Raw genomic sequence first — 143254 nt, 5'->3', positions numbered from 1 at the left:
AATCCTTCCCTGTGAAATCCTTCCCCATGCAATCCTTCCCCATGCAACCCTTCCCCGCAGAGCACAGCCCAAGGAAGTGATGATGCTCAGAGCACTGCCCAGTGCTGCACCAGAGGCTGGTGTTGCACCATGCAGGCTGGGCTAACTGCAAGTTCTAAAACAGGCATAGAAATTAATATTAAATTAGAGATATGCGTTATGAGCCTCAGCTCCTTAGGTTCCCTAAACTGTGCAGCAAAATAGGTGCCTCAAGAGGTGACTTAGAGCATGAGAATTAAAAGCCCGGCATGAGCAGGTGTAATGCAAGTGCCATAAGAAACCTTGGCCAGACGAAGCACAGCTCAGCCAGCACTTGCAGTGACACTATCCCTGCTACACCCAGGCTTTCTTGACACATAAAATAACCATTCTTCTCCTTTCTGATCATACATAATTAGCACACCTTTCTGTAAGTGCGACCCCAGGTCAGCTGTGCTGCGGGGACTCAGTCTTTCCGCCGGGATGCCCGAAGTCTCGACCCAGTCTGCAGCTGAGTGAAGTCCCTTTGCCTTCCCCACAGCCAGGGCTCGCAGAAACCCTCCCGTGAATATCTCCATGTTGCTGAAAAGAGGTGGCAGATTGGCAGATCTGAAATTTTGAGAAAGAAAGAAAAAAAAAAAAACACAATGTAATAATTCCAGCTGTTACCATACGATCAGGCTGCCTTGGCACAAGGAGATGTGCCGCGCTCCCCCGGGCCTGTTTGATTTCAGCGTGAAAGTATGCCCCGCTTAAATTAGAAGACACACCTATTGTTATTCAAAGTTCCTTAAATATACTTAAGCCCTTAATCACCTTGCAGTCTGTTAGTTTAGTACCTCAATTTCTGCTGCCTTTTTGGAACTGTAGACATTTAAAGCACCACGGGAACATGGTGCAGAGGAGTCCTTCACACCCAGGGCAGGAGCACCCCAGCATCTCTCCGCTGGAAGCCCCCTGTGATGGGAGGTCTGAGCACAAGGCAGCAGAAGGAAGGAGATGTGCTGGGAAGAGGTCACGAGAGCTACTGGAAGATGAAATGGAAAGGGCTTGAACCCGGAGCCATCCTGCAGGGCTCAGTGGGCTTGTGTTAAATGTGGTCCTTATCCAGATGGGAGAAGAGGCAGTTTGGCAACTGAGAAAGATAATGTGGCGTGGGGTGAGAAAATACAGGTGTGGAAAGGATGGTGTCTCCAAAAAGAGAGGCAGCAGAGGAGACAGGAGCATGAAGGGATTGCATTTGGCAAAGCACGAGAGCAGAAGGGGGGCCTGGGGCACGGATGCGAGTGGAAGGGGAAAATGGGAGCTCAGCAGCACGGCTTTAGTCAAGCCTTGCTAAGCAAGGGCTCTGCCAGCCAAAACAGCGGCAAGTCTGAAATTGGTTAGGGATTGTTTATTTATTCATACCACAGGGCGTAAACTAATATAGTTAAACTCTCCTGGGAAAATAAAGCTGACTTTTTTTCTTTTTTTCTTTTTTCTTTTTTTTTTGGGGGGTGGGGTAAGTTGAAGAATACATGCATCCTTTTTTCCTCTCTTTCATGAAGCTTAAAAGGTTTCATAGCACCCAGAAAGACTTCCTGATGAATCCCTGCCTCTGCAGGCACGAGTAACCGGCAGCATATGGAAGAGCGAGTGGTTGGCGTGGTCGGCATCCAGACATCTCCCTACGACACCTCCCAGTTTGCATTCAGTAGCTATTCTTTGAGGCTGAACCATGGTGTTTAAAGATTTGCTGGGCCGTAGATGTGGCTGATATTCATATGAATTTAATCCCCCTGTGCAGGAGGCTCTACACTCTCGGGTCAATCACAATGTGTTTTCAGTAGGAGTTAATTGGGGAAGGAGTATTTACTTTTAGCTCGGGTTTTGTTTCCTTGGCTTCAGTTTGGAAGTGTTGAAGGTTTCACCTTCCCAATGTAAAAATAAAATGAAAACAACAAGATCCTAAATTGCTCGCTTAGAATAGTCTGAATAGAGCTTTATATAATATACAAGGATTTCAGGAGAAAAAACAGAACCTGCAGCTGGAAAACAAGGTCTGTGGGGCTGCGGAGGATAACCGCCCCGCGGGGCCGGGCATTCCTCCGGCACTGCATTCCCAAGGAAAAGAAAAAGTAAAAAAGAGTTTTAATTGACCGAAGGCCTGATTGTCTTTTCAGACACCCTTCTTGATGTGGTTGGAGATCGGAACCCTTTTGGAAAGCGACCTGACATTTCATAGCTTAGATATTTCCTCCATTGCTTTCGACTTTCAGGCCTCAATTATTTCCACCAGGAGAGTGTTTGCCAAGCTGATGAAATTGGAAACAGAGTGGATGTTATAAAATACAGGTAGCTCGGGCGGCTGTGCGTGAGGCTGCCTCGTGTGGTTTTTTCATCTGCCTTCTCCCAACGCCCCGCGAGGGCAGCAGCACGAGAGCCGGGCGTGCACGCGGGCGGGCGTCCGCCTGCACACGTGGGGCCAGGTATTGATTTCAGCTTGGTTTGTAATCTGGAAAATTTCTTATAGTTTTTGCAGGGATTAATTATTCTTCCCGGTTGTGGAAGGAAAGGAGGGAAACCATTCCTGTCCCTCAACAGGTTTTGATGGAAATTGTATCCTTGTGCCAAATGATCACTGAAAACATTTTTAAAGAACATTTATGGGAAAAATGTTGCAATTCTCTGGCTTTTGTGCCCTGCTTAACTGTTTTGTGGGGATGGAAACCTGTAAACTTTCAATTTACTGCAGCCATCCTGTTTTACAGCTTAGAAAAACACCTCCAGAAGTGCTCTCTTTCAGGGGCTTTGCTATAATACCTGGGCAAGACGACTGCACTAATACAACCGGAGCTGCTGGTGCTCAGCACACCTGAAAACTCGGCCTGAATGGTGATGCATGAATACAATGGCCTGTAAATCGATAGTGTCAGGGGCTCCTTTTAACAGGGCTGGCTGAGGGATCGTCTGGACACAAGGAAAACCGAACCCTTCGTGCTTGCCCTCCAAACAGGAGGCAATGTAGGACTCACTTGGCAGGGCAGCAGCACATCCCTGCTGTCCCCATCCCACGGCCCCATGTCAGTGCCTTGCCAAACTGGCCCTACAAAGTGGTCTGAACCAAATTAAAGGCTTGGCTCTAAACACAATGGAGCTGATTTTCTAAAAGTCAGCTGCATTGCGCGGGTCCCACCAGGAGCCCATGGGCTGGAGGTGCCCAGGAGCTGAGGCTTCTGCTCCTACACAAGGCTGCATGCCCCATCCCAAATTGTCACCTGTGATGCTAAGATGCAGATGCCCTGAAGCACCAATGATTTGTTCAGACCTGGAGGAGCCAATTACAGGTCTGAAGGTGCTACAGAGGAGCAATTTCTGCCCTCTCTTCTGGCAGGCACCAAAGGAGTGAGAAGCAGTGTGTCTGCCAGCACTTGAAGCTTGAGGATGTTTCTGTAGGAAGTACCAGTGGTAAAACATCCTTTGTGGCATGTAAATAATTTTTCCCTGTTCAGTATGGTCCAAAATAAAAAAAGGGATCTGTGTAAACATCTCGGAGGTGCCCTTGCTTGTCTCTTACTCCCAAGCCATGGAACAGAAAGCTGCGTTCGGGAGCCAGCACGTACTGTAACTTCCTTCTGATCTGTGATCCAGCACAAATACAAAACCAAATCATATTTCCACGTAATCAATCCATGTTCTTAGAGAGGAAAAGAGTCCTTAACAGCTGACTGGGAGACCTTGGAGGATAACAGCGCTCTTGAAATGCACAGGTGTGCCAAAATACTTCACCAACAGCGTGTGAGAAAGTATTCACATTGTTCCCAAACCATGGGAAAAACATATCCTGTTCCCATCTCTGAAATGTGCCATTTATAAGTCTATATTCTGCTCAGTGCAGGAACGTGCGTTGTCTCCTTGTGGCCATCACTGCTTCAGGGGCTGGTGATAAACTTTCGCTAGCTTCCGTGCATTGTGCTTTGCTAAAACAAGCCAGAGCAGCCGTGCTGGTGGCCTTGCCCGCACCTGCTCGGGCAGGGAATTAACCCAGCCAAACCGCGCCGACTTCAGCACCGTGCTCCTGCCTTTGGACTCCCTTCTATCAGGAAAAATGTTAGAGGAAGAGGATTTGGGGATGCTGTTGAATTCTTCTTGCTGTCTGCTTCCTACTTGCATGCTTTGCTGCATGGTGTTTCCTCCGGCGGCTCTGAGCGGCCAAAGAGTTACAAAATAAATGAAGATCGCTTGATGATGAGAGAGGGAAATGAGAAAGACCAGAATAAACTCTGATGATAGGAAACTTGGATGTTGTAGTCGCATTTAAATGAGCAACATAATAAGGGAAACAGAGAAGTGACTGCAGAGAAGAATGACAGATACTTATTGCTTAATCATAATGAAATGCTTTTAGATTTTTGACTAACATGAGAGTGTATCTACAATTTCCACTTGAAGCATTTTGGAGATATAAGTAGCTTTCCTTTTAATCAAGGAAAGTTCCGTGCAATTTTTTCATTAAAATTACCTTTAAATATAACAACAACTGAGAAGCAAAACATGTTTTTGCTTTCAAATTTTTCTGTTGAAAATCTCTTAATTTTGACATTTCAACCACACCATGGGTTCGGCAGCTGATGGCCACCTCTCCTTCCTCTGTGTCAGAGACAGAAGAAATGCAGTTCCACTTCTGAGTCATCCCCAAGTACCCAGAACTTCTCTGATACTCCGAGATGTGCCATTTTGAACAAGAATAACCTGCTTAGAGCAAAGAAATTTGAAGTGGCATTTGAATATGAATGTGCAGGTTACCCCCAACGTGTCCTCTTCCTCATTTAAAGGAGTTTTATGACTTCAGATCAATTCATTGACAGCTTCCAGCTCCCAAACTTTCCATAAAGAAAGCGAGGATGTACTAGAAAGGAAAAATATATATATATATATATAAGTTTTCAGGATCTAGCTCATGAATTGCTGATGTGGCATCCATGCACCAGCAGCCCACCCAGCGGCGGTGCAGACAGACCCAGCCCGGAATCGGAGCCAGCACAGAGGACGTTGCAGGCGCTGCGCAGTGTCACGGCCTCAGCAGGGTTTTGATCTACTGCTGCGAGTTTTCACAGCAGATTTATTGTAACTCGAGCCCCAGGTGAAGCCCTCAGAAAGTGGCTCTCGTTTCCTGGATGAGGAAAGGCATCTCTGAACACTTAGAAGCCCAAATTTAATCATTCAGATATTGCAGCCACAATGAGTTCCAGCCTATGCAGGGTTCATCGGAGGTTCAGGGCACTCAAGTCATGAATTAATCCCCACCAACACCCAAACTTCCTTAATTTTAAAGAGATTGGAAAAATATTGTAGTAAATAAAACCTGGGTATGAATAAGAGTCTATTTTGTGGTACCAGTGGGCGTGTTCAGCTGCCGGCGCGGTTAGTGGCACTGCCTGCAGCCGATGGAAGCTGTGTTTTTATATTACAGCAGTGTTTTCCAGACACCGGGTTTTCCATTCCAAAACAGCAATTATTTTACTATTGATCATTCATTTCCAGTGATCTAATTGGAAATGTATAATGATACAGCAGCCTATGCTTCCAGACAGAAATCACCAGTTCTGGTTGCCTGCTTTCGGACGATGGTAAAAGCCTGCAGAGGAGCCCCCCATTTCCAGGAGCCTACCTGTCTGCCCCTCAGGACGAGGTGATGCTGGCAGTCACCACCCTGAGGACAGTTTTACAGTCTGGCATAATGTGGTAGTATTTAGATATTTAGATATGTAGTATCTTTAGATATTCCCTGGGGCACGTGGCAGGAGTGGCTAACTGGGGTCAAGGAGGTTGCACCAACCTTTCCTTGGTTTTCCAGCACCTTAGCCCCCAGATTATCCTCAAGCTTGGTTTAGCAAATGTTTTTTTCTTGGAAGAACAACTGGTATAAAAGTTAGGGACATTCCCTGCAGAGCAGAGCTCTCATCCATCCCTCCCGCACCACCTGGAGCCCGCAGCCCGGGAGCCGGCGTTCACCGTCTGCGGGCTGCGGCGGGGGTGGCACAAGGAGTCTTTTAAAAATAATTTTTAAAATACTTTTTTTTTTTTTTTAAACACGAGGGGAGGGTAAGTGAAAGCAGTGACTTTTGTGTTTTGTTTTGTTTTAAACCAATGAAAGTTAATGTTTATAGCAGTCTAGGAGCTGGAAACCCAACTTAAGAAACACTTAATGTTTAGATCTACTTAGTGGTTGGAAAAAACAACTTTTTTAATGCTCCGTCAAGTGGAAACAGCCACCCCTTGTAAACAAACCTTTAGCATTAAGATATTTCTTAACAGCGGAAAACCTTAACTGCATGGAGACATATTTCTGAGACATTTCGGAGTGATCATAGGCTGCCGGCATAACCACGCTCTGTCAGCAGATACGTCAATGATCAATGAAGATGAAAGAAGAAAGAGTTTCCATACAGGATACTTGCTGAATGTTTGTTTCACAATAATTTACTGTATTACACACATAATTCATATCCATATCTGGATCCGGTTCAACACTGCGCTACTCTACTTCTGCGTTTTAGGGTCAGTGAAGTTAAACCAACACAAACAGCAAAGAGCCGGGCACCAGAATAAAAAATATTGGTTGTTTTCTGCAAGAACAGTAAAATTTCCCAGCCGGGGGATAAGCCTGCCAGATATTTTAGTGGTGACCTTGAAAAAATAATATGTCAACCTGCTCAGTCGGTGTTTTGCCTCCAAAACCTCATCCCAACCCTGGCCACGTGCTCTGCAGCGGCTTGCCCTGACCGTGGGGTGAAGCATCCCGGAGGCGAGCTGCGGATGGGAACTTTTTTCCCAAAGAAACAGTGGAAGTCCCATCACTTGAGACAATGAAATGCATCCGACTGGCTGTTGGCAGGGAAGTGGCAGGGATGAACTAATAGGTCTTTTCCATCCTTTGTGCTTCAAGTCCAGTGCTTGTAGCGGTCCTTACACATACCCTCTGCTGCCAGTTGCTGAGTCGTGTTGTATTACCCTTCCCTTAAATCTTAAATACATTGCTTTATCCATGCAGTTTCACTCACTGGGGGCGCTGGAGGCGGCTGATTTATCTGGAACCCCCCCAGTGACTTGCTGGGATGTGTGACCACAGCTGGGGCTGCCCTCCTGCTGTCCCCCCCGCCACCATGCCAAAGCCGCACATCCCCTCTTCCTGCTACGGAGAGAAAGGAAAGCATCCCAGGGAGCATCCCAGGGAAAGCATCCCGTTCTGCTCACAAAGGGGATGAGCAGTGGGGCCACCAGAGTGGGACACCCGTGCGCCCCTCGCCCGAATCCATCCCCCCCGGTGCTGCGGGGAGAGGCCACCTCGTGCTCGCGGAGGCTGGGAGCGAGCGGCAGCGCCCGCCACGCTCCTCCTGCTGTGTCATTTCCTTCGAAACAATTGGGAGCTTTGATCCCGTTATGTGAGCGAAAATCTGCCGCTGTTCTCACTGGGTGCCTTCGGTGGGACTAAAAAAAAAAACCCAGTGCTGCAACCAACAATGCACATGGCAGAGCCGCGCTGCCTCTGACTAAGCCTCTGTCCTGAGGTTAGGTAATTTCCTCGCATAAATCTCTTTTCAAGAAGGATTTTAAACAGACTTTAACTAGTACCAGACTTCTCTCCTCTGGATTTGATCCTGAGGAAATACCTGATAATAAACAAATACCTTGCTGGGATCCTCAGCCTTGCCAGAAATGACAGTTGATTTAAAAATCACTTTTTTTCCCCCCCACCTCTGTTTTCTCACTTTACCCTTTTTTAGGTTAAAAAAACGCAAGCTAAATTATAACCATACAGGGCTCGGAAGGTGTCGCAGAACAAACAAGCCCAAGCAAGTTTAGCATCCGCGGAGGGATAGTGTTTCACTGACACATGTCCACACTTCCAAAACACCTAAGCCATATTCTCTCCCTAATTTAAGATTTCCAGTTGGGTTCAGACCAGAATCTATACATTTCCAGTGATCTTATTAAAGACAGTAAGGTTCATCTGGCTGCAGCATCACCGTGCTGTGGGAAGCTCAGGTACCCAAAAAGTGCAGTACAGGCCTTGGGCTATGCGCAATGTTTTCCCTTGTCCTCTTCAGCCTGATTTTTTAAGGAAATACAGATGAAAATCACACTCAAGAAATGCAAAATTTTTAAGGCGTAACTTTTTTTTTCAAGAGATATAAAATTTTTACATCAGCTGGACATGAGAGTGACATGGATAGAGTCTTCTGCACGTGATTACTGTTTGTCCCCCTAAATTCCCATGGAAGATGCTGAATTACCCTCTGCGATGCACAGTCCCATCTCACTCCCACACTGGCCCCATCTGAGAGATGGTTGAGTTGTTATCAGTGCTGTTGCTGGTGCTGCTGTTATGGATTATAAACTCCCAGAATATGACACTAAATAAATGTAGGATTATTACCATAGGAGCCCAATTCAAGGGAAGTCTGGTTATATCTGGCAGCCAGCAGGCAACAACCGAGGAAAAGAAAAATTCGACGTGCAGCGGATTTGCCCCATGTTGCCACCCTTCTCCATCTCCCTGAAGTTGATGTCCCTCAAGCAGGCAACGAGGGACATTGCCATAGGTGGGAATCAGCCGCGTCCACCTGCTGGATGTGTGTCTCTGGTTCTTCTCATCTCCTCTTCCTTTCCCTTCAGTACTTTCTCTTTCCGTGCTCAGCCTCAGGCTCTCACTATATGGGTTGCACAAACCATATTCCTACAAAAATGCCTGAGGTCAATGTCTTCTGGTTGCTGCTGGCTTCTGGGGACTTTTTTGGTCCCTTTTTTTGTGTTAAACAGAATTTCTTTTTTTCGATATCCCAGGCTTTTTCTCAGTGGGAGGGGATCGTTTTCCAGAGCTCCTGTTAGTGTCGCCAAGGTTCATGACCAGGCACCCTCGTGGGGAAGCAGAGCCTGGCAAACCAGCCTCTGCTGGGGATTAACCAAATGCTCCGGGGTCATAAACTCTTTCTGGGCTACCTGAAATGTTTCATCTGCACTCGTGTCGATCAGCAAAGTAGGCCCTCCATCGCTTGCCAGTAACTCAGCCTTCATCTGCAGATCAGAAAAATGCCTAAATCTGTGATTTAACGGAGTCAAAGTTTTCGTCTGACTTCCTCTGCATAATCCAATATCACTTCGGGCATTTCATGTCAGGGACGTGTCTGTCGATGTCTAAAAGATAAAGTTTCATCCAACAAGTGATTTATTATTCTCCAGCAGGGATTAACAAAAGTGTTTAAAACATTATGGTTGTATTTACTTTAAGGATTAAGGGGATTTTGGAACAGTGATACTGATAGGTTTCAATGCGATTTATATAGTGTTAAAAATAGGGGAAGCTGACTGGAAGGTGTCAGCACGGCGGCTGTGACGAGCGGAGGCGTTGGGTCTGGCCGAGCTGCATCTAGAAGTGATCCCCTGTGCACGTGTGTGCAGCCCCAGTGTCCTTAATGCAGATGAGGAATTTGGACCCAATTTTGATTTAAATCAAGTTTCTGTTCCACATTTCTATGCCAATGCTTTTGTTTAAGTGGGAATGCCTTCTTTGCAGGTAAACGTTATTATGTTTCCTTCATAGACAAGGCCATTATCATTTGATTTGCCTCTGTTAGGAAAAAAAGAAAGGATTTTTTTTCATAACAAGTTAACCTCCAGCAGTATTTATTTATTCAAGAGGTTTTCCTGACAGTATGTAAAAGAAGGATCATTTAGAAAAAAAGGATCAGAAATGTAAGCCCTCATTTGGGACTGTGTCTCGAATTATATCTGTTTGATTCTGACTTTCTGCCCAGGTTCCAGTGGAAACTTTTTTTTTTTCCATTTAAAAAGCAAATTTCTTTCTTTGAAGGCAACCAAACTAGCAGTGTTTTTTTCTCTCTCTCTCTCTTTTTATTCAGTTATGTCCACCATCTCCATTACTTAATTGCCTTTCTCTCTTACTCTAGTTTTATATATTTTTTCAAAACTCAGTTAATATACATGTAAAGCAGATAGTGGAGCTTTTGGAGAGAATACAGTAGCTCTGTATCAGCTGTACTTTCAGAGAAGTATTCTTTTGTCTTAAAGGATGTTTAGCTACTCACCAGTAATTCCTTCTGACTTCCTGGAAAATGTAGTTAAAACCAAACTCGCTGCAGAAATTACGGTGCGAGCTGCAGAGTGAAACCCTCATGGAAATGGGGCAGATGCCTGGAAGCGGATCTGTGATTCACCCTTTGGGGTGGAAGCAGAGATGCTCTGGCCGGGTGAAGGTGGGCTCGGTGGCATGGTGAGCTGCTCGAGGCAGATCCCAGCCGTGGGCTTTTTCCCCTTCTTTGTGCACTGAAGCTGCAGCCTCAAGCACGTCGTTCTGGGAGCTGTTTGCAGGCATTTCTGTATCTTTCCTCCTGAGTTAATGATGGGCTCATAAGGAAGCTGGTGCTTTTGAGCTGTGCTGCATAGATGTAAGCATGACTGAAACAACTGTTTTGGTCCACGGGTCGAAGCAAACACGGAGCTTCATGAGACTTACATTTACACTCCTTCCTTAACGCTTAAAAAAAAAAAAAAAAAAGTCACACTTAGACTGCTTACAGTGGGTGTCTCACGTAATCATTAAAGTGGTTCCAAAGGCCAAGAGAGCACTAAGTAATTGCTGCAGGGCTGCCAGATCTCGTTGGCACTGAGCGGGAGGCGAGGAGCGCTCGGGGTGTCTGCGCTGGGCGATGTGAGCTGCGCTCAGAGGTGCTGCGAGGAAAGGCTTGGCGACTCCCAGCCGTCCCATCCAAGAAAAATAATAAAGAAGGAAGAAATGAATATCTTTGCTATTGCTTTTCATTGTGTCTTTTTGAAGATGTGATATACTAAGATTTCCTGTAATTACATGTAATAGCTAGAGGGGAAAGAAGGGATGACAGCAAACGAAAGCCATAGAAAAATTAATTCATTTAAATCTGTCACTAAGGTTTTTACGAGCCAACCTGTAAATAACTCCATAGCTGAAGTATCTTTGTTTGCATAGCTCAGCTCAAACCCCTCGAAGATGAGGGACCCGGTGTTTTTCCCCTCACTTCTTGCACATGAAGTGCTATTTGAGACACTAATAGTCTGTAAATCTGGCTGTGTGGCAGTGCACCAGATTTGAGTGGATGAAACAAGCTCCCCGTGCCAGCATACATGCCTAAAATTAGCACCAAAGATATTGGATTCTCAAGTGCTTTATTCCTTTTTTCCTCTCACAACAGGGCTGGATTTTTGGCGTGCTGCTGAAGACCAGTTAATAATATTAGCCTGTGGTTACTGAGCCATTAAAACAAACCCGAGTCGAGCACCTTTCGCTCATGAGATGAATAACACCAGTGCTCCCCCACCCTCCCCAGCACACACCGCATCGAATTAGCCTACTGGGATAACTGGACCGTGCTGTTCGGGAGCCAGTGGACTCCGAGCTTTGCAATAATCATCTGCAGATGGCAGGAGAATGCGAACCTGAGAAATGTAAAGTGCCTGAGTGGCGCCCGTCCAGAAGTCATCACAGGCTCCGGGTCCCTGTTCACCACAGGTAGCCCTGGAGGTGGCTGTGCTGGCGGGTGTGGGCTGTGAAGTCCTGGTGAGCTACGTCCCACCGGTGTTTCTCCTGGCCATGGGGGTCCCTCCCTGAGATGCTGCAGGGTGTGAGTGCTCCCTGAACCAGCCGAAGGTGGGACTGAGCAAATGGAGCTCGATGCTCAAAGGCTGGCTACTCTCTCTTTGAAGCCAAACTTCTGTTTAAAACCTTTGCTGGGTGGAAGAAGAAGGTTGTACATGCCCATACCCAAGCCCCCAGCAATGCACGAGCATCACCCGATGGGGCATCGGTTAGAGCAAGGGGAGGCTGAGCAGAGAGGTAACTTTTCGGTCAAGGAAAATGGGATCCAGAGAATGGAATAAACTGAAGAGTGGCAAAGTGCCACTGATTTTTCATAACCCAGTTTGAAGGGCTCCAACAGCAAATGCTGTTTCATACCAAGATTTCAAAAAAATCATTGCCGGCAGCACAGGTATTGGAGGAACACCCAGAGCAAATTTTCTGTTGTACTTAGCCCATGGAAAATATTACTAACGCCTCGTGCCCTGGGAGACTGAACTGACCCTGACTGGCCCAGCTTGTCTGGAGGCATTTCTGCAAGCCTGACCTATTAAATATTCTCTTTTCGTTATTTCACAACAAATACTCCCTCCCCCCTTTCTAATGAGACATTTGGCTGGGCAGTGCTTAGGGAACAGAGAAATTCCATGACATCATTTGCAGGTGGGCCAGGCAGAGGTATCTTCACTGTCAGGTTTTCATTGTATTAGATATTACCAGAAAAAATAACTTTCAAAAAAAAAAATCTAACTGAACTCCAGCCCAACAGCAGCAAAATTTCACGTGGCCATCTACTCCGGTAGATTAGCAGCCTTTAGAAGAGGAAGCCAAAGGACCTGTTTTCTTTACAGAACATTTTTTAAATCTCTAAATCTCTTGGATTTTTTCAATCCTAGAATAACTTCTGAAGTACAAGGCTGCTTTTCTTTTTTAATGTTGTCAACAATTCCAAGTAGAGATTTGTTCTGGAGAAATCTGAGATGTTGCCTTAGGTTCCGATAAGTGTAGAAGAGTTGGCATCTTCATCCTGCTAAAATAACCCTCCAAACTCAGCTCAACCATGGACACCCCATAAACTTCAATCAGACTGAGAAACCTGCACCTCGGGAGGAGGAGGCATTCTGACACCCATGTTTCCACTTCTGGTCAGACATAGCAACATCACAACACAAGAATAGTCTTAAATTTTTCCATCATTTATGCCACAATGCTTTTAAGAATTGTGCCAGTTCTGTTCGAAAGAGGGTAAATATTGTAAGGTTTTTCCTGTGTCCAGAGGAAGTCTGACTCCCCAGAAATATTTTAGTAATAGCAATGCATTACAAGGTGATTTCTGCTGATAAATTGTGATAAACTGTTTTTAGTATAAAACCTGATTCTGGGGGGTTGGCTTTCCATGGAAAGGAAATTAACGTATGCCTGAATTTATTAAGAGGTTCCTAAGACTCATACTGGCTCTCTGCAGGGTTAAAGGCTGATCAATATTTTAGAAAATTTAAAGTCCATTTCAGCTTACAAGTGTGTTTGGAATGGCGAGTTCCTGAGTTAATGTAGGGCAAGAATACAGACTAGAAAGCTTCTAGGCAGATTCAAGTTGTTATGAGAGGGCTGAAAATATATGGAGGGAAAATCTATCATCTTCATTTTCCACATGATTTCAAAGAAAAAAGAAACTACTTTGAGGTAAAGCTCTGAAAAAAAGATCACCTCTAATTCCGTAAGTTATGGCTCTATAAATCAGTCAAATAATATAGAGCTGGCCACAAGGCAAATATATCTTCTAGTACCAATAAGTATAAGGGAGATTCTCTTATTCAAGTTGTTCATAATTCACTGTAATTGGTGGGAAAGTGAGGGCTGAGACAATTTAATTCATTCACAATTGGCAAAGTTATTATTTCAGGACAAAAATATCAGGTTATATGAAAACCATCTGTTGTCAACAGAAACCATCACTGTGGTCAAGCAGCAGATTGGTACGAGTGGATGTTGTTTGAAAAGCCCCAGAACCGAAAGGTGGGCTGCTTCCAGCCCAGCCCTGCTGAAGCAGGCACAAAAGCTTCCCTCACAAAAAGAAATGTGCCACCCACGTGCGAAGGGCCCTGCTTGTCTAACGCTAAGATGACTTTACTCTTTCTTGTGTTTTCTGAGAGTTTGGAGAACTTGGTTGTTTGCAGACCCTGGAGGCTGGCAACCACAGGGACGGGAACAGGGTTCCTGAAGCTCTTAGGGTCAAAAGTCCTCCTGGTTTAAGTCGCTTTAGGTGAACAACTGTTAGAACAAGATTTCCAGCAGCACTGAGGAGTGCGGCACGCTGCTAACCACCAGGATGTTGCTAAGCACGGAGAGACAGCAAACCCCACAGCTGGAGCAGCCCCGAGCACCCGGTAAAGACGAAAGCAAGAGCTTTCTTCTCGGAGCTTTGAACGTCGCTGTAGATGACTGCAATATTTCCTGGGAGTGGCTGCAAGCCTGCTCAGGAGATCACAAGTTGGAAATCCTCTGCTGTCTCAGGCTGTGTTAAAGTCCCTGCATGCTCCTGGGCATTTTTGCTCACCTGAATTTCTACAAAGGTTCAAGTCAATTCCCTGGAAACCCAGCCTTTCCCCAGGCATCCACCGTGCCTCGGGGAGGGGCTCTGCTTAGCTCCTCGACGCCGTGTGCTCTAATCTCCAGCCAGAACAGGAACCAGAAGGGAAAAAAAATAATGAGGAATTGCACAGGGGCTGCTGCTGCAGCGTCTCAGAGCAGGTGCCTGCGGGACCCTGCTCCTGCGAGGCCCCGGGCTCTGGGATTTGCAGACTCAGGCAATTCCGGGCGCTTGGACGCCCTTGCGGAGAAGTATGCGAACGTGGGAGTGTTTGTGTGAACTCAAACCCTCCCTCGGAGCCTTCCGAGGCCTGTCTGTCAGTAACGCTGGCATCAAATGTGCATCCCCACATCAAAGCCCTGCTGACTTCCTACCAAGGGAAACAAGGGAAAACAGATTCTCGGTGCGTGTTGTTTATTTTAACATGTTTTTAGTATTTGATTGATTTTTTTTTTTTTCTAGCGGCAAGCCTGAGGGGGATGGTTTGCTTTATCAGGAAATGAGAATAAACTTAGCTAAGCAAGCTCGGGCTGTGCGGGCAGGTGCTGTCGCCGTGCTGCTGCACTCACGATGCTGCTGTGAGTGGCCCCGAGCAGAGGCTGAGACCGGGGCTGGGGTAAGGCTGCTGCTCTGCTCCACTCTGCACGGATGGAGGGACTTGCAAAGGAGCTTTTGCTCCGAGAAGCTGGGTGTTGGGGGAGAACACGAAGGAAAGTCTCCCCAAACTGAGATGCCCAAATTCAAAGCCCAAACTTTAAAATTTACAGCCTATACACCTGCCTTTTTGGAGATGTAAGGCAGACCTGCTTGCCCTATGTGTTTGAAACTGGACTTTTCCCCAGGGGCTTGCAGACCACCTGGAGATCTCCATGCCGTTACAGCTCCTCTTTGCTCATGAACAAATTAAAAATCACTTCTGATTCCCATAGACATTAACAGCCATTAATTCCGATATAAAATAATCAGCTTCACTGATCCCATAATGGGCCCATCCTATACAATACAGGCTGAAAACTGGAACATGAGGGCGTTACAGCAATGCCAGCCCTTCCTGAGTATCAGGAGGAAAACCACCGTATTCCCTATCCCTGATTTCTCTTCTTTTGGGCTTGGGTTTGCAGATCCTCTGTGTCTCAGCACTGCAGCAATGTTACTGACTGCTCCTAATGATATCACACACAGTGGAAAACAGTGGCTCCTCCACCACTTGTCACTCAGCTGCCTCTGAGACTCACCGGTGCGGGTAGGCACAAAGCCTCCAATTAGTCATCGAAAGTGAAACAGCCTCTCAGAAAAATTAAGTTTGGTGTGAAGGGGTGAATCACAGCAGAGATAATATCCAGAGCAATTTTAGCTGGGAGAGACTTGGAAGAGCATGAATTGCTATCTGTGAGCACAGCCTGGCTGAAAGAGAGAGCGGTTTGCTGTACGTTGCAGGGATGGCAGTGAGAAATATTCCCCTGCATCCTCAGGTCCGTGCTTTGTGCCTGTCGAGTTTTTTTTTTGCCTGTGCAGGAGGCCAGCAAGGTGTCCTTCCACACGGGGAGGACCCCGCTTCTTGTATCTCCATTTTACAAGGGCCTCATTCACAGGGAACATTAGCCCTGGGACGTGGCAATCCTCCTCACCTGCACATTTGTTCTAGTAAGTACTGAGGAAAAAGGCTCTTCAGCCAGTGATAAAGCTGGAGGTGGTTTTTTGGGTGTGTACATCCATAAAACCCTGACGCTGGCGTCAGTTATTTGACTTACAGCATAATGCTGCCTGGAATTCAAAAGAAGCCAACTCTGTCCCTACTTTGTTTTCTTTTTTTCCTCGTGGACTGCAGTGATAAGGACTTCAGATGAAGAGCCTGACTTCTCAGTTTGGATAGAGCCTTTCCTGAATGAGTCAAAGGTGATAAAAAGAGAAAAAGCCAGAACTGGCTGGGGGATGAAGAGTTAAGGAACCTGCAGTTGAGCTGCTCTCGAGGGAGACAGGAAAGCCATGGAGATTTGGCACTACGTGCAGATCCCAAAAATTAGATCATAGCACATAATTATCCTCCAAACCGGTCCCAGTGCCAAAATCTTAATATCTGGGATTGTTATATTTTGAAGTCATGTAGGAAATCCAGAGCTCCAATCAATTAAATTCCCATGCCCAGTCGCTCCCTGTCCTTGCCCGTTCCACAATACAACATACCTGGCATTGTGTGCAGAATGAGTAACGATTCCTGTGCCGAAAGGGAAGAGGGAGAAACACGGAGAACTCTCTCAGGCGCTGAAGTCAGCGGCGCGGGCAGTGCTGGCACGGCGCAGGGCCATGACTCAGCCCTCCAGCTCCTCCGCCAGCAGCCCTCAGCCTCGTCCACCCCATCCCCGCTCCTTTCACACCACCGTTTGCTTCCAGCCAGCCTTGTGGGGCCGCTGGGATGGGAAGAAGAGGGTCTGTAACTGCATGGTGAAATGCATCCTGCTCCATCCCCACCTGATTCCCCAGCTCACTGCTTGAACCCATCCAATGCTGCCATTGGTGGCGATATTTGCAAAAAAAAAAAAGAGCAATGTGTGTGCAAAATCTGCTAGAAAACCTATTATCCTGGCTTTCATCTTCCTGTCACGGTGCCCCCAACACTTCTAAAATCACAGCCCTTGCACAAGGCTGAATTCAATGCATTCATTCCTAAAAAAAAATTACTGCACAAAATCTCTCAAAATCCCAGAAATCCAACCAAAAGAGAGTGTGAGCAGCCATTGCCTTGCACCACAGTGCCAGAGCCCAACAAAAAGCTTTCTTTGGGCACTAAATGGAAGGGGTCCGTCCCCCCGGGATGGCACAGGCGGCAAGCACCAGCTCGTTGGAGCACTAAGCATCCCACCTCCCTACATGCACACATGCAGCGGGATGTGCAACCACCACGATGAGCAAACCTGAAGCGTGATGGCACAAAACCAACTTCTCTACAGCACCAAGCTGGAAACTAGAAATGCTCTGCAGGCAAAGATGCTGCTGCAGATGCAGGTACCTGAAAGCTTGCTTGCTACCAGGGGGCGAAGGCTCAGCCGAGGACAAGCCACCAAAACCTCCACTGCCTCCAATGGGGAAAGCACAGCGGCACGGGGGCAGCTGAGCGCGTGGTGATTAAGGGCAGGACATGCCTTGGGAGCTGGGCTTTTTTTTTTTTCTCTTCCTGTTTATGGGTTGACTGCATTTCCCCCGCGTTTGAACTTCTCTGTCACGCTGTTTCTCCGCTGCTACTGACACTGAGTGAGAATTAATAAGCTTTTCTGAGCAAATATCTTTATTTAAACAAGCTGCTGCCCTGCCCCGCAGCCAGGAGCCCCCCCAGTAAAGGGCATTTGCAGCAGCAGGATGTGGGCAGAGCTCCCCGGCAGCACCAGCAAAGGTCCTGGGGGATCTCCCTGCTGCACCAATAAAGGGCCTGTGCTGAACAAGTGTTTGGAGGGCTGATTTCTTTTTTTTTTTTCTTTTTTTCCCATAAGTGAGCAAGAGAAGGAGGCTAAGCATGACTGAGGATCTGGCTCCAGTCTCTGGTAGTACACACTTGACCTCGAGCCTGTTGAATTCTTCCAAAAACCTGGCCTGCCTTCCTTGTCGTTTCCCCCCCCGCCCCAGCCCTCAAACTGTTGTTGTGAGTGGTGGAGCAAGGAGGTGGCAGCTGTGTTTTTGGCTCTCCCTGCATTTAATTATGCTGCAGCAATCTCCAAACAAGACGTTTTTTGATCAGATGTGAAATGTTTATTTTCCCGGTCAAAAAATTAACCTGCTGCCTGCGGTATGCATGGCATCTCACATATTTCTTTCTCTACTCACTGTCAAGTGACTTGATATTCCAGCAGATACCGCCACAAAAGCGGGAAGTCAGATGGTTTGCAAGCTAATTAATCAATTGGTTTACTATATTAGCAACCTTAAAGGAATTCTGATGCAGACGCAATGCTTAAATCTGCTGCGACATCTGCAGTCAATCATGCTTACATTACCCCATTAACAAGTTACATATGTGCTAAGCAAGATACCCCGTGGTTCTAGCATGCAGAGAGCTCCTCGCCTTGTCCTGGAGCACCACGGGCACTGGAATAAGCAGGGCACAACGGAGCAAGGCTCCAACACAGGGTTTCTTCCACGCTTGTTCCAGTTGTCGCGCAGACTTGGCATGGTTTGAAGGAGGTCGGATCAGCTCAGGAGACAGGAGAGGTTTGGCAGCCCTGTGATGGAATCGTAAGGGCTGTTTGAGCAGATGCAGCTTTTACAAAACCTGCTATATGGGCTGTCAGGTTTGCCCCGTGCTGAGTGCAGGACTGGCTCGGGTGCTGTGCTGCTGCCTCCTTAAAACAAGCAATTTGGGTGCAGTTGGGGCAATTTGGGGCAGCTTGGTAGCAAAGAGAGACTCGCTTTGCTCTGCTCCATGTGCTCACAGCATTGTCTCATCCCAGACAAGAAGCCACCAGCCCCTTGCAGCATTGCCAATGAGATGTTTCTCCTGAGGAGAGCTTTTTACCGAACACATGTGAAAAAAAACATTTTAGGGTGCATTTTGGTGAAAGCCCAGCACAAAGGCAGTGCTTTGGGCTCCGGCAGCTGGCTGATCTCCAGAAACCATGCTTTGCCCTGGTGGCACGTGGCCACATGCAGCATGTCCCTGCACCCAGCACCCGTCCTAGAGTCAAGTGGGACACGGCCGCGCTATTGCCACGAGCAACATCCTACAGACGTACAGAGCGAGGCGGTAACGCTGCTGTCATAAAGCCTGGGGTCTAAATGCTCTCCTCTTGAAAAGCCTCCCTGCTATGTACCATGCAAATGAACAGGTGCTTTATTTTCCTCCATTCATTTCCAAGAACCGCTTCTCTCCAGCGGAGAGCTGAGTGGTGCTCCAGCTTATTTTTACTGAGTGGCTTCTAACCCTGGAGTGGCTCGAGCCTGTTTTGTGTTTGTCCTTCCTCAATCTTTACAGCACCATCAGTGCAGCAGAAGCTTTGCAAATAGCTTTGAAGGCAGATCCGGTGCCACCGAAGTTTGAACACCGCAGAAGGACGGCAGGGCTCGCAGCACATCGTGTACCATCACACTGCACATGCCTCTCCTGCTCTTATCCTTTGCTAGGCTTCATCTTTAAGCGTATAGTTTCCCCCCTACAGGTCTTTTCGAACCTTTTCTGCTGAACAGGAAGCAGGATGCAGTGGCAGATGAGCCAACAGGGCTGAACTGATCCCGTCTCCACCCGTTAGCAAGCATCAGCACCGTTGGAGCACCGGCACCCTGCGGCCGTGCCATCAGCGTGGCACCGCTGGTGTTCCCTCCTCGATTGCCACCTCCTGCCCCGCACATTCGCCTCATCCAGCCCTTTCCCTCCCAATTATTTGCTGCCTGATGACTTCACAGCAGAGGCGCTGATGAGGTTTATTCAGTGTTCCATGGCACTTGCCATCAGCAGGGCCAGTAGCTTAATGAACCCTGCCGGTCAGCAGGGGCTTGGCATAGCCTAAATAACCTGTTATTAACCAAATAACGCTGTTATTTGGACACTCGGAAGTGCCATAGACCAAGCCCTGCCTGTCCTGCTAGAGCCCCATGGGCAGGCTGGTGCCAGCAGAGTCTGTGTGGTGGAGCACATCCTAATTCAGCATCCACAAGGCTTAATTCCTGTGCACGTGCCTTGAACAGGCCACGAGGAGTCTCTAGAAGAAACAAAAACAAAAGCAAAGAATGGGAAAAAATACAAATTAAAAAAAAATGAAAAAAAAATAGAAAAGGAAGGTGATTAAATGGGATTCAAGCTTGGTTTAGTCCCCAGGGAGTCGGGGAGCCTTGGGCAAGCAGCTCTCACACAGCCCCAGCATGCAGAAGTCTTTTTCTGCTAAAGGGACAGGAAAAGCCTGATTTCTGACTAACGGGAATCCTCTTATGAGGATTAAACTTTTGAATGTTGTCTCCTAAGACATACTGTGCACTTTGCTTGTAATGCAGGTAATTAGGCACAACCCTGTGCCGTGCACTGCAGTGGTCAGCTAGGTCCTCTGTCAGCACGAGGAGCAGAAAGAGGCAAATTGGGTGAATTTGCTACAATTTGGATTCAGTCTTTCATACGTGGCCCCAGATTAAGTTGTGTTTTCGTGATAGGATTATCAGTTTAGCCCTTTATTCTCCTATCATGCAATCTTTCCGAATCTGCTCAGCTCCTGATCCTGTGCATTACCTCTTCGGTCAGCAAAGAATATGCTTTTGACTAGAGGCCAGTGACTTTCCCATTGACATGGAGGAAATTTGGACTTCACCTCGATTGCAGAATCTTTTTCATTTGTCTGCTTTATTGCATTATAGAGATTTGATCCTCCTCTGGAGTCAGCTGGGAGATTTCCAAGGGATACAGTTGGATTCCCCGCCACTGTGCTTCTCCTTCCAAGATGGAATGGACTTTTATGGGGAGTATAAAATCAAACAACAAGCTATCACTCACATTTGCTACACAACTCTTTCTGTGCATGGGAGGGAACAGCCTCTGAGGGTTTTGAAGCTTGTTGTAGCATGTGTGGAATAGGAAAACGATGGTGAAAGAGGGGATGGTGAGACTGAGATTGAACGCACAAGTGTGCTGTGAGGAGGTGGCACGCCTGCTCCAAACACCATGAAAAGCCAAGGGGGGGAGCCCATTCTGCACTAATTTATGTCAGTGTATCCACAGCGCTTCCACTTCTTCCCAGCCATAAGTGATGCAGGGGGGATATGTTCGAGGCGGGCTGTGGGAGTGACTCGAGGGGCAAAGAGATGTGCCACCCCTGCTGAGCACAATCGCGTGCCGAGGTCTTTCTCTCCCGTGCCGACCTCCGTCCTCTGCAGCCTGAGCTGCAAAGCAGCTACTTGGAAGCAGAAATCCAACTTTGAGAAGCGCAAGTTGCATCTGGAAAATAAAGAAGCTGCTTTTTAAAGAGCTGTGCCTGAGACGAGGTATCGCTGCCTGGCCAAGGGATGTGTTCTTAGTTCATAAATAACTCAAGGAGAGCACACCTTATTATATACCTGGCCTGTTGATACAAAACTTTGCGGTGAAGCCAGGGCTGGGTGCAAGCCAAGCAAAGCGGTATAACACACAGCGCAGCTTAGAGGTAGGAGTAAGCGCCAGGGAGAAAACTCATCTGAGAAAACCAAAGTCCATCAAGCGCTTAATGGGCAAGTCAGTACAACACCGAGTGCCAGAGCTTCCTTGTAACCTCCCTGCCGGAATTCCCTGCGCACCCAGCCCTTTCGCAGAGGTTGGCATCCCACGAGCACCAGGAGGAGCTGAGCAGATGCTGAAGACGCACAAATGAGAGCAGCAGACCCACGAAACATCTTTGATCCCCGGGCTGTGTTTAACCTAGGGAGCTTATTCCATTGCTCAGCAGAGCTCAGGTGGCATCGCTCATGCTGGTGGTTCACGAAGTAGCTGTGAGCAAGCAGCCTGTCCCAAGGACGCTTGGGAAATAACGAGCAACAGTGCAGAAAACATTTCCTGCCTCAGCTCTGTGCTCCCAGACCAGTGAAGTTACTGACGGAGGATAATTCAGAGGAACTCTACCAGCAAGTGTGAAATGAATGTAAATGTGCAGCTCCTTTAGACTTAATTGCAGAGGAGCATCTGTTTACATTTCAGTACCCAAAAGGCACCCTCCTCTATTGGGAAGTTTGCAACCTGCAAGGATGGCACGTTACTGAGGCTTTGAAAAGGCTCTACTGTCATGCACCAGGTTCGTGCTGTTACCTCTATTCAGCCTCTTGCCAGAACCACCCTATCAAAACCACAACTGTGGCTGTAAGCACCTCTAAGAGCTGTCATTGAACTCCCCATCACAATCTTTAAAGCAATCACTTTGATTACTCGCAGCTTAGCAATTAAGGCTGAGTGACACATTTTCAGCTTCGGAAAATGATATGCCTAGCCCAGTTTCCTTATGCGTAAGTGTCTCATATACATATATACATACATATATACATATTTACCAGCTTTCATGTGCTAAATGGTTTCTAAACTCCTGCCTGCCAAGGAGCTGGCTGATCTGAGAGCAGGATTCCTGTTTGATGGCTGCACGATGTGTGCCAACAGCTCCCTCTGGGTTTTTTGTCTGAGATTTACTTGGGTTGCAGAAAAATCAGGGAGCGTCTTTGTTCCCAGAAGTATTTTTGGCAACCGACCGTACGGAGCATGACCCATCCTCGCAGCCCAGTTGCACAGTCTCTAGACAGCAGCTCCTCGGGGCCAGCACAACCTGGGGTGAAGAGACGAGCTCTGTAATGGAAATGATTGTGCCTTTGTGTCTAGGAAGCCAGAAAGTGTCATTCTTTGAAACACGGAGCCTATTTCGGAAAGAGCATCTCTAGCAGAGATGGGCTGCAGCGTTCCAGGGCACCATGGAGACATCCAGTTGCATAACCCTGACAGTCACTGGGAGACGGTCTGCTGGCGAGCACCGCCGATTCCCCCTCTCCTGCTAAACACAAAGCCCCAATGACCTCAGCCCTTGGCCGTCCCATCCATCCCCAACAGAAAATGTTAGAGAGAATAACATCTCACGAGCCCCTCCCAGCAGCTATGAACCAACACGGCTAATTTTACAGCTACTAAAATATACCAAAGTTCACAACAATAGCTTTTCAAGTTGACTAACTGGTGAATGGGAGCCAAAAGCAGGAGGCACGTGGATTTATAATCTCGTTAAAGGGAACTGGGGTGAGTGGTAGGTAGAGGAGGAACCGGAGTCTGTGAGCCCAGCTCTGAAAGCAACACATTTATGCTGAATTTCGCCAGCTGAAAGTCTGGTGCTGTGTTTTGCAGCAACCAGTGTTGATCTAATCAGGTCTCTGATAAGAAGCAGGCTGCTTTGTTTTCTTTGTTGATCAAAAAGGGAAGAAATAGCTGACCATTTTGGAAAAATCCTGGAGAACCTGGTAAAAATGGAATTGAATGTGCTTAGGAAATTTAATAGAGTCCGATGCAGAAAGTGCTGTAAATCCTTGTAGAATTTAATAAGTGCCTTTATGCTTCCTGTTGGGTTATTTTTAACACTCTCATAGAATTCCATAGTGGGATATGATTTTGTATTAAATGTTAATAGTTTTTTTTTTTCTTTTTTAATACATAAATAAGCTGTTAAGCACAATCATTTTCTGTTTGGTTATGCAGGATGCCTCCATGAGGAGGGTTTTTCTGCTTCCAAACAAAGCCTGAACAGATTTGAACACTGCTCATGAGCAAAATAATCCCAGTTTGGGGAAGATATTGATAAAATCCAGGCTGCAAAATGTGCAGGAAGCTGCTGCAGCGTTTCTATTTCTGATTTCAGTTCACATAGGTGAATTCAAGAGCAAACCACAGCTCGCCACATCCTAATTGTATTTGGGGGCACTGCCGAAACCCTGAACTTTGAGATTTTCCTGAAGGAAATCTCTTTGATTCATATCTTCTTTTGTGATCAAGGAAAAGCGTCCCTGCAATTTGAAGAGCCTGTATACATTTCATGCCTTTTCTAATCTAACCCCATGTGGCACAGATCAAAGGCCTTCGTGAAGTTCAGCGCACAAAGCCCAGTAATCTTGCGTCCTGAATGAATTATCTGCCAGGAAGACATTTGAGTCTCATGTGAGGGCGTCGTTGGCTTCTATCATTATGTACGCTCGTTTGGCTGTATGATTAATCGCTGTGATTTCTGTAGGACTAACATGGTCATGTCTCATTAGCTGCTTTTGGCCACCACACTTTCATTAGTCAGGCATCATCAGAAGATCTTTGGTTTTTAAGACCGTACTAGGTTTTCATGGGTCATGCCCAATTTTTACCAGAGTCCTTGGGAATTCTGGTTGAACTCAAGCCCCACTGGGCAAGGGGTGAATTGTTCTCTGCAAGCTCATATGTTGAGTAGGCCAAGATGAAGAAAGATTTGGGAGGATGTGGTCAGCTGCAAATATCATGTGAGTGTTCCCAGTGTTTGGGGTGGTTAACTTCTTTTTGGCAGCATTTCGGTAGGAGGAAATTTGTTAATGAAGGAGGAAAAATAAAGAGAAGATCACCAGACGAGGGTGCCACCACACTGTCCTCGGGACTTGGTACGTCAGGACACATCTCTCCTGTGGGGGCTTCTCCACTTTTGGCAGGTGAACTTCTGAGCTGGCCCCTTCTGGATGCATTTTCTGGGCTGTGCTCATGCACCGTGGTCAGATTGGTGCACAGGACCACTGGCAGCAGGGCAGGGGCCGTGTCCTGAAGGTTCTGTGTCCCAAAAGCACAGAGCCGTGCACCACCTCCAGCCCCAGACCACGGGCAGAGGGCATCCCACAAGAAGAGGGACAAGCACAGGGAGCTGCCTGCAGAGCCTTGCAGCGCTTGACTCATACTGGGCTGCTCCAGTGCCGTGGCAATGCCCATGTCTGCAAGGAGCAGATGCTTTTTCTACCGCGGATTCTGTCTCCTTTTATTTCTCATGTAGGCAGTATTCATTCTGACTCCGTGTACTTGTCTAAATACGTTGTGTGCTTACTAATACAGACAGCGTGTTCTCTTTTTTTTTTAGCTTGAGAAGTTGAGAAGGAAAGTCTCATGAAATATGTTGCCAGCCTAAATTATTCCACGACTTGCCTACATTTCAAATTAACTGGTGGAATATCAACAAACATAATGGCAATTCTTTTCCAATCCCATCTCATTCAGTCAGTCTTTAACCCACTTATCAGACACTTGTTATTACAAAAATAATCAGGAGAAGAAAATACAGCAGTGCTGAATCAACACTACCGTGCTTCTTCTTTTTTCTTTTTTTTTTTTTGTACTTGTCTAACTTTGTTGGTTTCTGTTGGACATACACCAGCCTGAAATTGTAGAAACACAGCTGGCTAAATCCATCACGTTTTATTACAGGTTATCAATTCTTCCCTGCGATAAACACATCTGACAATTAGCAGGGAATTGATGAGTGAGTCACTTTTGTTGCTGCCATTTGCAGCAGGCTATTTCTTTACTGCTTTGTATTTAATAGAAAAGTTCACAATACAAACTTAATTTGCAGAAAATGCGAAGGACTGGTAAAGCCATTAGCATTTCTTATAACCAAAATGACAAATGGTCTTTACATTAATCTCAAATCACGTCTTTAAGGCAAGGATCAGGAAAGAATTTTCCTCAGAAGGATATTGCTGCCCAGCTGGGGAGGTGCTCTCGTGGGGCTTTCTCACCTTCTGTGGGATCGATAGGCGTGTGGGACTGCCAGGCTCGCCTCTCCGGGCTCAGGAAAGCCATCGGTTTCATCTGTTTTGATGAATCTTCTGCTTCCACACACACACACAAAAATAATAATAATAATAATAAAAAAGTTGCAAACTCTGCATGACAAAAGACCAAACCACACCATGACTCACACCGTACAGTAAACCTTTTAGGAGTAATACAGCAGTAATTCAGATTTAACTCATTCCATTCCATATCTCATTGCAGTTAAACTATAATATTTGGCCAGATGGCCTTTTTCAATTTCAGATCTTTATTTGGAAAGAAAAAAATAAAAAAAATTCTCTGCCAATGTCGATCCCCATATCAAAACGCCACAAAGGTCTAAAAGCAAGGACTGAAAGAGGCTCTGAGGAGGAACCTGTTTCTTCCCTCTGCCCAAGACAAGAGCTCACATCCTCGCTCCCCAGGAGCCTTCCCATGTAGCTGGGACAGGTGCCAGCTCACTGCAGCTTTTGTCCCACCAGGCCTTTTTGGAGAGAGGCATCAGCCTCAAGTGGACACTCAACAGGAAAAACACAAGCTACCTTCAGCATGGTCTCTGAATACCAGGCACCAGCTTTGATCTTTTCAATGTGCAAATAAAATGAGGCTGGTGAGAAAATGAAATCTCCTTCCTTTTCATTTGCTAAGCACATTAATGTGTTCTTGATCCCAAAATGATTCTCATTTACTCACTGTAATCACGGTACTTTAGTTCTTCTCTTTGTGTTCATGGTTTTTGCTGTCGGTTTTCTTTTGTAATCAAGAGGTTTTTTTCTGTTCTTGCAAGCTGAATTTTCCTACTGGCAAATTTGTTTTAATTCTGCTTTACAAGTTCATTTTTCCTTCATCTCATTTCCCCCCACCCCTAGGCTGGGGCAGAGATTTGCTCTGGCAGCAGAAATGAAGGGTGCAGATAATGCTGAGGAAAGCAAAGACCTCATATAGTAGCAATATTCTAAGTAGCAGCAAGAAAGTGCCCTGTGCACATCCAACAGTAAGAGAGTTGTTTTTTTTTTTGCAAAACTCCCAGTCCAGCAATCAGGTTGGTTGGGGTTGCTTTGTTGTGTAGTGGTAGTTATTTTTTCTTCCTTTTTTTTTTTTTTTCCTTTCCTAACTATTTGGAAGAACAGCAGCATAGGCATTCTGGTGACTTGCTGATCGCTGATATAAATAAAGAATATTTAAATAGAGTGAGGGGTCAGGCTAGAAACACTACACATGGCCTTGGTAGGCACAGGGTCATATCTGATCACGAGGTCCAAGCTGGTGTTTTAGGATATTATGTTTAGGGAGGATGAGAAATCACTGCATCTGCTAATAAAGCATCGATGCCATATGAGAAACAATGTGCTGATTCTTCCTGAGACTTCAAAATATGTCTCAAGCCAAACATAATATGCTCAGCCTCGTGTTTCCGTGGTTAATGAGTTACTATCTGCTAGTTATACGTGTGTGTAAGCAAGGTCTGTGGTTAGTGCATGGCAGCTTTGCTCAGCACACAGTTGGAGAGGTTTGGAGCTAGATGCCTTGATTTGCATTTGTCACAAATGCAGGGAAAAAAAAAAAAAAAAAAAGGCACCTATGGAGATTTCCTACCGCTCAGCTGATGCATGGTAACTTGTTAAAACTCAGTAACTTGAAATCTCTTCCTGGCAATTGAAATACAGCTCTCCCTGGGCTGGCAGTGCTTGAACAGAACACAATGGCACTTAGTGATGTTTCACAAAAAAATATCTCCAAATTATATCATACAGGAAGTACGTAGGATGTAACAAAGAGTAGTGGGTGAAAAGCAGAGGTTCCCAAATCAATTTGTGTTGGGAAAATCATCTGCAGGTTCCAATAACTGTGTCAGCTGAATCGCTTGGGCTGCTTTTGTGTGCAGAATCATGCAGGAAATCCCAACAAAGCAGAATTTCTCGTAAGACTCCTGGTGCATCAGCTTGCAGTCCAAGCCAGAAAGAAACCACAAAAACAATTGCTCTCCTTGCTGTGCGGCTACTACAAGTCCCAGGTGGAACCTGAAAATGAAATGTGTGTGTGTGTCAAAACATCGCAGGGCTTTCCAAACCCCTCTCTTTGGATGTAGTTACAGAAACGAGCACATGATGAGGGTCAGAGGGTCATTCTGTATTTTATACATTGTTCTCTCATCAGCTTTGCTGGAACTGACCCAGCGACTTAATTTATTTAAGAATACTTTTAAAAGTTTCTTATACATCGCAGATTTGAGCACCCAAGATCGTGTATCACTCTGGAACATCTTTAAGGAAACGTTAGAGCTTTTATATACTTTCCTGAACAATGGACCCGTTTCTTCATTGTTGTTCTGAGATGGATATCTGCTGAACCAGAAATGTATAAACAGTGAGGAAAATTGGCTCCAAAAGGTCTTTAAAGCTCACTTATATTAAGGCTTGGTTAAGGACCTGGATTTTCCTATTCTCACCTTTCAGAGGACCCGAACAAGGAAAGAAGACTGACAAGGGTAATACGAGAGACCCGTGTACACCAAGTGCAAATATCACTGGTGCTTTCTGACTGCTTGATGGATGCTGGAGGCTTGGCCTCAGTTACAGGGCTGTCTCAGAACCATGCAGCCCTCTTCTCTCGAGCAGTTTCTGTGCAGACATGAGTGAGGTCTTCCTCACCGCCACGAAGGGAAGCTCCGCCAAGCGTTGTGCCGCGGGGCTCTCTGCAGCCCTGGTGCCTGCACTGTCCCCTGGGTGCTGGGGTGAGGCTGAGGGTGCTGTGCACAAACCCCACATCTCCCACTGCCGAATCTCTGTCGAGTCTGTTTGCAAAGGAGCACAACACCCTGGATGTGAATTCGGCAACCAAATTAACATTAGAGCAGAATTAATATTCTTAAAAGGCAAACAAAGTGAGGGACGTTGTAATTTCTCCACTAGCACTTTAGGTGGGGGAGACTTCCAGCTAGGAAATGTTCTCTGTAGAGATTGAACTTTTTTAATTATTATTATTTCCTAAAATACTATTGGGAAATAATTTTATCAGGTTTCTTCAGCAATTTTCATTATCCTATTTTCCTGGGATTAAGGAAAAGAAGAGAGATTCTGCAATTTATTTTTCTTTCTTTTTTTTTTTTTCTTTAAGAGGAAATTATTTCTCTTTTGTAAAGTTTAGGAACTATCCAAGTCCTTTTTAAATCCTCTACTACTTTTAATAAAACCTAAGAGTTTTCATGTCACAACAAAATTTCTTGGAGAGCAGGAGTAAAAACTCTGAAACACCAGAGGAAAAATTCTCAAGAGAAGAGAGCGTTTTGGGTTTGTCAGGAAGATATTATTGGATGAAAGGTTGGGAAGTAGCACAACAATTCTATAGGGTAAAAAAAATTCTTTATGCCAAGGATCTTGTCTTGTTGTCTTCATCTGTAAAATATCCAGAAATCTGCTGGCATGACATGAAACAGCGAGACTGAGGCTGAAAGCACTAAGGCTACATTGAAATTTAAGTCTTGTTAAATTCATTTTTTCCAGGGTTTGCGAGAGCTATTTCCCTTCCACCTGCTGACCAAACAGGATAGCAGTAAAATGCTTCCTCTTACTGACTCACAAATCTGTCGGACGTGATGAGGCCCAATGGGAGTTGGATGATGTCTTAAATAGCGATTTGCTTTTCGTCTCTTGGCAAACCGCGTTCTCGGGACTGGTAACACTGGCTGCACTTCCAGGCTTTGGTTCGCAGAGCTATCCAAACGAACCAGGCAATGGCTTGGTCTCTCCTCTGCTGCATGAAGTGAGGTCTTATTATAGCTTTGTGTGCTCAGAAGTGACTTTGTGCAGGGATTTTTCCATTTCGGGGTATTGACCGGCAAGGGGAGCAGGATAGCCACTTCTCCTCCAGATGGTCTGACGCTGACCTGAAGATATAGAAATAACATGCCCGAGCCTTTCCCAGAGGGCAAATCAAGGGTTTGTGTGGCCCAGAACAGCTCGTGAAGAGCTGTCCTGGAGTTCGCTCTGTCCCTACAGTAATTGCTGCTCAGAGAACATTGCTCCTCCAGCTGACAGCCAGAAAACCGAGAGGCAGCTTGCTCTAGTAAATCTCAATCGAAGTTTTTTGGTTTTATTTCCCTGCTGTAGAGGCAAGACAACAACGGAACATTAAAGTGAATTATTTTATGCTATGGGTTTCGGAAACATCCCTTTGCTTCCTTCCTAGGTCATGTACAGCCCTGCGGTTTCTGACTGCGGGCTCCGCTCCTGCTTCCAGCCCGCCTGCCTCGGATGCCGGTAGCTTTCCATTCCCATCGCTTCAAGCCGCTTCTCCAGAGTCTGACTAACCGTGTCCCCCCGTGTGTGTGGAAGGGGAAATGATTAACTCAAGCCATCTATAGAATGAAATACTTCCTATTTAAAGATACTCCTGACAAAGCCGAGTGGGAAAAATTGCTGTGGTGGTTTCACGTAAAGTATGCGGCACTTTTTCCTAAAATTTTTTCGTGCTTTCCGTGAAAAAAAAAAAAAAAAAAGAGCAGTTTCTGCAAAGGAATATCTGTCATCTTGCTGCAAATAATTGCTTTTAAAACAACAACAACAAAACACATACCCACAGTTTCCCCCCTTAAAATAAAATCCTATGCAACAAAGGACAGTAGTGATTTGTAAATATTCCTAGTCAGAGCTCTAAGAGGTGCAGCTGACCAAGCTCTGTTGGTGTAAGAAAAGCACAAGCCGAAGAACCAGAAAATTAAAGGAACTGGGTATTTGGCTGTACAAACATTTGGACTTGCTTTTAACTGACAGTCTGAAAACAAGGCGACACCCATGAGCAGCCAGGCTCTTTTTATTTTCTTTTGTTTCAGAAAGGTATTCAGGACTGAGACATTTATGTAAAATGTCCTCCAAGCTCTCCACCTCCTCCAGAGATTTTAAACAAATGCTGAAGAAGGAAAGGAATAGCATAAGCAAGTTTCAAGGGACAAGATTAATTATGAGGCATCTGTAGGTTTTTCCCATTCTGCTAACAATCTACACTGAAATCTTTCTATGTTGTCTTTGCTGTACAGAAATGTGCCGGTGGACTCGTGCTGAAGTTACCCATAGACATCTCAGCAGTCCTTAATGCACCGCTGGCACTAAGTTAGAGACTGCCTCTACAGCCAGAGGAAACCAGCGGGGTCACAGTTGTTAGCAAACTTTAAAACTGCTGGTTTTTCCTCTTCCTGAGTCATTTCTGTGCCCATGCCATAACCCTGCCAGGAGCAGGGAGCTTTCTGCCTGGGGGACATTCAGGGGAAGGGCTGAACACCCGTGGCAGGAGGTTTCCAAGTGGTGTCCCGATGGAGGCACTGTCAAGTCACCCCAATACATAACAGTGGTGCCATTCCCGGGCATATGCAGAGCAGTCTCTTCCTCCCTATAGACAGAAATAAATGTTTTCAGTTTACATATTTCCAGTTTACATTGCATGGAAGGCTTATGTACGTAACTGGGGAAAAGAGAGAAATGTAGTGAATCCATAACAGCCCAGCTAGGCACGGTGTCCAAACCTAAACCTGTCAGGATCTGGCCCGGGGAGGATGCTCGTTGGGAGGGCTGACAAATGAGACTGCAGAACTACAAAGATTTATCGTATACTAAAATAATTCCTACGCTTGCTGAGCAAAGTTGCTGCCACAGAGTAACTTCTTTCAGAAGCATTTTCCATCACGAATTCCAAGTCCCTTTCCTTGCCCAGATTCCATCACAACAAACAGCCCGAGGATTTACGTGCCTCTCGCTTACCTTGTGAGGACCGCCGAGGTACAGGTTTTACGGAGGGAAGAGTGAAGGCATCTGAGGCAGCTGAGGACTGATGTGTCCTGACAAGTGCTTGGTGGGTCCGGTGCAAGTGCAGAGAAAAGCTGAAAGTGACCAACCTGAAACTCTTTAGATTTTTTTCAGACACAATAAGAGGGATTTTCAGGAGCGTTACATCACCTCCTTGTAGTCAACGGCAAACTTCTACTGCACTGTAGAAAGAGCAGATGTAGGATAATGCTGGGGTGGTTTGAGGTTCTCATGTTTTTCATATGCCGGTACCCAAAGTGGACAAAATGTCATCTTCAGAAAGGACGTGTGTGTGTGTGTGCTGTCTGGGCGGCTCCTGATCTGCTGCTCGGAAGCTGGAACCAGCTTACCAAGAAGCCGTCACTGCCTCGTTGGTGGGCATGCTTACAGACAAAGGTGACATTCCTCTTATCTGACTTCAGGGTGTCTGCACGTTAAATGATGAATCCAGGGCTCATGTTTGGCCTTTACATTCCCCAAAGAAAAACACCTCCACAATTTCGCCCTGGCCAGCCGTGCAGGTGCTGCTGAGACCGACGTGCACCTTCTCACGGGCTGCGAGGGGCCATCAGGTAACGGATCAGGCTGAGGTGTCAGCACCCTATCTGTAGGAGTGCAATAATAAAGCAAGAGAATTGTGTTGTCACAGCAATAGAAATCCCCAAATAGCATCTCTGTACCACAGCCCATCCATATATCTCCTTCTGCTGATAAAGACAGCATGGAAATGAGACGAGGGACAAGCAACAAAGGCGTCTGTGATAAGCAAAGCTCAAAAATTGCAAATGTAAAAGGAAAAGAAAGATGTGGCTGTATTAAAGATCACAGGATAAAGGAGCCACAGGACTAACAAGAGCTGGAGATCATGGCAGATAAAAGAGGGTGATTTAGGGAGAGAGAAGGAAAGGCCCAGCCTTGTGCCAGGACCAGCCAGGATCTGGCCATGGCCCAGCTCTCCCCACTCCGCCGAGGAGCAGGTGCAGAGGAAGATGTGGGACAAACAGGGTGGTGGAAGAGAAACTAAAATAGCTTTGTTTAGGCTAGGAGAAGGAGGGAAAGGCTAGGAAAAGGATTGCTTTCTATAAATAGCCCAGGTAACCCCCCAGGGAAGGGAGATAGTTATTTAATCTAAAGGACAATGTTGGCCTGAAATCAAACTGGTTGTGAGTAAATAGAGGGTGGAAACGTGAAGCAGGTTTCTGAGCATCACAGGAAAGATGTTCTGAAACAACTTTCCAGGCGCAGCAGGAACCTGAGCACTTCTAAATCCGTCAGAGCAGGAAATTGATCTCAGTGCCAAGATATCTTCCAGATCTACATACACATTACTCATGCTTTATTTCATCTTTATTTTGCCAATGGCAAATTTTACCCTGCCTTAGAAAATAGGGCTGGATGAAATCCTGAGAGACTGTATGGCTGATAGGCTGACCGAAGGCGTGTTTGTTCATCCTGATGGGAGCTGGGCTGCCCCCTTCTGAGTATCCATGAGCGACGTCCTACAGCTCCCTTGTCCTTCACTGCCCTTATTATTGCTACATTTGGGTATTGGGTTAGGTTTTTTCCCCCTTCACGTACCCTTTATCTTCCTCCCTGCAGTTTGAGCCCATTGCAGGGCTGATAGCAGCTGACGGACCACTGCGAGGAGGGTGGGATTCCTTGGCCTGGGAAACAAGCGCCGAGAAATCACCTTGAGAGAAGCCTTGGTCAACAAAGGCTATGGAAACCAAACACAAACAATGCTGGTGGCACTGTTTTGAATGTTGCTGTTTAGCAAACGTGGAAACTGAGGAAATGCGGTTCGATTTTCCTTTCCTTGAACTTGCCTTTTTAACACAGCCATCTACAGAGAAATGTGATAGTGATACAGGAAAAACCCATTTTCCCACAAAAACTCCAGTGCACGCATTCCAGCTGCAGTGCGTGAGGATGACCCAGGGGGGTCTCTCGCTCTGAGATCTGGAGGATACCATGAGCAATCTTTTGGCGTGGCTCTAAGCCTAATAAAAAATAAAATATTCTAGCCCCATTTGCACAGAGCTGCACTCTCAGTGTTACAGTTTCACCCAACTTATTTTTTTTCTCTATATCTGAGGTATGTTGTGCAAGACAGGCACAAACATTTTAAGTAGTTATTACATTGGTTGAAGGGTTTTGCTTCTTGTATAGAAGATATTTCTACCACTTGGCCCTAAAGCAAATAAACAATTTTATACAAACTAATTCAATTTACATAGGAATTCTTAGTGTGGAAGGAGAGAAATAAATAAATTCCTTTTTTTGCCTTCTTCAGCTTCTAAAAAAAAATCAGCTTCACTGTACCTTGGATTTCTAATTTAATCAGGCTACTGTAATCTTGAGTCATTCACCGCCGGATTGACCAAAGCGCAGCAAAGCAAGCAGATAGCTTGTTCACAGCTGAAAATGAGTCACGCTGTCTCAGCCCTTGGAGGCAAGAAAAGTCGAGGCTTGCAGCCCGTGAGTTGGAGCAAGGCGCGAGGTTTTGTCAGTGCAAGCAGGCTGTGGCCCCCTCTCACCCTGCTGGGCAGTAACAGCCCTGCACTTGCAACAAGGAGGGTAAACATAGCCTCTGCCAAGTACATCCCCATCCCCTCATATCTTATCAGGGCCGTGTCCGTTTGTGGTATTTCGTACCCCAATCACACATCAGTGTCCAGCTGGATGTGTGCTCAATACAACATCAGAGAAAAAGCTGCTCTAAAGAGACCACCTTATCAAGGGCTGATAAAAAACCTTCTTGCTTGGAAATTTTCAATTTAACAGATGCTCGTGCCATGCCCCAGCAATTGCTCTAGGAGCCCTGTCCATCTCTCATGTCCTAAAAAAAAGTCATCTGTGAAAGCAGGCGAGCACAAGAGCTGAGTAAACTTGGACACAGCTCCCAGCCAAATTATGAGCATGTTGCCAAACATGGAGAAAAGTGCCTCTGATTCTTCTGTTAAGGCGTCCAAGGAGGGCCACAAAATTATAGTTCAAACTATAAACAGAATGAGTACATTTTGTTCATTTTCCTGTTCTCTTTATAATCGATGCAATATGAAGAGCTGCTATCAGTGGAGAGTTATACAATCAGATGGCAGCAATAAAAAGAACGTTAGCAAGTCTAGAATATCATGGGAGGTTGACTTGGAGGAAGCAGTTATAAAACAAGACCGTTTATGTCTATTTAGATGAGAACATCAGATTCGTGACAAAGTCGTTTTGATATCTGACTGTCCACTTAATACTCAACTAATGGGCATCTGCATCCTGATTTACAGTGGTTGCCTGGAGAAGGACCAGTACTGAGAATTATATTTGCACAGACATAGCTCTGTGTGCACCTTGAATAAGTTGCCTGCTATGTACAGTAACAATACATCCAGATATAGTTAATCTTGTCTACACAATATAGTCATATCCAGAATTTCTTAATTATTGTCTGCTGCACTGCTTCCTGGTTTCATTAGACTCATGGAAGGTTTTTGTTTTTGTTATTGCTATTTTAACACAAATTAGACCACAGGTTCCTATTCTTACAATTCTGTGGTGTGGGGAATACAATAAGTACAAGATGGGCGTCTCCAGCAGCTGTCAGCAAGGAGCCTTTACTGTAGCATCTTTTGTTCTTTGGCATCTGAAAAGGTCCTGCTTCTCAGATGGCCTTCAGACTTGTTTGCTTCTCTTACAGCCATCTCTCCTCTGATATCTGCAGAATGCACATGGAAAATCCAGGGACTATCGAAACGAGAGCTGTAAAGCTTTAAAAACAAACAGACATTTCACCTGTCTCTAATCAGCCCCATCCCATGGTTTGGCTTTGATTTCCCCTGTGCAGAAAAGAAACGTATAGGATTTTAATTTCCTTGGCTCCCAAGAGCAGTATGAATGAGACTGCAGCATTGCATTCGGCTTGTGTTATTAATGGGCTCCATGCTTGCAAATGTCTCATTCAATATATTTGCTCAAAGTGCTTCCAAAAAGGGGGAAAAAAGAAGAAAGAAAACATCAGCTTTCTAGGTCTAATGTATGTGACCTGACAGCATGAATACATTAGATCTTCTACAGAAACATACAGTTCCAGCACTGTGCATTGGATCTTTAGCCTTTTTGTCTTCATCTGGCCTCTAATCAACGTGCTAGCGTACTGCCTGGAAATAAGCAGCATTTTCCTGCCATTCTGGCTCGTACTTTCTATCCTTTTGAAAGGGCACGACATGCCTTCTTATAAAGTCACTGTAAGCTGGCAATGTTTCTGAGCTCTCTGTTCAGGCAACCCGAGAATCTTCCAATACAAGTGGCTTCTTTTTCGCTGTGCTGCTTGCCCACCCCCATGGCAGGGATCCCCCAGACCCTCTGCAGGCACAAGGCAGGAGGCTCTGCTGAAGGCCAAATGCTGCTTTCTCGCTGCTGAGGATCTCATACATCATTTTCCAGCCATAAAGAAGGCACGGTCCCGTAATCCCGTAGTGAGACCTAAGAGATCTCAGTTGTCTTCTACAGCTTCAGGCAGGTCGTGGCACTTCCCCACTTCGTGTCTGGTTTTCCCTTCCCATGCTCTGGCTTATCTGCAAGCCTTGAAGTCCTTAAAGGAAGAGCTGTTTTATATTATGCATCTGGACAGTGTCTAACACAAGAGGGCCCCAGTTTGATTAGGGTCTCTTGTGACTACTGTAATACAAATACTGCTAATAAAATGCATTTGAGTCAGAAAGAGGCAGTGATGCTGCTTTTCCAGTTAGCTCTCACCTTGAGAAAGTCTGGCTGAGAGGGGCTTGCTGCCCAGAGGCAAGGTGGCCCAGCCCGACCCAGCCTGGCCCAGCCTGGCCATTGCTCTGCTGGCCTTCAGCGCCCCAAAGCAACCCCATGCCTTCCTGGCTTTACGTGCTTCACACATCCAAATGTGCCACGAATTCGTCTTGCAAAGCAGGGCCTGCTTCTGTTAACAGCAATTAATCACTTTATGGCTATTCTTTTATTATTACGAATGCAGCAGATGTGTTTCCATTAATAGGTCCCCGAGTGAGCCTTATCCAACATCTCTGATACTTAATGAAGGAGATTATGTGGCCTAAATAAAGCTTTCATTTTCATCATCCTCCTTCTATCTGTACTACCAAGTAAGCAAACAACATGAAGTGGGAATCTTGTCACGGGCTTGGTTACAGTACATAGGACAAACTGCCTGCCAAATAATAACATGCGTCCACTACTTTAATGTGATTAGTAATAGCAAAAACTTGCGCTGGTATTTTTACAAGGGTCTGAAACAAAACATTAAAAACAAGCACGTAGATGTCTTTATACTCTAGCGGTAATTCAAAGCTCTCCGCTTCCCCAATTAACCTCAATATTTGAGCAATGAGAGGGAGGGCAGCTGGCTCCCCAGGGAAATGTCTGCCTCCAGAACATTGTTCAATCTCAGGGAATTTTTCAAGCGTGCTGGTTGCCATTAAAAAGTCATCACTTCCAACAGTGGCTACGACCTAGCAAGTCTTTGGGTGCTTATAAAATAGCGTCTAACTAATGACAGCGATCGGGAGGGTTGCTCAGCAGTGGCACGTGCGGCTTCTCCGCAGGAGTCAGCACGGCCACGTGCTGGGGGAGCTGGGCTCGGCCGTGCAGGATCAGGCCCACAAGGGTGGGCTCCTCGTGGGAGGCACAGCACCCCCCTGGGCTGGGCTGAACATCCCTGCTGCTCTTTGCAGGCAAAGCGGAGATCTCTGCGCCTGGTGCTGAGCCTGATGCACAGTCCTGGTGCTGCTCTCCACCTGCCTCCACCTCCCCTGAAATAATCAGCAGGAGCCTCTGTGCTGACAGGGAGCCCCTGAAGGCAAGGACCAACGTCTACAGAGGGCACAGGGCATGGCTGCCCTCCCAGAGCGCAAGAGGTTTTGGGGAGCAGATGGTTTCCAAAGCATTTCCTTCAGCAGGTCAAACTCTACATTTGCTTTTGCTCCCCTAAATTATTTCTAGAACCAGATTCTTTCTACCCAAATGGCTTTCTCACCATTTTTCTGCTTTGCATTGTCTGGGGCTTACTGAAATTTTGTCTGTAACTTACTTGGATCCCAAAAGCAGATAGCCAAGAGGAGATATGTACCCCTTATTCCCAGCACAGTAAATAGAGGAGGCAGCTCCTGGTGTAATACAGACAGAAAAAGCCCTGTGCATGTCAGACAAGTCCTCTGGGGTTCATAAGGAACACCTCCACTGTATAAACATATCATATAATTTTAAAACCCAGAAGGATCATCTAATAAATTCTCTAGATCTGTCTTCCACTGGCCTGTGCAATGAAGGGTATTAAACTATGTAGTGTCTGCAGCACGGAGCCACTGGGGAGGGAACTCGGCCACTCAGGCTGGAGCATTAAGCCGTTAGACAGTGACAAACTGTCCCCATTCCTGTGCGCAAGGTGGGAGCATGTTCAGGTCTAAAAATTACTGGGCATTGTTCTGCAGACCACGGTAACTCATGAGCGTGTTTTCAGGCCCCTCATGAAATGCTTGAGGCATGACAGCATGGAAAACCGATGAACTTTCTTTCTCACACACACCAAAACAGCTTTACCGTGAAAAATGCAGATAACTAACAAATGATCTCCCTTAACCCTATGTCTTTAAAGCAAAACAAAACAAAGTGCTGCGTTTTTAATTAAAGCCCAATTAATTTGAATAAAGTGAGGAAATCACATCTGGGCTGTTGCTGCTATACAGCTTCTAACCACAGCATGCGTGAGGTTACGTCAAGGACTTGCTTGTCAATTTTGCTTTAACTCACATATGGCACCGGGTTTGAAAGAAAACCCAAGAGTTTTTACTTTCTGCAGTAAAAGCCAAACTAACATAAAATGAGATTAATGGCAACAGCAGTGACTGCTTTCATTTCCCAATGAACTTTCTCAATAGTACCAGTAATCAAGATCAGGTTGGTTGTTCTTTTTTTTTTTCTTTTTTCAGAAAAAACAACTTTTCATCAGAGAAAAGAAAAAGAGATACTTAAAATACATAGACACATCTGTTCTCCCATATTAACAACATTACGTCTTTCTCCATGTGATGCATAATGAATCATCTCAGTGTGTTTTGCTTTATAGTTTTGTACAAATCCAATTCCTTATGACTATTACTGTAATAATAATATTTTCCAATTCAACAATACCTTTTGAGTTTCCCAGTTCATGAAACTGTAACTAGAAGTGTGGTATGCTGAACCTATTGAAACAGATAAAAAAATAAGACACAGCTATAATTACCAGATTTAGAATTTGTCTCATAATGGGGAGAAGATAGTCATAATGGGGAGGAGATAGTGGTGCATGTAATATTAATTAATGCAGACATATAATTTTCACAACAGTTTGGTTAAACAAGCCAGTGTTGTCATCTTCCTTTTTAATGCTTCGTACATTCATCTTTTTTCATCTCCTTAAAAAAAAAAAAAAAAAAAAAAGGCAGAGTCCTGCAGCCCATCAGTCTTCTGGAGAGCTGGTGCTGAAGCTTCAACTGAGCGGGGAGCTGAGCATCTAGCATGCTGTGCTCTTCAGATGCCCTTGAGCAAAGCTTGCCTTTGTGGTCTTCACTCCGTTAGTACTGCCCTCGTGGGCTAAAATTATATCGTTTTCTTTTCCCTCCCCCTGGGTACTTGGGAAAGGTAATCTGAGCTAACATTTTCCAATGAATTACTTAAAACGCATTAAGCCCCTGTGCAGACACCAGATTAGTGAGGATTAATTCCTGTAAACAGGTACCAAAGCCATATCTACATGCTCCCAGTCAGTGGAAAACCACAAAACCTGGACACCTAGCACAGTTGTAGGGGAGCTGTTAACCTGATTTAGCAGCAGTAATTAACAGTTCCTCGAAAGATATAGGTCCTGATCCATTTGACCATGTGTCTTAAATGCTGCATGAGGACAAAAGTCTTGTTTCTGTCTGCTACCAACATCCACCGGGAGCGGAGGAATGTTTTCTGCTGCGTGGAATGATAATGTCAGCTCTTCATTTATTTATTTATTTTTGGAGAGGGAAGAAAAAGCAAGAATCCTTGATTCAATTAAGTCTTAGTCATGTAAATAGTTGGGAGTTTCCAGAAAGCAGTGTCTTTCAAGCAGGATGCCAACGTAGTGTATAATTAAAATGTAAAAAATGTAGGAAGGTCGCCAAGCCTTTGATTATAAACAAGATTTTCCTAACCCACCCATGACTTGGCATTTTGATCCTGAAATTTATCAACAGGAAAAGGTGATGATTTCTTTTTTTGGACTGGAATGGAAAATATGTTAGTTTGTAGAGAAATAAATCTCGTTCACAAACTTTATTTGCTCATTACAAAGGCTTTTAGTATTTGATCGCAGTTTAAAAGAGAAGGATTTTCTGGAAGGGATTTTTGTTTTGTTTGATTAGTTGTTTTATATAATAACTGCTTTCTATTGTATAATATGAGAAGCAATGCAAAGTAATCAGCTTTTACATAACAACAATTTAATTATAATAATTTAATTCAGCTTTACTGTGCTGTACCAAAATGATAACAAGACTAAGCCTGACATTGGCGGCAAACATCAGTGTTTAGCACAGAGGAATCCCAAAACATCCTTGAATGCTTTCTCTGGTTCCTCAACCAGCACTGCTAAGCAACTTCATTATCAAACCCTACACGGTTTTGTTATTTATACTCTCCTCTGATTTGGAAATCAGACAGAGCCACTGGCATAAGGTGATTGAATGGATCATCAGCTATGTTACTGTATAGAAACAATATCAGCAAGCAAGGTCAAACCATGGGAACCTGATAATGTCCTACCCAAAGACTCTAAGTTCAGGCACAATTTTTCCATGGACTTCAAGCACTAAATGAGGTGGAATTTTAAAATGCAATATTGTCTTCTACTTTGCTGCACTTATCCTTGCATGAAAGTAGTCTTTAAATGGAATATTTTAAGCAACAAATCTTCTTACACTAAATAGAAAGGAGGAAGAGAAAGGAAAAACTTTTTAAACTTTTACTTATTATAAATTTTCTTCTGGTATGGTCAAGTCTTTAAGAAATGACAGAAAGCTGAATCCGTTTCTGGTAGGACTTTTCCATCTAAGCTCTTCAGCGGTCTTTTCGTCATGAACCTCCATAAATGCTCAGCCCAGCCGGCAAAACAAACCCTGTCCGGCGGGGCGCTGCTTGGTCAGCTGTGAAGTTCAGCCTCCCAGTGGGTTACCTCTGGTGTCCCAGTTGGGTGCTACCACGTGAAGGAACACAAAACCCTAGGAATAAAAAACCCTGGACACACGGGCTGCGCCCTGCTGACCTGGGGTTCAGCCCCCAGGTGCCTCACCTCTGTAGGAAGAAGGAGTCTCCAAATAGCTGTGATCTCCGAAATAGGATCTCTAGGCTCCTTGTCCTGTTGAACATTTACTTTTCCTTGTAGCACTACGTGAAGTCCAGGCTTTACATTGTAAAGCACAAAGAAGTATGATCAGTAAAAGATCACAGAGCATCTACACTCCGCGATTAGCCATTCATGAACAGTTGGGCCAACACATTTACTTAGCCAGGTGGCTTTGATGTCAGGCACGGCCCTTCCTATCTTTTTTTTGGCCAGGATCATTGTGATTGTAAAGCTTGAACTTTCACAAAACACAAGCTGTGGGATTCCATCACGATTTATTTGTTATCAGGTGGATAAAAACAACACTACGCCTAGAAAATGCAAGGAAAAAAGGGAAAGAAAAAAGACATATATAATTCAGCTACATTTTTCAAAGTGCATTTATGTGTTTTAATATAGCACCAAGCATGTTCACATTTTTTTATTACAGAATATAACATTCAGCAGCCTGCTATACAACAGTTCAGGCTGTTGGCAGCAACGAGCCAGTTTCCATTTCTTTGAGTGCAAGATTCAGGGTGTGGAAACTTTCTACTTCCTTGGAAACTCTTCTGAAAACGGGTTTTCACTCAATTCAGCCTCTAAGTGTTTAAGAGGTGACTGAAATTCTGAAAGTGGACTGACTGCTTTAGTGCCGTTGGCAACCTTGGGAAGTTTCTCACTATGTGAAGGAAAAGGGGGGGATAACAGTAGGGGAAAAAAAACGACATTATTAAAAATCTAACTCAGGATTTTCAATGAGCACCTTCTCTCTCTCTTCTCCTACTCCTTTGAAAAGCAGGAGGTGAAAATAGCATGATACTTTTCACTTCAAAATATTATTCACCCTCTGCATCAAAAATTCTACCCATGTAGTTGTAGCTTCATGTTCTGCTATGGCTCAGCACCACTGATTCAGTGTGATTGGCTAAAGGCTTTATTTAACGAAAAAAATAAAAATAAAAATAAACCACTTCAGAAAAATTCCATGATTGTCCCTGTAGCACACAAGATTTTGCCTGACTTTCTGTATGTCATGACTAGAATATTCAAAAAAAAAAAGTAGTAACAGGACTCTGCTAGCTGACCTGAGGTAGCAAAACCCATAGGATGGGATTCATCTCCCCTAAGTTTACAGATCTAAAGTCAGGCGTCTATTTAAAGACAGCTGTCTACAGTTCCTCTTAAGTCCCCCGGGGGAGACGGCTGCTTTCAGCGGGTGATTCACCCCGTCCAGGATGGGTGGATGAATCACCCTCTGGATGCTCCTGCCACGGCCTGCTGACAGTGGCAGAGAGCAGAGGATGGTCTCCAGCCATGTGCCACTCCGAAATGACTGCTGCGGGCTGGGATGAGTGTTGGGCACACATTTCTGTCCCCTTTGAGGCTGTTGATGGCATGCAGGCTGGATGGAGGCTGGGGAAGGCTTGTCCTTGCAGCCATGCTCATAGCGATGCTCCATCTGCCACAGTACGGCCAGGTCAAGAGCCAGCATTTTGTTGCCTCAGATATACAAAACCAGCAGCAGCCTCCAGAAGGCTGAAGGTGAGCGTGTAGGCACTGTCCAGCATCATTAATAGGCCAGCATTCGCTGGTGAAGAAATGGGAAGTTCTGTGGCTGCCGTGTAGTCAGGGAGTCCTCCAGAGCTGGGCTAGAAAAATGCGTTCCTTAAAAACCCATTGTGATCTTGGTCCATCTACCAGATGTTGGCACCTTAAAAGAAAGGAGAAAACTACTCAAAAATTCAAAGGCAGAAATAAAACCAGCATTTCTCAGAATTTATTCCGAAAGAGATGTCTTGCCTTCCTGAAGCTGTATCTCGTCTCACTGCCTCTGATTTCACACCAGTACCACCAGTTCAGGGTCAGTGAGCCAATGGTCCAGTGAAGACGGACACACGGACAGGACGCTGCTCTGCTCGGCAGCACACAAGTAGGACGTATGACCTGCCAGTATCAGCAGGTATAAAGAGAAGGCAATATGTTACCCGTTTTTAAGCCTGCTTTCCCCAGATGAGTGCACAAAATGACCCCCGATTTGCAAAATGCTTCGGAACAATTCAGGTTCTGCCACCTGCAATAAAACCTGGTAGCAAGGAGCAGTGCTTTACTCACAGTCATCTCACGAGTTTTTTGATGCCTTAGCATATATCTCGGATGTTGGGCAGCTGCAAGACTGCCACTTAATAGAGAAAACTTCAAAAACTTGTGATAATATCTTGCTCCATTGCATTATTTACAACACACATAATGGGCTGGAGAAGTGTTCCATAGCCAGAAATTTGATATATTTTTGTGCAGTATTTAACAAGACAGTCATAAGCTTTTATGAACTTTCTGCCTAGCTGGAATAGTCTGATTTGTGTCTCCACTTAACTTTTTTCTCTTAATCTTGTCCTAAGATCACTTCTTTACTTTTTTTTTTTTTTTTTTTCACTCCACATTTAGATCTTGACATTCCTTACCTTTGGGCAACCCTCATTATGCAAGAAAAAAATAATACTAAACAAACTAACCTTGGGACGGTTAAAGAAATAACTCTTTTCCCAATGGAAATATCTGAAATTCCTCAGCAATACCATGAGAAACTAATCTTGAATTTGATCTGATTTTACAGGGTGATTCATGGTTTCTGACTCAAGGAAAGTAAACTTGTTGATTATAATTTAGGTATTTCATCTTTAGCAAAGAGATGCTATTTATTTTGTTACATTCTCTCTAACCAAAAAGTTTTTGTTTTTTTTTTTAATGAGTTGCCAATACATTATGGATATTAATGGTTGACATCCCGTGTAGACAGAGTAAGATGTGGAAACTTCAATTCTCTCTCTGACCAAGCACAGGAGGCAAGGCAGGACCTGGCACAGCTGGTGGAGCTTGCAGTGCTGCTCTCGTGTCGTTCTGCAGCGAGTGGATGGAGGGATAACAAAGCATCCTCTGAGCTGCACTCCCCTGACCTCTGTTTTGGGTTGGCTCTGTCATTTTTTGTTGTTGTTGTTGCTGTTTCAATGGAACTTCTTGGAACAGGCTGTGCATTTCTCTGGGTGAGGCTAAAGCACATGCCGTAACACAGCATTTCCAGTTTCCATGGAAGCAACAGGGCTGCTTTGATATCCTGGGTGAGGTCTTCTTGGTACTCTGTGGGATTTAATCACCCCACTGGCAGCTCTCCAGGGGAGCGAAACGCTCTGTACAGTGACTGTCAGTCATTTCCCAGCTCATGCAGCGTTTGCGCTACTACACCCAGATGTCCATCATCTGACAGATTTACAGGACATTTTTTGCTTGTGTGGTAACTGGAGATACTTACCACGTCCCCCTTCCCTCCAGGTGCAGGTGTGACGGTGTGACTCCTGTTTTCGGAGGGAACGTGGCACAGCAAAACCACACAACCCTGTAAGACTCTGCCACAAGAAAAGGAATGTGAAGTGGCCTCTGAATTACCCTAGCCTTGCATTCGCCCTAATTCATATCTGAGCTGCCCAATTCCAGTACACCCACTGACATCAGTGGCTCCACCTGTTTCAGGAACCACGAGGGCGGTGTCCTGTACCCGTGTGCCAGCCCTGGGGGCACACCTCTGGCACACACCGGCTGTCAGCTGGATTTGGGCACCCAGAGCCACGGGGCTGCTGCAGGAGCTGAGCTTTAAAGCAGCTGCCGGCTAGGAGGGGGGCTGGCTGGGGTGCTGGGTGAGAACAAGAATATTAAATTAGGAATATTTTGTTATTGTTATCTACAGTGAAACAGCTACGCTCGCTGTTGTCATGCTGTAGCAGAAAGAGTGTTGAATTATTAATTCCTGACAGCTAATTAATGGCAAGGATGCTAGAAAAGTCTGCAGCTAAAGCTTCAAAGCCTGCATGCCTGGAGTTGTGAACCACTGTCACCTGGCCTGGGCTCTCGGTCAGCCAGTTATGTTGTTTGGCATCGTATGCACATCCAAACACCTAAAATAATTACACAAACACACTAACCAGGCAGCAGAGAGCTTTTGCTAGCAGCAAAACACATCTGAAAGATTTTGATTTACAATCGATTACCAAAAAAATAAAAAAAAGTAAAACAAAAGCCTCTTGCCAGCTGTTCCTTTTAACCAAGCCAATTCAGCACATGATACAAAGCAGATCACCCGAAGTGACACAGTCTGAATTTCTGATCCCTAGACTTGTCCTCTTCTTGACAAGTGCGACTGAAATCTAATTTAAAATGTTGTTATTTCTGTAAGGTAAAGATGTTGCTGTAATTAAACTGCTGCAGTTGTAAGTAACTGTTAACTTTCTTAACTTGCTGATTCACTGCCATGCCTTCTTCTGTAAGCAAGGTCCAGAGAAATGATGAGATTGCAAAACAGCATGTGCTACAAGAATGGAATTTGCCTTTTCTGCTCAACCAGCGCTGCTTCAGCCAGAGCTTTGGGTTGTGCTGGCTGCAGCTCCCCGTGTCCTGTAGGTACAGGATCCGGAGGGATCAGCAGCTGAGAGCAGTGGGAGGAGGCAGCAGGAGGTCCTCAAAACCGAGGCTGCTGCTTGCAGCCATCCACTCTTCCTCCTTCCCTGTGGGTATTTGCAACCCAGAGCCTTTCTGCAGCAGCAGCAGCCTGTCTGGCACAGGGGGTCAGCTTCTGGATGGAGAAAACAAGCATCCCTGCTTGCTTGCAGCCCAGTCCCCACTGGAAGTCAACAAGCAGTGGGGTCCATGCCCCAGCTGCTGGTTCTGAGCCGTGCTGGAAGGAAGCAGGCTCACCAAGCGCAGGGTGACAACTGCCCTGCTCCCCGCTGCCCTGCCTAGCCCTGCTGCCCCGCACAGCTTCCATTTCAGTGCAACCACCCTAAAGCCACGTGCGTTCCTGGGAGCATTTCAAGGGTTCAAGGAACTCAGAAGAGCTCTTCATAGGGGAGAATATTGCCCTTTTTCATTCAGATCTGTTATCAAGCAATCACGCACAGCTTACAGTATCTACAGCTGATGATAACAAGGAGTCTGCATCAAAATCCATCAAGGACAGAAAAACGTTACCAAGGGCCAGAAAGTCATTTAGAGTCAAGGAATAAATGCTTCTTACCTGAATGAACAAAATGCTAGAGAAGGTGAGGAAATGGACTCAGGCAACTATAAAGCACAAGCTGGAGCTTGATCAGAATATACTCAAATCACCATTTCTCACCTTGTTGCTGCCTTTTGGGATGATCTTGTAAAACACCATCTCTGGCTTTGATGGAAGGGCGCGTAGAGCTGAGACAAAGTTATGAAAACTGAGGCTGTGGGATTTGCCTTTTGGATAAACATACGCTTAGTATCAAAAGAATGAAACAAACTTCTTGGGTGGCAGAAGAAGGCATTAGCATCCCTTACTGCTGGAAATTGTAGCCACAGGGCACTGCCTGCGGCTCAGGAACTCCGTGCAGCGGGACTGCGGTACAGAACCAGAGCCCTATCCCAGACTCAGAGATGCTAATGTTCAGCAGGTTATTTTCTTGATAACTTCAAAAATACACAGTGCAATAACCATGGGGAGCTACACGTACCTTGTGCCTGATTATCCTGGGGTCCCACAGCCACGATGCAGTGTGCAGGGAAGCCAGCCCTGGCCGTGAGCGGGAGCACGTGGGCTCCGAGCACTTTCCTGTGACTCCGATTCCCCTTACAGATGTGCCATATCGTGTGTTCACACCTGCAGGTATCGAATCAATTTAAGAAGGAACCTAATCCATCCCTATCAAAACTGTGTAAGCAGTGGCAGCATCCGCAGTTAGAGCAGTTTAGCTTACATTTATTTTACATTGAGGAAATTTAAGACAGTAAAAGAACATATTTTGGCTAGCCTTAATCCTTAGCAACCTCCTAATGATTTACACAGCTGCTCATTTCTGAAGGACGAATGCATCTCACAGAGTAATGGTTAATATCTGTGAGAGAAACTTTTTTTTTCCCTAACAATATTTTCTTTGCCAGATTTTTTTTCCAGATGGAGACTGTTTGCTTGTTTGTTTGTTTGTTGCAAGTTGTACCCAAGGAAGAGGTTAAGAAGGTTCTTGATTTTTTTTTCTTATTTTTTTTAAGGAGGAGGGGAACTAACAAAGCTAAACCGAGGAAATCCAGGCAGCCAGAGATGTCTGGACTATCCTAAAATATGTCGTCCTTATTTCTGCAAAAACAATAAATTTCACAAAGCTGCATTCAGTTGACAGAACATATCCAAGGGATAGAAATTTCTTTATCTTGGGTTCAAGGATGCTTCAGCCGAAGGACTTGTTTGAGATTTATTCCAAACTCTGCTTGAATATAATCTACTTCACCACATATCATCTGATAACACAGCAGCTCAATAGAAGTATTAGATGGTGGTGATTTTCTGTTCTTGCTGCCCCCTCTTGGTATGTTTTTGATGCCCCATGGCTGGACAGTTCAAACGCATGAGGTGTTTCAGGCCTACCTGTCTTGCCTTGGTTTCAGTCTGTGATATGGGATGAAATCAGAGCCTGAATGCTCCTGATGGAAGCTCCATGCGTTCGGACCAGCCCTTCTTTCCTTCTCCAGGGCTCAGGAGCCAGGTTCCACACCAGAAAATCTTGTCACCCCTCTCCTTGGCAGTGTGACAAGGGCATTGCTCAACAGCTGTCACTGGCTGCTGCTGTTCTGGCTGGTTTTCCATGCAGAAGTCGCTGCTGCAGCACAGGCAGGACAAAGCCAGGAGCCCTTCCTACCTCGCTTCACTGCACACCCCCTGCCCGAGCTGCGGGCCACTCTGCTGGGATTCCCCTCAGCACAGCCCACAAGGCACTCCATGGTGCCTCACCAGCCTTTTCCCCTTCCTCTCCTTCCTTCAGGCTCCTTTCCCAACCCCATCGTATGTCTCCGTGCTATCTCACAAGTGAAGGTGCTGGAGAACTGGCTCCTCCACCCCATCAGGCACCACTCAGGAAAACCACAGCCACAACGCAGAAGGCAACGCCCATGGATGCAGCAGCTCCTTGGAAGGTCAGACCTTCACTCATCCAGTGGCAAAAATTAGGGAATTTAGGCTGAAAAGCAACTGGTATAGTCATGGAAAGTAGCAGTGGGGATACGCGTTGGTAAATTGAAATGGTTAAAAATCTCCTTTGAAGTGAAATTACATCTTTTCTTTACAATTACCCTAAAATAAAAAGAGAAGATCACCAGGGTGAAGGATCTTGCCTATTTATTTGCACTGAATGAAATGAAAATGCACTATGAAAAACATAGGTTTTCTCAAAGATAAAAAGCATCAGCAAGAGGCTGCCAGCACAAGTTTCATAAATGCTGTATGAGAAACATTTGAAAAAATATCATGCAAAGGTACTAGAGGTGGAGGTGAGGCAAGCCTGTTTCCTGTCACTGGGAAGGCAAGTTGTATTTTCAAGGAGAAAATGGAAAATGTCCGATTGTGTATAAAAATTTCCTCATGTCAGGAATATTAGCAACTTGAATAAGCTTGGACGTGCTGAGCTGATCTTTTTTCTCGGTTTTACTCCAGTCAAATCACTGGATGGATTTGAGGGGTTTTCACCACCAAAATGCAGAGCGTGGTCTGGCCCTCCAGCTCTGAGCCACCGCTGCTACTGAATCCAAAAAGAGGGGGGATGAAATGCCAGCAAAGCAGACCCCGCTTTGGATTGCGTGCTGTTGTTACCTCCCCGTTGGAAAACAGTGCAGTGCACCTTGGCCTGAAGACATCAGCCCTTCGGAAATTTGAACAAGTAGAGAGACAAATTTGAGAGGAGAAAGGGGACCTTGAAAGCAAAGACTGCAACTTGGAAAAAATAAAGAATAAAATAAAACAAGAGAAAATTGATCTATGGATCCATCTTATCAATGGAAATAAGGAAAAAGTGAGATAATCAGGCACGTGATGGAAGAGGAGGCAGGTTGCTTGATAGCTCATCTGAGGAAGATCTTCTTGTATGTTATGCTCCATTCTGGAAGCTGGACGAGGGGAGATTGCTGCCAAAGGGGAGGATAGCTGGAGTAGAAAAACAAACAGAAAGCATAGGAAACATGTCAGGTTTGACTTGTGGAGCCAGGTCAGCAGAGGTACAGATGTCCTTGGCTGGGCAGTGACGAGGCTGCATGGAGCTGAGCAACCTCAGGAGAGTTACAGGGCACAGGGAGGGATGCTGAGGCCAGCAACCATCCTCATCCCATACAAAAACCCGCACTAACGCAGAGATCCTCGTGTAAGGCAAAGTGATGGTCTGGATGCAAACCAGCGAGGGCTCCAGTAGGACCATGAGAGGGAAAAACAGCCAGTATTTGGGACAGAAAAGAGGACAGAGACATGGGACTGGGCCACCAGGCTCCTCCCGACACGGCCCTCGCCCTGCTGCACGCGCTGCCGCCCGCCTCGCTGGTGGACAGGCTGATGGGATCCCCATTCCCACACTTTCCAACATACATCTGCAAATCCTAAGAGGGACAAATGCAGACCAGCTGCCAATTGGCCTTGCAGATTTGAGGGCTAACATCCAGTTGGCGGCCCGCGGGTTATTCACGCTGGAACAGGAAGCAAACTTCTTGCTGCAATTACCCTCCAATTTCTACTGTTTACCCCAGGAATAAACTAATTGCTGCTGTAAAACACCCCTCCCACCAGGTCCACGAGGAGAGCATGGAAGAAACGAATGTCAGCCAGTTGGTCAGTGGCCAAACGACTGGCCAGCAGCCAACTGGCATCCCATGGCTTGTTTGCAATGGAGGAGGGCTCGAGTGCCTCGCTGCCGATAACCTGCCTGGCATTTTCTCCTGCATGCACCAAACGTCACATGCTAAATCAGCGTTTCCCTGGCAGCTTGGCAGAAACACAGAAACCAGCACAGGTCTTCATTCTCCCACTGAACAAAGTGAATTCATGCGATAGCTATGCAGGGCGTCCGAAAGGGATGTGCAAGCAAGCTGGGAAAGGCTTAGATAATCCCCATGGAGATGTACAGTGGGCACCGCTCGGTGCTTCAGCCCTAAATGTCAGCTCCCACTGCATCCATCAAGTCTCTTTTCTTCTTCTAGCAGCTTCGCAGAGTGCCCGTGCCAGCGAGGTGGCTGGCAGGAGAGCTGGCTGGCACGATGCTGCGTGCCCGGCTGAAACCCCTTTTACAGGGCTGCCTCCTAATTGCCGTGCACGCCATAATCACTCCTCTATTTCTGGCTTTCTAAATGCTGCTCGCAGTGGCAAAGCCAAATTTGGACACCGGGAGTAAATATCACTTGTTTTTCCCTTCAGTGTTGTTATCCCGGCAAAGCGGAACAACAAAAGTGAGTGAGTCACCGTGGCGTTTTGCAAAATATCCCAGGAAAAGTGTTTGTCTGAAAAAGTGAGAAATCCAGACCCAGGGGAGGCAACAGGATCCTCTGGGGCCTCTCAGAAATTATAGGGATGGAATATTCCAGAGCGGGTGGGCAGCGATAAGCAATAAAAAGCAGCGAAGGCCAGAGCTGAGTTTTGCCTGGTGGATATTAGCAGTTGTACAGGATCGCAGGCCTGGCTCTTCCTCAGTTTCCACAGGTCCCTGCACCAGCCCCTGCTGTGGGCTGAGATGCTCTGAGCACCCACACCCTGCCAGGAGAGGTGCTGGGGCTGCTCCTGTGCCTTATGAGTAGGGGCACAGAAACCCTGCAGGTGCGAAAAGGCTGCTAGAAAAATAAATAAATAAATAAATAAAAATCCAAAGGAGGTTAAGGGTAAAAAATTACCCAACCCAGTTAACCCTAAAGCCAGCCTTGTGTCCTTTAAATGGTGCCTTGTGTCACTTGTTCTTAACACTGCAAGCACCTTAGCCTGGGGTTTTTTCTTCATCAGATGTATAAGTTCCCTTAAAACAAAAAAGAAAAACCCACAATAGAACCTATGTACATTGCTGCAAGACTGTAAAATTTAATAGCAAACAGATTACATACTTAGCAATAGACTAAGCACAATTAGGCCTCACATTCCTCTCACTCCTATAAATAACTCTCAGTTTCCTCTCCATGTCTGCAAATTTCATTAGTATGATGGAAAGAAAAGAAAAATACACACACACACACACACAAAAGCCCCAAGCTCCCTTTTCTTGCAAAGTCCAGAGCCGATCTCTCAATCCAGGGCTTTGTTCAGCCTGGGGGAGGGAGCGGGGGAGTTAAACGCCCACCCCACCGCCCTCGGGCCATGTGTTCCCGGCCACGAAAGGAAAATTTTCTGCAGATGGCTTAGGAATTCACCTGCAAGAAACAACAAAAAGAAATCCCCCTGCCTTGCTGGTCCATGCATGCAACCTGCAGCTCGGGCTCTGGGCATGGGGCAGTCCCTGCGGGGATGCTGCCTTGGCAGCATCCTCACCGCTGTCCTGGGGGCATCCTCACCACTGACTGTCCTCGACACCCTGGGTAATCGCAGCATCAGGGACAATGGATGACATTTCTACATCAAATCCATCCCCCAAAAACCCTGTGCTGTAACCGTGCCTTATTTGCAGTCCATGCCTAGGCTTCGGTGGGAAGGGAAATGTTCCTGCAGCCCAGATTCAGCTGTGAATTTCATACCCGATGAAGGAGACAACTCTGCAACTGTTCACTGATTATTCAAAGCCCAGAATTTGGTGCAAACCTGTGCACATCTTCAGCATCTGCATCTTATCGTCCCTGAGCTGAGAGCCACCAAACAGCCCGTGCACTTGGTGAAAGTAACTATGGGCTGTAGGAGTATGGGGTGTGAGTGTGTAGTGCTGGCCTCTTCTATCCATCCACTGTGCTGAAATGACCACAGCTTAGTTATGAAGAGGATAAATATTTAAAGGGTTCTCTTAACTGCAGGGAAAAGTAAATGATAGTAATAATAATAATAAATAATAATAAAGATCTAGCCTAGACAAGACTGTACAAAGCTCTGGAAGCTTGATGTAGTCAGCACCGTGACTTAGCTGACAGAAATTGGAGGTTTCCTCAGGTCCTCATGTTTCCAGTGCTGCTGTGTTGCACTGCCTGGCAATTTTCATCCAGGGCCACCTCACGCAGGTCAAAATAAGGGTGGCTGAGGTGCAGGGTAGCCAGGACTAATGGGCTTATGCCATGAAGAAATGGAGGCCGTGGCATCCCAACGTCCGCATGAGAACATGTGACTATTTCTTCCATTATAGGGTATCTGAAACTCTGTACCAGGGTAAATGTTAATTGTTAAAGCTCCTCTCATGTTTTGCAGGAGAGAGCTTTGGAGAGTTACACCTATGAAAAGCTCTCGAAACCCAAAGCTGGTGTTTGCGCAGTGCAGGACTCACATTGTGCAAGGCCGAGCTGCTGGGACACAGGGCTGAAGGAGCCCAGACAGACAGACAGCCTCGGCCCTGAGTCGTTTCAGCACAAAGCCCCTCTCTGCAGTGTTTGCAGTGCTGTTTGTGTGTCTCGTCCTGCGCTGGCCCGGGGAGCTGGGACCACGGCTGCTGCCACCTTTACACCACCCGCTCGGCAGTGGCAGGATGCCCAGCTAGAGCTACCACCCCTTCACTCTGTGTTCAGCTAACCGGGCTCTGTTCCTCTGGGCATCCTTCTTGCTCCTTCGTAACCCACGTCAGAGGTAGGGGGAGAGAAACAGGGTGCTGAGAGGTTTTCTCCCTTGATAGCAGAGATGTCTTTATTTTCCCTTCTATATGTTCTCAGCTCACACGTTAGTACCTCAGAGTATGTTGCATAAATAATAAAACCCGTGCAGTTGAATGAATTATTTGCTCTTTTTGTAAGAAAAAAAAGCAAGATTTCTTTCCCTTCCCTTTCCTTCCCACACCCTTCTCCTTTCATCTTTTGAAGAAAAATCCATATAAGAAATGATGGGCAGCCGTCCAGGAATAATGAGACAAAGATGATAATGTAAACCTCAGAAGAGAAAGAGCTGGCTATTGCAGTCAGACTTTTTGCATTTGCAGTGCTATATACAGCCAACAGAAAGAAACACGGCCTGTCAAGCATGTAAAGCAATCCAAGATACATTAAAAGAGCATGTATCAGCTGAATGTAAGGCATAGACACGCACCTAAGTCTCCATTTAGGTGCTAAAATGTAAGCACCCCAGCTCTCAGAAGAGCTGATCTGAGCATCTATAGGTAGGTTCAAAGTCAATAGGTAGACTCTCCTAAGAATTTTGGTGTTTGTCATTAAGACTTCTCATCAAAATCATTGCCAGCCTCAAAAGGGGAGCACTTACCAGCTCAGACTTTGCCACTTTTCCTCTTTTTCTTGTGTCAGAACCTCAGCAACACCAATTTAAGCCTCGCACTGTTATCTTGCTCAGACTTTATGAATCCCATTAACTTTTTACCAAAGTGAAATAATTGCCTAGCTTTTTCCTGCCTCCAGTCCATTGTTGTTTTAGTCTCCAGTGGCTGGAGGATGCTGAGATTGAAAGATCCAGATGAATCTAAGGAGTTAAGGGCTGTAAAAGCCTATTGTTCTGCCTCAGCCTTTAATGAGTTCTTACCCAATCTATTACTTTGCCTCATCTCTCCACTCCTATCAGCCGACGAGCAACGCTGTGTGTCTGCAAATAATCAGGTCCCGGTCCTAAAGCCCATAATGAGTTCATCCCAATGCAAAAGACACGTTATCTCTAATGTGCTAAAAAGCCAAATTGCTGCGTACCTTTGAAGCAGTGTACAGTTCGAATCAACAGTATTGAGGAAATGAATCACTTGCGGAGCCACACGTTGGATGCCACGTCGTTATTATTAGAATTGGGAAGCAGAGCTGAAGATAAAGTTTGATTTGACACAATGGAAAAATACTGTACAGCGGGAGAGGCCTGCCTGCGAAATAGATAATGCTGAGTTTGATGAGAAAATGCTTTATATTTCCTCTCCCTTGAAATCCGAGTGTACATTTTCCAGGTCGATTGGAAAGAAGCAGGTTGTAAGATGTCACTCAACACTTGAGGACAGGAGACCTCCCTTTTCCAGATGCACTTACACAGAGGCAGCATGCGGCGCTCACCAATATTGTTTTACACGGTACTAAATGTTTCCATCTCTGGACTACCTGAAAAGTGAGGCTAACCAGGCAGGCTGGCATGGTTCTGACCCATGTTTCAGTCACGTAGCTTTCGATGATTTCTCCCTCCGTGGGGCCCTCTAGAAGAAGGACTTTGTTCTGATTTCACTGTATGCTCCCTTCCCTTGCTAGGTAAAGAAAGGTAAAGTGGCCCTGGCTTTGCCTGCCACCCTCAGGAGTGAGTGAGCCCTGAGTTTTGGGGAACCCATGGATTACTCTGAACCAGACACAGACAGAGGCTGTGGTTTGCTAAGGTGTGATTTCTGCAGAGCAAATCACCTTTGCTTATACAGCGAGGAAAGCACAGTGGGCTTCTCTCCTTGCACTCAGTGAGCACGGAGCAGTGGCAGACAGGGGACAGAGCTTAGCAAAGTCCCTTTTACACTCATTTCCCTGCCCTGGAAACAATCACTTTTTTTTCTTCTTTTTTTTCTTTTTTTTTTTTAATGCACAGTTCTCAAACTGAACCTCCTTCCATAGCTTTGAAAGGATAATTTTGCACTTGATGTATAAAACATAACACACAAAATACTGTAGACAAATCTTTCCGTTAAATAAATGACTCCTTCTGAATAGGTTGTAAAACTTGGTTTCCTTCGTTCTGGACTCAGTTCTCCTCACCTCCTCGCCGCCCGTGGCAGCAGCTGCCGAGGGAGCAGAGCTAAGCAGAGATGTGCAAACTGTTTTCCCACTTTCTGGTCTTCTTACAAACGTAATGCTGACACCAGCTTCACGGATACACTGGCTGAGATCAGGGACACCTCTCAAACAACCTGACTGAGAGCCTGGATTTGCCACAAAGCACAGGAATTTTGACCAAATTCCCATGATCCAAGTCAAACGTAAGAAGTGAGAAGTGACCACTGAGCAATGCCAAATAACATTCCCCTGGGCTGAAACTCACCCAGAGCAGAAGAAGCTACCTCAGGGGCCGTTTACTAATTACACTGCTTTTCATCACAGGTTTTAGGAGGTGCTGGTGGGGTCTGTGAGCGCAGCCCCCTGTTGGGGAAAGGAGCAGGGTGAAATCCCGGTGCCTGTACATCACCTTGGACCCCGTCCTTCCAGTCCCAAACTTTACATCAGAAGGAACCCAGCTGATTCCTACAGCCAGCTCCTCCACAGCTGCAGTGCCGGCTCCACTGTTTTTGACAGGTTGAGCATCTGCTTTTCCTGATGTATCAGCAAGAGAACACTTGTTTCACAGATCTCCAAACACCGCTGTCTTTTAGACAGGAAGGCAGAGCGAACAGGTACAGTCTCTCCTGTGGCTAAAACATAGCCTTGTTTCTTCACTTGGCTTCTGCTTTGGCAGGACAAAGCTGGGTTTTTCGTTTTTGAACGTTCTCTTTTCACTCATGTGCTAAGTAATGTTCATGTCTTTTTCAACCAAGGGTAATTGAATCTCCAAAGCCCATCACCAGTATCAACGTTAAATCTCCCCTGACATATATCCACTTAATTGAATTTTATTAAAGTACATTGGTGCTTCACTAAAACCACAAAAAACCATCTCCTTGGAAAACTAAATCTTTCCCATGAAACTGAAAGTCTGTTTTGAGGAGCCCAGAGCAAATGGTGGCAAAGTCTCATTTTGCAGGATATAGGTGAAAAGATATTTCCCCTATTCTGGGAAGATGCACAAGAAATGGAAATTTAATTTTCTTCATAGTGATTGCGGGCCCACATGGGCAGTTAGAAGGAAAAAGGAGAAGTAATTCATAACCAAATTAGGACCACAAAGGCCTTCTGGGCCACCCAGTCCATGCTGACCCTGTGCCCCATAACTGCGGGTGGGTGTTTCCCAAGATGGGCTCTGGAGTTTCCTAGTGGCAAATGATTGCTCTGGTCTTTGGCACGACCTTTGGGCTCCTCCTCACACACATATGGCTTTCCCATAACTTACACCCTGAGCTTAGCATGGTATAAATAATGCAGAAGAGCGTTCCTTCTGATCCCTGAAACATGTCGTCAGAGAGGCCAAGAGAAGAAACAGCTTCAGCCATGGCTGTCAACCTCTAATTAGAAGCAAGCAATCCGGCTGAAGCAACAAATGACTGGCATTTAAGTTCCTCTGCAATTAATAAAGTTTTAAAGGCATTGACCTCCCTAATGGGTTTCTTTACTCACTCTTTATGCACGGGGCTGGAAGGAGGCCATGCCAAGTGTCTATTGCATGTGAGCTTAATCAGCAGTGATGTAATGTGATTACACTGCTAGATGGGTGCATATTATATGAGGCAGAACGTGCTCAGTAACAGCAGACTGAAACCACAAAAAAAAAGAGCCTTGACAAAGCTTTTAGATTTGGGGTCTGAGACTTAATTCTTATCCATTTCTGCATGGCACCTAACAGTGTGAAGTCATCAAAAAACTATTTTATAGAGGAAGGAAAAATGCCCATTGTTGTTTGGATTTGTCCTAGACAATCTCAATAAAACCTGCTCCTTCCGATATTACACAATGGAACGTATTCTTAAATTTATATTTTTCTTTCTGTGAAGCTGCCTTAAAGATACAGTAAGTTCTGTAAAAAATAATAATAATAATAATAAATAAATGAAACAGAAAACTTTTTCCCTTTAGAAAGCCATAAACGGCAATATGTAATAAAATGCTGTCCTTGACAATGTGCCCATTTTGCAGAAATGAAGACCAAGGAGAAGAAAAGAATAAATGATCTGAATCAGTCACTGAGTTCTGGTGACTACAACAGCTCCATACTTAAATGGGAAAAGAGGGTTTTTCAAAGGCCCCCGACTGTCCCCATCAGTCTCTGGGAGCACTTTTCCCCTCACCTGGTTTTGAAAAGCTCAGAGACCGGTATCTAGCCAAGGGTTTCTCTGCAAGCCATGGAGAGAAACGGGAAATTAGGGCTGTTTCTTCTAGAACAGGATGAATTACTCCTTTGAAGAGTAAGATGCAGATCACCTAACGGCCAGCATCATCATTGTCCATGTCCTGGAGTATCCCAAGGGCAATGGCTGAGTGTGTGACACACAGTGCAGTTGTCACCTCCAGCGAGGATGCTGTGACATCTCTGAGCACACAGATACTTTACAAATGCAAAATACTTACTTGTGAAGTATTAATCTGCTTTCGCCTCAAGCTTTCTTTCAAAAGAAAATATTACTTTTGCTTCACTAATCTTCTGTAGACTTGGTAAAATATATAATACATTCCATTAAGCTCAAGTTAGTTAATTACTAGTTAGGAAATCCAATATATTCTTAGGGTTATTTTCCAGTTGTCATTTTGCAAGAGAATTTTGCTTTGACGTCACTGAGAGACAAAAAACACTCTGTGGACAAAAGAAACCACAAATAGAGGAAAATACATCAATATTGTTTTTCTTATAGCCTGCCACTCATTGGGTGGATTTTTTTTAATATTGTGAGCCTGCCTCTGGCAAAGCTCTGTTTTCAACCCTAATGTGTGCAATAATAGAAGACAGCTTATGGAGCCATTCCTGGAAAAGTTTTGTGGATCATGCAAGTCCTCTAAGGGCTATCTTCAGGCTATTGACCTATATACCGAGGAAGAAACCCCACTGGAGAAAATACATATACATATATAAATACGTGTTGAAAGTTAACACTATCAATTAATTTTGTTTTTCTTAAATTCTATTGTGTTCCCATTGAGGTGTAAATCTGTTCCATGACCTTCATCAGCAAACAGGAATATTAGCATTACCAAGATGCCATACTTCAGAAACAGAGAGATAATTATGCTCATTAATATTAATCTGATCATCCACTGAATCTATTAGTCCTGCTTCAACATCAGACAAGTGTTTTTTTTTAAAAAAAAAAAAAGTTCATTATCAATTACAGATTGACTCTACCAAGGTTTCTAATCTCATTAATTACTATCTGATTTATTTACGTACAAAATCATAAAAGCATCTGTCAGGTCAAAATATATGGCCATTTGTTCTGTACATGATGCGTGTTTGCGTACAGAAGTGCTGACTGCAAAAGTTGCTACAAAAAAAAACATATTCCTTTGGATTCTGCAAGGCTGAAGTGGAAGTTAAATAGAAATACACACACAAAAAATGATTTTTTTTCCTCTGGAATTTTGTTTTGGAAGAGAACCTGAGGGAAAAAATTCTGACAATGTCAAAATATTCTGTTTTGACTATTTCAGAACAAAATGTTTAGAGTTTCCTTTTTGCAATGGCTTTTGTTTTGCATTTTTTTGGTTTTGTTATATCTTTTCTAATATTTTTATATATTAAATGTATTATATTATAGAAATAAAAGTTAGAAAGCTAAAATGAAAATAATTATTTTTATCTACAGAAAACATTTTCTGGATTCCTCCTCTGGAAAATTTTACTTGGGAGCTTTGCACAGTCTCTGGATGGTAACAAAGGACTAAACACTGCCTTGGCCTTGAGGGATGCAGTGAGGAACAGCCACAACACTTTTCTTAATCCCGTGGTAGGACCTAGCAGACATACGGTACCTTTCCTAGTGTACATCCAGCCTGGTTTGAAAATACCAGGCACTGTTTTTTTGAAGGGTAAATCAAGGCAGACTGGCGCATGTGAACCTCGTCCTGGCTGCCCTTTGCTTCCCTGGCGCTCACCAGCAGATGCCTCCAGCCTTATCGGCCGCACTGCCAAATGAGGAGTTGAATGAATGACGAAAGAATAAAGGACGTCTGTGGACCATTCTGCACCCCGATATGGATGTGACACTTTACCACCCCGTTATTCTGATGGCTGTGGCACGGCCCCAGGGGGTATTTCCCTCCAAAGGCTGCACCCAAGCTCTGTGCATCCAGCCGAGCAGGCTGGTTGCAAGCAGAACAACCCTCCGAGGAGCCTAAGCTTAATCCTCTTTTCTCTTGGCTTCTTGTTGCTCATTATTTTAAGGGTTCGGTGCCTGTTTTGGACATGCAGATTTGAAGGCCCAGGACTTCAGTGACAGAGCCCTGTCAATGTTCATTCTCTAAGGAGTCAGCAGGAACGAAATTAAAGGACAAATGGATGGTGAACTGCGTGCTGTAAGCCCGAATGAGTTGCACATTTACTCTACACAAACAGGAGCTTTTATTTTTAATGAGCCTTTAAAGGAAGAAAAATGGTGTACAGACATTTGTCTTTTGCAGGTTGAAATGCAGGCATGTCTTCCAGGAAGAAAATGCAGATCGGTTAAACTCCTTCCTTGCATGTTCCTCACAGTGCAGGGCTTCCTGGGGCTCCCTCTGCAACCGGACAACAAAATACCAGCACTCTCCGTACCAAAAAAAAAAAAAAAGAAAAGAAAAAAAAAAGATGTACTGCATTAATAAAATTATTTTCCTAATCACTTTTTTGGGGGGGAGGCGGGGGAGAAGGAAAAAGGAAAAACAGGGTTGGTTCACGGAGCAGGAATTTCATTTGTTATCATCTGCTGCTCTTACTTCACTTTGTAAAGCATCTGGAAGGTCGCAGGGAGGCTTCCCCTCCGAAAAGTTACAGCGTAAAGGCCTGCAGGAGGTGGTAGCTCATTTTTAAGGTATTGAAGAGCAAGCACAGCGTGACTGTGCCCTGGCTCCCACCTCACAGCAGAAGAGGTCTCAGCGGCCCCGGGCTGATGCCCCAGGAGCCCCGCAGGGCTCCAAGGACCCTTCCCCGTGGGGTCCCGGTGGGGGCTGGCCGTGCCCAGGGCTGAGCAGGGAGCAGCCACGCGGGGAGCAGCACCCTTGGCCGGAGCATGGAAATTTGGAAGCTCCTTGCTATAATCTGTGGTTACGATTTCCAGCCCTGCCAGCAGTGCCGGGAATCAAACCACAGTCTCCTGAGTGCAAAGAGCCTTTATTGTAATCCGATAAAACCTTAACAGCCAGTCGTCTTCTTTTTATGGTAAATTAAGGGCCTCATTTACTCTGCAGTGGCCTCCTTGCCCTTTTGTTTCAGCCTCAGTACGAGCGAGGCCGGGGAGCACGGGGAGGGAAAATGGATCCCAGATTCCCCCATTCAGCCTTGCGGCTTTGAGGAATACAAACAAAATGCTGTTTTCTCAAGCTATCTGATTTCCAAATGGCACTTTGGCACCTCGCTGGAGCACCTAGACGCCGTAAACACGGCCGGCCGTGAGGTGGCTCGGTGTGAACTCCAGTGCACCTACGGCACCGCCGTGGCCAAGTTTCCCTGTTTTGCTTCTTGGAAATGCAATCAGCTCTGAATCTTAGATTTCTCCCATACTGGCAACTGCGAGCTTTTGCCTCAAACGTCTTGACTGGAAGCCTTCCAGTGAAGCTGTGCTTTCAGCTGTCTTGGTTATTTCCATATTAAACGCTCCCACTCGCAGAGCACTGTCCGCGCAGATGGAGACGTACGAGCGCCGCGCGCATTTGTGATAAGTCATGGCACTAATTACAGGTATCCGCTGCTTTATGGGATACAGATGGGCTACCCAGGGACGCTGCTGCTCCCCTGGTCCCTCCACAAAAAGGATCTGCTTCCATAACTCTGGGGTAATTTATGAACTTCCTTCAGTTTTTTGGCAGACTGTCGTACTCAAGCTGATCAACTGCAACCCACACTTCCAACGTAATGCAGTCATGTAGCTGCAGCAAGGGATGCAGGTTCATCCATCAACCCTGCATCCATTTAAACACTCAACCTGTTCAAAGTCATCTCCTGACCCCCGGGGACAGCCTTTTCTTCTGAATTAGCTCGTGGTTGGGTTTCACCTTCACAACAGCCTCTGTGCTCTCTGGTTAACTCCTCGGTTTCAGCCTGGCTCTAGCCAGAGTTTTCTGTCCATCACTGTGCTACCGTGATGGGACTGAAATCTGTGAGCAAAATATTTGGGAATGGTTATTTCTGGCTGCTTTATTCAGCTGTCATGATGAGGCACGTGAGCGTTAATGGACACTGGTTACAAACACCAAGACCCAGCTCAGAGTGATGCTGCCCACCAGGCGATCCCCCTTTATGTGCCCACCCCCTTATGTGCTTTAGAAGTAAAGGAGAAACATTTTCCAACAACGCTTTTTTCTTCATTATCAATTATGTTGAAAAAAAAAGGGAAGAAAGAAAAAAAAAAGCAGTAGCTAACAATACTTTATGACACAAAATAAGATTATCAGTGCACAAAATTAGATTACGAGTTCATTCAGGGCAGTAAAAAAAAGACAGAGGGAATTAAAACTTGAATTTTGTGCCCAACAAGACAAATTTGGGTCTGTTTTTAGGAGTACCTTCAGCTTGCAAGGAATTCAAGCACTGTCAAACATTTCTGACAATCAGGCCTGAGAGAGTTCAGTCCAGATTTCCAAAAGGGAAGATACATGTCAGGCACCGCAGCCTGGTGGCCTTGAGCCCTGTCCTCAGCTCCTTGCCCAGTCACCTCCTCTGCTTGCCCTGAGCACTGGTTAGGTTGGAGCTCGCGGTCATCCATAAGGTGTTTCCAGTGCAAAAGCTGAGCAGGGCTGGAGCAGAAGGGGGCAATCGCACCGAGCATCCTCCGGTGCTGGCTGCGCCTGCGGGATGAGCCAGCCCCAGGATCTCAGGCAGGAGAGGGATGCAGGAGAGTGTGAATCTCAGAGACTTCATAATAAAGCAAGAAACAAAATAACCTCCGGCTAAGAGAACTATTGGACTAAACGCAGATTGCCTAACAAATATCTCTGCAAATAGCTGCTTTTCGTCAGGTTTTTTCACTGCAGCAAGTAGATCTTGCTCACTTCGTGATTGGCTTCCAGGACAGCTTCAAAAGGCAGAAACAACAAACAAAAGAAGTTGGAATGGACAAGATTTCAGGCATCATAAAATGCTGAAAGCACCGATGGTTTTCAATAAAGCCATCTTGATTTACGATTTCTTTTTAAAGAACTGCAGATCTTGATTATTCCTAGGATATATTTTAAAAAAGAATAAAAAACTTGAAGGTATTTTTGTCAGATATTTTCATTCCTTTTCCAGAGGAAATAGTTGATTTTATAACTGCAGATGCTTCTTCGTGAGCTGTTCAAGAAAAATCCCATGATTTTCCATTCATTAGCCAACCCAGGCTCACTTGTGCATCTACAGGAGACAAAAGGTGTTGCCATGCTAAATCTGGAACACAGTGTTTACATTTTTATGATGTGCTCATAATTAGCAACTTTCTTCGATGTCCCTCTGGTTACTAATTAAGGAGCAGCTGACACTTGATGGAAACTTTGAGAACATTCTCTTTTGAGGTTATTTTGCTGGTATGTTGCTTATTTTCTGCTTTTTCTTAAGGTTAGAGGTAATCCGATAAAAATAAGCTCATTATTGCTGGGGATGAGCTCTGCTGCTTCCGTATACATCCCAGCAGAAGTTGTCACGTTGCTGTATTATGTCATAACACTACCTACAGCAACAGCTCTGATGACAAAGTCGTAGAAATGTGATCTCGGGTGGGAAACAAACAGCTGTAGCAAATGAAATCTGAAATTCAGTGCAGCAAATAAATGAACCCTTGAATATGCACGGATGCGCACATACCCAAAGGGAAGAAGCAAATAAACACCAAGCAAAAAAAAAAAAAAAATGTTTTCTCCTAGAAAGTCCCAAGAACATGCATTTAGAGGGCAGTTTTTTACCAGTCAGATTTCCCAGTGAACTTTCTCAGATGCAAAAGTTTCTCTGTGCTCTTGCCATGCGCTTGTTTCCACGCTGCTCCCACAGTGCATGCACAAGCAGCTTGACTGTGGTTATTTCTGCACTCAGGGCATCTTCATGCACAAGAAAGCAAGGCAAACTGTTTCCAGGAGAGGAAAACACATCTCTGAAAACACCATGCACCCATCATGCTAAAATTAAGTCAGCTATTTTTCATATACCTTCATAAATGGAAATTAATCTAGAGCAAGGAGGGTATTTCCCGTATTTCCCTCACACGGGTGCTCCTTGTTTTCATTCCAGATCAAGCCTGTGACTCCAGCAGAGGCCCTGATCCTGCAAAGTACCAAGAACCCCAAAATCCCATGGGTTTCCACAGAGTGTGGACCAGCCTGCTCCTCACCATGATCCTGGTCACCAGAAGCAGAAGACCCTCTTGGCTCACGCAGACCTCTGCTGGACCCTGTGGGCCCCAGTGGGTACTGGGGTTGGAGACCCTCGCTGGGTCGCTCAAGAAGCCTTTCTGATACCAGCAATTTGTCATTTATGTCTCTGACTCCAGGTCTGCCACGCAAATCTGATGAAGTTTGTCCACCCCAAAATTTCGTGTCTGCAGAGAGGATCCCTGTTTGGCTAGAAACTAGTGAAATTTGTCATAAAGTTGGATCCCTTCCATATAAACACTCGCATGTGAAGAAGAGGAGGGCTGTTAAATCCATTTGCCCGTAGCATGGGGAATTTTGCTTTATGTGCTGACTGTGTTCGGGCTTCATGGCTCTGTTGCCTGCCAAAACAAAAACCAAGCCACCCTCAAAGAAGTCGTGTGATCGCTCCAAGGTCCCTGGTCCAGAACATAATTCAGAAGTAAATGATGAACCTTTCATTTACCAAAGGCTGGCAGTTGCTGCATCACAGCCTTTTGTCTTTCCTCTCCTGATGGATTATTCACTTCTAGCACGCTGATCTTGTTTCCAGGCTACACATGGTACAAAATTGCTCCAACGCAGTATTAATGTCACCTTTTACCTTAGCAATTTTCTTGGAAATTCTCTCTTTTAAGTTGGTTTATCCGACTGTCTGCCAGACACCAGAGGTAGGGACAAAGCAAGGCGTAGGCAGAGAGTTGCTTTTTTTTCCACTAGTTGACAAACTGCAAGCTTCAGAAGGGCTCACTCTGGGCACAAACTCAACTCTCTGTACGGTTCAGAGTATAGAGCCTCCCTTCTCCTCAAGCTCACTCAAAGGGGTTGGAGGTAGGGCCATCTTCCAGGGGGGCATCGCAGCCTGACAGAACAATATTGAGGGAATTTCAAAAGGCTCTGCCACTTCTCTTTCCCTTTTGCTCCCTCCTGCAGCTATTTTTGGCTTCACGGGTGTTGCTGTTACTGATTCTGGCCAGGGCTGCCTTGCAGGAGACTGTTTCCCTACGTATTTGCCGAGTGTAAACACAGTCTTGCAAAACAGAGTGTGCGCTTCCAGGAGGGCTGAGGAATAGCAGAGAAAAGGAGAGTTGCTCAGAGTGTGTCTGATGAGAGATCTTGTATTAAAAACAAAGAGTTTCTCCAGTAAAAAGTCTGGCTGCAAGACTGAAGTGTCTCTGGCTACCGGAGCAGTTAATGAGTGAGGAAATAAATAATGGATGGAGAGAATACGCCTTGCAAAACAAATCGGTGCTTTATGCAAAACTTAACTACTGCATTTAGCATCCTGCTATTACGCTTCCCGTCTTGCAGGTAAATTAAACATCAGTACCCCTCTGGTACCAGCATATCAGGGAGCTGTATCCCAAATTCACACGCCTGGGATGCTGCTGAACAAGAAGAGCCCAGACAAGCCTCCAAGAAGCCGGTCAGTCCAGAGCAAACATAGTCCTGCCCTGTGGCCAGCCTGAATTTTCTGAATGGTCCATCCAGGCTGTACAACACCAGAGCTACCCTTTGCTCAGCAAACATCTCGCCTTTCGTTTGTGAGGGCAAAGTTTATTCTCCTTTTTTTTTTTTTTTTTTTTTTTTTTGCCGTTGCAAGCACATTCAGCGACCACTTAAAATTTAAAAATAAAGCACAGGTTCTGCAAAGAAAACAGGTGTCCGCTCATTAATTCCTTATCACACGGATTTTGCGGCAAGTGAAGGGACAATGAACACATGGGAAAATATACGACTCTGATGGTGCATTGTTTCTTATATTTTTATATCGATAAACACTGACTCACCTTCAAAAACATAATACAAAGACAATAAAGGGAAGTACATAGGGATCTCATGGTCTTTGCTGACTTTGTTTTGTTTATGACCCCAAAACACTCTAAAAGAAATATCCATAAGTGTCCCCTACGTCTGCAAAGTATGGGCTGCGGTGCTGAGTAAGAACTGAAAAATCATCTCCAGCCCCTGCTGCCTGGCGCAGAGAGCTGCGAACATCGCAGTGTGATGGCTAATCGCTTTGACTTTGCACATACAGGGGATTTTTTTCTAGCTATAACTTCTTTCAGAGAACGAAAAAGTACCATATTTTTCTCATTTGTCTTTTTCTTTCCCACCAAATGCTGCATTTCATAACATTTGAAATGTTGGTAAAATGTATTTCCGATTCTTAAAGGGGACCATGCATGAAATCAGCTCCAAATGGGGCCAGCAATGCTCACAACTAATAAACATCAAAGGGAAACATTCTTCTTCTTGCACTGCTTGCTGTAAAAGCACCAAAACTCCCACTTCAAAGTGGCTTTGCCGTGCTGCAGTGGAGCACATTGGGAACACGTCCTGAACACAACGTACCAGAGTTTTGACGAAAGACAACGGAGAAGTGACCCTAAAAACACCGTGTAACCACATGGAGAGACAAAGCTGATCAGGTCTCGATTTGCGAGCCCTGATCTCTTCTGCAGGGTGTGGGGAAGGACGCCCAGACCTGTGTGACAAGGAGAGGGTTTGAAGCTCACCTCCTCGCGGTACTGGTGCTTGGCAGAAGCATGAAGCCAGGCACCTGCATGCAGCAATGCTCTGCTTTGCTACGGCAAATCCTTCCCTGACAGAGTATTAGTTGATGGGAAAACTGTTCTGCACCCCAGAAAGTCAGTGGGAATTTCGTGTTATTCCCACTGAGACCAGGGTATTACCTCGCCTGCCCTAAAGCTTACCAAAAACCATCCGAAGCTTTCTTGTTACAAAGACAGGAATGAAAAAGGCAAATCTTTTCCTATGGGTGTTATAGGCTTGCGGCACGACAAACCCATGCTGCTGGGATTTAAACATTCCCATTTAACAGCCTTTCTTGGAGCTCCTATTCCCGCATTCCCAGGGTAAGCGTGCAGCTCTGAGGGGGTTTGGCGCCACCACAGATGCTGGGGACAGTGGGAGGAGGTCCCCCACCAGCCCGTGCCTCTCGGTGCCTGGACAGGTTAGCCGGACACCTGGCTAGCAAAACCTTGAGGGATGCTGGGCTGGGGCAGCAGGGCTTGGGGCTGCACCCTCACAAAATAACCCAGCGGGGAAGCTGAGCCCCTCAGCCCCCCGGCGATAGCTGTCGATCTGTTGTTGCATTTACCTGCTGCTCCAAAAAAAAAAGCAGCTACTTTATTTTCCTTGATTTTCCTTTTATCAAGCATAAACATCCCGCCCCAGTTTCTCTACATTTTTCTCTGTCTTTTTTTTTTTTTTTTTCCTGGTTACCACATAACAAAAATGTTTCTCTTATATTAATTCTGTTACTCGGGCAAAGTAAACCATCGCTCCTCAGTATGCCGTACAAAAGCCAGAAACGGAGTGACTCAGTCATGCAGGATTTTATTTAAACCATTTGTCCTGTGGTCGGAGTAGATTAAAGGCAGATCAGGTTGCCCTCGGAGCAAGGCTGGGACAGTGAGAGTGAGAGATGTTGGCACTTGCTCCTGAAACCACATGCGGCTCGCGTGACTGCGGCTTCCTCTGGCCTCTTCTCGCCTCCTGGAAACTGGTCCCAGTGCGGGAGCACCTGTGTGTGCACAGGCAGAGGACTGGGACGTCCCCAGCTACCAGGGCACCGTGGCACGGGGACACCCAGCAGGGTCCCGGTGGGATGGGGCGGCGGAGATGGGGACGGAGGCGGTGGGAAGGTCCAGTCGGTGCCCCTCGTCCTGCCGAGGGACCTGCTGGAGCTGTGTCCTGAATCATCAGAGCTCAGAACAGGGATGCGAAGCCTCACGGATCTGAAATAAAACACACGATAAACAGGCTGGTCCCTGTGGTGACATCCCCACCGGACCTACCACAAAAGGATCCAGGCTCGCTTCAAACAATTTCATCCACTGTTATTGCAGTGTCACATCCATGTTCTCGGAACAGACTTGGGATAAGGTGAGAAAAGGTAAAAAGCAAATGCAAGGAGGTGCCACCAGCTGCAAAGCGGCTGGGGATGATTTCGGGTCCTCTCCTCCCTGTGGCTGCGTCCGCCCGCCCTCCCGCCACCCCGCGCAAGGCTCTGCCCTGTGCCAGCACAGCTGGCTGCGCAGACCCGACCGGGAATTGATCTGGCTTTAAAATAATCCAAAATAACTACAGCAAAATAACATTTGGTTTAATTTTAAGGAGCATCATTTCCCTGATCTGGCTCGCAGAACGTGCCAGCGCTAGAGGAGCTGGAGCTGCAGGATGGGGAGGGAAGCAGCGAGGGATCCCCAAGCTCCAGTAACATTAGCAATTTAGTTAGAAATTTAATTTAGGGCTTTATTAGCTCTAAACAAAGCGTTTACAAACCTGAGCCTTTCTCCTTTCTCTGTCACATAGTGACTCTAATAGAGGGTGGCAAAGGGCTCTCTGTCTAAGGAAAATACTGAGAGGGTACCGTAAAAAGAGAGAATAAAACCAAACACGCAGTGCGGCGTGTTGCAGACTGTCCTTGTCATGGCTAGCAAGCTAGATTTCTACACGTAAATGTATATACATACACGTGCGTACATACATCACACATAAATAGCTGGAGAGCTCAATCCATGCAGTGCCCATGCCATGCACTGTAGATTTTAGCAAACCTTTTCTCCCAAATGCATCAGCCACTTACATAAACAATAACAATCCTCTGTATTAAAAAATATGTCAAAGGCTTTGATTAAGTGCCTGGCTTTCTGAATCCAGGTAACGGGGCTGCAGTCTGGGATGACTTCTGCTAATGCCAAATCGACTCGTTACCCTAATCCTCTGAGAAACAAAGCCTGGAAGCCTTGTGTGGATTTTTTTTTTTTTTTTTTTTTACAGATTACAACTCTTGTGATCAGTTAATCCAAGAAATTACTCAGTTCTTCCAGTTTACTAAGTCAAAATATGATTGCTTTTCAAAGAATGCAAACTTGTATGAATTAATCTCTTTGTCTAGGGATAGAACATTTTTTTTTACTAATTTTATTCAAAAATATTGCCATGTGTGGGCTCCATAAATCTGTCTCACCCTGTTCCTAGTTACTTTCTCCAGATGCTTTGAACTTTTACAAAAAGTTGCCTAACCAAAAAAACACAGCTGCCACATGTTGTAATTTCCTCTTTGGGGGCATCTGTTACCGTCTTTACAAAGGTTTTGCCAACTTTCCCGAGGATTTTTCTCTATTCCTTGTATTTCTCAGTATCTGTTTAATTTTGTCATGGAAAGCAAAGCTGTTTGTTGTGTTTTCAGCACCTTGCATATAGCCTGAAGGATGCAGTGGCGAAAACTCCGTTATATTTACCGCTCAGTAAAATAATTACATTCCCCAGCCCTTCGAACTCTATCAGCAAGCTTTCCATTGCTTGTCGAGTGTCTGACTTTTCATTTGACCAACTTCGGTGTCGAATTCAGGGGCAGAGAGGAAGAAGCGAAGAAAACCTACCCCGAGGCAATAATTTAAAAAAAAATAAAAAGGAAAAGGAAAATAAAAGAAAAGGATAAAGGTCACGGTGTGAAATTTACCTTTATGTTCCGCTACCAAGTGCTTCCCCTTGTGACCGTGAGTGCTTCTCCTGACTTCGGAGGGGCTATTTTTGGAGAACGGGAGTAGGGCTTGCCCAACTTGTGGTAAAAAACACCGGTATTCCTCGGGTGGCCGCTCAGCCCACCACTTCAAAAGTTCAGCTTGAGCTGCACCTACAGGATATATCTGCAGAGGCTTAAACAGCTTCTCTATTGTAAAGCCAGCAGGCAGGTGCCAAAGTATGAAGAACCATAGAATCGTATAAATCTTATAAAGCAACACGGAGAAGGCCATGAAGATCTCTGCTCTTCCAAGGATGGGGTATTTGAGACGGGAATAAACGAACCGGAGGTGGGGCAGTGTGTGCCGTGAATCATCTTCATAGAATCAGCACAAAAAGGCTTGGGTTGGGAGGGACCTTGCAGACCACCTAGGGCTGAGCCCCCCGCCTTGGGCAGGGATGTCACCCACTGGATCAGGTTGCCCAGGGCCTCATCCAACCTGGTCAAAGCAGTGTGGGAGCGGCCATCTGGAAGGTGCCTGGCCATGGCCGGGTGGTGGTGACGTGGTCCTGATGCTCTTAGGGTCTCTGCAGGATACTTGGGGTGCTGCAGGAGGTGGGGGAGGCACTGCGGGGATGCTCTCCAGCGACGCAGTGGCTGAGGATGCTCCTCAGATCATCACCACTCCTGTTCTTTCCAGCCCAGAAATTTGCCCGGTATTAGAAAAATAACCAAAGTTTGGCAGGCAGGGCACCGGCTGTCTTTCGGTAACCACCACGTGCTCCTCAGCCTTCCTGCTAGGTTCGCTCCTGCTCCTCCGCCACCGCCACGTGCGGAGGTGAGTCACGGTGGGTTTCCAAGCCCCACCGCGGCACGGAGCTTCGACAAAAACAACCGCACGCCCACGCACCAAATTGGCTCCATTACCCCATCCCTTCTGCAGTTCCCATTAACTTAAAGGGGCTAAATAACCGTGCCTGTTTCCGGACCTCGGGGGCATGGATGCTGCTCTGCAGCAACGTGCCGATTCCCAAGAAAATACAGAGCAGTTCGAGGAGCTCCAGCAAGGAGCTTGACTCACTGTTTTCTAACTATACTCACGGATTTGTTTTACTGTGTGGCCTTCTAAAAGTTTGTTTCTCTCCTGACTAATATGAGGAGTTAGTGAATGATTTTATTTGGCAAATATTGCTCATTTCTCCCATTGTTATTTTTTTTGCGGGGTTGGTTTTTTTCCTTTTTTTTTTTTTTTTTGGTTTCTTTTTTAAACCACAGATAAAATTAGCTGAGCTTGAGTTTTGTTTTGCCTTTTGCAGCTTAATTTTAAGTGGAAACCTTGTCATCATTCCCCTCCCCTGAAGACGTGGAGCAGAGAGGAATGTGAGTAAGCCAGCAGTGATCTCCTCCTTTCACGGAGATGTGCCCCAGGTTGTCAGAGCGCTGGGAACTCAGATAAAACACCAGCCAGAAAGTAAATGTTTGACTTTTCCTCCTGGCTTATTCTCAAAGAAACCTACCTTTTTCATCACGCATAAAGTGAATTTGATGTACAAGGTGGCACGATTCGAGCATAATTGCCTGTAACAGGAAAGTGAGGGTGCTGAGCCTGAGTGATGCAGGAGGAGCGTCCCCAGCCACGGGGTCCCCAGCCTCCTGCCCGTGCCACTGTCAAGGGCTGTGGGCATGATTTGTGGCTGGTATTGCTCTTTAGAGCTTGGGCGGTAATTCCCAATAAGAGCAAAAGGAATTGTTAGACATCTCCTTATCCCACACGACTGGTCATTCATCATCCTCCTAGGTTTATTACCTGCGCTAGCTCAGCTCTTGGAGAAATGCAATATACTGTCAGAATTGCAGCAGGATGCTTTTCAAACACATTTTCTGGAATGCCAGCAAGAAAAGAAAGGGGAAACAAGGAAACGGGTACAGAAATGCCGATCTAAGCTCCAGGAACTCAGCACCTCAATGAGTTGGGCCCTTCAGAAGCACCATGCTAGCAGTGATCCCTGTTATCCTTCTTTTTTAATGATCCATTTGACTACAATTTACAGAAGCAGAATGGTAATGCAATTAATCTTTCACGGTGACATACCTGCTGGGCTGTAGTAAGGCTGAGAAAAATACGCCTTCTGGAAAGTGCTTTGCCTTACAATATGCTGCTCTCCTAATATGTATTCTAATAATACTGCAAAGGGGAAAACCATTTGGAAGGCTATGTTATTTCTTGGTACTTCGTGTCGGAATCCATGTTACTGTAGAAGTTATTATTGTAATAAAATGTAGAAATGAGTTCTCAAAATACACTATAGCATATTATTCAGGACAGTCTGTAAGCACAGCCTTAATGTTAAGCACATGCGTGGATCACTCTGAAGTCAAACCAAAGGCTTCTGCTGTGCGCAGGGATGAATTTAAGTTAGCTGTTTTCCTGACTCAGGACTCTGCACAGACCCTCAGATAATACGAAGAGACAGACACAAACTCTTGGGGGAAAGAAATCCTAATCATATTAAATCAGTGGTAAATTCCCCTTCACCGTATGGCAGCCCAGACTTCATCGCTGGTTTAGGACAGGGGGAATTACTGCATTTGATTGTAGGAACATTTCTGTGTGAGCTGCAATGCCAGGCGTGTATGTGGCACCGCATTTTTCTGCTCCTTGCATTTGCACCTGATAGAGCCACCTATTAGAGCTTCTCTGAATCCATTCTCATTTAAATTAATTACTCTTCAACAGAGTTGTCAGAACTGCACAGTTTTTAGAAATGTCTTTATCTAGACTTTGTGCAGTGACAGGAGTGATCCTTTATCTCTCTTGGAAATAGCTGGATGGACACAAGAATTGCATTTGCTCTTTTCATCAGTGCATCATGTCACAGACTCATGCCATAAAACTGTAATATTTCATCTCCTTTGCTATGGTTTCTAGTAGACGAAATTGCTTCTTAACCTTACGTGTGTGGTTTTTCTCTGCTTGCACCTTATCTTGCTCCTGCACCAGCTTACAAAGCCAGCACAACAACCCCCAGCATCTTCCTGTGCAACAGGAGCCTGCACAAGGTCACTCCAAAATAATCTGTTTTTTAAGACTGTAGTACACAGTTTGAGAATGATGCTCTCAGAATTCGCAGCAGGAGATGCTAAGCTCTGGGTGAGGTGTCCTGCTGTTCTCATACGTGTCTCAGTTGGTTATCAGATTCACACTGGAAACCTCTGAATGCAGAAAGCAATGTCACACACCGTGTTGGGCTTGCTTGAGGTGTTTCACACTGTCATTATTCAAATCTTAACAAGAGGGAAGGAAAAACCTAGCCTGCAATGATGCACACGCTGCATCTTGTGCTGCCTGCTGCTACCCCGACAGCAAAATGCGCATCTGCCGCCGGCGGGGACGGCAGCTCAGATACAGAGAGCTGCAAATGGGACAGGGCTTTTAACAGGGGGGGAAGACAGCATTGCAGGGACGTTCATTTTATACAGCGTTTCAGATGCACAGGCATGAAATCCGGGTCTCTTGAGGTCTTTGTTTACCAGAACAGGAAAAGGGTTTGTTTGGGTGTTGTAACGCAGCTCTCACCTCTGCTTTACACGTACTCCTGCAGTAGGCTTCCTGGAGATTTCCCCGGTTTATTATGGATTTACTGTATTATTTTCACGCACAGAAAAACAGGATGCCTTACACTGCAGAGAGGCTAAGAAGACCACAACAGCAGCCCCAGCAGCAGGATCTTATCCCTGGGAGGCAGCTGCAGAGGGAGGACAGGGACCTGGTGGCCCACGGGGACGTCGCCAGCTTTCCCTGCTGCTCCCTGATAAGGAGCAGGGAAGCATGGCCTCATTGTGGCCACCAACAAAAATGCAGGTACCCTCAGAGAGAGAAAAAACTGTCTGAAACACCAGGAGACCGCAACTGCAGCTCAGGACCGGGTCATTCAGAGGGCTTACAAAGTCAAATAGTAGCTGAAGCAAAACATTTTAAGAAACCCTTTGCACGGAGTTTCTCATCCAAAATCCCCACATATTGGAGTCAGCACAATGTATTTGATCTTTCAGCTGGTTCAGCTTCCATCATCCTGAATTCAGGGGAAAAAAATGTAGTTCTTTGGAAAGACTTCCCAGCACCGCAGCTTTTTGAAGAGCATCACCTGGCATACAGCTATCCCTAGCAGGGACAGCTGGTGCCACCTAGGCCAGGAGAGCTGCTCTGGTGGACCTAGCAGTCAGCAGACAAACTTTTTAAATAAACATTGAAAAGAAAATAACATCCACAGATACATCTCTGCAAAGTTATTTGTGGCTTTGACACCATATATGAATTAAAACTTCTCTTTGCCAAAGACTTTTAACTTGGACCATGAAATAGGGCTGCAAAGTAGATAGAAAACATGCCAGCAGTAGATTGTCTGCTTTTTGCTTTTTATTTTTAAACATAGTTGGTTTTGTAATACTTCCCCAGAGGTGATGCAAGCCACAACTGACCCATAGCCCCGCATCAGCTGAAATCTGCCAAAATCACAGCTCTGTGAAATTCATAACAGGTCTCTGCTTTATCAGGAAATATATTGTGCAATAATGCAAGCTATTAATTAACACAAACAGAGATGTATTTCTCATCCTTTCCATCTCTTCAAGATAGTCGCTCATTACAAGGACTTATTCAGGCAAATGTCAAACGTGAAGTGGCCTTCCTTCCTTTCATGCAACTTGCCGAGATACTTGAAGGAATTTTAGGAAAGCAAACCCTCGCTGAGCATCAGGCTGACGGAGGCAGAGAGCTGCCAAGTTATTATTACAGCATTTTGCTATTATTTAATAGGAAGCATCCCAGACATCTTAACAAATAGGAGTCCCTTGCGGCTATTTTGCACAATATTTCTTGGATCGTGTGACTCAGCACTTTTATCGGCACCGCAAAGATATAAAAAATAAGGCTTAAATTGGCAGCGAGCAGCAGTTGCAGCAGGTGGGAGGTGCTGGGTTTGCTCCTCAGGAGAGTGCCACAGGAACCCTGACCCTCGGGGCTGCTCCTTCCCAACACGAAATTTCCCATCCCACTGCCCAGGCAGAATATGCCCCGCCGCTGCTGGGTGAAGGAGATAACTTCTCTCTCAAGGACTTCTCCGGGCGTGCTAATGCGTTTCCCAACCTCCTCATGGTGGCCATATGAGGGATGAAAACTGGTTTCACACCAGCATTTGCTGACAGCAAAATATAATGAAAAACATTTATATGAAACAATGTAGACCGCATACTAATTGGCATTTTATGTAACCACCCCGAAGATCATAAGATTTCAATTTAGCATAGCTAATCACGGCATCGATCGTGTTCCCCTGGAGCCAGGCATTACTGGGAGCGCGGACGGCTGCGCTGCTGCCCCGCGCCTCCAGATCACGTCCCTGGATGCGTTTTCTCCTCTCGTCAAACCCATCAAAGCAAGAGGAATGCTGGGCGCAGGAAGCCCAGCGGTGCTGGCCACGAAGCAGGTCGCTCGGCAGAGTCCCGAGAAAAGGAAAAAGGAATTGAACTTCAGCCCCGTGCGCTGCGCTGGCCACCGGTGTGTCGGTAGCTGATGGGAAGCCTGAAAATGTCTTTAATGTTCTTTACGGGTTCACAGGCCCAGGGCCTTTGGACTTTACATCTTAGGTAAAGGCACATATAAAGAAGGGCGAATCCACGAACAGAGGAGGCCGTGTGGTGGACAGGAGGACACCCTGGCAGCACCTTCACCTGCTCTTTCTGAGGTTCTGCACATGACAACATCCCAGTGGCCAGGCCAAGCTCACCGATGATGCTTCTCGAGCACTGCAGTGAGCAGACATCCCAAAATGAGAGCTGAGCTGCTCCTTTTCCGGTGTTGAATCCCTCTTTTCAAAACCACGGGTGTTTTAAAACATCAGCCCATCCTCTGGCTGGCTGGCAGCAGGGCGAGCTGCAAGCTCTGGGTGCTGCCGGAGCCGCGCTCTCAGCACAGCTCCTGGCACTGCCTCGGGGCCTGGGAATGGGACCGCTCCTGAGCATCTTGCTTCAAAGCTGCAGCTCATCCTGGTTGTGTCCACGAGCCTAGCGAAAGTGCGCCATGGCCCTCTCCTATCACTCCCTTCTTTCCACCAAATATTTGCTGGGAACCCTGTGCCAGTTCTGGACTGAATGAAAAAACTTCGTGTGCGGGTTGTGACCTGCCACTGCCCTTGTGTGTAAATAAAACCAGTTGCATCACACTTCAGTTTTTAAACTTCTGAGTCATTTCTCTCTAAAACGTCATTTTTGGCATAGTACCTCTGGCATTTTCTACCTTTAAAGGTGGTGTGGTTTTGGTTTTTTTTTTTTAGTGTTCAGGAAGAACAGCTACTGTAAACCCTCACTTCTCATGCAGTCACGGGATGGCAGAAGCAGCAGGGACACTTCTGCTGCCTGCTGCAGGAGGGGAAGGCGATGCAGCATCCCGCTCCCACTCGGAGACCCCCGAGCCTTTCCCGAGCACCAGCCTGCTCCCCCAGCAGCATCCCCCAGCCCTCTCTGCTCCGCTTCCCCAGAGCCAGAGGCTAAAATGATGCTTTGGGAGATGCCGGTGGATTTTCCCAGAGCTCTACCACCGGCTGCATCGCCTTGCCCCAAGGGACCAGAGCATCTGCGGTGCCTCCCCAAAACCCCTCCACAGCTGAAACCTCCCCGGCTGCATTTCACTTCCCTCCTCTCCTCCCCCTGCTCCGGCCCAGCCCAGGATGCTCAGGCATAAAAACACCATCGGTCACGCAAGAGAAACATTAAAACCCCACAAAAGCCTCCGCGGCAGAGCGGGGGAGAGGGTGCCGGCGTTTGTGGGCGGCCACGAGCACCAGGAGAAGTAGGTCCAAGGTAACCGGAGTTAAAAACAAACCCGCCACGTCCCGTCCCGCACCCGGGGTTGTTGTTTTCTGGGCTGAGGTTACTCAGGAAGTTTGCAGCAGGATACGCCGATGACCTCTGCTCGCAGCAATCGTGTTAACGCTTCGCTTACCTTTTCTCCCACAATAAGCTGCATGCTTCCTCCCCGGGAGCACGGCTTCCTGTGCTGGGGACCTGCTGGGGCTGTGGCCCCCGGGGACATCCCATGCCCTGCACCCCCATGGCCAAGGGGCGAGCACAGGCACCCCAAGAGCTGGCGGGGCCGGGGGGAGGCTGCAGTGGGGACCAGCGCCAGGGCAAGGAGGGACGGAGGGCGGTGGGGCCACGGTGCGGAGATTTGGGCAAGGGAAGGGATGTGGAGGGAAAGGGGAAAATCGGAAGAAACCAGGGAATGGCATCTTTGGGTGATGTTTCCAGGTGGAAAACAAGAGAGGTCTCAGCTGGGGATGGAGGGAGGTGGGCAGGAATCAGCAGCCAGTTCTCATCCAAACGACTGCAAAATAAATGTAGGAACAGGTCGTATCATGATCTGCTCGGTTATCTGTGCTTTAGGGGAGGAAAGGAAGGAATAAATAATGGAAAGCACATGAACAAGTATTTTATTTAAATTTGAAAACAAAATTAAAATCATTTTCAGTTGGAAAAAAAAATTAAAAATAATCAGGGTCTATGCAGGGTCTATGCAGAGGCTAGAATACGGGAGGGTCTGATCCAGAAATATCCAGAGGCTTTCCCACCTGGATGCAAAATAAAAGTCCAGTAGCCAGAAAACCCATCTTCATCTTCCAGAGAACCCCCAGGGAGGAGCCTCTCTGGAAGAAGCATGAGCGACTCCTCGGGGAAGCTTTCCATTTGTCCCTAGGGCTCTGTCCCCAGTGCTCCCTGCTGCCTTCCAGCCCCTAATAAGCTTTGGACTAAATACTCAGGGCCTGGGGAAAGGCAGAATATCACCTCCTTCCCCTGCATTTCGGCCACTCTGAGACAAGATACAGCCTGGAACAGAGCAGGGAAATATCCTTACCCTGTGCTGCTGCTGTACCTGCCCCTGCTGGTGCGTGCAGGGCTGCAAGGAGCAGGGCAGCCCCATCGCTCGGGCTCGGAGGGCTCCAACACCTTGTTTTAATTGCATTTTGTGGCGGGTGGGGGCTGGATGGGGCTGCAACAATGGCTCAAAAACAGGCTCTGGAAAGAGCGACTCACTTGCTGAGCCATTGAGGATGTTGTTTATATGTTAGATCCTGTTTTCTTCCTCGAGCAAAGTGCCTCTCCTCCCAGGTGCATCTCCCGCAGCTCCCCGCCACGCGGGGCCATGCAGCATCCTGCCCGCGGCAGGAGCTTCTCCCAGCCTCGCACCCAAAAACACCTTTATGGGGCAGCCATGTCAAGAGGGAGACCCGGAGCAAGCTGCAGCACGAGAAACAACCTGATCATCCCCACCCCATGCCCGCGGGGTGAAGGCAAGACCCGGGTTAAGCACGATGCAGGCTGCTCCCCCTTGGGTGGGTGCTTCGGGTGGATGCAGGCGTGCGATGCTGCTGCGGGTGCTCCCGGCATCCTGTGGCCTCACCTGGGACCTATAGGGCAGCAAACGCAAACGTCAGCAGAAGGGAAGACGTCCCTGGATAGACGGGAAGATGCCAGCACCATGAGAAACTCCATGGGTGGACAATGGCGAGGACGCAGAGACACCTGCGGGGACACTGAGTCAGGGGGAACGGGCCAAAACTATTGATATTTTTTAATTTTACCCCAAAGGAGAGCAACCATAAGCCTGGGGAGGCTGCAGGGATGACACAGCCATCCCACACATGAAGGCTTTGCAGAGCCACCAGCCCAAGGGGCTCTTTCTCCAGCTGGTGAAGCCCGGGGGGGGGGGGGGGGGGACCCTTGGGGACCCCCCCAACTCCCACCGTGCCCCTTCAGCATCCCCCAGCGAGGACGCTGCCCGGGCTGACACGTCCCCTCGCCTGGGGAAGGGGGACGGGAACCGGGACATGGGCCGGGGCGCAGCAGCTGCCAACATGGGAATGTTTGAACAAGGAGCGAAACCTCATTTAAACAAATAAATAAACAAGCTGACATCCTCTGGGCCCGGGTTTATGATAATAAAAACAGAGCGCGCAGCTTGTGGGAGGAAAATACATCGTGTATTTTCACATCTCCCATTTCCTCCTAGACCGTCGCAAGAATTTCCTCCGAGTCCATCACTTCCTTCTGACATTTTCGAGCTCAGAAACCCGTATCAGAGCCCAGTGCCCTCTCCTTGACGAGTGACGCAGGAAGAAGGGGCTTTGAAGGATACCTCTCGGCCAGATTTTTGTGCCCGGTTGTCTGAAGTGTTGGATGCAGGGCAGGGACCGTGCAGAGCCAGGGATGGGAGCCCACCGTGGCCCAGCCTGGTGCTTTCCCGATGTTCCAGTGTTGTAACATCCCCAGAGAGCTGTGCACAGCACGGCTGCGGGTTCTGCTCTGCTGATTAAACACCTCCTTTGCAGCTTGCACTTGCAGATCAGGAGAGGAACCCTACTCACACCGGTGCTGTGCTCCCCTATCCTGCCCAGGAGGCAGAGGATGGGCTCACCCCGATGCTCAGCAGGGCAGGAGCTGCAGCCACTAGGTCGGGGCAAACTGATTTACAAACAGGTAAACTGAGGCACCGAGCAAGCAGCCTCCTCAACCAGCCCCCAGCTCCACAGACGCCAGGAGTCTTTATAATTATTTTCACATGAGGGGGCTTAAAACCACCCAAAGCAGCTGTCAGGGTGTCCTCGCTTGCCACGCTCTCGTGTAAGTGCTGACACAAGCCACGGTGCACGAGTGTCCCCGGTCCCCGCAGCAGGGACCACGCCGGAGTTTTCCTGGTGTCCCAGCGCCTCCGTGCTAAAGCAGCCTGAAGTTCCGCGCATCTGGCTGTGAATGAGCCCGAGAAGCTCACGCTAATTCAAAGATTACAGTAAACAAGTTGTGGGGATGTGAGCTGGGATATCCTGGAAAACCTCAGCTGCCCTGAAAAGGAAAAATAATAATAATAATAATATTAAAAAAAAAAAAAGTCACAAGTGCATGCCAGAGGGCTTTAAATCGAGGTGAGGTTGCCCTAACTCCGGCTCCAGCCAGGGCAATATTTGTTTTTTCCCAGGTTGGGGATAATTCGGGCACCTTTGCCCTAAAGCAGCGACCTGCAGCTGTCACCTCGGGGCCGTGTCCCCAGGGCAGCACCATGCATGTCCCCGAGCCTGAGAGAGACCCAGCAGCTCTATCACAGGGGAAAAAAATAAAGTCACCTTGGGAAGAGAATGCTTCCCATTTTTTGGCTCTCAGAGGTGTCAAAGGAAGCAATCTGACGTCGAAGGGCCGGAAAAAAACAGCTTCTTGGCTGATGTTGGTCATGTACCGCGAGGTCACTTCGAAAGCTATCAGTGGCTTAAAAATAAATGCAGCGTGGAGGTTGCCATTCAGCGATATCCTGTATCCGAAAGCTGCAGGGGTGTAAGCAGGAAGAAACTGGAATGACCTTCCCCCCCCCCTCCCCCAATCCCACCATTTTTTTATTTATTTTTTTTTTTCCTTTTTCACAGTCCTGGTAGTAAATCACCGACATTTCTGCATTCAACTGACCGTGCTTTATTACAAACTGCCCAGCGGGCGTTGTGCTGGGTGCCGAATTCAGCTGGGGCAGGGTTCTGGTGGTGCTGGTGGTGCTGGTGGTGCTGGTGGTGCTGGTGGGATGGCTGCAGCTGCTGCCGGCACGCACACACAGCACGGCCGCGCTCAGGTCGTGCTGAGGATGGAGATGGTGGCCATTACCAGCTCGAGGTGGTCAGCGGTTTGCAGGCAGGCACTCGGGAGAAAAGAAAATCCTCTGTGCAATCGATTTATTTTTCCACAGCCTTCTGCAGCCAAACCCATCGATACCTGCCTCGTGTAGCCAGCGGGGATGTGGAGGGCGAGCATCCCCGCAGGTTGAGGGGATGTTGAGGGCTTGTTGAGCTGCAGGATGCTGAGGGAGAGCAGCAGGGTGATGAACGAGATGCTCATTTCTGCACACGATGGGTCAGTGCTAGGAAGCACTCTGATATTTTCAGATCCAACTCTGCTCGCTCCTTTCTTTGTACTTCGCCTTTCCATCAACTTCCAGCCTCCCCCTGCTGCCTCCTGCCTCCGCGGTGAAGGCAGCTCCGAACGAGACACCCGGGCCACGTAGGGGACCGAGTAAACCCTTTGGGATGGGAGTCCCCAGCCGAGGTACAGGCTGGAGATCTCAGTCCTTTATACCCCATGGTGCCCCCGGTCCTGCTCCCAGGCCACAGGGATGCCCACCAAGGGGATGTCTTGGGGTGGGTTTCCTGAACCTGGACCCTCACTGGACGTTCAGCCCCATCCCTCCTGCGTCCAGTCCTTGCCAAATGCCACAAAGATATCTAGTGATACAGATCACCTGGGTGCGAGGCTGTAGACAGAAAATCAGCCAATAAACCCGCTTACGTTTTCTCCTGAGAAACTTCCGAACACAGGAAGGGATTGACACCCAAACAGAGAAAGAAAGAGGAAGAAGATTTATGTCTTTTAAAGGATCAAAAAACTGCCGTGATGCAAAACATGATCGAGGCTACAATCCCCTTTTGATGTCTGCAGGAAGGAAAGAAGATGCTGAGAACTTTCTCAGCTCTGTGGATGCCAGCCCCTTATTTCCACGTCCAGGGTCAAGAGGTGGTGGAAAGAAAAATAAAGTCCAACTGGGAAATAAGTTGAAAAGAGCCCTTTCCTTGCCCGGGGTTCCAGGGTAGGGCGGGAGGGAGCCACAGCCTCACAAATTGCATCCCCGCAGATTGCATCCCCGTGCATCACGTCCCCATGCATCCCAACCCCACGCGTCACATCCCTGCACCATCACGTCCCTACAGCACCCGTGCACCCAGCACACGCCCGGCAGTGCGACACCCACTCTGCGATGGAGCGTACAAGTGGCCAGGAACATTTCCTGAAGTCACTTTGGAGAGTCAATGTCATCCGCCCCTGCAAGAGATTGACCCGAGTGTCCCCACCACGGCCGCGTCCCCTCAGACAATAGTGCGTGCTGCTGGGACACCGTTCACAGCGGCTGAAATCCCTAAATTTAGATATACCAGCTGTGAGCGGTATGCAAGGTATTTAAGGGCCTATAATTTTAGACTAAGACGTATTTAATCATGTTATAGCTGGGGCTGAGCGACGCAAAATATTTTCCACAGTTATTCATGTAGATCTTTACACGAATTAGCAGTAGCCGTAATCATCCCTCTCCAGAGTCCTCGCACCAGGGAGGGCAGGCGAAGCTGGACTTTCCCTTTGCACCAGTTGGTGTTTGCGAGAAAAGCACTCGAGCATCCACCAGACCGAGGAAAAGAAAAATCCCCGGGTCGCCTGGGACCGGTCACGGGTGGGCAGCAGCCCTGAGAGTGGAGCAGATTCAGCCCATCCCCGGATAAACAGAGATAAATCCATCAATGAAGGGGGTTTACGGAACAAGCCGAGAAATTTAGGGAAATTTTAATCCACTCACGGATTTTCCACAAACAAAAAAGCCGGCTGCTGGGGCCGGGTCAGTGACTGGGGTGAGTCGGCAGAGCGCCCTTGATGTCGGTGTGCTAATTTTTAACAGCTGGGGAAAGCTGGCGCGGGGTCCTCGCGAGTTGCGGTCAGGACCGCTGAGAGCACTGCTCCCTCCCATCGCTGCGAGCAGCCAGGCAGGCGATGGCACTGGCGGCCCAGGAGCATCTCAGGAGCATCCTCCCGACACCCCCTGTGAGCAGCAGCTGGGCAAAAAGGTTTTGTTCTCTGCCAGCACGGCCATTCCTGCTGGAAGTTGCTGGAAAGGGAGCTGCGACCTTCCTTCTGCAGGGATGGATAACACAGTCATTCATTTTTATGCCATTTTCTGGGCAGCATGGGAGGACTCCGAGATCTCATCATCCATTGCTGCTCTTGGTGCTCTTTGGGGCTTTCTTTTTAAAAAAAAAATGGAAATCTGGGAAAACTTAAACCACTGGGTTTTGGCAGGAATGGGGATGGGCTGCTCCAGTTTGATAGAGTTGCACCAAACCAAAAGGTGTGATTTGTTTTATTTGAATTGCTCATTGTGTCATCGTCAGCACATGAACCACAGGTACAGGCAAAGGTGTTTGTCTCTGTTAGGAATAACACTCCTTCCTCAGCTGACTGAAACTGATTGACTTTTAAAAGCCCAACTGCTTCTCATTATTAATGCTCTACCTGGGTGCCCGTATTGTGAATAAAATAAATCTGGCTTGTCTTCAGAGGTATCTTCAGGTGGTTTCATTTCAAGCGTTTTAGAGATAAGCAGTGGGCTGCAGGCAGAACAGAGATTTTTTGTATGTTTTTAAAACCATAGAACCTTTTTATTTTCAGTTGCTGAGTTTTGATATTTGCTGTTTGCTTTAAATAAAGCCAACTTTGTTGGATTTTTTTGTTTGTTTGTTTGTTTGTTCTTGTGATTCAGGATGACTGGAAGTACCCGGCATCTGTGTGCGCATGTGGTTTAAACCTGCCTCGGAGTAGTTGTGAGTGTGTTTTGCATATTTATCATGGACAGAGGGATTATAATATAATTATTCACTACTAGTCAATAAAAAAGGAATTATCGTAACAGCTTCCATGTCACACATGGGATCACACTGCAATTAAGAAGGAAGAGCCCACAGTTCATCACTGGAATTGCTTTCTTCATATTCTACAAGGCACAGGAGGGAGCATTTACGGGGAGGTGATGCTGCAGCAAAGGGAAGGTGCCCGGAGCAAACCTGCGCTGTGCCAGCAATGCCTCCTGGGCAGGGGTCTGCAAAGCAATCCAGCCAAGCTCACCTTGCCATGGGAATCACAACCAAGAGACACAGCAAAGAGGATTTAGGAGCTGAGCGACTTCTGCAGGTCTGGGCATCTCCCAACTCCCCTTGCATGAATCCCACTACGGAGAAAGATTGCTCCCCGTTGTTCTTCTGCTGGAAGATGAAGCACTGCCACGCTCAGTCCCTGTGTTAAACGTCAGGTTCCCCCCTCCCTGGTGTTCAGGAGATGACGGCAGCACCCATCAGAAAGGGCAGCAGTTCCTAAAACGGCCGTAGCTTGATCCAGCGCAGCGCCAATGAAGGTGCTGTAAATGCTGCTGACAACTGATGGGGTCGGTGAAGGATTCGGGACCCGCTTTTCTCTGCTAGCTGCTCGGGTGGTTGCAAGAGAAGTCACTCTGTCGTCACCCAGGTCATGTCCCTGTGCCCCGAGGGAATGTGTGCTCCTTTTCCAAAGCACGCGCTCCTCCCGTCGCGAAGCACATCTAGCCATGGACGCGATAACTGTCATAACTGCTGCTGGCTCCGCGTTGCCTCGCTGCTGCTATAATAGAAGGGCAGACCCCTTCCAAGCACAATAAATATTGCAACCACCAGGCCCTGAAGTCTCCCTTCTAATTAAAGGCTTTGGGTATGGATATTCCAAGAGCTGCTGAGATCCGGTGGAAGCGGGACAACGTAAACACCTTGGAGAATGCCTCAGTTTCCAGATGAGCTCCCCACATGAAAACGCGCAGCCTCTGCTCTCCCGGAGCAGAGCAGCAAAGCCCCCACGTTGGCCCTCGCCGTGCTAAGCCATCAGGGAGATGGAAAAATACAGCATATTCACTCATTCCTGATCATTACTGATCAGCAGTGGTCCAGAAACTTGGTAACTGATAGCTATTATTTTTAATCCCAGCTTTTGTGTATGAGTGTCTATTCCTGCTCTTGATTCTTGCCCTCCTGCACAGTTTCACGTTCCATAATAGTTTACAGGACCTAAAAAAGCAAAAACTTTCCTTGTTCTGGGGACAATGGGGGTTGGAAATGTCCGACCCACCTTTTCAGTGTCCTCTGTGGATTTGAGCATCTCTTCTGTGCCACACAGCCAGCGCCTTACTACGGAGCCTGCCTTCGCCTCTCCGGGAGGCTGTGAGCTGGGCATTTGCCATTGGGAGGACCAGAAGCCATTTTGCACCCTTTGACATTATCTTCCACCGAAGAAACCCCACTCATTTATTAAACCTCACACGGAGATAGATACAGGTTACCCACTTTAATTTACACAAAAAAAGGTTAACTGACCCACTGGAGCTCCCTGGGCAGGCCGGCAGGTGCCCTCCCATCCCTGCCAGCTTCCAAAATATCTGGGAGCCAGGAACCTCACACCGGTGCCTCTTTCTTCTGAATCCCCTCACAGACCACACAGGGGAATCAAGTGAGCAATACCCCAAAACCCCTCCTGTCTTTAGCCATTGCCTTCTTCCCGTCTTGCTTTTCTTAGTATCCAGAAGACAGAAAGAAAAAAAAAAATTTAAAGGCAACATGAAACCATTCCACACTCCCAATGAGAAAATAAAAATGGATGTTGCAGGCTCATGTGTTCTATATGTTTCCAAATATTTCCATCTGCTCCTGAAATTTCCATTAGGAGTTGCCAAAAAGTCTTACAGAATTGTTAACACGATGGTAAATTTAGATTCTTTTTATGGAGAGACGTTTCCCCACCCTCCTAAAAGTCTGGTATCAATTTGTCCTGTCACTGATAAGCCAAAGGTATTGCTGCATTTGCCCTTTTGCCCTGCTCGTGGCGGAGCCGCTGGCTGGGACGGGACAGGAGGGGATGGAAGGGGACGGGACAGGATGGATGGGACAGGATGGGGCAGGAGACAGGGAGGTAACACAAGCAGCCACGTACGTGGCACGGTAATCACAGTGCCATAGCACCTCCAGGCAGTCTGGGACACAAACAGCCCCAGCGCAGCTCCTTTGATTCAGGTAAAGCTTTGTCAAGGGTGGTTGGATCAAAACACCGATGCTTTGTCATTAAAACAGGGATTTCTTTCCTGCCGGGATGTGCCTTGCCAGGTTGGCTCTCGCATGTGCTCCGTTCAGTGGGTTAGCGGTGGCATCACTCAGGGCTGATGTCCCTGCTCTTACCTGAGCTGAGAGGAGCACAGCGAGCACTCTGCGATACAGTTTTAAAGCAGTCACTCTCTGTGACCGTTTGATGATAGTCCTGTTCAGGCAGCATAGCAAATAAGGGCCATTTTCCAGAGGAGGAACTTAACAGGGATTGAAGATTCCTGCCCAGAATGCACGAATCCTACACCCCACAGCAGGGCTGGTGCTGATGGAGAGGGCAGCCCATGGTCCCGAGCCTGGAGATGTGAACCCAAGTCCCTGCGGTTCAGGGCAGCGATCTCCCTGCCACCGTCCCAGCAATGATATCTGTTCTGCCAGGCTGCCTCTTCCAGTGACCGTCCACCTCCCTGTATTAAATGCACTGCAAAAAAAATAAATACCCACACAGAAAAGAAACTTTAAAATGCTTTTAGTTATGATCAAACCTGGCTACAACACCTAGAGAAGGAAATTGCTAGATGGACACTGTAGGGACTCCACAGCGATTCCCTACAGTGACTCTTCTAGGGCACTGGAATGCACTTAGGGATGCTATAAATCAGAAATTAATCCTCCTTAAGGAAGAAAGGAGAGCTGCAAGTCTGCGTTCTTGCTCCCGGGAGAACGGCACAACAACGAGTCCAGGGAAGGAGAATTACAGACGCCTCATTTCATCCTTTCTACCCCTATGATGTTCCCTGACGTGCCGCTGAGCTTTGCCCACCTCGGGGGATGCTGCACCATGAAGAGCAGCGGCGCACGGGCTGGGGGGGAAGCAAAGAACTCGCAGCAGCCGCCTTCAGAAATGAGCCCTTCCCACCGAAAGGAAACCTGTCTGATCTTCTAAACCCTTCCCTGCAATTATGCTTATCGTATTTCCCTCCTGATGTGTTTCTTCTTCGAGAGCGACAGCCTCCACTCTGAGCTGTGGGCGAGCTCCGGGGCTCGCACATCCGTGCATTGCCACCTGCAGCCTGCTTGGGAAAGAGCCGCGCTCGGCACCGAGCCCCGGAGCTCGCTTCTGTGCTTGCCTCCGGTCACCCAGATGTCTCGGAGTGAAGGGCATCAACTTGTCTGGCCTCATCACTGTATAATTAGTCCACTTGTTTTCGAATTTTAGAGCTCGACCATCGTCCTGCCGAGAGCTGGAAAGAGATGGGAGCTCTCAGAGGAAACAGGGGAGCTCCCGTCTGCTTGGGCAGGATGAATTATTAACTTCCGTGGGCACTGTTGTTCAGACCTCGGCGTTAAAAAGATGTGGTTAACGTCTTCCCTAATTTTCTCGTCAATTTTCAGAGCGAAACTTCCTCTCTTCTCACACACAGCAGTGTGAAAGCCAGGGGAACTCTGCTCTGCAGAGCCAGGCGGAGAGCGCGAGTTTCTGCTACCAGGCGGCTGAAGTCGTTTTATCTTAAACCTTTAATATTTCATAACGTTGCATTTTTTATGTATTAGCGACTGAGCTCTCAGCCAGATTTTTTTTTTTTAATATTTGCATTTTTGTAGGAATAAAATAAATAAATAAATAAATTACATTTGCTTGAAGAAAATGTCAAAATTCAAGCAGATGGGAGTTTTTACGAAAAGAAGACTGTTTTGCACAGAATTCATTCCATTTCCAAAACCTCAAATAAAGTTTCATATCTTTCAGCAAATCTTGGACCGGGATTATAAATTCAAAATAAAAATACAGAAATTTCCTACGTTGAGCTTATAAATGCTAGTTTATGACATTTTCTGGTGTCTTAATGAGAGCCATGTGACCAAAGTTACACATTATAGGAAATAGCCAAAAGGCACATATTATTTTACAGGTATATTTTTAACTGTAGAGGATTGCTTTTTAAAAGTTTAACACAAGATGTTGTTATCCTTTTTTAATTAAAAAATTACTGCGGTATTTTTCCATTTTTAACATGCTCTGCGCTGCACCTCAGCAGTGCGCAGGAGAACCGCGTCTTGTCCCCAGAGTCCTCCATGCACTACAGATGTTGGCACCAATGCTATTTATTGTCACCTTGCAGCTCCCAAAAGCTCCATCTTGCTGATTTTCTTCACCGCAAGCCCTCACAGCATCATTTCGGAAAAGTTTTGTGTGTACAGAACTGCTGATGTTGGATAGTAACAGCATCACTAAAACACTTTTGTTTTACTTAAGCCCAGCAAACTAAGACAGTGACAATAATGGCATGTGACGGTATCGGAGGGGAAAGTCTCAGGCCTTGCTACACCTCACCTGTTAAATATTATTGGCTTTAGTGCCGTAGGAGGTCTGAGCTCTCTGGACCTCACAACACAGCCTTAGTAATTATCCCCATTTCCAGCCCCATCTCCACTGTTTGTCCCTATTGACAGTGCTGCTATTGAATACCCAGTAATGGGTTGCAGCCTCCAGCAATCCTCCCTCTCATTTTCCAGCTCAGGGGAAATACAACAGATGAGCCCATACTTGAAAAGGAGGGGAGGCAAGGCTGTGGTTCTCTGTGAGGGCATCAGTGGCACTTGCTCAGGTCCTGGGCGCAGGGGACACACACCACCGATGGCCCAGTGGTGGCTTCTGTCTGTATGTGTGGTACTAAACAAGGTTCAGTCTGCAGCCAAATCCACCAGGTCTCAGTGCTGGGGGGCAGCTTGAGGTTGACCTGGGGAGGAATTGCATTGGGTCAGCCTGGCTAGCTCCCCCCAGGAAGGAACCATGGCCGAAAACCGTCCTGGCACCTCAGGTCTCTGTGTGCTACCCTGAGACCAACAAGTATCCCTCTGACAGTCCATACAAGTCTTCAGTGGCACCAATTTCACTATAAAATATTTGCATGTTTTCAATTACAGTGTAGGCCAGGCAGACCCGCGAGGCTCTTCGCAATGCCGAGCCTGTACAATGGATGTGTTAGATCGTTCTCTTAAGCATTGCCTGGTGGGCCAGAAGAATCCTGGGTTTACAAGAGTTAAGGAGGGGGGGCAGGGAATTAATTGACATCTTCCATCTTCATATGATCTCAGGTGGATACTTTATTTTTTGTCTGAGGAGGTTTATTTTCCTCCAGCTTGATTGGATGAATTGTGTTCCCAGAGATCAGAGAGTTCAGATGGCAGAGGATCCTCTTACCAGAAGATGAAAGCCAATATAATCAACTGCACAACTTCAAAACATGCAGCTTGTTCTTGTTGGCTGCGCCTAAGTTTTCCCTGCAGAGAAGCTGTCGACAATGATTTGATATCAATCCAGTAACAATCCCTGGTTTCTAATAATAATTTGCACTTCAGTAGAAATGTTCATGTGAGGCTCTGAGAACATTTAGCAGATGGTCATTAGCGAAGCTCCCCAGTTCTCCTGCAAGGAAGAGATAACAATTATTAGCCTTGTTTTACAGATGGTGACACCGAGGTGAGGCACTGAAAGGTGAAATAACTCTCCTAATTTTCCATAACGGGCCGGTGGCAACAGATCTATGAATGAAACCCAGGCATCCTGCTGCGATTACTCCACAAACCCCATATCCTTATCTCTTACAGGAAAACGTGGTCAAAGAGGTGAGCCTGGAAAGCAAAAAGCAAATGACTCAAAGGCAGGCTTCATGACACATTTCTGGAAATAAGGAATTAGGTCTGGGTCAATAAATAACTGGAAAACCAGGGGGACGCAATCTGAGAGGCATGTGAAATGAGGATGGATGGAAAAGCAAGAAGATAATGGAAGGGAGGGGAAGGAAAACAGAGAGCGGGGCTGACTTTTTCTTTCCACTCTTGGTTTCAATCAGCATTGTAAAGCGAAAGGTTAGGGCCCAGAAGGAACGGAGAAAGCGAGCGGCGTCTGCCCCCGCGGGGCTGTGCCTCATGAGGGAGGCTCCCCAGGGGCTGTGCTCACCAGGCCCATGGCCCACAGCCCTCAGGCCTCAGCCCACAGCCCTCGGCCCGCAGCCCAGGGCCCTCAGCCCATGGCCCACAGCCCTCAGCCCGCAGCCCAGGGCCCTCAGCCCTCGGCCCTCGGCACGGAGAAGCCCTGGCAGCGGGGGTGCCCCTGGCAGCCGCCACCCCCTGGCCTGGCGAGCGCTGGCCCCGCTCCCTGCAGCCAGCAGCAGTGGGAGGGCAGGCCGGAGGTGCATGGACGGGCGCTTCAGGGACTAATTTTAGCTTTCCGTTGTCCTGCCTTTCCCTTTCTCACCCAGGACGTCTGGACTGCTGACACCGATTGACTGGCTGATGCTCCAAACCGCCGCGCTAACATCACACATACGCGACGAGGGGAACGCGGCCCAGCTAGCTGGCCCAGTGGTGGAGTTTATAAAACAGCCAAATGGAAGCCAAAAGACTCGAGTTTAATCCCTCCAGTTAAGTCATCTAGATTCCTTCTCGCCACCAGCCATCTGATCTCAATCAACAAATCTTGGCCTTCGTTTCCTAACCTAGCAGAGTCCCAGTGCTGAAGCCTGAAGTGATCTGCATGCAAACTGCTTTAGTAATGATACCTTCAAGAGGGATTTATTATTATTATCATTATTATTATTTCCCAAAAGCACTCTAATGTGAAAGTGGTATGCAAACAAGAAAGGTGTCTTAGTAAGGTTTGCTGTTAGTAATTTGTAAGCACTCTGTAATGTTCTTACATTCATTTTTAACATCTATAGCTATTAGGAGTATATTGAAATAGATGTACTAACATGAATATATTATATTATAAATATATAATACCCAGTCATTGGGTATTAAAATGGCATGCTTTTTATGACTAGAAATACTTCCGATTTGTCTATTCCTCTCATAACATTACTAGGATTTGGCAAGCAGATCAAACCTGGACTGCTATGTCCATATCTTTAACATCAGTAAGCAGCACCACCTCTAGATGCAAGATACTCTCATGAAACTCTGCCATACTTTTGTTTTCAGCATCATCCCACACACACTCCAGCACCAGAGGGCCTGAGCACCAGACCTGTAACCAGAAGTGTGCTGGAGTGGTAAAATACTGGCTTTATAGCAGGGAACGCCAGGGCAGTTCCAGAGAGCAGATGGCTGCATCGGCCAGCTCAGAGACAGCTCACGGCCAAGAACGGACGCTGCTGCTGCTGCGGGCACTCCTGGGGGGCTCGAAGCAAAGGGCTTCATTCACCATATTTGCATTTTGGAAGTAAATACTGCTGCATGCCCAGAAGGGATCCCAAATGTGGGGAGAAAAGAGAAGATGGAGGAGGCGGGAACACTGCGCTGCTCTGCCTGTGCCAGCTATGAGCACGTTTTTCATGATACAGAGAAGATGGCAGAGCAGCTCATGCCAAGAACAAGTGTGTGTCACCTCAAATACTCTTTTTTCCATGCCCCTTTTATTAAACCCAGTCGCCAAATTTCCCATGCCTTGTCACAGCCCCAAGGAAATGAAGTGGCAGAGGAGCCAACCTGCAGAGCAAGACCTGTGTTTGAAGAGCACCGTGTACAGAAAAAATCCTGCGGGTTCTCCTGATCTTTGGATCTTTGGTCCACAGTTCTGCATGATGGTCACTGTGGAGGAATGTTAGGGAGATGCCATTTGTCAGGCCAAAGTGTTTCCCAGCAAAAGTCAGGATTCACAACTGGATTCTAGATACTCAAGGCTATCTTTAGCAAGTGGAGTTGTGAAACATGTCTCTTCAATTTTGCCATCTCTCATGACTACAAACTGTTTATACCTCAACATTTGTTTTTTCCTTATCGTCTCTGTCCACTTCCAGCAAGCACTGAGTACAACCAAAATGAGGGAGCATCCAGGGGCCGAGGTACTTTCCACAGGGACAGGGATGTGTCTCCCCAAGTGCCACTTGCTGTGCCAGATGATTGATCACTCTTGTGCCACATGAAGAGAAATGTATCCACGAAACTGTACAGATATTTGCCAGCAACTGCTGAGAACCCAGTGCCATCCCTACAAGGGCTCACAGTTGACCTACCAGTCATGTACAGTGTGAGCAACTCAGATTCCTCCCTTCAGGAAAGCAGACCAAAGAGAGACCATTTCAAGGCATGTTTCAGCATAGACACACGATTAAGTACTGTCTTGTCCAGGGCTGGAGCTCCTGTTCAGCTCCGGACCCTCAGCTTTCACTCCTCCTCATTTCAGTGTGACGTTAGCTGTGACAATGCAGGACCTTATTTCACAATTTCTTTTTCTGAACATGCATGAGATACCGTGTAGTAGAAAGGGACGCAGAGGGAACAAGATATGCCATTTTGCCAACTAAAATAATTGTATTACAAAGCTCAGTCCGGCTTACATTACTGTGCCGTGCTCAATCAAACGCTATCCCAAAGGTGCACACGTATCTCCAGACTATTTTAGGGGCTGGCAGCTGCTTCAGTACACTTACTCTTTTTTATTTTTTTATTTTTTCATCTTGGGGCTTTTAAAATTGATGGGAGGCTGAAGGCAAGAGCTGATGCATTGTAGATGACAACAAAAGAGGCTCCATAAAATTGCTTTTGGCATCTCGTGTGCGTTCCGTCTACATCTTATAAATTACCGCTGCATTTCAGCGATAAAAATAGTTTTGTATTTGGAATTGATTACAGTGAGATAAAGTTCTAATAAAAAAAAAAAAAGTACTGATGCATAAATATTCTGAACATACAAGGGTAATTTGATTTGATAAAATAGAAGTAGGGCTCTTAATTTCTTTTAAATGGAACACGCATCCACACACACATACCACAGCATGGATGAAACTTCAGCAGCTGTTTTACTTAGGATTCCCAGAAATGGTTATGTGCCTCTTGTAGCTCTTCTCTTCAGACGTTTTTATGGCAATCTCCATGTCACTGGCATTCTCATCCCCGATGCTGGGTAACGTTCCCCTGCAATCTGAACATGTTCAACCCAGGACACTGTGCTTTCTGCTATGCCATAAACATCGATCCCTTTCCTGTGCCCTTAAGGGTGATCATATTAAGTAGGCTATTTTTATTTAGTTCGTTCCTTAGCGCACCAGCTCTGCAACCAGTGCTTTTGCCTTAGCTGGGACTGCAGGATCAGCAGAGGGAGCTGATATATTGTTTTCAGCAATTCTTATATAAATGGAAGCATCATTTTATTTACATGAAAAAGAGGGAAATAGCTGTTCATATTTCAGTACGATCCAGACCAGCATGCTTTACTCAAGCAAAATGCTATTTGACTTCGACTAATAAATTAAGGGTGAAAATTGGCTCTGCATCATGACAAATGCATAGTTAACCTTTAAAGAAACAAGAGGCTTAATTGCAGATAACAGGGCTGGATGCAGGACATGGTGAAGACAGAGCAAAGCGCCAGGGCTGATTTTGCTGAGCCCCCCCCACCCACTCCAGCACTGGTGCAAGGTGCTGCCCACGGGCACGAGCGAGCCCCCAGGTCCCCAGCCCCAGCAGCTCACGCTGGTGTCAGCCCAGCCCTGAGACCTGCACCCGCAGAGGCCGTGTCCGCTCACAACCCACTGCACCCCCCGTCCAGGCTGGAAAGAGGCTTTTTGGGGGGGCAGGAAGCCGGCTCCTCTGGTCCCACCAGCGCCCTGCCAGAGCCGCGGCGGGGGCCGGGGCTCACGCCTTTGATGTGGGCTGGACGGGATGTGGATGCGTCTGCTCGCGCCAGCCGCGCTAGCCGAAGCGCAGAAAGAAAAACCGACGGCAGAAAGGCGATCGTTTCTGTAGAGCAGCTTGAGCATTCCTCAGTTCTCAATAATGTACGATAAGCTGTTACAAGATCCTTAAAAATCTTCCATATGAATAGCAAAAGCTGTACAAAATGTGTTCCCAGCAACTATTTCACAGTCCCGGGTCGTGCTTCCATGTGGTAAATGCAGGTAGACTGACAGCATGTTATTTTTAAATTTCATTTATTTATTTTTGTGTACATTTTTCTTAATTTGACTGACATAGCATTGCTATAAAGATGCCCTGCTCTTTGAATATTTAATCCAAGACCACTAGTTCAAGTGTGGTTATGAAAAGTCACGGCAAACATATGACTGGAAAGAGGTGGTTGGTTTTGACTTCCAGGCAGTTGTTTGAAGCATTTCTTAGATGCACACAATATTCAGCAGAACACACGCACACACAGTGCTGAGTTTAACACACACACGCGCGCACACACACATCTGGAAAACGGTTACAGTGGTTAAAGTTTCAAAAGGTGTACTGTCCCCTTCTCTCAGCAGCAGTGATAAACCTTTGGATATCCTGAGAAATAAAATTGAAGCGTAGTAAAGAAGATTAACTTATTCCACCAGCAGGGTACTTTTTTTTTTTTTTTCAAGTTAAATATATTCTCCCAATCTTTATTTTTTTTTTTTTTCAAATGAAGAGGGCAGAGGGAAAGGTCCTGGGGCAGCCAGGGTTAAAGAATACCAGTTCAATTGTTCCACCAATGTCCTTAATCCAGTACAACACGGATCTTAAAAGCATCTCATTAAAACAACAACATTAAATAAAAGCCTATCTAATGTTACGCACATGGTCCTACTGTCAGTTTCCTACTATTTATCATCTTCATAGTACGAGGAACAGCTTTGAGATGAATGAAGACAACACAGGTTAGGAGAAGTGCTTCAGAGAGCACGGACGTGAAGCCGTAGGGGCCAGCAGCCGGGGGACCACCGATGCGCTCTGGAGCATGGGGGCACCCGGGGGCTCTGCAGTGCCTGCCTGCCTCCCATGGGAAGTTTTGCCTGCCTCCAACGTGCAGTTTTGCCTGACTGCAAACCTCATTCGGCACTGGGGAGAACCCAGGTGGGATCTCACGAAGACGACAGCACCTGCTTTCTGCTCAGTAAACCCCCAGCATGTGTTCGCCAGCGCTGGCCAAGCCAGGGCAAGAAGTGTGGGGACTCAAAGCTTCCTATCCCCATCCACCCTCACCCACAGCTATGATTTGGGGTCTGGCATTGGGATGGGGACACTTTTGATTCTCATGAGCTCCGGCGAGCTGCCCTGTCCCACGCACTCCCTCGCAGCCAGAGGGGTTGTGTGAGGTGACGGGCTGCCGAGCAGCAGCGAGCGCTGCGGAGGAAGCAGGCCAGCAAAGACTTAGACAACAAAAACAAACATGAAGCAATTAAAAGAAGGATGGGAGATGTGGTCTGATGCGCTTTTGCCAAGAAATAAATATTTTACATTGCCCTTTTTGAAAACACTCGCATTGTGTTTTTTAAATCTCCAAAATGGCAGCTGCTCGCAGCACCCACCCCTGCACACACACACACCCCCAGCGCACGCACGCTTCCAGCCTTGGAGAGCTACCGGATTTACTTCGAGACAAGTTCCTGGTGCATTTTGACAATTTACTTTGAGACAAGTTATTCGCAAGAAGGCAAAGTTCATGCGTGGCTTTGACAGCTCCACTTTCTCATAAATGGTATTTGAAAAGCAGAAAGCAAATGAGGGCCAAAGCTCCATTTAAAGTTCACCTCAGATGCCTGAAAAGCATTTATACCCACATCCTTCTGAGGTCCCTGCTTTATGAACTTCTAATGAATTCCACATTCTGCTACCCAACGTTTCTTATACATAGGGGGAAGAAAAAACAAACCAGAAAACCAATGCAAGCTGTTAGAAAACAGATGCACCACAGCAAGGCCGGGGAGGCTTTGGAAGCAGCAGAGCAGCAAGGCACCTTTGCGAAGAGGGGGACGGGAGGAAAAGAACAAAAAGCACGTATTTGCGAGATGCCAGTCCTTACAGACTCACGCAGGGCATACATATGGGATTTTGTCTCCTACAGAGCAAGCACAGCCTCTCATGGGCAGGCCTCGCGGCCTCCTCACCAGGGCTGGTGTTTGGCCAGAGGCAGGCCTCAGCGCCTCGCTGCCCCGAGGGCTAACACAAAACTCCAGGCTTTTTTCTGATGAGGCTCGGACAAACCCAGGCCATCACGAGCCAGGTGTTATTCCTCAGGTGGAAAGCGATCCTTTTCTTGGAATTCCAGTGCGCTGCTGGTTAACGAAGCCGCGGCACTGAGCGTTCATGGCAGCTAAACTGACCCTGATGCTAGTCAATGCCCTCCTGAAGGAACAACTACAACCCGACCGGTGCTTTTCTTATTAAAAACAACACCAAAAAAGTGAGTAGGCTTATTCAGAATACCCCAAGACATTTAAAGAATAAGTGGAAAAAATATTTAAAAAAAAAAAAAAAGCTTTATTATCTCCATCTCCAATTCCAGAGCAAACCGGGTCACTAAAAGAAAATCTGAACTGCTCTATATATAATTTAAAATAATAATTAGCCACCTACTGACACTTACTATCCCAGCTGTCAGAAGACACGAGAGTGATTCAATATAGCTCGAGGGCAGGCTGGGAGATACCTTCAGCACATCTTGGGTAGTACCAGGAATGGATAAATAATAAATAATAAGAACATGAGAAAGAATAATCAGCTTTCCACATGTAAGGAAAAGCAGAGACTTTCACAGTTAAGAAATAAATGATGGTACTGAAAAAAAAAAAAAAAAAAAGAAGAAAAAGAAACACCCCAAAAAAATAGAATAAAATAAAATAAAATAAAATAAAATAAAATAAAATAAAATAAAATAAAATAAAATAAAATAAAATAAAATAAAATAAAACAAAATAGACTTGCATTACAGTAGGTTGGAAGTTTTCTCTTTTTAATGTGTTCAAAACACAGCTGCTTTGCCTTTGTCCTCTTCAACACCAGCAGACCACTGGGAAGTGGTTGCTTTTCCATTCAGCTCAGTTATTTTTTATTTTTTTAGTGGAAGTACATAGAAATATCCTTGTTACATATTTCCCACCATTGCAAGAAAGCACATTTCACACGCAGAGAGACAGAAACTCTAGAAATTTCATATATTTTGATGCCAAACATGGATCTTCACGAATAAAACTGTCATTCCTTAAATTGAAGATTTTGGACATTTTTAGGCAGCTTTTTTTTTTTTTTCTGTGAGAAATGACAAGTTTTACTCCAGCATATCCCCAGTTTGCAAGACGCTACATGTAGCAGCTTCCCCCCAGTGTATTGCTATTGAAAAACAAATGCCAAATTCCCACCGTTTTGCATGTTGTGCCGATTTCCAGCAGCCCCGCTGGCACGGTGACAGCCGTCACCAAACGCAAGTCACTTGATTCACCATTATGGAGAAAGAGAAATGGTGGCAGAGCTCTGGAAATGCACTACATACCTAGATTTATGGGGTATTTCGGAGCCATATCCTGGGTTTGGTGATACTGTACTTTGTACCGGGCTTTTTTCTGCCTGTAGAGCCCCTATTTTAGTTAAGACCACCGCGCAGCATGGGCTGTGTTATCAGATATTTATGGAAGACTCATGACTAACTCTGGGCAAAATGTGGATGGGGAGCTCTGCAGCTGCACCTGTAGACGTGAAAATTCGATCCTGACTTAACAGCTACAGTGCAGGCTGTAATTTATCTTTAAACACACCTTTTTGGCTCTTACAAGGCACTTAATCTACATCTCTTCCCTCTGGCTGCCTAAATCAAGGACACCTGGTCCTTTCTGACTCTTCACACCGTACCCTTCCTGGAAAAAAAAAAAAAAAAAAGAAAAAAAAAACCAGCATACAACTGGGCTGAGAAATACCGAAGACTTTCAGCTATTGTTCCTGGACACCCCAAGACGGCTGAAAGCTCTTAACTAGAGAAACAGACAGCAAAAGGAGACGTGACAGAGCCCAATACCTCCATCACACGCAACCCTGGGGAAAATCTCTCTCTCTACATTTTTGGAGGCTGTGGGCACACTTGCTGCCAGACTGCTTTCCATCTCTCAGAGTTGGCCACCTCTTGCCGTAGCACTTATCTCCATCCACGTTCTGGCACAAAGTGGTTCGCACCCTTGCGTGACGGGTCAAGGCGTTTCAGAAACACCATGGACTGATCTCCTATTTGCTCAAAAAGAATAAAAATCTGGGGCAAAATGAAAATGAATTAGGATAAACCCTGAGCTGGCCTCAATTCTCCCTGCATGAAAAACCAAACACAAACCTTCCTGATCGGTTCAGCAATACTTGGGGCGGGTGTGTTTATCCTTTATTTTAAAATTACACTATTCTGAGCTTCCTGGATTTAGCTGGGCCCAAAAGCGAAAGTAACATACCAAAATACCCTGAAATAAACTTCTAGGAAGGGTTTTCAGGTCTGGCTAAAACCACACAGCTTTGGAAATTGCCGAAAGCCGTCTGATCTTTTGAGATTTCCATCTCTATTTCCAGCGCACTTACGACGCTTCCAAGCATTTCCCAGCTTATCCTCGCGGCACTTCGCAGCCACTGGAGTCGTGCCCCATCGTTTAGAGAAACCCAAGAGCCTTTCGAGGAAGGAAACGCCGCCCGGCCCGCAGCCTGGCTGCCGGCAAGGGCGAGCCGCCGTGCCGCGAGGCTGCTGCAACCCCGGAGCTGCTCTGCTTCCAGGAAGGGATTTTTAATGGGATGGCAGCGAAGCATGAGAGCGTGTCAGAGAGCAATCCGACAGCCCGGGGAAGCTCTCGCTTGGGCTGGATACCCGCAGGGTAGCTAGGCCCTGGCTGCGGCTTCCCGCAGGCAGGCGCTGGATAAGAGGCAGGCAGCGCCGTCCTCTCCCAAAGCGCTCCGCCGAGAGCTGGCCGGAGGCCCCTCTCCCTTGCCTTCACTCTGCCCAACCGCCTAGAAAAAAGGCTGCTAGTAAAATCCCAGACACTAAAATGCAAAATTTTAGTGATAAAAATAACGGTGACTGAGATGTAAGGGGTCGATGGAGGCTAAGAGCTTTCTAGCAACCCAGGAGTGCACTAAAGGAGGCCGTATAATAAATGTCACGAGCCACAGTCGTTCCTGGGAACAGCGCTGCCCGCAGCATAGCTCCCTGCAGAATTCACTTGCCCCTGTGGTCAGTAAATTAGATGTTCCCATTTTTCAGTTAGTTACAAGCCACCTTAGGATGTTTACCCTCTTCTTTCTCAGCTACAGAGGCATTTCCCAAGCTTTTTCCATCATCTATGTCCAAGGAAGCTCACTGACGAGCTTGGCAGGGGAAGCAGCAGTGCACAAAGCCGTGCAGCAGGCAACAAGCACTGATTCACTTGCAGTTTTTCCCAGCCATTTTCTTTTGAGTTTTAAATTTTGTTTTTCTTGCAAGAAGTGGGGACGCAGTGGCAATCTGGGACAGGTGACAAAACCCATGCCCTAAATCCATTCCTCTCTGTCTGCTTCACTCTTCTCCACCACCTCCAGACCTTCCTTGGCAGAGGGGACTGAGACCAGCTGCCTAGCAGAGGACTTATTTTGTCCCTATGCCATTAAAACCACCCTTGCAGTTTACTACACTCTCTTTAGAGTCCTCTTCATTTCTACAGCACACAAACCTTTGTGTCCAGACCACCGGCGCCACCACCTCCTAGCTGTGCCTATGCTCACCTACAAATACATAAAGGCTGAGACTAAAATGAGCTTTTTTTTCTTGCCCTCCTTAACAACAAAATCATCTGCTTTTGTGGCGTGGGGTTACATGAAGGAGCTGCATTCTTTCAACCTGCAACAGAGCTGCATACAGCACAGAAAGCATCTCCTCCAGCCACGGTCCAGAGAGTGAATGTCAGTGTGCTGCAGAGCTCTGGCCTGCCAGAGCACACGTCAAATTTCATAGTATCCATCTGCTCCAGTAAAGGCTGAGCTGAAATATTAATTAGGAGATCTGATCCCTTCTCACCAGAAACAATCTGGATTTTATAGCTCAGCCAGAGGCCAGAGAAACAGACAAAGCTCTGTGATACATCCTTTGCTGCTGGTTAAAGGCTTTCAAGGAAACAACCAACTTGGGGGAGAGGACACAGACTGTCAAACACATGGACATCTGGTCTGTTATGTCCACCCTTCGTCTGCCCCAAGCTCAGCCCCCTCCTCCTAAGTGCATGTTCAGAACAGAGAGAGATGAGTCCTCTAACATAAACAGCTATAATATGGCAATAAAGATTAATGAGTAAAACTTGCCATTTTATGTATAATCCGCAGGGATTTACAATCATTAATCTTTATTAGTGTGTAATAACTGTTTAGACAGTAAGGACAGATTCTCAGCTGGACAAAACTGGCCTTTTTCCAGCAAAGCCAATGGAGCAATGCCAGTTTACACCCTCCATGACCCTAGCTCTAAATGAGACCCATCCCCATCTGCAGGAATCATATCGCTAGCAGTATTTCCCCAACAGCGGGAGCAGACCAGTGAAGGCAACTATTTGTCTTTCTCTGCATCTGAAAAAGAGAGCCGCATGAGTCCAGGAAGCTCAACAATAGACATGTCAATAAACATGAGGAAATTCAATGAAAAAGCAACAGCAACAAAAGGAACCCCAAGGAGCAGGGAAGTGGATGATTTTTGAGGCAAGACTATAAGATCTGGTTTGGCAGGAGCATAACTAAGAGGGATGTAGCAATCTTTGGCATGTGAAAGAGTGAAAGCACCAAGACAGGCTCCCAGAGTTCCTCTAAGAGGAACAAGATGGAAGAGAGAAAAAAAAAAAGAGCATCTTGGCTGGCTTTTCTGAGAGAGGAGTTTGGGTTTTGTTTTTAATAAAAAAGAGGTCTATTAAACAAGGGAGCTGGTGGGAACCTTGTCTGAACTACATCAGACCAGCCACTAAAGCAATGCTGCATTGGCCGAGCTGGATTTCCTCTTCCAAAATGTCTAGGAAAGAAGGGAAACGTGCAGGTACATACTTAGCTTCCTGCAAACACGGAGAAGTCCTGGCTAAGGCTGGGAGTGCTGGTGTTCCTGCCCTTGGAACCGGGCACGGCACTGCCACAAGGTGCACCTAACGCTGACCCAGCAGGCACACAACCCTCCCTCCACAGCTGCTAAAGAAGCGGGAGCTCAACTTTATTTTTTAAGATCCGCTTCTGACCCATCAACTGCCTTCCCCGCCGCACAGGGGAGGCCAGCTGCCTCCAGAACTGATGGTCCCACCTCCGCAACAAGTCCGAGATGCCTCCTTCCTTGCCAATAAGCCCAACAAACGGCAGGAAAAATGCAGAAATACAGTACGTGGATATCTGTGTAGTTTTGTACACCCGGAAAATCTCCAGAGAGGATGGGCCTTCCACCCACCGCAGCAGCAGGAACCTGGCATTTAAAAACAGTAACCAGCAAATGCCCTCCGATACCTCCATCAAGTTTAGGGACCAGCAGGGTCCCAAAAAGTAGCTTTCAGGCTTGCCACAGTTCAAGGCAAGGCCTCAAACATGCAGGAGGCTCCAGGCACATCAGGAGCTGTAAGGAATTTGCATGTCAGGGGAAAAAAGCGGAACATCATGCCCCTGTGGTCTCCCTCTTCCTGCCATGAGGATGGGCCGTGCATGTCTCCTGCAGCCCCTCAGCTGCTGCTGTGGCTGAGCAGAGAGGAGCAGAGAGGAGCAGAGAGGAGCAGAGAGGAGCAGAGAGGCCCTCGCTGCCCCGCGAACGCCTCGCTGTGCTGGAATTAATTCCCACTGCTGGTCCAGGCCACGGCTCGGTGCTGAGCTCCGGGCAGCTTTCCTCTCCTCTTTGCTCCCTGGTGTGTTTTGGTTTGTTTCAGGTCCATGGCATAAGACCTGCTTCTTTCACACTTTAAATATCCTGACTCAGGACAATCTAACACCCTGCGTGCTGCCCGCAGTGCTGTCGGAAACAAAAAAGCCTTTTGGAAAACAGCTTCAGCTCAGCACCAGGACTGGTCGGGGGGCATGGTGGTTAGGAAGGGCTTGATGTCCCACAGTTCATGCCTGCCGCAGGCCAACCTGTGCTCATGTTATAGTCTAACAAGATTTTGAGTATTGACCAAAGCCTTTTCATCTTTACAGAGCTCACAATCAAAGGAAAGAGAAAAGAGCCTGATTTTTGTCTTGCAACCCAGCATGTTTTCAGCTTTTAAGCACGCAGGAGTCCCTGGCTCTCCTCCCTGCACTGAGGCCACCAGCTCAGGCTTCTCTCTAAGAAAATCCTGGATCAGGCCAAGCTTTGTGTCCACACATGCTACAAGAGAGGCAGAGGCAGAGCCTCCGCGTGGCTCTCCTGCCGTGAGTACCTTCCGCAGCGGTGATCACGCGGATCGCTGCTTTTACTCACACTGGTCATAAGGATTCACACTTGCTCTGGGCTGACGTAAATGACTTTTAAAGGAACAAAGTCATGGAGAATCAAGAGGGAAGTGAAGTGATTTGTTGCATGTTCTATTGTAATGTCATTAAAACAAAGGGATTAGACGGCCCAAGCACTGCAAGAGCAAAAAGCATAAAAGAAAGCACTCAGCATGTAGTGTTGAGGCATGCAGGAATCGTTTTAGAGGGTTACTAGCTGCAGACAACACTGACATTAATTTTCTATTGGAAAACGCTGGTGACATTAATATCTGCTATTAATACTGAACTTTGACAGTATCTCATAAATTCAACCTGTCAATTACAATGGCACTGAAATAAAGGTGCTGTGAGGTCAAGGAGATGCGGTGTCCAAACGAGACTTATATTCCAGGAGAAAAGCAGCAAAAACAATCTTTAACAAAAGCATCAGATCCATATGTAGGAAAACCAAAGGGTGGTTTTAAATGTCATGTTTTTCAAAGCGAGAATTGATGCTGGAACCAACTCTATAAACTGGCTGGCCGGACTTTCAGCTGCAGCTGAGGACAATCAATCAAAACAGCTCTGTGACTCTGAGAAAGTGAGAGAGAGAAAACACACACACACACACACCATGGAATATGAGAGGGCAGATTATGAGCCATGCGAGGCCTTTTAAAATTACACTGTGAAGTAAAACATCTTTTGTGTTTCATCCGCAACGAAATGTGACCTGAAAGGTTCTCCTCGACACGAAGTGGAATACGGAGCTCATCGTTACTGAGGCTCGGGCAGGCTCGTGAAGCACGGGCTGAGGAAGGGGAACCTCCACCCCAAAGCCTGCACGACCCGTGAGCTCTTTGCAGCAAGGAAACTCCTGCACCTTGACCCCTGCGAGCCCGCCTCAATCCACCCCGCTCCGCAGCGGAGGGGCACAAGGATCAATGAATCCTCGGGAGCGATGCAGCCCTGTCCCCTTTGATGCTGGCCCCAGGGCAGAGCAGCACGGGTTTAGGGTTCGCAGTCACCTCTGTGGGCACCACCAGCCACGGCCGTGGCGGTGACGGCGGCAGCCCAGGCACTGGCGGTGTCTGCACCTCTTTGAAGTGGTCGGCATGGCCCTAGTGCTAGTGGTACTGCCGCTCGGGGATCCCTGCTCCAAACACTGCCCTCCTCATTGGCCTTTCCAAGGGGTCACTTCCCAGGTGGGTGCTCAGGCTAGTCCAGAAGCCCAACCTACTCCAACGGAGACCAACGCCGCTAAACTGGGAGAGAAAGGGCAGGATCCCAGGCTGAATTACACCCCGTGCAACTGAAATGTTGCAGGGCAAGGCATGCTTCCAGTTGGGATTTGGCTCCAAGAGCCTGTGCAGAAGTGATGGGTGGGGAAGGGAAGCACGCAGAGGGGCACAAGGCACGCACGCACGCTGCAGCTCAGCCACATGCAGGCACTCTCCTTTGCAGGGCTGTGGGAAGGAGCCACAGGCAAAGGCAAAGGCCTCAGAGCCGAGCAAGGCAGCTGTGCAGGTTTGGCTCAGTCAAACCAGCATCAATCTGGAGCAAGTGGCCTTGCTCCAGATTCACGGCAATGTCTTGCAGCGCACAGTTCCCCCCTTTTCTAGCAAGTAACCGCCTTACCTAAAAGCAGCGTGATACGCTGTCTTCCCCAACCACCCAGGCAGCCCCCGTGCTCCTGCCCTTGGCTCGCAGCTTTTCTCTGAGGACCTGGCCAACAGCAACAAGCTCCTGGTACGGGTGGGCTGTGGTTTCCCTGCGTGGTTTTCCCGGCTGCCGCTCTCACGGGGGACACCTGCAGCCTGTGCCGGAGCCCAGCACTCCCAGCTGCCTTCAGCATCCCGACCAGCGCTGGACACGGCCCAAACCGCACACCGGCACAGGCTCCAGGGGAGCTCGCTAGCACTCCCAAAGTCTACGGGCAAGCACAGAGGGATTGCTGCCGAGGCAGCGCTGAGAGCCCTGGAAACTCGCGCCGAGATATCCCTGCTATGCAGACTGTTGGCCTTTCCCATCTGGAGAAGGAGAGAGGAACACCCTTTTAGACCCAAAGCAGCACATCCCCAGCCCAGGTGACCCCAGACACTGCAACGCTGCTGGGCACAAGGGCAGGTGGGGACCAGCCGCCGCAGCCTCCTCCTGATCTCTGTGCAACTTACTGGAAAAGCCTTTTCCCCCAGGGGCTTCGATCCCAGCCAGTGTCCCACAATATCTTCCCACCCCGGACCTCATCACCTGCCTGCTATAGCAGAATAAGTGGCTGGGACACAGGGCAGGGGCTTTCCCCGGGCAGGAGGCTGGCAGAACACCGCAGGCACCAGGCTGGCCGGGCCGTGCTGCCCGGGCTCGGAGCATGGTCTCCGGAGGAGAGGAGACCTCGCGGGACGCCGGGGCCTCCCTGCCTTACAGTGACGCTGCCTCGCACCCCGTGAAGGCAGCTCGAGTAGCTGAGCTGAGATCCTTGTTTATAAATTCTTTTTAAGATGCATGTTAAATATTTTCCACGACACAGACACTTCTCGTCTTTCTCTTCTCCTTTGACACCTTTACCCCAGCAAAGCCCTAGAACTATCGCTTGCTGTGGCCTCATTTAGCATCATCATCGTCACCACACATTCATCCTCATATAAAACAGAAATCTATTCCATCAAGCACTTAACATAAATATTAAAATAATGGAAGGGACAAAATATAAATCTACATACAACTTCATGACTACCATAGCACCTATTACCATGACAAAGCAAATTCTGGTTCGGGAGGAAGGGAAGGGGAATAAGGAGAAAGTTAGGAAGAGGGATTTTGACTGTCATTAAATATGTAAATCACTCTTTAAATTTTTTTTGTTGTTTTGTTTTTGTTTTAAGGTTACCAACCTTATTAAAATTCATTTCACTAACCAGCTCGTTCTATGTCACTATGGATACCAAAGAACCCTTTTAAAAACTTCGGCGAGGCGGGGGTTTCTCAGAATAAAAACAAAACAAAACAAAACACGGCGACTTTCTGTTGGTGCTTTCATGACAAGTCCTGCCACGCGCCCCTCCCCTGCACCCACCAGTCCACAGAAGGGCAATTCATATACAAGTCCAGTTCTCAGTCTCCCAGGATGAGTTTGACAAAAGAGGCGACGTCTGTCTCTTTGGATTCGTGCAGGGTGAAGAAAGGATGTTGCTAGGAAAGAAGAGAAGAGAGAAAGAAAAAAAAAGTTTATTATTCACAACACTGAGGACCAAACCTAACCCCTTTTCAGCCGGCCTTCCAGACAGTGAAAAACACTTTGTCGCTAGCATCATAATATTGGGCTTTCCATGTTTTGCAGCTGCAGGGAGTCTAGGAAGCCCAAGGGGCCACTTCATGGAGGCTGCGGATTCCCTCTAAACCCTGCCCTGGCTGGGAGGGCTGACCTGGGCTGCTCTTGAAGCAACAGAAGGTATTAAAAACACTGCATCTTTCTCTGCTATGTCATGCCCTTCAGCCCGAGCTGGCTCGCAGCATTGCGGTACCCTGGGATGAGAAGCGCGGCTCCTGAGACGGCGGTTACCCACCCCACCATGCACCAGCTCCAACAGGAGCAAGGGAAAAAACCTTGCAGGAAGGCTGACTGCAGTGGGTTTTCCCTCAGCTTCCTGCTTTATCTGTGTATTTACCCTCTGGTGACTTCTGAGTCTCATTTCTTCCCTGCAATTGCTCATGCTCGCAGCAGGAGATGGCTACTTTACCCCTAACCGCCGCAGAGAGGAAAGCCATCCCGGCTGGAAAGCCATCCGCAGCTGTATGTTTAACTACTTAATCGTGACCAACATGGGAAGACATCCTGCCAGAAAATCTTGCCTACATTTCAGCGCAAATGGAAAAATATGTGGAAGGAGAAAAAAGCCCACAGCCGAATGCCCCCCCCCCCAAAAAACAAATTCCTCTCTGCCGGCACCGGTGGCTCCGTTTGCTCCCGGGGACTGCAACGTATCAGCTGAGATCAGCCAGCTTCCACCTGAAATCACCGAAACACACTTTCCCACACACTGTTTTGGAAGTTAATTACATTTATTTGTATTGAGGGTGTCGGAAAGGGCCAAATGGCAGCTGGGGCTCTGTGGGGCTCACAGGCAAAGCTCTGCTGTGTGTAAAATGCTGTTGTACTTCCCATATGCGGGCCGGGAAAGCTCAGTTTAGTTCCTGACCCTCTCAATTCAAGCCAGATTTTTAAAGATATGTTGTAGTTTACAGGGTTTTTCACAGCTGCCACCCCCCGTCGCTGAGGGTTGGCTATCTCAAAGGTCATTTATAGCAGTGGCCACATGGAGGGAGGAGAGGGGCAAAGAAAAGAGACTTTCCAAGGTGGGCTCGAGCGGAAAGTTATCCGGTGAAGAGAGAGGCAGCTCTGAGCAGCCGGGAAGCAACCCAAAGACACAGCAGCAAGGAAAAGGAAGCACAATTATGTGGGAAATAGAGTTGAAATGGGTTGAGGCAAGGATCCAGACATAATTTAAGGTCTCCCTGGGTCAAACAGTCACGGGAATTGGAGTGTCCTGAATAACTCTCAGAGAAGCGGCCCAAGCGGCCTGCTGTATCATTACCCCAGCGAGATGCCACCGCCTTCACACCCAGCGAATTCACACCCAAAGCAGAGCTACCACAGCCTGGATGCACCCACAAGCGTGACATGAGTGGCAGTGGTGGCCTCCAGCCCTGCCTCTCAGTGAACCCAACCCCTTCGCAATGGCTGAGGCTGGTTATGGCACAAAATGCCCCGTGCTGGGTGGGCACTGCTTGCTCCTGCAACGTGCAGACCACCGGAGAGAAGCCCTGCAGTAGTTTCATGCTCCACTTCACCTGGGAAAGTGGGTTTTTAAATGAAATTAAGCACCGGTATCAGTTTTCCTGATGCTCAAGATAGCATAGCGTCATATTTTCCATGAGAAACCTCAATTCCACAGGAAAGCAAGGGAGCAGCCTTGGTCTAAATGACAAGTCCAATCCAGTACCGCAACTTAATGCCATAAGAGAGAGAGGAGGAGAAAAGAAAAAAAAAAAACACAACAAAACAGCAACCCTCAACCACAGGACCTCACAACATTCATGTCAGCCATAAAATACCACAGCATTGAGATACTCTGGAGAGGTGATCCAAGAACCTAATTCAATAGAAATGCACTCGCTTGCCAATGGGTATTAATGCTGCAACAGACGGAGCTGCTCCGGTGAACCTTTTTGATAAAAGGCCATTTGGCAAATTTCAGAAATATGCTTAAAATATATACGTATTTATTCAATAATAAAAAAAAAAAAAGAAGAAGAAAAAAAAAAGCCATAAACCTCGGGCCTCCCTTTGTCTGAAACCAGTATTTGGGCAAACTGTGTGTAAATCAGATCTATATATAGACTAATTGTATGACAGGGCCCAGCAAGAAATGCCACAGGAATCATTTATTGCTTACAACTCACTTTTGAAAGGTGTGTGGATTTCTAGCACGTCTTGCAGCCAGAGAACACCTTAAACCCTGGTGCTTTCACACCACAGAGGTCCCAACACCTCCAAGCACACAGACTGAGGCAGCGATGAAGCTGACCCCATGGATGGCATCACACACATCCTACAATTATGGGGCAGAAGACACCGATGCCTGAGGATATTCTGCAGCAGTTTCCACCCCTTAACCAGAAGACTCCCTTTAGCAAGCTGTCAACCAGATGACAGTAAAAAAGGGACCAGATTGTTAGGAGCACCAGCTGTTAGGAGCATCAGGATCAACACCAGAAAGTCAGACTAGCCACGAAGCCGTGGATATCTGGCAGAAAAATCTCATCTTAGACCCTCTTCTTGCCAGCTCCAGCCTAGAGCTGTGCCTGAGTTTATGCCAGTGTCTGCACTGCTGGAAGTTCATCAGCAGTTAAGTGCATCTGACCTCGACCCCCTGCAGTGCTTTGCATTTCCCCAGTCATGAGTCTTTATCAGCATTTTCTTCCTCAGTTATTCCTCTGTCCTAGGCGTGCTCACAGCAAACAGTCTCTAAGCAGCAGACAAAATTCAATAACCGGAATTATTAGTCACAGACTTGTCTCTGTCCCTAACATCCAGGAATCACCCGGTCCAAAAAGTCTCCTCCATGGCAATGAAGCTTAGCAGACCACTCAGCTCCTGCAGCCCATGTGGAGCATCCGTGCTGCAAGCATTTGGCTTCAGTGTTTGAAGCCATCACACAAACTCCAGAGGAGGATTTTACCCTTGCTAAGTGATTCTCTGCAGCCTCATTCTTATCCCTTAGCAAATATGTTCACTGTTTTTACAGTTTCTTTTCCCTTGATCTGACTGGAATAGCATTTGATTGACTTGATCTCCAAGAGCATCTCTGTTTTGCAGCACCTTCCCAAGACACTGAAGTGCCAGGATTCTCGTATCTGTTATGAAAATTCAGATGTTGAGTATCCCAAATCACCACTCCCTATTGGAAACCCTGTCTTCAGCATCTCGTGTTCTGAACCAATACATTAAAACATTGTTTAGTCCAGGCACACTCACCATAAGCTCTGGGTATGTTGGCCGTTCTTTGGAATTCTTCTTCAAGCTTTAATGAAAAAAAAAAAAAAAAGTTACATTCTTTATAAAATTTAAGCAAGGTTTCAAGTCCTTGTAGAGTGAGTTAAATTACTCATCCACGTTAAGCAAACAGCTTAGGTCTCGAGGACACCCCCAGCCACCACAGCCTGCACACAGGCCCCAGCTGGCACACAGCGCTGGGTACACCAGTGCAGTGAGCACAAGGCCACAGATCCAGGGACACCCTATATACCAGTGTATATACCCTATATACCACTGCTTATTGCTGGGGACCGGGCACAATCGGTCTTTTGGGTACTATCTGGTAGGTCAGCGACTAAAGGAATGGATACAGACTCCAGTTTCTGACTGGGAGAGTTGACCAAGCGGCTCCGAAGCATGTGTACAACGATTTGTTTATCACCGTGCTGTTATCAGTGGGGACGGTTTCATGGGACATCCTTTTTTTCTCCTCTCCTACAACAGATGGCTCTGGAGGGTTGTAGCTGGAAGTTATTTTGGTTTCCCTCCAGCAGAAAATAGTTTTTAAAAGACAGGACGTAATCTCTACTCACTTCCTGACAGTGTATTTAGGGGAAAGACACTTGGAGCAACTTGAAAAGATCTTCACACACGTACACGTCGGTGGCGGGGAAAAGGTGTCACACTGAGCAAAACAAAAGTGAGAACCTCGGTGATGATAAGTCGCTCCTCTGCTGGGATTTGCCGGAGCCCAGAGGAAGCGGAGGACACACACTGAATAGATATTTCCTGCTTGCTGTGTGTAGCGGGCTCGTGTTTAGTGTCATGTTGTGAATGAACAGAGGAACCTAGTAACGATACGTGCCAATATTGCCGAACTGGAGGTACGGGATGTGTCACATCCTCTGAGCTCAAAAGTAGCCCAAGCTGAGATGCTAAGGTGAATTTTAAGCTTGGGCATGTCCAGAAGCAGGATTTGGATATAATCCTCTTAATTTAGAACCTCTACAAACAAAACCTTTTTTCCGAGGTTATTAATACCAGGAAATTTGGTGACAAATTACTGAAATTCATGTAAATTTTCCGGAACAAAGCGCCATATTAGATCTGATGCTAGCTCAGACAGGTCACTGCAGCTTCACTGCCCCAGACAGCAGATGGTGTGTTCACCCTGCGACCTCTTGAATTGCAGCTAGCCTTGATACACTGACTTGACGTGACCTGGTTTGGTGTCAGAAGAAATTCTCGGACTCTGACACCACAAAACTAGTGCAACATGCAGCCAAAGCTCGCTCCTCTGATTCCATGCAACTCCATTGGTATTTAGGGGTCTTCAGTAATCCTAGATGACAGAGTTTGCACAGAGAGAATCTGCCACGTACCCTCCAAAGCATGAGTTTTCAAGATACGAGTGCTGCTCAGTAGGGTCATGCTTCTCACTGCAACCACCATGAACAGCTGTGGCTATCTTAATCCTAAATCAACCCAAGGCAATAGCTGCAAGACACTGCGTCTGCAAAAGCAAACTATGCCTCTGTTCAGTGGGGAACAACAGAGTGCCTGGCACAAACAGGCAAGTCTGCAATAACAAGCAGTGAGCCAGCAGCACAGGAGAAAGGCAGCTGGTCCAAAATCTCAGCGTGGGCCTTGCAAAAATGGTGGGCATTATGTGAGATGGTTTTTCCAAGCCAGCTCCCACCTCTGACAGACACAGAGCAGTGTGGGCATGTGCAGGTATTCCCCAGCACGAAGCGGTAAAGAGGCGTGCAGCTAAATCCAGGGACCTCGAAAACATGTTTGGACAAGACTCCAAAGAATCTGAGCGTCGGTACTTAAAGTCCCTGGGCAGGAGTGGCTGATAATCCCCTTCCTGGGTCACAGCAGAGCCGGCCGGACTCCAGGCCCTGACACTGGCAGCTCGGGAACAGTCTCACATTTCTGTATTTGTCGATCTGCCGTCCTTTCTTGGCTACCCTGCAAACCACCATCCACCTGCCAACTTGGCAAGCCGCAGATGGCACTGCAGCGCCTGGAAAATAAAAACGCCTCCCAGGCGGTTTCCAGGGAAGCTGGAGGGAGAAGCAGTCAGGAGCCGCGGGGCTGCTGCCAGCTCTCTTTGAACCATATGATGAGGGCAGCTGCGAGTCTCCTCGGGTGCTGGGAGAGCCTGCGCTTTCATGCAGCACTCCCAGCCTCCAGACAGCGCGCATCTGCTCCAACCCTTTTCCTACGACGCAGCCAAATTCTCCCGCTGCTTCCAGCTCCGAGTCCCAGAGAGAGCGGAGCAGCAGCCGGAGGGCCCGGCAGCGGGACAGCCGCAGTCGGGGCCATCGCGGGGCGAGCTCTGCACCGGGCCTGCCCTCGGAGCTGCGTCCCCCGGGAGCGGGGTGGCACAAGGGGCTGCTCAGGGCCCGGGTGCTGGAGGATGTGGCCATTCCTGAGCCTTGCTCAGCTTCCCCACCCTGCCACAAACAGGCCGTGATATTCATATGGGGACGACTGGCTGAGATATCCTTCTTATTCACTTCTTCCTGTACGTCCCCCAAATCACCGAGTCTGGGCCTCAAGCAGAGAAGGCCAGCCATTGCTGGCCACCACACGAAGGCCCAGCCGTTGCCCTAAGAGGGGTGGTTGCTTCACAAATATCAGGCTGTCCCAACTACTGTGGGGGACAACTGTGGGGATAGGGACATTGTTGTGGGAGGCCACCGGCACCTGCCCTCCTCATCATCAGATGGCCAGGGCCAGAAGGGCCAGGTCCAGCTGGGCCAGGGCAGCAGGGTCGGGGGAGGTTTACCATTGCGAGGTAAAATCGACGAACTCCGACGAAAACTTGTCTGCCGGGAGCTGCGGCGACGGCTCCTCCACCACCTGCTTGAGCTGCTGGAAGGGCGTCCCCCAGGAGTCGTAGGGAAAGCGCAGGATGGCCAGCTCGATCTGGGGAGACAGCACCCATGCTTCAGTCCCGGGGGCAGACACCCCAGGGCTCACCTTGCCACTCCACGGGATTTTGGCAGCCTGTTTACCCACCCACGTGTGCGGTTTTTTGGGCCCTGCACAAACACGTGGCATTTCCTCACCCCACCAGGCCACAGTGGTGTCTTGCAGGAAACCTTTTGTGTTTAACCTCCCCCAGCAAACAGGGCAGGCCTGAGGACGCCCAGCAGCCTCCATGTCCAATCCTCCCTGCTGCCCTCCTGTTGGATATCACTGGGGAGGGGTTAGAAGTTTAAAAAAATACATATTGCAAAGGGTCACTGTGCTATAAAATGGCAAGCAGATGGATTCCCCCTAAACACTGCTTCTACCGGTGTGTGGGAGATGCCACCGATGCCCCCTCCTCTGACAGGGACTGTGCTAAGTGCGACTTGTTGGGATGTTTTTTCAGGTTTGAAATCCAACCTGCTCCACAGACAGACGCGCGGTGCCGGATGCCCTCGCCTTAGCCCATGCTGCCATCTCCCGGCAGCCTGTGGCCACCACAGCGGGGCTGTCGCCAGCAGGGTGGCAGCCCCAGGGACAGCCGCAGACAGAGCCTCGGGGGTGTCCCAAGGGTGGGACATCCTTGGAGACCAGTCCTGCCACGCCGACACATCAAAGCCAGCAAGGCAGCTCCGTCCGCCTTCCCCTCAACCCCGCAATAAGCTCGCTGGTAGCTGCAGAGCTGTGTGCCCCTTCCAACCCTGACACCTTCCCAGGGAACCAGTACCACCGGTGCCAGGGTGCTACGGGGAGGAAAACGAATCCACAAACCACACCCAACACCCCAACAACACTGCCAGCTCCCAGACTGCCCTACCATTGTGATCCCCAGGCTCCAGATATCAGATTTGACGCTGTACCCCTTCTGGTTCAGCTCCGGGTTAATTCTTTCAGGCTGTGAAGAGACACAAGGACAGTTAAGGACCAGGGATGGACCCAGTGTGATGCCTGCACCCAGGGCTCACCAGCCTCAGAGGGGTCTTTCATGGGTGTCAGGCCAGGGCCGCTTAGCCCATGCTGCCAGCTCCTTCCCTTGGCCATCTTGGCATCAGATCGAGCCTACATCCTTGCCAGTAAGGGCAGACAGTGAAATGGGTCACCAGAAGGAGATGGCACCCGCACCGGGTTTGTGGTGGTGCAGCTGACCCAGCACATCAGGCAAGAAGGAGGTGACAAGCCTTGAATCTCCAGGACCGTGTTCACCCCGTGCGACTACTTCGCAGAGAGCAAGTCCAAAGGAGTGTTTTTCTCCCAGAAAGAAAACCCTGTTGTCCCCACAAGGCAAACAGCAAAAGTTCAACACGGAGTAATTACAAAGCCTTTCCCAAGGTCACGGGGAGGAGATAAGGCAGCAGAAAGCCGTGCCCAGGAGACCTGATTTGACCCGTGAGATCCTTCTCCTCCCTCTACCCCTTTACAAGTAACTTCAGGGATACGTCTTACAAAATGAGGCCCCGGGACATGCTGGTGGCTGATCCTTCCCCCTTTAGGATGACCCGACACCCAGGCTCATGTTCCTCTGGCTGCCCTGCAGCAGCTTTCACAAGCGGCTTCTCCGCGGCTCAACTTACAGCCATGTAGGGTTTGCATCCCGCATCCATGGTTTTAGCAACCGAGTCAACGAGGTAACCGCTAATTCCAAAATCGCACATTTTCACCTGCCCCTGTGTATTGATCAACACGTTAGAGGGCTTTACATCTGCAAGAAGGAACACATACCACAGTCACTGTCATGCATGGGCGGCTGCGCCAAGCCAAAAAAAGCCAAAGAGCTTCCTATCAGCAGAGGGCACCAAAGGTGCCCATGCAAACCCCGGCGCTCCATATAGGACAGAAACTCGGCCGGTTGTGGCTATTGCAAGTTCAGGTGACTGCCTCGTGGGCCTGTCATATGTCCTGCAACTGTCCTTTCACTTGTAGGCTCCCCTCGTTGATTTGGGGGGTGGGAGGTAACCCTGCGTGTAGCCACCATGTCCTGGCGAGCTGGGGATGGCCATGGCCATCAGAGTGCTCACAAGGAACAGCTTGGCAGAGCTGGGGCCATCTCCTGGGGACATCTGAAAGCCTGAAGCATCGGTGAGTCCCCAGCTGAAGCTGCTCTCTTGCCAGCACAAGGAAAAAAAAACATGGGGAAAAGGATAAAAGATGGGCAGGAAAGGGTGAAGAGCCGTGAGGATTGCAGTGGAAGAAGGGAGCAGGAAACTGAGACAAGGATCAAGATTTCAGAAGTGGCCTCTAATTTTAAGGATACCAAGCTTGAAGGCAATGAGAACAGCAGCAGGCGTGTGGGTGCTCCACACCTTATGGAAATCAGTCCAGTGTCTCATCTATTTATTACTGCCAGATTTATCTGCTTCCCATCACGGCCTTATAATCCCTGGTGCATTCGCATTTGCATCATTCTCATGAAGGCGGTTATAATCACCATCAGCAAGGGAAATTAAGGTACAGAAAGAAGTCAAAAGTGATATCTGCCAGAGCATACAGGGGCTTCCTGGCTAGGCTACTCCCAGATGAAATGTCAGCACAAAGCCCATTTGCTGAGCTATTTAAATGCCCGACACAGGCTACCCTTCTCTCATCTGAGGACTGAGCCTCAAAAGGGAGCAATCCTTCCCCTGTTGACACCCAGAAATAAGAGGTCACTTCTGCAAGAAGGCCATCTACCTACATGTGATAAAGGATTAATTATAAGTGCTGAAACACCATCTGAGGGAGACCAGAAGCTGTTTTTGAGTCCTGCTCTTTAGCACTGGGTGGTTTACAGTTCATTAACATCTACTCTTTAATCAGCGCTTTGCAATCAAGTGCTTCAGGTATCTGAGATCCTCACCCACCTGTTATTATCCTGAAATAAGACAATTTTCAGTGGAAATCAAAGAAGAAAACAGAAATTCAGAAGCTGAGCAGCATTTTCCACCCACTGCAAATGACACAGAAGGCAGGAACTCAGTCCCCAGCCACGTGCAGGACCTACAGCACATGACAGCCTGTTGGAGCTGACCTCTGTTCACTTCGGACACTCCTTCCCCCCACAGCCACACTCCGGAGAGGGCTTTTTCCTCCTCGTAACAAATTGAAAATAATCCTTTAGAAATAAAGGTACCAAGCAGCAACACTGCAATGTGTTTTTCTGAGCGTGTTCATGGCGTATTTGAGATCCAAAATGGGAAAAATGTCAGAAGAGTTTAAGGAGGGTATTCAAGACTACGTTTGAAGCTGTTTTCGGTATTGAACCATTCTGCCCCGCCGGCATTTGGGGAAGCCCACAGAAGGGGCTGGGGATGGTTAGATCCCTGCCAGCAAGGAATTGCCTCCCACTGCACACCAGCATGGAGCTGCTGAGCTCCAGGAGAAGCCTGCACAAAGCCTGAGCGCACCGAAGTCAGAAGGAAAAGTCTGTTTTAATTTTGCAGAGGTGTTGAAGCACACCATGGATTTAGACCATGGATTAGGGAAATGTAATGCACGGGAAACTGCCCTTTTCTGCCAACACCATCAGGCTGGAGCCCACTTCTCCTCCACTCCAGCTCCAGCATGGAGTCAGCAGCCTTCTGCCATGGCTTTTGCTGGTCGTGGGACACTGGGGAATATTTTTGCTGTCCAAGGCTGATTCTATATGGGCGGATTTTATATGGGAGCCCTGTGCCTGGCTGCAAGGTCAGCCTTTGTGAGACTGACACCACGGAGCATGGGACGGACAGACACCGGCACGGCCACGGCTGCGTGCCTGGCTCTTACCTCTGTGGATGACGGAGAGCTTACTGTGTAGATGTTCTAGTGCTTTTACGATCTGAAAGAACAAACCTAGAGTGAATCACAGCTGGCAGCACCACAGCGGGGAGGGAACACTCGCTGGCTTCACCCCCCATCCTCATGGACCTGCTCAGAGGGAAGGAACTACGTGCGTCCTGCACCCCGAGATGACAGCGGGTCCCCAGGGATCTCCAAGGGCACCAGGACCCGACTGAGAAGGCAAAGGAGCTGCAGGGACCTCCCCACATCTCACACAGTGCTGCCTCTCAATTACAGGGTGTACAGGCACATTTGGGGGTATTTATGGCTTATAAATAGCATCACCCCAAACCAAAAACTAGAAGCCACCTAGGAATGTCCACGTGGGCTGGCCTGTGGACCATGCTCCTCCTAGCACAAATACTGCTGGGAGGCTGGGTCATGCAGGACCTGGCTTAGAAAAGAAACACCCTTTTTCTTCCCCCCTCGCCCCGCTAATACTCACAGAGACAGCTATTTTCCCTAAGATGTCCTCAGGAATCGTCAGGCCTTTGTCAATGACGTGTTTGTAGAACTTGTCCAGTGAGGTATCCATCAGCTCCATGCAGATCCACACGTCTCCCTGGAGGATAAAGAAAGCAAACATCTGCCCACTGGAATGGACCATCCTTGCCTTTCGTGTACAAACGTCTGCTTTGGCACTTGCCCTTTGCTGGCCTGTTTGCTTCTTCCCTGTCTTGTAAAAGTTATTCAGCAAAACTCTACTGGGCTTTCTCTTTCCCTCCTCCCCAGCTGGAATTAAGTGCTGTCCACCTTCCCTACCACTTAGAGTGCATCTTCTGCTGTCTCATCCCAAAGCAGAGTCCTGGTGATTTCGGAGTCCTGAAAGTTATCAGGACTGAGGTTCCTACGTGCTCAGGTCCCTCAGCAAATGCTCAGCCAGGAAAAGTTCAGCTCTGCAGGGCTGGGCTTAAACCTCTTCAATAAATCGTGCTCTCCAGACCTTTCCACATTTTTTCTCCATGTGGCTTTCTCATCGCAAGTCAGGACAATATTAACACAAACGGACCAGGCTGTGAGTTGGCGTCCTCGGCACCCAGCCACCCCCATCACCACCAAGCCCCAGTGTCCCAGCACAGGGGCTCGGATGCTCTCAGCTCTTCCTCACATGGCAGCGTGCCACTCCTCGCTCACCACGAAATAACTGCACACGACAGCCCTTAGGCCAGGATTGAGCAAATTCAAATTCTACCATGTCTCATATCCAGATCAAACCCTTGGATTCAGAGGAAGGCAGGGGAATTCAGAGCCTGGGAGGGGATCCAGCCCCCCAGGGCAGCGCAGCCGGTCTCCGGGATGCCGTACCTCTCGGAAAAGTGCCCCGTAAAAGGTGACAGTGAAGGGGCAATCTACCGTCCTCATGGAGATATCCAGGTCCATCAGTAACCTCTTCTGCTCCTGGCTGTTCACCGTGGCTCGGATGCGCTGGAACACAAAGCAGTTTAGCGTTGGCTGTCAGCACGGCTGTCAGCACGCTGCTGCTGCAGGGACCCACCGCAGCGGTGCCGTGCTGCCCAGCATGTCCTGACATCGTGCCTTTATCTTTTATCATCCCTATTTGCCATGGGCGCATCCCAAGCACAGGCACCGCGGTGCCACAGAAGGCCACGGAGGATGAAGAGGTCTTTTGACCTCAGCCCAAACCGAAGGGGATTTTGCGTGGCAAATGCCACTTTTTTTTACAACAGCCAAAAGTCGCTGGGGCTTGGGAGAGCAGAAAGGAGTAGGGAATCGAATTCTAGGCTGGTGGGAACCCACGGCTCCTGGAGCCTCAGCATCCATCTGTGTACATCAGCAGCTTTGGTCAGGAGAGAAGGCTCCATCCCTGCAGCCCAACACCATGTGTGCCTCATGGCTTTGGAAAGTGGACTTTTCCCAGTCTCCTGGGGAAGAGATGTCATTTACGTGACATACCTGCAGCCCCTCAGCTGGGAAGCACAACAAACAGGCACAGCACAACTCAATATGGGGCACGCACATATCCAGGCTCTTTGGCCAAACACACTTGAGGTCGGTAAGTGATGGAGTTACACCGTTTAGCACTGCAGATGCAAGTAAAAGCCCGAATGTGCCTGCCGCACCCCCTTCACGTCATGCTCAGAGAGGTCTTTTGCAGTTTGGTGAACGAGAAGACAAAATGCAGAACATGGAGGCCCTGAGACACATCCCAGCATCCACAGCAAGGTCCAGCCATAACAGAGGAGCTAAGAATTTCCCTTCAGTTTGCTCTTGGCTTCCAGCTCTGCATCTTTTTTTTGCCTTTTTCTTATTCTGAAAGGAAATTTGAGCTAAAATTCAGCCCTGTGAAAACTGGCCTTTCCCAAGGTACAAATTTTCCCATGACTATTTCCTTAAGCTGCAAGCTTATGAGTCAAAGCTGCTGTTATGAAAACTTTTCATAATAGCATCTACAAACCCGTCATGAATCAAGACCCCACTGCAGCAGACAAAATGTGAAAAAAAAAAAATAATTCTGTGTTCCAAGGAGATTAAAAAAGTCCCAGTTGAAGAAAATGATCTTATACGATTGAATTTACAGTACAGTCCTCTTTACAATTACAGTTACTGTGCAGAGCCCTGAATTGAGGATATATCCATGCTAGAAAAAATATGCATGATTAAAAAATGATGGCATATAGCCTCTAAAATCCTGGCAAAATCAGGCATATGCAGACACAGAAGAACAATATGTTTGTATACAGCACAATGCAGGAAACACACTGAGCATCCCACTTTTTGAACACATCCCTTTTCTTTGGTCAGCAGGGCCCAAATCCACCTCGGCATTCCTTGCCCCTGTGTAGAAAGAGGATTCCACTTGGAAAGAAGTGGATCTCGGTAAAGGCATGCGTCAGAACAAGCAAGATTAGAGATGCGCAGGGACGAGGGCGCAGAGGGCGTCCACACACAACGAACACACAGAAAGCAGCTCGGGAGGCTCACTCTACCTTCACTGCCATGATCTGCCCGCTAGGCATGTGCCGCATCTTCTCCACCACCCCGTACGCACCTCGTCCCAGCTCGGAGATGGGCTCCAGGTCATCGGCTTTCACCTCAAAGTTCTGCAGGGAGGAACCGGTCAGCAAGAAGGCAGACGCAAGGAGCAAAACACACCCCAAATCTAACCCAAATCCAACCCCACTGAGCACGTGAATTCATCCCCCTGCATCCCCCTCCCAGCCTGCTCCACGAGGCTGGAAACAAACCCATGGCCCTCAGGAGCTGACGGGAGGATTAACTACTCTGAAATAATTAGCAGAGCTCTGAAAAGGGCTGGTGCATGAGTGGGGAGCCTGCACGGACAGCACCCTGAGCAGGATGAGTGCAGGGAGGGTGCTCCTCGGCAGGGTGCTGCAGCCACCCGCACCCAGCCACCCCTCAGCCTCGCCACGAGATGGGATGGAGAGCGCCCCGGCAGCCTCTCCCCTGGGAATCACCTTCAGTTTCCCTTCTTTCTCTTTTTTTTTTGTTTGTTTCCTTCCATCCTTCTCCTCCCCCAAACAATCATGGAAGTATCTCCAATTTTTCTTAAGGCCCGTAAATTCTTATTTCTGCATCCCTGCAGATCGGCCAAATACTGAGTGCGCCCCATTTTTAAGCCACGAAGGATTTATTTCATCTAGCACTGGAGATCTCTTTCTCCCGGCCTTACACAAAGGATTACTTTGTTTGCAGCCCTGCATTTTAACCTGCCCCTTCTCCCTTCACGCCGCGATATTGTGCAGCAGCTCTATTTTTTGCTTACTATTATTTTTGGATCTTTAAAACATGCCTTTGCTACTAAAACCGGCCATTCTGTTTGCTGAACGCGCAACCACATCAGTCAATCATCCTCCAGAAAGAAGCGGCTTATAATGAACTGATTCACGGCGCATAATCCCACACCGTTTTTTTGCCTGCACAGCAGAAAAATCCTGCAGCCTGGTCTGTGCCGGCCGGGGGGGCTGCAGCGCACGGGGCCCATACACTGCGTTACTGTGCGCTCAGGCTCTGCTGCCTGCTGAAGGAGCCCTCACGAACATTTTCTGCTTGATTTGAGCATCTCTGACACTGCTGCTACTGCTCCACGGGACCCTCTCCATGAAGGCACTTCGACTCTCTCAGGGCAACCCATAAAATTAGCAGCAAAGTTTAAAGGGAGAAGGGGAAAGTGGCGTTCTCCAGGGATTGGGGTGAGTGGAGGAAGGCTGGTGGAAGAGAGGAGCGCATCCTAAAGGAACTAGACTGGACAAGTAAGCACTGAGCCCACAGGACATTCAAGCCCTGACACATCAGTCTCTCCGAGATAGCCACATCCATAAAAAAGACCAAGCTCTGTGTTTTAGAAGACTGCCTCTCCGCACCGTCCAACACGGGCTCTCTGCCTCCATGCACGGAGCCGTTTTGGAGCTCCTGGACTTTCCTCGCCCCTGGGACTGCAGGGGAGAAATGATTTTCTTGGATTTGCTCTAGCAGCAGGCAGTTGTTCTGCCTTGGTGCTGCACCATTTTGCTCCAGAGGCATCTCGCACTCTTTCCACCTTCCAGCCCCTGCTCCATGCCAGGGAAAATACAAAGTCCAAAATGAAAGAAAAGCATCCAAAGATAGACAGCATAAAACGCCACTGCGTTAGTATTCCACTTCATAAATTAACTTGCTGACACCGAGGTCTATCTTTTGCACCTAATAAATTTATTACCCGGCTTTAAAGTGTTTTTTAAATTCTGCTGTGCCGTTTTCTCCTATCAAAATAGCTGCCCTCGGTTTTGTTTTTTTCCTGCTATGTTTTTATAGCATCAGGTGGACCGCTTTCCATGCTGTCAGAAGGATTTGCTTCCAGGACAGGAAGATCTACCCTGAGTCAGGCTCTTGAGAAGGCCTTCGGTATTAGCGAAGGGAAATACTTTGGACGAAGGCTTTAAATCAGCAGAGCAACTGCAAAGGAGAGTAAGATCTCATGCTAGTAATCCCCTCGCTTTGCAACGGATATTTCCAGGGGATTAGTTGCACCTCAGGCAGGGCAGGGATCTCCGAAGTGGAACACTTGAAGGAGCCCCCGGTGTGATGGGAAGCAAAGGGCAAGCCCCTGGGGGCACATCGGAGAGGGGGGGGACAAGCAGCAGGTCAGAGCCAGCTGCCCACCGGTGCTCTGGGGACAGCCCTTGCTGGAGGAGCACCACCAGCAGCCAGCAGTTGGCTCTCCAGGGCTGGAGGTGGCTCGCGGGGCTCACAAAAACCAGGAGGAGCAAAATCCCAGCCTGGCTCTTCTCAGCTTCCATGCATCCAGCATCTACCCCCCGCTTCATGCAAAATGGGCCACATTTTGTAAATAGCCGGTGTTTGTCAACCTCCCCAGTTCTGGCTGCAGTTAAGAAGGAAGCAATCCCAAGAGCAGCCTGCGTGGAGAAGCAGCCAGCCCTGGACGGGCGCCTGTCCCCAAAGGTCTTCTTCTCATCGTCACTCCCAGTCTTACCTCCTCACCAATAGAGATGCAGGCTTTGGAGTCTAGATCCCTGGGTGGCCTGCAGGAGAGAAAAGGGAAGAGATGTGAAATGTTCCTTAAAAGGTGAATTTTTCCCTCAACAAGTATTTACAACCCCCAAAGACCCCTGTCCATCCCCTTGCTGGTGCAAGCTGGCAGCCCTTGCAGCCTAATGGTCTCCTAGCTTTGCAGGATTAATAAATACAACCAAGATCCACAAAGTCACCCCAAAAAGGGATCAGGAAGGCAGCTGCTGGAGCTGGCATTTCTCACATCCAATCCCTTGTGCAGGAACCCAGAGATCTGTTCCTTCAGCAGCCTGCGCTTGGGCAAGGCAAGCGAGGTGACAAGCACCAAATCTCTGTCAGCCTGCATGAAATATGGACTAAGTGGGCATAAAGGTCAAAAGCAAAACCTGGTTTCCGTTAATCCTTTCCAGAAATAGCTAAGACAAGATGGGGAGGGCTCAGCCTCTCGCCACATCCTCCCCCTTCTCCCCGGGCAGGGAAGGTGTCAGCTCGGGGCTGCCCAGGGATGGGGCTCTCGGGGAGCCCCTCATTTCCAGCACTGCAGAATTGGTTGTTTTTACCAAAAACATTGCCCGTACCACGCTCCTCTGCTGGACACGAGGTATGGGGTCCATGCTGACCTGCCCCACTAAACCCCAAAAGGGAGGCTTGGGCATCAGCACGGTGTGCACCCAACAGCTGCTGCTCCGAAGCACCCAGGGGCAGCGGGATGGGGCTGGGGCTGTGAGGGGCAGGAGGGAGGGAGGAGAACACCTGGGGTTTTGCTATTTTATTTCTGGAATGGGGTGATCAGCCTGAAATTATTCCCATGTGAGGGCAGGTGGAAAGTGCACAGCTACAGAGCTTCTTCATGGAGGTGAGCTCTGATACCTGCAGCCTTCACAGTTGAAAAAAAAATGCCCTAAAAACACAAGGTTTTCTTTTGCAGGGCTGAATATGTAGGCAAGGGGCTCCTTTTTTTGCCTTGACCAGCTGCTTCTCAGACTCGATCTGGGTGGCAGAAGTGCCACGTGGGTTAAAACCAGGTGCCCACCCTGGTTTTTTTTTCCTTTTCCTCGGCACATCACAAAGCAGCAAAGACATGGACCAAGGGTAGAGCGTGATGGACGGAGACCCCTGAGGTGCAGCTGGGGAAGAAATCCAAGGGCTGTTAATTCTGATCCTCCCCAATGGTGCCACAATGAACCTAGGCATTTTCCTCGCGAAGGGTTCCCGTTATCCCGGCCCTGCAAGGACGAGCCCCGGGTGCTGGCTGTGACCGGCCCGGCCCCAGCAGCGCAGGCACTGGAAGGCAGCCGGGGCTCGTGGTTTTCTTTTTATTCTCCCTCAGTGTTTGGCGACTTACGTGGAGCTTGTCTGTGGTTGCTCAAATGCTTCTTTAGGAATTTTCAGCCCAGGGTTTCTCTTCTTGCCTGCGAAACAAGAAAGAGGCAGAATTAAAGAAAGGCCTTTTTTTTTTTTTTTTTTTTTGGTTTTAATTTGCAAAATGCAGCTTGTCTATATTTGTTGACCTTACTTAACATAAACGCCAGGCCAGGCTGGTGGTGTAGACTCAGGGCACAGAGTTCAAAACATAAAGTGCCTTTGTTCAGTAACGCTTCATTTAGACCTGCAAGGTCTGGCTGCCAGCTTGGTACAGAAAACAGGCAAGAGTCCTAGCATGCGAAAAGGCCATGTGAAAATGCAAAAAGAAAGGTATTTCTCCTTCGTCAGCCCTACCCATGTAGGATCCCTTAAAATGTTTCTTAGACAGAGTTTAACCATTCCAGATATATTACTGCAAACCCTGGCAGGATTAAAAATCCTTCTCAGATTGAATCCGAAAGTCCCGAACTAGATTCTGATTCTGTTTAAACTGACGTTTCACCTCCTGGCCATTAAAGTTGTGCAAACCCAGCAAAAAATACAGCAGAATGAAGTCTGCAGGCTTCAAAGCCATTTGTTTCTGTTCACACTGACCAGCCAAGCCTTGCTGAGCTGGATGCAGCTCAAGCTCTGAAGCAGTTCAAATGCAGGCTCTCCTGTAAAGGGGGTCCAAGCCGGCAGACATAAGAGCCAGGCAGACTAGAGAAATACAAGAACCTTTTTATGACTAAACATATACAGCCACATTTCAGCACGGGGTTTTGGATTCATGGATAAAATAACCTGAAAACATAAGTCATGTCACCAAAACCCCAAGGTAAACATCTGGCTGGTTGAGCGTGTAATAAAATCCCTGGTCCCCAAAAAAAGGCACAGGCGGCTAATTTAGGCTTTAAACATTTTCAGCCTAACAATTTATATCAATTACTGTCTTTCTTTTAAGCCTGAGCTCTACTCTTTATTCCCAACGCTCTCCTTCAAACTTCACCTATACATGTTTGGGTTTGTTTTTCCCCTTGACACAAACCCAGGTCGATAGATGTCTGCACATCCCAGTGCCGGAGGGGTGCTAGATCAAAGCGCAAGCACCCAGAACTGAAAATGACCTTTTTGAAGCAATTAGTCAATTCAGATTGCCAACCTTCTTTTTTTTTTTTTTTTCCTTTAACATTTGCTCCAAAAGACAAGATCGTGCTCGCTCCGTTTGGCAAAGAGCAATTCCAGGATGGGACAGGCTGCTACAACCCAGCTGATGACACCTCGTGGGAAAAGCATTTACTGGAAACCACTGTGCACGCTCGCTATTGTCATTAGAAATCTGCAGAGCTGCAAACTTACAAAGCAAAAAAAAAAAACAAAACAAAACAAAAAGTTCTCTGCTCCAAAGAGCTTCCAGTCTAACGCAGAAGAGACAAAATAAAAGATGTGGGGCCACTCAGAAGCATGAGGAACAGCTCTCAGATTTTCCAAGAGGTAGAAGCTGGTCTGTAAGGAAGTACAAATAATTGTAAAAACAAGTGCAGGAATTTCTACAGCTAGCGGAGCTGTTCTTTGACCCTTTTGCTACTTTTCTTGCACACAGAGGTCTCCAGAAGGCCCAGCTGAGAAGCAGCCCCTGCTGTACCATGTCTTGCCCAAACTGCCTCAAATGCATTTTGTATCCAACAGGATGCTAAATCGGTAGCGGTGTTCTCGATGTTGTCATCTTTTAGCTAAAAAAAGAATCTCCAAAACACAGGTCCTGCAGCGTGAGCAAACAACCCCCTGTTTCCCTGGCAGCCTCTAAGTCTGCCATCCCCGTGGCCTCTCTGCCTCCAAAAACCTGTCTGCATCCTCTCGCAGTTTAAGCAAACAAGGCAATCACGGGCATGTGAAAAATCTGCATTTTCATCTTTATTTTGCACATGGGAATGAAGACAGAAATTCGCTCAACTGCCTACGGAGGCAGAACCTGCCTCTTTAACTCTAGAGCTGAACTTTTCCTACTAACACTCACCAGCCATCCCTTGGCATGCTGCTGCTTCTGCACATTGAGCATCCAGCCAGCCACACTGCTGCAACGATACGCACGCAACCACCAACATAAAAGGGAAACAAGTGGATATTTACTCTCTTTTTTTTTTTTTCCATTCTATTTTTTTCCTTTGTGGATTTGCTTGCACAGTCCCAGGTGCTGTACCTGCACCTCAGGAACCTGCTCTCAGGTAGCTCTGTGAGGGTGTAGAGGAACCAACTGGAAATGACCCTGCCTTGAACACGGACCAGGATAGATTATGAAGCATTTAATCTTCCCGTGGTTCACAAGTGGTGTCAGCAGCAGAACTAGGTAGCAAAACGCCAAACCCAAATAAATATTAAAAGCCTTCCGCCTCCTGGTGAAATAAAATCTGCACTTTGGGGAGTTTATTTTCCTTGTCTCTTCTTCGCAGAATACAATATTTTGAAACTTTGCCATTTTTCTGAAGCACAATCTGCTCGCATATTCGAGCTGCCAAGACACAGACGCAGTTTAACGTTCTTTGGGGTTTTCTTTTCGAGACAGAAGAAAGCAACAGCAGCGGCACAGAGCGCACACGGCTCGGGAGAGCACGGGGAAGGACCGCGAGTGGGAATCACCATGGGGGGGATGCGCCCGCACCTCCTGCGGACCCGCTCCCCATGCCAGGGTGTGACGGGTCACCTCCGCACTGCTACCCCCCTGCTGCTCGTGTAATGAATGTCTCGGGCTGCAAGCGCAAGTTTTCATGCCTCTCCACCAGATCAAAGGGTCTCGGCTCCTTTTGTTTTGAGGGGTGCAAACTGCTCGTCCCTCCAAGCCTCCTGGGGTTGGGGGCTGAAAGTGCCTCACGGGTAGCATCAGCCATCCTGGCCACAAAGCCAGGTAGCATTAGCCACCCTGAGCATGAAGCGTTAGCCATCCTGAGCATTTGAGCGTTAAGTACTAGCCATCCTGGCCACAAAGCAGTAGCCATCCTGACCATGAAGAGTGAGCCACCCTGGCCACAAAGCATCAGCCACCCCGAGCATGAAGCGGGCTCCCCCCTTCCCAGCTCCCAGCTGCATGGGGGATCTCAGCTGAGGCTCTGCAGCTGCTCCAAGACACAAGCCCTACTAAATAAAATGTCCCGCAAAGACAGGGAGGGACCCCGGCAGGCGAGCAGCGGGGATAAGAATAAAACACCCGGTGCCCAAGCCGCTCCTTGCGTGCGGGTTTGCAAAAGAAAAGAAAAAAAATCCTATTTAAACTAACCCCGATCCCTCTGAGCACGCACATCGGGGAGGGTGCAAGCAAGCAGCGTGGCCTAGGCAAGACCTGCTCCCAAGCAAACAATACGTGGGAAAGTCACAGCAAGGGACCCAGGGAAGGGGGGCAGCACCGGGTACCCAGCGCACCTGCGGCCGCACGGCTCCAGCGCCCGTGCCAGGGGCAGCATCCAGGTCACGCTTGTCCCCAGAGGCAGGCACTGACGCTTGGAGGGCTCTTTTTTTTAAAAAAAATAAAAAAATAAAAAATAGTAGTTCCAAGATCAGTACTCTGCAACAACAGCTGCCAAGCAAGCATCTCGCTGTCAAAATAACAGCCTCCACTTCACCACAGCAGACGTCGCTTTCGAAAGACGACGCTGTGCGGAACTGCAGTCTGCAGAAAGTCATCTGTGCAGGAGCTCAAAACGTGGAGGCAGCTTAACAGCACGCAGAATTGGATGTTACCTGCTCCAGCCACTAGAAGGATGGTGTTTTTCGTAGCGTTTTTGTGAATCATTGTTATTTTTAGCTTTGTTTCCTGAAGAAAATCACCGCACATGTATATATCCGACTGTCTGTGTCCCTCGTGGTTAAGTGTAAGTCCACTGGCTGACTTCAGCTGTGTCTAACAGAGAAACTGAGCTCTTGGAGACTGCAAATCCGGTAGAAGCAGGTGACTGAGGAAGTCCCCAACTCAGAGGAAGGCTGAAGCACCAAAGCCCGTGCGGACACCAGCCACCCAGCTGCAGCCCAGATGCCTCAGGCCCCAAAATACTGGCACAAGGCTCAGCCCCGGGCACAAACCAGCTGTTCCTGAGCGTGGGTGCGGGCAGTTTGCTGCCTCTCCTGGGGATCTGCAGTGTGGAAAGCCCCAGCGACGCATCGTACAAAGCACGAAGCCTAAACGTGGCTCCTTGTGCAGAAGGTTCGCGGTCTCAGCTGGCGGGCAGATGGGATCACGCGTCTGCCCCCCGGCACCCAGAAATCGGGAGTCGCGTGCCGTGTAAACAGCCCCAGGTGGCTTGCTCGTCTCGGAGCCTGCATGCTAAAGCTCATTTGAAAGCTCTTCCCTGCAATTTTCCACGCGGAGACTTTCACAAACACTTGACTCAAAAGCCAGGTTTTAAGAATAAATGCGAAAAAAAAAAATAAATAGACTGGTTTTGAGCAGGGCACGGAGATCTCCCAGCCCCGAGTTCTGATTCAGTGAAACATCCTGGGTCTCAGCGATGCTAAGCGCAAACTTACATCCACCTTCTTTAGCAAAGCACTTGCTAAATGCTGCCCTCGCCCCCTTTGGGAGCCCTCGGTGCTGCCCCGGAGGGCGCAGAGCGAGCCCCCTGCCCCAGCACCCACGGGAGCGAGGTCCGAGAACAAACCTGCAGCAGGAAAAAGAAGTGACTTAATGAAAACACATTAAATACTTCCCTGTGAAGGTCTTAAACCCAGTTCCTGAGGGAGGGGAGGAAAATACAGCTTCCAGGAGGCCTGTTAACCTCTTCCCACCGCCGCCGCCCGAGCGCGCGGAATTAGTGTCGCTGGCCCCTTCCAATTAGAGCGATGTTAAATAGCAATACCGGAAAGTGAGACCTCAAAGTTTCACGGCAGAAGGGTAGGAAACATAACAGAAAATAACAAAGAAAGGGAAGACAGAGGAATTCACTGCCCGCATACACTGTAACAGAGAATAAACCTTCTCTTCTGAAGGAAAATCCCTTTCCCCAGTCTCCGGACTTCTCATGGCAGTCAAAAACTTTTTATGATATAATCCAAAGTAAATGGTTCCTTGCCACAAAAAGCTCCTATTTCCTTGAAAGGATATTAACCAGTTCTGTCTTCACCACAATTTATTATTAAAGCCGTGTTTAATAGCCATGCAGCAACACTTTCTTTCAAATAACACTCCTTAGCATGCAGTCTGCTGGTGAAATTTCACAGGAGGGAAATGCCTCTTTCTGCCCGTTTTCTGAGAGATAAAAGTGGCTCATTACTATTCCTGACTTTCTTAAGGATTTGGGGTCTGACGTTCCCGAAAGTTTTTGAAAGCCAAACAAGCCAAAAAGGAGCACCCGGTACCCCGTGGCTGCACGCCCCCGGCTCGCCTGACACTGCACTCAGTGGGTGAGGACCCCTGGCCATGGCTTGGTGCAAAACCTCAGACTGAGACGGGTCTTGCAACAACCCAGAAGTGAAGATTTTTACTGTTTTTTGTCCCAGATGTGCTGCAAACACACCTCGTGCAGAGACCTGGTGTTCAGCTGCAACGGGCATCTCTTATTTGTACCCCAGTGCCAGCCAAAAAATGACAGGGTCAGCGCTATGAAGGAGAATTTCCAGCCTTGCAGGCCAGGAGTGAAAACACCCAAATTCTGAGGACTTCACCCATCAGCATGGGCACATAAACACAAAGGTGTCCCAGAGCTGCTGACGGCACCGGGAGCGATGCAGCTCCTGCTGCAGCTGATGTCCCAACCTCGTGTTTAACACCAGTCTCCCACGAGATGACCAGAGAAGGGAACCAAGTCTGATTTATTATTTTTTTTAACAATGATTAAAGACCATCTCGCAGGTTGATTATTTATGCTTGCAAATTACTCAAGGTCAATTATTCAGTGGTCAGAGCCGACACGAGCTTCACGCACAGGAGCGCACCGGGGGGTTATTGGCAGGAACGGTTCTTCCCAGGGGGGGCACCTGCCAGCAGCCCCCCAGCAGCCTTCCCACCGGCCATGGGAGCGCATCCACAGCCCCAACCACAAGTTCCTGCATCGCCACGGCCCTCCGTGGGCTGCAGGAGAGCCTCGAAACTACGGCACGCGGGATACCAAAACAGGGGAGATAGGGATCCTGGCTTGCCTTTTGGGTTCAGGGGTTTTGGCACAGCTCCGCAGGTGGCAGGGAGGCTGCTGGTGGGCTGCACACCCCTGCTCACCCCTGGGGAGCCGCACAAAGCCACGGCGAGACGCTGGGAGCAGGGAGCCAGGGGCAGGGTGGGCAAGCGACTGAGGGGCACCCACCCCCGGTTTGTAAGTGCACGGCTTTAGCCAAGCCCCGGTTTCTGAAGAAAAACAAAAGCTAGGTGTTCATGTAAGCACTGGTGACATGGAAGCGGGCCTGGAAATGTTTTCCAACCCCTCACTGAGCCACAAAAAAGGAATTTAGCATGCAAGAGGCTCTTAAAGGCTGTTAAAGTTTCAATCAAAAGCCAAGGGAAGGGCTGAAGCGGATGCTGTGCTTTCTTTGCCTCCTCAAAACATAATTCAGCTTCTCTCTCCTTAGCCCTGGCAATAAACAGGCTCAGCCAAGTGCCACTGGCTGCTCCCCCATCGCTCCATCAGCACCTGGACGGGCCGGAGGCAGCCAGACGGCGCGATGGGGAGCGTGGTGCCGCTCCGTGCCCGGCGGGGACGGCTCCTGCACCTCTCCCATCTGCATCTTCCCTCACGGCCGCTTGCAGTGACGCCTTGGAAACGGCAAACTTGGGATCCGTTTCCTTAACAACTCGGCACGGGGCTGCTGGGGGAAGGGGCCGAGCTCATGGGGCTGCAGCAGCTCCTGGCTCACGGATCCCAGGTCCCAGATCCCAGGTGCCAGATCCCAGGTCCCAGCTCCGTCCTCTTCCTTGCATTTGGTGCCGTGGAGCTTCCAGCTCCTTTGGTGGCCATCAGCACATCCAGGACTGGACACACCATCACCACAGCCAGCCCCACCACTGAAGCATTCTTCTTTTCTTTTTTTTGTTTTGTTTTGTTTTTTTCCCCACAAACTGCATTTTGGGACAGGAAGCAGGAAAAGCAGGGGCGCTTTTACAGCTGTCATGGATATGGCAAGATCCGGCACCAGGATATGCCCGAAACACGGCGCAGAGATACCACGGGACAGCCCCGGCTTCCTCTGACCTCCCAGCCCTCTGCTTTTCCTCTTGTGCTTTCCTCCAAAACAAAATCAATCAATCAATTAGTCCTGTCTAATAGTGAAGCTGGAAATGCCAGCAGGCTGAAGGGAGTGCTCGAGTCCTTTTCCCTTGCTCTTTTCCTCTCCTTTCTGGCTCTGACTGAGCGGGGTGTCCGGCTCCTACAGACACCCCGGGCACCCAGCCGCAGCCAGCCCATCACCCAAATTCCCCTTGGCGAGGAGATAACCTCAGAACCGCAGCCCAGAAGTGGTTAATTCCCTCTTCCCAAGGTCAGCCCGAGCAGTAAAAATACGGAGACAGAGAGCCCTGCACCCTGCGTCCCCATGGGGAAAAGCAACACCTGGAAACCTGGAAGCGAGCAGAGGATGGTGCAGTCACCTCCTGGGTTAATTCCTGAGGCTTCCAAAGCCCAGAAGGACACACCACGCCATGGGCCGGGCACAGCCGTCCCCCCAGCCCCGTGCCAGGACACCGTTAGCACTGCACGGCGCCGCTGGGACCGGAGTGCAGCAGCCGCCCCGTCCCGTCCCGTCCCGTCCCATCCCGTCCCGCTGCGCCCAGCCCCGGGGCCGCCTTGTCGCAAGGCTCCGCTCGCTCCCGTGACTCAGCCCCGCAACCTGCAATGAACCCAGCGCAGGAGAGGCCCCAAACCAAAATAGCAGGGCTGTTGCAAGGAGGTGCACCGCGTGAACCGGGCGGCGGAGGTTGCGCAAGGCTGTGCCCTGCTCGCGCCGGGGTTAGCTGCGGCTCGGGGCCCGTCCCCGCTGCAAAAGAGCTGCGTTCCCAATTCGCAGCCGCCGACGGACGTCAGCTCTGCCGAGCAATGGAGACAAAGATCTTCGGTTCTGCTGCGAGGTGAATTCACCGCCAGGTCAGCCCTCTGAGCCTGCCTCCAGCAGGGGACGGTTTGCGGTGAGCAGCGCGGGAGCAAAGCGCTGGAAGAAGGCGAAGCAGAAAGGCCGGCAACGAGGGCTCCAGCAGGGTGATCTGCGTGTCCCGCAGCGCCGAAACATACAGAAACGTCGCCCAGCTGTGCCAATAGCAGAACCCATTTGCTTGCCATTCAATAAGCTCTGCGTTTCGGTAATTCAATTTTGAGGGTAATTTCCTGACTCAGGCTGATCTCCCCCGCTCTGCCCATTTTTCTCTTAATGCACCCTGCAAACGGGCTGCAGTCTGCTGCCTTTATCTGGGCCGATGTAGAAACCAGAGGGATGCAATTTCTCCTTATCTGCCAGCTTATTTTGGTTACGAGAGGCTGTTGGTCCCTCCGATAAGAGCACCTCTGCATTTTAGAGGCGTTCAGACCTTCTGAGTGCGGCGGGGAAGAGACGCTTTGATCGGGACCAGGCCGCACGGGAGAGGCTGCGATGCTTTAGGACGGTCTTTCCTGCCCCACCGCAGGTGCTGCAACCTCGCTGAGCTGTTTTATGGGCTTCGGCACCATCCTGGACTCTCCATTGCCGGGACCTTGGACTTCCCTTCCCAACCTGTCTCTGCCTCGACGCGTTCCTTGCACCCCGCTGCAGCGTCTGCTTGCAGGAATACCCCCGTGGGAGGAAAGGAGAGCTGCAGCACCCGCTGTCAGGCTCGCAGACCGTCAGAGAGCAGCCACGTGCTCTTTGCTGAGGCTGACAATTCAGAGGAAATCGGGTGGTGACAGCAGACAGCTCTGCCAGCTGTACCAGCCGCAGCCAGGGAGCTGCAGGCAGCGCCGGGCGCAGCGCGGGGCCACCCCGACCTTCCTGCCGAGCTGCTGCCAGGGCTGGGCTGGGACCTGCAGGCATGATGAGGCAAGACAGAGTCCTCCCCTGACGTCCTGCTTTTCTTTAGAAAACAGATGCGACGCAAACCAGACCGAAATTCATCATACTTTAGGTGCTAGTGCAAGTAGGAGATGGGAGATAGGAGAGTTTTGCTTGCCTACGGCTTTCAGCGTAGGGCACAAGAGGCTTTAATATATATATAAAAAAAAAAAAAAGCGGTTACAACACTTTGGCTGAACCCATCCCACATGTGCATCCAGCTGCATGAACTTCGGTGGCCTGGGGGAAAGGGCACAGCTCCTTGCAACCTCTGTGCAGGCGGTGGCAACGTCACCGAGCAGGACAGAGACACGCCGGGAGCACAGCTGGGCACATCCCCTGGTGGGCAATTCCACCCTGACTGCCCCGAGCTGCCCCCAGCAAGAGCCTTGCCCCTGCTCAGCTCTGCTCGGAGCAGAGATGGCCCAGGGGGGTGCAAGGAGGAAGCACGAGGTGCTCCAACGATGCCCTCCCGCAGCCTCCTGACCCACCACGGAAAGAGGAGAGGAGGTGGTGGGCGGCAGGCACCCGGCACCACGATGTGCACGCTCCGGTTGCGTCCCCGGTGACCCCGTCCGTGGCCGTGGGCAGGTTGCACAAGCCTTGTTTGTGCGCGTGTGCCTCCCCGCCTGGCGCTTGGCTGTGCCGCAATAACGAACGGAGGCAAAAAAAACGCCGGGTGCTCGGGGCTCTGAGTCACCTCCGGGACCAGGAGGCTGGCAGCCGGCGGAGGAGGCTGCCCGCGTGGCACAGGGGCACGAGGCAGCAGGGGCGCACGCGGCAGGCCCGTTCCCCCTGGTGCCGGTGAGCACCAGCCTGAGCCTCCCTGCAAGGGCTGGGGAGGTGCCTGCAGAAAATCGCTGCGTAAAAAGCCCAAAATGCAAAATTTGACGGCGTGCCTGCACACACCCCATCTCCAGCAGTCTGATGGAAATCCCACAGGGGCCAAAGCCTCTTCTTCTCACCTTGTTTCGCCTAACTATTTTTTTACCCACCGATTTGATTTGCTTTGGTGGCTGCGCAGGTGCTGATGCAGTGCTCCGGCTCCGCACGCAGCCCCCGCGCAGCAGAAATCCTCTGCCACCAGCCTGCTCCCGCCCCAAATGGCCTCAAACCCCACAAATCACTTGCGGCTGCCCCAGCACCAGCTTGGCCCTGGGTGGGCACCAAGCCCCCCGTGCTGCACAAGCGGTAACAGCTTGGAGAAACCTTATTAGTGTCCAAGCGGTGGCCAAGGGGATTTTTCTTCCTGCGTCCCCGCTGCATCCTCCCATTGCCCTGGGAAGGATGCGGTGGTGGTGGAGAGCCCAGGGAGCGGCAGAGGCCATCGGGAGCCCGCCTGGGAGCCTCGGGGCCTCTCCTCTCACCCGGTTATCACGAGAAATCACAGCGTGGAGCTCCAGGGAGCCGAGCAGCAGAGGGAGTCACTCCCTCGAGTCACCGATACGCCGTAAATCACACCGGTATCTTCCCCCTGCCAAGGGCCGCTGGCTTCGCTGCCTTCCCATCGCAGAGCCCGCGTGCTCTGCTGCTTATCTCCAGCTAGGAAATCCACAGGAACTGCCGGCCGGGGAGGCCGTTTGTCAAGAGCCTCCAGCCCTCGCTGGGATTTTGCCGAGGGACTTTTGGTTTAGTTGCTGCTTTGTTTTCAAAACCTCGGCTGCCTGCTTCCAGTGGGAGTTTGCTGGAATCAGAACTGGAGAAAAGCTCTTGGAATCCGCCCGGGGAACAAAAGGCCTTTTGTGCAGGAGGGTCTGGAGGACGCGGCGGCTTTCAGTGCTGCTACCTTCGCTTCTCTTTCCTCCCTGCCGGGGAGCACCTGCCGGCGGAGCAGGGGGCACGGGCTGCAGCGCACGCCGGGGACACACGGACACGCGGACAGACGCCTCCCGCTGCGGCCAGCAGCAGGGCAGAGCGCTGCGTGCGGCAAAGCGCTCTCCAAAAACGCATCGTGGCGTGCAATCGCATACGGGTGCTGGGTGGCCTCACCCACACCTGCAAACCCTTGGCTGCACTCCTGCATTTCCCCTAATTTACTGAGGTTTCGCCCCAAAACCCCACCACGTGTGACCACGCGCAGCCCCGGGCTCTGACCCCCTCCCCATCATTTAGCAGCAATCCTCTTACACGCAGCATAAAAGCGGGTGTCCTCACGGCCAGGGCGGGAGCAGGATGCATTAAACCACCTGCCCCAGCCCAGCCACAAACACCTCTGCTCTTCCTAACCCTGGAAAACTCAGCAGAGGAACAAAACTTTCCCCATTACTCTGCACAGCCCCCAGAAAAAACAGTTTCCTTAAGTCCGGCACGGGTCCGCTCCCCATCAGCCCATGAACACCACTTTGCCTCAGGTCTCACTCCAGTTCCAGTTTTAGTTTTCAGGCTTTTTAACACACTGGCACAGCACTGGGTGCTGCGAGGTCTTTTCCAGGTGTGCTTAATAATTCGGTAATCTGAATTACTGAGCAGGTGAGCTGCCCGCAGCCTGGGTGGCAGCGTGGCTCGGGGGCTGTCCTGCGGGGACAGGGGGCACCCACTGTGCCCCGTGCCCAGGGTCTCCCCTCCCCGAGCAACCTTTAGCGGAGGGAGATTTTGTGAGGGTTCAGACAAATGCAGTTGTCGACGCAGTCGGGATTGCCACCAACCTGCCTTTGTGCTCCCCAGCTAGGCAGCCCTCTTTTGCTATTCTTTTCTTTTTTCCACTTACGAGCTTGTTTGCTTATTTTGTACCAGAATAACCGACGGTGAGACTCGACAGCTCTGGACAGCGCAGCTGGCAGGACCTCACTCATGCTCCCTCTGCTGGCAATGCCTCCAGGCACCCAATGCTTCCCCCGACTGCCTGCAAACACGCGGGGGGCTCGGGGCGACCGCGGGCAAACCCTGCAGCACCTTTGGGTGCTGCCCAGCACCGGAGCAGCTCCGTGCAACCACGACCATGAAGTCTCGGCCTCGCTGTCCTTCAGCGATGTGCCTGAGTGTGCAAAAAGCCTCAGGAAGCCCCGAGCAGTGCTGGCGGAGGTTTGCAGGGCGCGGAGCAGCTCCCAGGGGAGCTCGGCGCCTCGGAGGGGTTTGTGCCAGCAGTCAGAGGGCACGAACCTGTAGCTCGTCCTCCAGCCACCTGCTGAGAGCACACACGTGCTCGCACCTCACGTAATAAAGCAAAGCGAGGGGTATGCGAAGAACAAAAGCCTTTCCTCAGCTCTGGTCGTGCAGTTTTATTTCAGTTCGGAAAGCATTACGAACCTCCTGATGGAGCAGCACCGTGGCAGAAGACGGCACTTTTTGCCCTGTTTTTTTTTTTTTTTTTTTCCAGTCAAGTGTCCCTGACACAACCGGGCAGATTTTTCTCTACCCACATACGTCCACGTGGATCAAACCCTGTTAGGCTACATCTCTCCACCCAGCCTTCTAAATCAGGAGCTGTAAGTACAAACCTCCCTTTATAAGCCCTTCTGTCAAAGCCTCTACACAAGTCCCTGTGCGAGGTTCCAGGCTGCAGTTTCACTTATACACATAAACGCTCTCGAATCCGATACCGCTTTCTAACTTGCGAGAACGGACAAGCAGAAAGGGAAAAAAAGGAGCCAAGGGAGAGGAGGGTGGTGTAAATCATCCAGGCAGATCCCTGATGTCCACCCCACTTGGCACCAGGTCAGAATACACCCCCAGCCTCGTAAATCCTTACGCGTGTGCTCAACTGCGAGCACACCCAGTCCCGCTGACTCCTGCAAAAAAATAGGCTCGTCCGCTCCGAGTTTAACGCATGCATAAGGAGTTTCAAGATCAGAACATGAGAAAAAAAAAATAAATTAAAAAAAATACCAGCTTCTATCGTAAGGGGAAAAAAAAAAATCTCCAGACCCGTCTCCCATCCAACCTCCCAGACCGCTGCCTGCGTTCAGCTGCAGCGAGGCCTTTTGAAAGCAGAAGGAGGTGCTGCCTGGGGAGATGCTCGCACAGGATGGGCCCGAAACGCCGCGCCGGGAGGCGAAGTGAGCGCTCGCTGGTGCTGGGAGCGCTGGCATTGTTCTGAGGGACGCACAGGAAGAGTGAGAGGAGGAATGCTCGGCGATTGCAGGAAGCTGTTCCAGCCTCTTATCTGACAGAAAGCTTCTGATTTCATGCGGGGGAAGTACCAAATGTTTTTTGAGGGGGAAAAAAAAAATCAAAAAAAAAAAAATCAAAAAAAAAAAATCACGTGGTTAGCTCTAAAGGAAGCTGCCTGATGGCGTGAATGAAGCTGAAGCCGGGCTAGGTGGAAGTGCTTGCCCAGGTGCCCGTGCCACCGCATCCTGCGAGCCCACGGGTCCTGCTGGCTGCCGAGAAGGGACCCGCTGTGAATTTAGGTGCTCTTATCTTCAGCGAGCGATTTATACCGACAATCTTTGAACGCAGCATCTGTGTCGTCCTCCCCAGCTGCCAGGGGGTTATTTTGGGCTCTTCCTGCAGCTCAGATGCTGGTGCCAGGGGCTGCTGTGCGACGTCCCCCCGTGCCGGGCACGGCCCCGAGCTGCTCGTTGAGTTAATTTGTAAAACCGATTCCTTGGCAGGAGCTCAAGTCCTCCGTAGAGACGTTCCAGGTTTTATTAGCATTGAGCAAATTACTGGCGTCCTTGGGAAAGGTAAGGAAGTCAGTCTGTTAATTGCCTTTATTGTTTTTTTTCTAGAGGGTATCTCCCAAAGGACGGCTCCACGCCACCCAGAGGAGCTCTCTGGTTACACAAGTGCCCATACAGGTACTGGCTGCTGGGGCTTCTTGCACAGGTACGTGAGGAAACTTCGGGTTTAGGTGTGCTAACTGCTTTATCAGGCTTTGTGCTCTGAGCTAAGCACTCGTCATCTCCAGCCTGGTTTCTCCTGGTAGGTTATTAGGGGATTATGGCTTCCAAGCCAGAGCCGAAAAAGCAAAAAAACACTTCAGAAGGGGTTGGAAAACAACAGTATCTAGAGCACTGCCTTTCTTCTCCTTTAATAGGTTACTCTGTCAACCCCGTGCTTGTTAAATAAGAGAAAAATCTGCGGGCATGCAGTGAAGGTCAATCTTGTGGTTTTTGAAAACATTTAATTAGTACGGCTAAGTACCGAGGTCCTCCTGGGAGCGAGCTTCTGCGTTAACCACCAGCACGTCGCTGAGCAGAGGCACAAACCTGCAGGAGGGGCCGCAGGTCAGGTCTGCGTCCATCCCCAAAACTTCAGTGGTGGCCCAGCTTGCAATGAAAGCTGTCACGGTGTCTCTGTCCTGCTTCTAGCTCCAAAATCCGCACGGGGTTTGGAAATCCAGCTCAGATCCTGCCTGCGCAGGAGCTGGGTGCCCCCGTCGCTCCTCCAGGGACCCATCGGGGCTGCCCGAAGCCCTGTGCTCCTTCAGAGCCGTTCCTGCCAAGTGCTGGGGCTCCCTGCTCAAACAAATCGACTCAAGACGTGGTTTTGCCCAAAGGGGTTTTGGCATCCCGATGACAGCACGTCAAGTCCCTGCTTTTTTCCTTCACGGTGCACCCAGCTGGAAGAAGGGGGACAGCTGCTCTCGGGTCCTACAGGTGTTCAGCTCCTTGAATAAAGCCGCAATAAATGTCGGGCATCTGCTTCAATCCGCGGGCAGCAGCGTGCAGGAGTGCTACGATCACAGCCTGGCACCTCCTTTACAAGAGGCCACAGCCTCGGCTGCCTGAAAGGAGAAATCAATCCCAGTCCTCGCGAAGCCAAACTTGGCTTCATTTCTCGGTGTTTCTGCAGCGCCGGAGACCCTAATTGTAGGCAATTAAAGCAGCACTAGAAAGAAAGGGCTGTGTTGAAATCAAAGCTGGAAAGCGTGCCTCGAAATGGCTTCCAGTTGCGGGCACTGGAAAAGTGCCTGGGGAGCAAGGGGCCGGTGCCAAGGGCAGCGCTAGGTGCTGCACAGACCCTGCCCGGAGCCGCTGCCAGCAGGACCTTCTCGTCCCGTGCACCCTTCTGCAGGGAAGGCTTCGTCTCCTGCACGCAGGTACCTGCGTGGGCACGCAGGGCTGCTCGTGGGGCTCCCGTGCTCCTGGGGAAGAAACGGGACGGGATCTGCTGGGAGCCTGCGAGGGATCGAGGCTGGGGAGAGGCAGCCATCGACGCCGATCGAACCCTTCTCACCCTTTCTGCTCGGTGCTGGTGCTCGGGGCAGGGCCGGATGGGGACTTTTTGTTGCTCCGATAGCTCCAAAGTAATGACTTTATTTTTATTTTTTTTTTTTTTTGAGTCATTCTCCATCTGACCTTGAACTCCTGGAGAAGCAATAAACGTCCGTAAGAGGAAGGATAATAACGCGGAGCGAAGCTGTGATTTTCATAAAGCAACTTGCTGCTCGAGTGTCAGACGGGCCCCGGTGACATCGCGCGAATGAGAAGTGTCAGGCTCGGACCCCACCGCAGGAGGAAAATGAGCACAAAAACATGTTGCTTGAGACGTCCGCGGCAGAGCCGGCACACGATGCTCTGAGGCCATTTGGCACCGGCGAGCGTTGTTTTATTGAGTGCAATTACATATTTTTGTTTAGAAAAAGATTCTCCTTCAAAAGCAGCTACGAAGCCTTTGCTTATTCAGCCTTCATAAAAAGCCTCTCGCTGCAGACACAGTCAAGTGTTGACTCCTGTACTTATTTTCTATTGCTGCCTTATCTTTGGCATCTCATCTGCAACTTTTACTGTTTTTTTCCACTGGTTTCATCAGAGTGCAGTAAAAGTGGATGTTTTTTGGGCTTCAATTCTGCTAATGATTTTTGATCTGCTCGGTGCAGGCTAGGAAAATCTAGCCGTGATTATAAAATTGCAAGCTAAGTAGGCTAACAAAACAGCAACAGCAAGAAACTGGATCAGCTCTGCTCAGTGGAGTTTTCCTGCTTGAACAGGGGGAAGAAAAAAAAAAAAAAACGCTTTTTCTCTGAAATCTTTCTTACAAATATGAAACCGCCTCAGCCGTAGAGGCTGCTCCCTCCGGCTGCTTGCACAATGCTCCTTGGGCTTCGCTGCACTCGGCTTTTTGCAGCAGCCTAATAAGCAACGGCCATCGCTCCTGGGGTGATTAATGGGGAGCAAGAGCAGCCCGAGCAGCTCCCACCCCAAGCTGCTCTCCCGATGCGGTCGGATGCTGCTCTCGCCGTGCTCAGCCTCTGCGTGGCTACAGGGTGCAGATCCTGAGCGGCGCCGAGCCAAGGCTTTGCCAGCACCAGCAGACCGAGATGCGCGAGCGGCTGCCTGGAGCTTTGACGAAGGATGTTGAGCATCTGTTTGCAACATCTCCAAAGTCAAGATGACTCAGAAGTGCTTTAGCACCCCAGAGACTTTAATGATGGGATGAACTCTCTGAAACGTCAACCAAGTGTTTGGGATTTCCTGCTTGAAGGGAAGGATAGCTTTAATTTTGGCTTTGAGGCAAAAAAAAAAAAAAAAAAAAAGCCCTACAAACAAGAGTGTCGGGCTTCCCCCCTCCAAATGGCTTTTTACTGAGCCAGGGTTACTGTGCAAGGACGCTTTTCCATTTGTACTTGTCAACATGCAAAATAACGCGGATTTGGAAGACAAAAACAAACAAACAAACAAAAAAACCTTTTTGCACAATGAGCAGGTCTGGAAATCCTACCGAATGGCCTTCACCGCTCTGCCCCCACAGACCATAATACCTGGCACGGCGCAGCTCCGGGTCCTCGACCTGCTTTAGTGCTAGCATTGCTCCAGCTGATAATGGTAATTTCTTACACTAGTCCCAGTCGGGCCCTAAGGAAGGGAGCTAAGCAACCCTACAGGTAATTAAACCTCTATTATTTATAGCTCCGGCTGTGGCTAAAATGAAAAGAGCGGCGCCGGGGGTTCTCCAGCCACCAGTGACCCCACGCGGTCGCACCATGTCCCACGGCACCCGCCGGTGCTGCCGTGTCCCCTGCGGTTCCCCAGGCTGGGAGCAGGGACACGGAGCAGCCCACAGCCAGCAGCAGGATGAGCACCAAGCTGCAGGCTCGTGGTGTGACAGCAGGCAGCCCTGGAAAGGGTTTGGGAGCACGGTGCCCAGCCTTTGGGGTAACGGGTCCTGTCCTCCCAGTGCACCCACAGAGGTCCGCAGGCGTGCTCCTGCTCCTGCGCTGTTTAACTCTACGCCTTTCCTCATTTTCCACCTTTAAAAAGCAACGGGAGCTCGCTTTAGATGTGATCCCTCTCCGAGAGCCTTCTACAGATGATGTTACAGTTCTTTTCAGCAAGAGAAAATAGACGAGTGACCCCAAATGCACGTGTTTAAAAAATAATAATAAAAAAAAAGAAGCTAAACAAGCAAACGAAAACAACTCTGTAGTCATCTTATGTATTTGCAACCACAGCACACAACTGACAAGTCTGCCTTGTGACTTGCAAGGTAATTGTGTTCCATTAATGCCAATGCTCCTGGAAGAATGAAGTGTCTCATCCCTCTAAATTACGCCTGTGGTTTTAATTGAGTATCATTTGCTTCACCTTAGCAGCTTGCGTATGTGTCACGGGAGGGAATTCACCCCAGAGGAAGATCCATTTTTTTTTTGGCGACTAAACGAAACGAACGAGCACCACGTAGTGTGGCGGTGAGAAACCCAAACTTTTTTCAGCTGGGAGGAGAAAGCACTTCTTTACTCCTTTTCCTCTGCGACTTATCACTTTTATTGCTATAATTACTTCTGTAGCTTGAGCTTTTAAATGCGTATATTTTCCTGCCCCTGCTGAGCAGCGTGCTCAGCTCCGGGGAGCTGCTGCCGTGACCACGTTGCTGGCTCTTGGGCCGCATCGGTGCCAGGACGCGGGACAGGGCACCCCAAAATACATTTGGTTTTGGCACCCCAGCACTGCTGCCTGCAGCAGAGGGTTGCCAGCACCTCCAGCAGCACTGCAAGCAAATCCTTCCCCGGTGCAATGCAGGGAGCAGGAAGCAAGCCAGCGGCCGGAGGCGCTCAGCTGGGTGCCTCGGTTCCCCCTCGCTCAGCTGCACCGTGCAGCAATTTGGCTCGTGTCAGACATCGTTTCTAACCTAGCACTTTCCACCCCGGCCATCTGCTTTGCTTTCACCCCGTGCTACTCAATTCCTCCAGCACTGCATTGCACGAGACTTTTAAACTCCTTTGTGTGCATCTGCCCGCTCCGAACACGGGCAGACTCCCACCACCGAAGCAGACAGGACGTGCAACAGGGTGAGAGAGCGACTCAGCGGGGTCTCTTTTCAAAAACAATAAAAATAAAAAAAGCATACAATTTGCACTGAAATGGGTTGCGTTTGCTGCTAGGCCAAGCCTTGCTAAGCTGGCACCTCCCCGGCCGTGCCGCGGCGGAGCCTCCCCTTGCCAAGCGCCGCTCAGCGCGGTAATGGCGAGGCGCTGAGCTGGTGCTGACGAGGCACGTTGCACAACCTCCAGCAGCCTCCCAGTGCTCACGGGTTAATTTTATACCAGCAAAGACCTGCCACCTACCCGGGATGGCAGCAATGGTGGTGGTTGTTTTTTTTAAAAAGCTACCATTTCGGATTTGCGTTTGTTCCGTGCCAATTTCTAGCTGGAAAAAAAAAAAAGAAAAGAAAAAAAAAGAGCATTTTGCACGAAATGTGTTATTCTGCATAGGTGCAGGGCCTTTGGTCAAAGTCCATAGGGTACACGCTCAGCCAGCATCACGTGGGATGTGGGTTCTCATGAGTGCAGGATCCCTTTGCAGCCAGAGCGCAAAAAATTGCGTTTGGAGCAACAAATTGTGAGAATTCGGAATGAGATCAATGAGCAGCAACACTCAGTAGTTAGACGTACCTCATTTCCATGAACTGTTTATGAATTACTGCTCTAATGGCCACTGTTTCCCCTTCCTTTCTCTTACTTTAGCGGAGAAGTTTGCATATTTGCAGGTTGCTCCTCTGATGTGGGCTTCGCAGGTGAATAATTCCCCCGTTACGACAAATTTGGGAGGCTCCCGAACGTATCTGCTGTCACGAGAGTTCAGATTTATAGCCTCAAACTGCGTTTAGCTTGTAATTAATATGGACTTCCGCTTTTTTTTTCTTTTCTTCCAGAATAATATGCTATTAGTCATGACAGCCAAATGCTCCACGTTTGGGTGAGGATTCGGCCCCCGAGCCACCGCCACAGCCCAGCCCCATGCTCCGGAGCGGGCTGAGGGACCCTCGGTGCTCGGGGAAGCCTTGTTTTCCGTGGGCTGTTCCATCCAACTAAAAGCACCATTTTGCAACTGAGAAGAGGACTGGAAGCGGAAAAGAGCAGGCAGCAAAAGGCAGGCGCCTGCACCCGGTTGCATCCTGCGGATCTGATCCATGTTTTGTTGCCCGCAAAGCCTCGAAGTCCATCAGAGCGCAGGTGGCACGGCTGAATATTGCAAGCACGATGCTGCAAGCATCTTCTGCTTTCTGCTGCGGCCAGGGCCGAAGGGAAGTGCAGTTTCCACGCTCCAGGCAGAGTTTTGCCTCCTCCAGCAGCGCCGGGGCCGTGCAGAAGCCGATCTCCGCGCGGCACAGGTAGCGGCTGCGGAGCGGGGCTGCGCTCAGCCCGGCGAGGCTCTTTGCGGGGAAGAAGTCTTATCAGAGAGCGGCCCTCTCGATTACCGTCCCCCCTGACAGGCAGCACTAAAAAAATTAACCTCTGCCAAATTCTCAGAACAACTTTGGAACCAGTTCAAAGCAGGGAGAGGGCTCCGCAGCTCGGCAGCTGGCTGGAGCCCTGCGCTGTATTTTAGAAAGCTGCCGAGCAACCTCCCCTGCAACACACGTGAAAGCTGATCCCGAAATGCAGATTGTGGCTCATCTAATTCATCCCGGAGAGCGATACCTCGGGTGCGAGCCCCTGAGCTGCAGCCCCTTCCCAAGCAGGACCTGAGCCCGGACAGCTGAGCTCGGTGAGTTATCTGCGCCAGGAATTCCGGCTTCGGCGCTCGCGTTGCAGAGCAGGAGATGGACGGAAAACGGATTCAAGAATGATGCCATTCATTGGGATCATGTTTTGTGGGTTGGCTACTCGCGTTTTCCCATTTTCCTGGTACTGAGGATGGACAAGGCCGGCGCCGGCGTGCGTGGGGGCTGCGTGGTGCTCCGCGGGTGGGCTGCGGGGACACCCACGGGTCCCTGCCCGTCCCCGGCTCCCCGAGGCCACGCTCTCCCACCCCAGGCTTTGCAGGGACCCCCAGCAAGCGGCTGCTCCCCACGCAGCTCCTGCCCCCGTGGGTCCTGCAGGGACCCTCCTGCGAGCAGCAGCGAGCTCCGGGTATCATTTCGTTCAAATTTTGCATTATCAAACTTCCTTGGCTCTTCCTATCGGAAACTTTTACAATTCTCTGCTTGGCTGGAAAAGATGACTGCAGCAAACCCAAATTAGGAATAAATTATACAACAACTTTACATTTTTCTTACAAAGGAAAACTGTGTGGCAAGAGCTGCGAAAGCACCTCCTTCCTATGTCCTCCCAGCAAGGCTCGCAGTGGATGGCCACCGACTTCGCAGACGTCTCGGGAAAACAACGCAAAACAAGCCCAAAGCCAGCCCCAGTCCCAGGCTGGGGGCTGCTGTCCCCCCCGGGGCGTGCATTCCCTCGCCCCCCTGCTCCCCACTCCGCGTGACGGCTGCAAAATGCACGAGCAGGCAGCTGCAAGAGCAAATCCCCGCGTTCAGAGGAGCTCGGAAAGCTGCATCTGTGTGGCCGGGCGCTGACATATGTGCAGCTATTTTCACAATGAATGGCCGGAGCAGCAACTCCTGAAACATCTCCGCCTGCTCCTGCAGGGACTGTTGCATTCCCACAGCATTTTTTGCAATATTCAATTCCCCAGCTCCCACCCCCCCCCCGACACGCAAGCCCTTGCAGGACACAAGGCAGAGCGAGTCCGGAATAACACCGAGTTAAAAAGCAAGCTCAAGCCTTTCCCACGCTGCTGGCAAAAATCACTGCTGTCCCCTACCCAGCCCTGCCCCTCCCGCTGCATCCCAAGCACCGAGCCCCTGCTCCGAAATGCCAAATAAAGCCCCCCCTGCACGCTCTCAGCGACCCGGTGCTGCAAAGCACACTGCTGCCTCCGACCAAAAGTTACAAAATATTAACGGGGGGGGTGAGGAGGGGGGGGGAGATCGCTGGAAAATGATCTCAGTCCTGGCACAAGAACAATACTTTCCCATGGAAACATAGGTATATATTTAATTCCTGGTAACTCCACTCAAGTTTCACCTTTCATCTCGTCCACGGACTCCTTTAAAAGTTTCATTTAATTTTGCACTTGCAATTAGCTCTAATTCTCATGCACCGTGCCCATTTTGCATGCACACATCCAGCAGCAAACGCAGCTGCTCTTCAACACCCTTTATCTGTCCTGACTGTGCAAAAGGCAAAAAAAAAAAAGGGCTCAGCAATCCCCGCAGAAGAATTCAAATAACGTCAATGCACAGCTGAACTGCGAGCCCTGCCTTACAGGAACTGTGTGTGTGAGTGCGTGTGTGGCTGCAAAAAGGCACACGCTAAACAGGAAATGCAACTGAGAGCCACTGAAAAAGCCTCAAACTTCAAAATGCAATTGCATCCCGACAAAATGCATGCATGCACTGCGAAATGCATGCACGCCTTCTTGCACGTTTTGCAACGAAACGGAAGCAGGAGCCTTACCTCTCGCCTGAGACATTTTCCCCTTTGCTTTGCTGGGGGGGAGGGGAAGCACAAAAGACTTTGCCTTGCCTCTCCTCTGGAGCTAGTTTTGCAACAAAGATGCGGACTGCAAGCGCCCAAAAAATAAAATAAAATAAAATAAAATAAAATAAAATAAAAAATAATAAAAAAAAAAATCTTCGTGCAACGGTGGGAGGTGGGGGGGGGGGGGGACTTCTCCCGCCCGCCTGCTGCAGCAGCAGCAGCAGCAGCAGCTCTCCTTGCAGCTCGGGGGGGGGGCCGTGCAATTGCACGCTTTGCAGGGCAGCTTTGGGGGCGGGGGGGGCGGCCTCCCCCCGCTGCTTGCACGCCGAGGGCAGGCTGCGCTGCACCTACATGATGGGCCAGGGCTGGCAGCTCGCAGCTCCAAACTTGGGAGCTGGGGGGGGGGGGGAGTGGGGGGGGCCGCACTGCGCACGCGCGCCGCCGGCGGCCGCCGCGCGGCCTGATGGGAGTTGTAGTTCTTGGGACACCCCCCCCCCCCCCCCCCCCGCCTCGCGGCGCCGCGCTGCCTGCAGGGGGCGGCGCTGCGCTGCTGCGCGCCCGCGGAGGCTGCGCGGGGAGGGGGGGGGGGGGGGGGGGAAGGGGGAAAGGGGAGGGGGGGTGTGCTGCTGGGGGGGGGGGGGGGGGAGGGGGGTTGGGGGAGGTGCACGGGGGTAGGGCGGTGCGGTGCGTGTGCTGGCAGGGCTGTGCCGGGGGTGGGTTTTACCCAAATTGCGGTGGGAGCGGGGAGGGGGTTGTGTGCGCTTGCCTGCATGCAGCCCTGCGGGCGTACCTGCGTGCACCTCTATGCAGCCTTCCCTGCACCCCTGTCTGCATCCCCGCGTGCATCCCTGCATGCATCCCTGCACGCACCCCTGCCTGCACCCCTGGGTGCATCCCTTCCTGCGTCCGTCTGCACCTGTCTGCATCCCTGCATGGATCCCTGCATACATCCCTGCATGCCCCCCTTGCGTGCAACCCTGCCTGCGCCTGCCTGCATCCCTGCTCTCATCCCTGTGTGCATCCCTGCCTGCACCCCTGCGTGCATCCCTAGCTGCACCTGTCTGCATCCCTGCATGCATCCCCGCTTTCATCCCTGCTTGCATCTCTCTGCACCTTTCTGCATCCCTGCCTAAATCTCTGCTTTCATCCCTGCGTGCGTCCCTGCTTTTATCCCTGCCCGTATCCATGTGTGCACGCTTGCCTCCCCCCGGTGTGCATCCCTGATTGCATTCCTGCTTGCATCCCTGCTTGCCCCTTGCATGCTTCCCTGCCTTCACCCGTTGCATGCACCCCTGCTTTCATCCCTGTCTGCACCCTGCTTGTCTCCCTGCCTGCACCCCTGCCTGGATCCCGGCCTGCACCCTGCCTGCGTGCCCTGCCATTATTCGGTGCTCCCAGCCCGGTGCTGGCGGGGCGGCAGG

General features: G+C 48.6%; 1 protein-coding gene across 2 annotated transcripts; it reads right to left on the bottom strand.

Moving 5' to 3' along the window:
• Positions 1 to 84362: 84362 nt before the first annotated feature.
• On the bottom strand, positions 84363 to 142219 carry MAP2K6 (mitogen-activated protein kinase kinase 6). Of its 2 annotated transcripts, XM_048064506.2 has the most exons (13): positions 141810 to 142219; positions 120201 to 120267; positions 118818 to 118866; positions 116314 to 116427; positions 114671 to 114790; positions 113811 to 113927; positions 113312 to 113363; positions 111142 to 111269; positions 110388 to 110465; positions 109386 to 109525; positions 106589 to 106634; positions 103127 to 103242; positions 84363 to 87331 (listed from the first exon to the last, which is right to left on the bottom strand). In XM_048064506.2, exons 1-12 carry the CDS (start codon positions 141823 to 141825, stop codon positions 103165 to 103167), a joined length of 1005 nt encoding a protein of 334 aa, XP_047920463.1. In that variant the 5' UTR covers positions 141826 to 142219; the 3' UTR covers positions 84363 to 87331; positions 103127 to 103164. The 2 variants fall into 2 exon arrangements, with proteins under 2 accessions (XP_047920463.1, XP_013034558.2); XM_013179104.3 differs by lacking the exon at positions 84363 to 87331 and having other exon boundaries at positions 91822 to 103242.
• Between the last annotated feature and the right edge of the window lie 1035 nt (positions 142220 to 143254).

Source organism: Anser cygnoides, chromosome 19 (genome assembly GCF_040182565.1).
Source record: "Anser cygnoides isolate HZ-2024a breed goose chromosome 19, Taihu_goose_T2T_genome, whole genome shotgun sequence".
NCBI classification, from domain to species: Eukaryota; Metazoa; Chordata; class Aves; order Anseriformes; family Anatidae; genus Anser; species Anser cygnoides.
The sequence above is the reverse complement of the archived record's forward strand: the minus strand, read 5'-3'. Positions and strand labels throughout refer to the sequence as shown.

What these genes read in the sequence shown, in the direction of transcription:
- MAP2K6 (XM_048064506.2), bottom strand. An exon ending in GCATCTCTATTGGTGAGGAG is followed by an intron (nt 116,428 to 118,817) that starts GTAAGACTGGGA and finishes TCCTCCCTGCAG; the next exon opens with AACTTTGAGGTGAAAGCCGA. An exon ending in GTCGATTTTACCTCGCAATG is followed by an intron (nt 106,635 to 109,385) that starts GTAAACCTCCCC and finishes TTTTCATTAAAG; the next exon opens with CTTGAAGAAGAATTCCAAAG.